The 136,052-nt window shown below is 51.2% G+C and overlaps 9 protein-coding genes and 2 long non-coding RNA genes across 26 annotated transcripts; 5 read left to right on the forward strand and 6 right to left on the reverse strand.

Moving 5' to 3' along the window:
* Positions 1-686: 686 nt before the first annotated feature.
* LOC125136103 (HLA class II histocompatibility antigen, DM alpha chain) lies at positions 687-4,944 on the reverse strand. 2 transcript variants are annotated; one of them, XM_047796760.1, is made up of 5 exons: positions 4,772-4,944; positions 2,467-2,751; positions 1,580-1,858; positions 1,245-1,430; positions 687-916 (listed from the first exon to the last, which is right to left on the reverse strand). In XM_047796760.1, exons 1-5 carry the CDS (start codon positions 4,857-4,859, stop codon positions 912-914), a joined length of 843 nt encoding a protein of 280 aa, XP_047652716.1. In that variant the 5' UTR covers positions 4,860-4,944; the 3' UTR covers positions 687-911. The 2 variants fall into 2 exon arrangements, with proteins under 2 accessions (XP_047652716.1, XP_047652717.1); XM_047796761.1 differs by having other exon boundaries at positions 1,245-1,370; positions 4,772-4,943.
* Positions 4,945-15,039: 10,095 nt separating this feature from the next.
* LOC125135033 (uncharacterized) lies at positions 15,040-17,354 on the reverse strand. The gene is made up of 2 exons (XR_007136888.1): positions 17,281-17,354; positions 15,040-17,065 (listed from the first exon to the last, which is right to left on the reverse strand). It is a non-coding gene; the product is annotated as an uncharacterized LOC125135033 (long non-coding RNA).
* On the forward strand, positions 17,301-29,230 carry BRD2 (bromodomain containing 2). Of its 7 annotated transcripts, none has more exons than XM_047794642.1 (13): positions 17,301-17,753; positions 20,316-21,640; positions 23,256-23,559; positions 24,189-24,326; positions 24,736-24,874; positions 24,958-25,172; positions 25,269-25,643; positions 26,129-26,257; positions 26,444-26,695; positions 26,813-27,078; positions 27,701-28,005; positions 28,251-28,373; positions 28,484-29,230. In XM_047794642.1, exons 2-13 carry the CDS (start codon positions 21,612-21,614, stop codon positions 28,618-28,620), a joined length of 2,412 nt encoding a protein of 803 aa, XP_047650598.1. In that variant the 5' UTR covers positions 17,301-17,753; positions 20,316-21,611; the 3' UTR covers positions 28,621-29,230. The 7 variants fall into 7 exon arrangements, with proteins under 7 accessions (XP_047650598.1, XP_047650603.1, XP_047650602.1 ...); XM_047794647.1 differs by lacking the exon at positions 17,301-17,753 and adding an exon at positions 18,032-18,061; XM_047794646.1 differs by lacking the exon at positions 17,301-17,753 and adding an exon at positions 19,080-19,173.
* Positions 29,231-46,400: 17,170 nt separating this feature from the next.
* Positions 46,401-49,381, reverse strand: LOC125135884 (HLA class II histocompatibility antigen, DO alpha chain). 4 transcript variants are annotated; one of them, XM_047796376.1, is made up of 6 exons: positions 49,221-49,381; positions 48,319-48,381; positions 47,843-48,091; positions 47,128-47,409; positions 46,916-47,051; positions 46,401-46,688 (listed from the first exon to the last, which is right to left on the reverse strand). In XM_047796376.1, the coding sequence occupies exons 1-6, from the start codon at positions 49,300-49,302 to the stop codon at positions 46,685-46,687; spliced, it is 816 nt and encodes a 271-aa protein (XP_047652332.1). In that variant the 5' UTR covers positions 49,303-49,381; the 3' UTR covers positions 46,401-46,684. The 4 variants fall into 4 exon arrangements, with proteins under 4 accessions (XP_047652332.1, XP_047652336.1, XP_047652333.1 ...); XM_047796380.1 differs by lacking the exon at positions 49,221-49,381 and adding an exon at positions 48,613-48,674; XM_047796377.1 differs by lacking the exon at positions 48,319-48,381 and having other exon boundaries at positions 49,221-49,380.
* On the forward strand, positions 48,263-70,099 carry LOC125135885 (uncharacterized). Its single transcript, XR_007137072.1, has 3 exons — positions 48,263-49,645; positions 69,554-69,717; positions 69,940-70,099. It is a non-coding gene; the product is annotated as an uncharacterized LOC125135885 (long non-coding RNA).
* A 1,440-nt stretch (positions 70,100-71,539) lies between these two features.
* Positions 71,540-93,192, reverse strand: COL11A2 (collagen type XI alpha 2 chain; the record flags this gene model as incomplete). The annotated part of the gene is made up of 59 exons (XM_047797449.1): positions 71,540-71,948; positions 72,933-73,142; positions 73,448-73,560; positions 74,156-74,423; positions 74,515-74,568; positions 74,737-74,772; positions 75,070-75,123; positions 75,251-75,358; positions 75,579-75,632; positions 75,774-75,827; positions 75,922-76,029; positions 76,283-76,336; positions 76,951-77,004; positions 77,120-77,173; positions 77,363-77,416; positions 77,783-77,890; positions 78,490-78,543; positions 78,686-78,739; positions 78,961-79,014; positions 79,267-79,320; positions 79,537-79,644; positions 79,826-79,879; positions 79,985-80,038; positions 80,174-80,281; positions 80,434-80,541; positions 80,763-80,816; positions 80,979-81,068; positions 81,215-81,322; positions 81,715-81,768; positions 81,984-82,037; positions 82,140-82,193; positions 82,332-82,376; positions 82,475-82,528; positions 82,615-82,659; positions 82,754-82,807; positions 83,075-83,128; positions 84,155-84,262; positions 84,617-84,670; positions 84,856-84,900; positions 85,031-85,084; positions 85,305-85,349; positions 85,568-85,621; positions 85,758-85,802; positions 85,995-86,048; positions 86,224-86,268; positions 86,707-86,760; positions 86,937-86,981; positions 87,061-87,114; positions 87,315-87,368; positions 87,592-87,645; positions 87,751-87,804; positions 87,897-87,950; positions 88,116-88,172; positions 88,431-88,517; positions 89,273-89,347; positions 89,676-89,738; positions 90,224-90,265; positions 90,350-90,409; positions 93,004-93,192. Coding segments are annotated over 59 exons (4,284 nt in total), but the record flags the coding sequence as incomplete, so codon positions are not given.
* A 508-nt stretch (positions 93,193-93,700) lies between these two features.
* Positions 93,701-101,092, reverse strand: LOC125136594 (collagen alpha-2(XI) chain-like). The gene is made up of 8 exons (XM_047797450.1): positions 100,791-101,092; positions 98,081-98,230; positions 97,728-97,938; positions 97,108-97,270; positions 95,373-95,648; positions 94,559-94,636; positions 93,837-93,899; positions 93,701-93,706 (listed from the first exon to the last, which is right to left on the reverse strand). Exons 1-8 carry the CDS (start codon positions 100,870-100,872, stop codon positions 93,701-93,703), a joined length of 1,029 nt encoding a protein of 342 aa, XP_047653406.1. The 5' UTR covers positions 100,873-101,092.
* A 1,150-nt stretch (positions 101,093-102,242) lies between these two features.
* On the reverse strand, positions 102,243-109,040 carry RXRB (retinoid X receptor beta). 4 transcript variants are annotated; one of them, XM_047794796.1, is made up of 10 exons: positions 108,631-109,040; positions 107,707-107,954; positions 107,047-107,203; positions 106,507-106,686; positions 105,113-105,285; positions 104,614-104,743; positions 104,280-104,412; positions 104,073-104,164; positions 103,647-103,752; positions 102,243-103,507 (listed from the first exon to the last, which is right to left on the reverse strand). In XM_047794796.1, exons 1-10 carry the CDS (start codon positions 108,860-108,862, stop codon positions 103,360-103,362), a joined length of 1,599 nt encoding a protein of 532 aa, XP_047650752.1. In that variant the 5' UTR covers positions 108,863-109,040; the 3' UTR covers positions 102,243-103,359. The 4 variants fall into 4 exon arrangements, with proteins under 4 accessions (XP_047650752.1, XP_047650754.1, XP_047650753.1 ...); XM_047794798.1 differs by having other exon boundaries at positions 104,280-104,337; positions 108,631-109,018; XM_047794797.1 differs by having other exon boundaries at positions 104,073-104,176; positions 104,280-104,337; positions 108,631-109,018.
* A 135-nt stretch (positions 109,041-109,175) lies between these two features.
* SLC39A7 (solute carrier family 39 member 7) lies at positions 109,176-113,338 on the forward strand. 2 transcript variants are annotated; one of them, XM_047794800.1, is made up of 8 exons: positions 109,176-109,323; positions 109,634-110,054; positions 110,143-110,311; positions 110,459-110,512; positions 110,645-110,809; positions 110,960-111,100; positions 111,307-111,503; positions 112,493-113,338. In XM_047794800.1, the coding sequence occupies exons 2-8, from the start codon at positions 109,638-109,640 to the stop codon at positions 112,763-112,765; spliced, it is 1,416 nt and encodes a 471-aa protein (XP_047650756.1). In that variant the 5' UTR covers positions 109,176-109,323; positions 109,634-109,637; the 3' UTR covers positions 112,766-113,338. The 2 variants fall into 2 exon arrangements, with proteins under 2 accessions (XP_047650756.1, XP_047650755.1); XM_047794799.1 differs by having other exon boundaries at positions 109,176-110,054.
* Positions 113,339-113,531: 193 nt separating this feature from the next.
* Positions 113,532-116,008, forward strand: HSD17B8 (hydroxysteroid 17-beta dehydrogenase 8). 2 transcript variants are annotated; one of them, XM_047794802.1, is made up of 9 exons: positions 113,533-113,616; positions 113,805-114,022; positions 114,123-114,239; positions 114,359-114,451; positions 114,554-114,639; positions 114,752-114,836; positions 115,041-115,083; positions 115,258-115,332; positions 115,527-115,719. In XM_047794802.1, the coding sequence occupies exons 1-9, from the start codon at positions 113,571-113,573 to the stop codon at positions 115,541-115,543; spliced, it is 780 nt and encodes a 259-aa protein (XP_047650758.1). In that variant the 5' UTR covers positions 113,533-113,570; the 3' UTR covers positions 115,544-115,719. The 2 variants fall into 2 exon arrangements, with proteins under 2 accessions (XP_047650757.1, XP_047650758.1); XM_047794801.1 differs by lacking the exon at positions 115,041-115,083 and having other exon boundaries at positions 113,532-113,616; positions 115,527-116,008.
* A 1,393-nt stretch (positions 116,009-117,401) lies between these two features.
* RING1 (ring finger protein 1) lies at positions 117,402-121,463 on the forward strand. The gene is made up of 7 exons (XM_047796314.1): positions 117,402-117,555; positions 117,677-117,809; positions 118,504-118,664; positions 118,761-118,976; positions 119,910-120,299; positions 120,481-120,754; positions 121,043-121,463. The coding sequence occupies exons 2-7, from the start codon at positions 117,732-117,734 to the stop codon at positions 121,142-121,144; spliced, it is 1,221 nt and encodes a 406-aa protein (XP_047652270.1). The 5' UTR covers positions 117,402-117,555; positions 117,677-117,731; the 3' UTR covers positions 121,145-121,463.
* Positions 121,464-136,052: the final 14,589 nt, after the last annotated feature.

The raw sequence follows: 136,052 nt of genomic DNA on the forward strand, positions 1-136,052 counted from the left end.
TTTTCCCACTTTTGAGCTCTTGTTTTCCCAACTATGCTGAAGGTTGAAGGCAGTTTTACACACACACACGCACACACACACACACACACATATAAGGCAGTTTTACACACACAGACACACACACGTATATATATATTTTTAAGGGCCGGATGTGCGGCCCTTAAAAAAGTTCCTAGGAGGCTAGGGGTCAGAATGGGAGCTGCAGCTGCCAGCCTACACCACAGTCACGGCAACGCCAGATCCTTAACCCACTGAGTGAGGCTAGGGATCGAAACTGCATCCTCATGGATACTAGTCAGGTTCATAACCCACTGAGCCACAGTGGGAACTCCCCAGTTATATATTTCTTAAGGCAGCCTAGACTAGGCGTAAACATTTTCACAAACAGTAAAGGGCAAAAAAACCTCTGGAGCAGCTTCTTCCACCATTTTGCAAGCAGATTATCAGAAAGTGGTTCTGCTTTCACTTCTCCCATATTTTGCACAAACTGATAGGAGTGAAAGCCATCCTGTTGGGCTGAGACCAGAGCAGGGGAGTCGGCTGAGGAGTAAGGGTTTTCCTATTTCTCTCCCTAAGGAGGGCAAAGCTGTGTTCAGGTTAGAGCATACTGGATTGGAAATGACAACCTACTCAAGTTAAAACATCCAGAAATAAATATCATGAGTTAAAAAAGAGCCACACCGATATTAAAAAATGAGATTTATTGCCTTGACATGGCAGCGATGTCGTAGGGATAGGAAGGCCACTCGGGGTTCCCCTGGATCCAGTACCACGGAGAGCAGAGCAGGCACGCACAGCGTCCCAAGGACTTCTGCTCTAAGAAGGAGAGATCCTGGGCAGGAGGTGAGAAAGCTGAATGCCTCCTGCTTGGATGACTGCAGCTGCTGGCACCGGACTCTGGCCAGGGAGAATCAGGCTGAGGAGAGAGAAGGATGGAGGAAAGCCTTCAGTGGGTCCTCCTCTTCCTCAAAGGCCCCTCCCAGCCTGCAACACACCCCACAGAAGTTGATCGCTCCTTGACTCCCCATCAACTCCCGGCGTCCTGCCTGCACCTCCCACCGTCACTCCTCTCCCGCTCAGAGCCACTCTTGTGATCTATAAGGGGGTGTGTGGCACTGAGACCTCAACTAAGAGGATGTCCCACTGTGCCCGAGACAGGCCTCGCCACCCAAGGGTCCAAGGCTCGGTGGACCCTCCGCGCATGCGCCTTTGTCTCCACACCCCCAGATGCCCTGAGGTACCACCTGAGCAAGGCTTCCGAGAGTAGATGATGAGGACTAAGCCAACAATGATTCCCAGCACACCCAGGCCAAAGGCCACACCGCACAGCACGTTCTCCAGGAGGTCTGAGGGCAGCGCATTCTGGGGCACTGGAAAAAGCAGGAGGAGGTCAGCCTGGAGGCCCGGGGGAAGCCGTGAGTGGTGGGTGTCTAGGATGACAAGGGAGAAACTGAGGCATGGAAAGTTGAGGTGGGCTCAGAAGGAGAAACAAGGGCCGAGTGGGAAAAAGAAGCCCTCCCGTGGGTCTTTTTTGCCCCCCCCCCCGAGAAATCAACTTTCCAGGAAAGAAGGGTCTCACCCCAGTAAGAGATTGCTACGTAGCCGTCGATCTCATGAGTCACGACGCAGGAGAAAAGGTCAGAGGGTGTCGGTGTGAAGTTTAAATAAGTAAAGGCCTGGAAGCTGAGGTCATCCGTGGCGGAGACAAAAGTGGGCCCGACTCCTTCCACAGGGGCAGAGTGATGCTCCCAGGTCACCGTCAGTGCGGGTGGGAAGAGGTTACTGACAAAACAGACCAGTGTGTTGGGTTTGCCAAACTCCAGGGGCTTCAGCGTGAACACCTCAGCGATGGGTAACCCTGCGAAGGGATTGAGGTGTGAGGGAAAGACGCCAGGAGCTCAGGTGACATCTCTGTGTGGCGGGGACGCGGCATACAGAAGGGAGGGCAGAGACAGGGTCAAAGGGCATGGGCTTTGGGGAGGAGAGATGATGCAGGCTCTGAGAAGGTCTTCCTCCCGGCTACTGCCTGCCGCACTTCCTATCTAGACCTCACTTTGGTGTCGGATCAGTGCTGTCTTCCCACTAAAACGCAGGCACATCCTCAGACACTTCCATGCTCCCCTCCCATCTTGCTAAGCGTTGTAGCACAAGGGCTAATGATACTCGGTAGACATCCAGGGGTCCCTATTGAATTCATCGAGTTCAATAAATAGTTTCGAGGAAGACAAGTTCCTAGGGTCTTGTCTTTTGCCCCACAGCAAAAACAGAGGGCAAACCATGAGTGGCAGAAATATCAAGGTCCGGGGTGGAGGCGGGGGGGGGGGGGGGGGGGGGGGGGGAGGGAGCAGAAAGCCTGAGAGATGGGGAGCTGATGAGAAGGGGAGTAATTCAGTGTATAATTCAGGTTAAGAGTGAAGCCCACTCACCCCCTCATCCCCCTCCCCCCCCCCAAAAAAAACCCCTGACCTCTAGACACTGGGATTTTCCCTTCAAACACTGGGCCAATTTTTTCGATCATCTCTCGGCAGAATCCTTTGTCAAAGAAAATGGCAGGAGTGTCTTCAATCTGGTGAGCCCAGTCCGCAAATTCAGGCAGGCGAGGCACTCGGATGTTCTGGGAAAAGTTGAAGGAGAAAAGCTGGTCCCCATCATAGACCTCGGAGAGTCCCACTTCGGGATTCCCATCCTGGCAGTACATTGTGTACTGGAACGTGTGGTTTTGCAGCTCATCCCTCCACCCTGGACCAGGAGCTGCAAGAGAGACAGGGTGGGGTTTAGAGAGGTGGCAGCCTCCTGTGTCTGTCACCTAGGCTCTCCCTCCCAATGGGGACGATAAAGAAAATTACGGGGTCTCAGAGTTCCCGTTGTGGTGCAGTGGTTAACGAATCTGACTAGGAAACATGAGATTGTGGGTTCGATCCCTGGCCTTGCTCAGTGGGTTAAGGATCTGGTGTTGCCATGAGCTGTGGTGTAGGTTTCAGATGCTGCTCGGATCCCACGTTGCTGTGGCCCTGGTGTAGGCTGGCGGCCACAGCTCCGATTCGACCCCTAGCCTGGGAACCTCCATATGCCGCTGAAGAGCTCAAAAAAAGGCAAAAAGACAAAAAAAAAAGAAAGAAAATTAAGGGGTCTCTCCAGACTTTCCTAGCCTATAAAGGGCCAGCTATCAGGAGTTCCAATTGTGGCTCAGTGGGTTAAGAACCCGCCTAGTATACATGAGGATGAGGGTTGATCCCTGGCCTTGCTCAGTGGGTTAAGGATCTGGTGTTGCCGTGAGCTGTGGTGTAGATAGCAGATGCACATTGGATCAGGCGTTGCTGTGGCTGTGGTGTAGGCTGGTAGGTGCAGCTCTGATTTGACCCCTAGCCTGGGAACTTCCATACGCTGCCCTAAAACACACACACACACACACAAAGGCCAACTGTCTAAAGTTGAGAAAAGCAAAAAAGCTCTCCTGCCTAAAGTGACAGATTCGGAGTCACAATGTTGGTTGTGCTTTTTGCACAAAGGCACCCAGCCAAGGAGGTAAAAGGCAGCTGAAATCTAGCCTGCATTCTGCTCCCCAAACCATGCATCCTGGCACAGGGCTACACTCTCCCAAAAGGAAGGCCTTAGTCTGATTTCCAGGAGGCCATCGTACTGACGTGTGAAGGGGCTGGGTGGATTCCCCAGTCTTCACCTGGGTGAGTGAAGAATGGCTTGGCCTCCCTAAGCCCTAGGCGACATTGTCCCCATCCTATCCTCAGACACACACGGTAGACTGAAAAGCCGGTCTCCAGGCTTCTTTTCAGCCACTTCATTAACACTAGGCCTCTCTGAAAATATCTTCCCTTCCCTCAACCCTGCAAACCTTGCAGGCTAGGGGTCCAATTGGAGCTGCAGCTGCCAGCCTACACCACAGCCACAGCAACGTGAGATATGAGCCTTATCTGCGACCTACACCACAGCTCTCGGCAATGCCTGGATGCTTAACCCACTGGGCGAGGCCAGGGATTGAACCTGCGTCCTCATGGATCCTAGTCAGGTTCATTACCACTGAGCCACAAAAGGAACTCCCAATAATTCCCATTCTTTGCAACTCCTGGCCAGCAGGAAATCTTCTACTCAAAATCCAATACCCAGAGGGATCTTCCAGATTATTCTCCAAACTGCCCCATCCTTTTCAGAGAAGGAAACTAAGGACCAATAAAGTCAAAAGCCTTTTTAAAAACCAAGGGTGAATTGATGACAGAGTGCAGAGCAGACTCCTAAGCAGGAACAGTGGAAATAACTTGTTTTGTTCAAATCCCAGCTCTCCCACTTTCCAACTGTGTAAACTTGCACAGGTTACTTACACTCTAAGTCTCATTTTCTTCATCTATAAAATGGATGTAGTAATCTCTGCTTTAGGAGTTCCCCTTGTGGCTCAGCGGGTTAGAACCCAACTAGTCCGTGCGGCTGCAGGTTCAATCCCTGGCCTTGATCAGTGGGTTAAGAATCTTGTGTGGCTGTGGCTGTGGTGTAGGCTGGCAGCTACAGCTCCAGTTCAGTCTCCTAACCTGGGAATTTCCATATGCCTTGAAGAGATTGTCTTAAATGGGACATATGAATTGCCTCTGATATCGTTGGCCATGCATCCACCAGAGCTCTCTTCCCCCATTCTGCTACCGTTTCCACTCTCTCATAACACACACACTGCTTACAAACACAAGGTTCCTTTGCAGATGCCCTGGGTTGCCTCCCTAGGCTCTCAGGCAGTCAGGAGAGAAGCAAAGGGCAGGTGCTGTCATACCTTCGGGGGCAGTCCAGGAGTGGGGCAGCAGCCACAGAAGGTGTAGCAGCCGTAGCAGTGCAGCTCCCCGGCTCAGCTCATGATCCATATCCTCACAGTGGGTTAGGAGCTACTAACTAGCTAACCCAGGTCCCCCAGGTCCCTTCCCAGATCATGGTTCACCAGCTCACTTCCCATAACTGCCCTTGCCATTCTCACTAAGCCAATCACAGGAGAGCATAGGGGTGAACATCATCAGTTGCTGGGGAGACACCTAAAGCAAGCAACCTCTTTAAGACTTGGCTCTCTTACCAGGCCAGAGTGGGGTGTGTGGCTGGGCTGGGTAGGCAGAGGAGGAATGTCTGCCTCCTGGTGGGGATCCTTCCTTGGTATCAGGCTGTCATTCAGAGCAGCACCGCCCCGTGGCCGAACGCTGAACTGGGAAAACTCGTTTCCCACAGCAACCCCTCAGGGCTCTTCAGACTCTGCCTCTCCCTCCCAGTCCCCACTCTTTCTCACAAAGATTCTTCTTCCTCAGGCTTTAGCTCTCTTCACTCTGCAGACATATACGGCACATTTAACAAGTGTTAGGTATCAGGCTCAGTGCTAGAAATGCAAAGATGAAGGCACATCCCTGCCTTCAAAGAGTTTACAGTCTAAGTGGCAGTGGGGGTGGGATGGGATGGCTGGATACGTAATTAGACACAATGTAATGTATTCAAATAGGAATGCGCCAGGTGTTCTGGAAGTTGTGATTTTATGACCGTGGAGGAAGAGGTGGGACATAATCAGGAAGTCCTCTAAGAGCTTGAAGGAAAAACAGACCAGCAGCACATGAGGGAAGAGAAAAGCATTCCAGAGCAAAGGGGTAGGCAAATGCGTGAAGGTCAAAGGCATTCATAGCTCCTTCCTTTGGAGACCTCTTGTATAGTTGGATGTGAACTTTGCAGAGGCTGCTCATGAGTCCCTGTTTGGTAACTGGCAGGGGACGAGGGGGACTGATGAGCTAGGAACTTAGGCAGGAGCCAGATCTCATAGGCTCTGTTAGGCTACAACGAGGGTGTTTTGTTTTTGCTTTTGTTTTGCTTTTTAGGGCTGCACCTGCGGCATGTCAAGTTTCCAGGCTAGGGGGCGAATCAGAGCTACAGCTGCTGGCCTACACCACAGCCACAGCAACTGGGGGTCCTTAACCCACTGAGTGAAACCAGGGATCGAACCTGCATCCTCATGGGTCCTAGTCAGGTTTGTTAACTGCTGAGCCACCAAGAGAACTCCAAAGGAGGCTGTTTTTATGCTTAGCAGATGACAGACATATTAAAAATGAGGAGTGATGCAATCATTTTTAACATTTTGGGAAGATTGTCCTGATATTTCAAAAATGGAATGGAGCCTGAAATTGAGGCAAAACTGCTGGTCAAGAGTCCATGTGTGGTAATTTTGATGCATGTTACATCAAAATTAAAATTTGCACACACCCATATATACACACTGCCCTCTGGTAGTTGCATGGCAATAATTTAGGTGAGACATAAGAGCCTGAATTAGGATATGAACAGAGGCAATGGAGGGAATTGAATATTGATGTAATTAGGACGTCTAATCGAAAGGGCTTGGCTGCTGATTAGATGTGGAGAGGTCCAGGAGAGATAACAGCAAAGTTTTTTCAGCTTGGAGGGCTGGGTGGGTGATCAGTGATTGACTGACTTGAAATAGAAAAGGATGTCATAGAAGCAGGTTTGATGAAGAAGAGAATAAGCTCAGCTTAGTGTTGAAGATGAGGTGCCACTGTGACATCCACCGGGAGCCATGAGGTAGGTGGGCATGGATCTCAGGTGTGGGCTGCAAATCTTAATTTGGGAGCCTTTGGCCCAAATGGTAAAGCAGAGACCGTGGATAAGATCACCCATGTAGACTGTGCACAGGGAGCATGAAGTGACACAAGGACATAAGCCTGGTTGGCTTCATACCCCAACCTTCTACCAGTTATGCTCCAGGATCCGGTCAGGAATCATTCTTGGTATTTCAGACTGAGGGAATTTAACTTACAAAGGTGTTCAAAAGGCAAGAAATGCAAGAGGGGGAAAAGAGAGAGGCTGGAGGTGCAAATAGGAAAGAGGAATACTTGCAAATCAGAAGTTGCTGTTGCCCTTGGGCTGGACTCCATGTCTGCACTTTCTGTCAGCCTGGGGGAGACAGTGTCACAGTCACTTCGGGGTCTACCAAAAAGGTGGCATCTCCATCAAGAGTGGATCATGGAGAAGGGACTGCCTTTGCCTACGAAGCTGGCGTCCAGAAACACCCATTCTTGCTGCTGCTATCTCTTCCAGGAGCCGCCCATCTGTTAGAAACTAAAGCAGGAAGCTCTCCTTGGTTTCTCCTGCCCTCTGATCTTCCATTGGGAGGCTCTAACAGGAAACCAACTGGCCAGGAAGACTGGCAAATGCACACCTCGTAGACACCTAGGCTGAGCCGTCCAGAACACAGTAGAAGAGGGTGGGCGTGGCACTGGCATAGATAATGACCAGGTCACTGAAATGCACTAATTTGTAAGACTCTGGTGGCACTCGGAGCATCCAGAGAGCTAAGAGAAGAACAAAGAAGCAGCAGATTCAGGGAAATTGAGGTGTTCTACGAAGACGGGCAAGATCAGCATCATCCCATGCTGCTCATAACTCAGGGGAGTTCTGGAAAGTGTCCTTAGATCTGGTAATTATGAGATGGTTGACGGGTGTATTGTGAGCACTTTCTGTGTTGTCGTGGGAGTCGACTCCAGATTGCGGTGGGCTGAGAAGTCCGTGGGAGGTGAAGAAGAAACTGTCAGTGTATAGAGAAGAGGACAGACAGAAGGGGTGGGGGAAGGGGCAGTGAGAACCATCGAATGTGGCAACAAAGTAATCTTAGAAATGGTGCTAGATGCATATGGTCCTTTCAAAATCCATACTCCCTTTTGAGAAACAAACAACAGCAGCAGTAACAGCCCCAAACAACACCAGCCCCACCACGGCCCATGAGTTCTGAAAGGCTGAAGAGTGCCTATGTGTACTTGAGTGTGAGTGTGCACGTGGCGGGGGCTGGCAGGATGCCAGGGCTGGGGTAGGCTTGGAAACTATTGTCCTACACTCCAAAAAATCAGGAGAACATTTTCCTTATGTCCCATCCTTTGTGGGGTAACCCACCGCAGTTCCTGATGTGGGAAGATTCAGCCCCTAAGGGAAGTAAAAGGAAGTTTATGGACATCATCAGAACTGTCGGGGGAAAGAGATGGCACAGAGCCACCTAGAGTTCTAAACCAGGGTGAGCAAACTTTTTCTGTAAGACACTGTAAACCGGGAGTTCCCATCGTGGCGCAGTGGAAAGGAATCCGACTAGGAACCATGAGGTTGCAGGTTCGTTCCCCGGCCTCCCTCAGTGGGTTAAGGATCTGGCATTACGACAGGTCTCAGATGGATCTGGTGTTGCTGTGGTGTAAGCTGGCAGCTGCAGCTCTGATTCAGCCCGTAGCCCAGGAACTTCCATATGCTGCAGGTACAGCCCTAAAATAATAATAAAAAAAGTTCTGTGTGGTTTATCAGGACATTGAATAGTTCTCTGTGCTATACGGTAGTACCTTGTCTATGTGCATCTCCACCTGGATGTTGAGCAATAGCAATTGTCAAACCGTATTCCCCACAAAGCAGTATCCCTCAAGACGTTTTTGAAAATGTAAATCTGATAGTAGCAATTTTTTTATTTTAAAATTTATTTCAGCACAGATGTAATAAAACACCAAACACATTTACATAGTAATTTTATTGTGCAATAATGTATCATGTTTAATAAGGCTATTTTGGTTGTAAGCAACAGAAACCACTTCCGACTAACTTAACTCCCCCCCCCGCCCCTTTTTTTAAGGGTCACATCTGCGACATATGGAAGTTCCCAGGCTAGGAGTCAAATCAGAGCTGCAGCTGCAGGCCTCTGCCCCAGCCACAGCAACACTGGATCCAAGTGAAATCCACAACCTACACTGTAGTTTACAGCAATGTCAGATTCTTAACCCACTGAGCTAGGCCAGGGATTGAACCTATATCCTCATGGATACTAGTCAGGCTCTTAACCCACAGAGCCACAATGGGAACTCCTAACTTAACTTTTAAAGGGGTGATTTATGGCATTCCTACTGTGGCTCAGGGGTTAAGAACCCAATGTTGTCCCTGTGAGGATTCAGGCTCAATCCCTGGCCTCACTCAGTGGGTTAAGTATTTTAAGGATCCAGCGTTGCCTCAAACTGTGACATTGGTTGCAGATGTGGTTTGGATCTGGTGTTGTCATTGCCGTGACTATGGCATAGGTCTGTGGCTGCAACTCTGATTCAGCCCCTAGCCTGGGTACTTCCATATGCCACAGTTATGGCCATTAAAAAAAAAGAAAAGAAAGACAGAGTTCCTGTCGTGGCGCAGTGGTTAACGAATCCGACTAGGAACTATGAGGTTGCAGGTTCGATCCCTGGCCTTGCTCAGTGGGTTAATGATCCGGCGTTGCCGTGAGCTGTGGTGTAGGTTGCAGTCGTGGCTCAGATCCCATGTTGCTGTGGCTCTGGTGTAGGCTGGTGGCTGCAGCTCCGATTGGACCTCTAGCCTGGGAACCTCCATATGCCGTGGGAGCGGCCCTAGGAAAAAAAAAAGAAAAAGAAAAAGAAAAGGTCAGTTTCTTGGACAGATACTGAGCTGGCTCACAAAATCAAAGGAAGAATGGAATAAGCTTGTCTCAGGAAAGGGATCCACCGGGGCCTTAGCAGCAGGGATTGAGTTGCCCATTAATGTGCCTCTCCTTCAAAGGCCTCCTGCCTCTATCTTTCACGTTTCACATTGCTGGGAGAGACGATCTGAATTCCGTGTGTACTTCCGGATCAATGACAGTGGTCAGGCACAATAGCACGTCTGTGTATCAGAGCTATTCCCAGAGAAGGGAAGACTATCACAAACCAAACAACCGCGTCGATACAGTATCCTGAACATATGACATCCCAGACAATTGCATTAGATCACCTGAGGCATAAACATGAGTTTCAGTCTGTGCATTAATGCTTAGACAACATTTCCCAATTAGGAGTTCCCGTTGTGGTGCAGTGGTTAACGAATCCGACTAGGAACCATGAAGTTGCGGGTTCCTTCCCTGGCCTTGCTCAGTGGGTTAAGGATCTGGCATTGCTGTGAGCTGTGGTGTAGGTCACAGACGAGGCTCAGATTCCGTGTTGCTGTGGCTCTGGTTTAGGCCAGTGGCTACGGCTCCGATTAGACCCCTAGCCTGGGAATCTCCACATGCCAAGGGAGGGGCCTTAGAATAGGCAAAAAGACAAAAGAAAAAAAAAAAAACATTTCCCAATTAAATGCCAGATTTTTTTGGCCTCACCCACGGCATGTGGAAGTTCTGGGGTTAGGGGTTGATCCCATGCCACAGCAGTGATAACACCAGATCCCTAACATGCTGAGCCACCAGAGAATTCCAAACTGTGCCTTCATTTTAAAAAATTTAGTGAGTTTTCTATTTATGAGTTTATGTCTCATGAACTCCTGTTGAATGTCCAATAATGAATTCTTAGGCAAATTAAGTTCAGAAATTACTATACTGAATGTCCTTCTATCTCAGAATTTACAAAATGAAACTCACTACCTGCTCTTCCCAGCACGTTCCAGCTCCCATATTCAAGACTCCAATGTGTAAACTGACTCATCCAATCAGATGAGTCACAAATATGGGAGTCCACCTTGATACTTCATCTTCCTCAAACCTTCTCACTCAAGGTTTGACCAAGTCCTATGAATTCTACATCTTCCATATCTCTTGAGTCTGCCTTCCATTCCCACTGGTTCAGGCCCTCATTAGTTTGCTTGTCTTTTCCTGGTGCTGCAACTATATACATGCATATATGTATCTGATGTGGGATCTCAGTTCCCAGACGGGATCACCTGGGCTGCCATGGCGAAAGTGCCAAATCCTAACCACTAGACCACCAGGGAACTCCCTGAAATTTTCTTACATTTGATCTGTCTCCACTTTTATTCTTATTTTCCAGTGCTGCCAAGGGGATCTCTTTATTAGGCACAGTTGATCACATCACACTTCTGTATGAAAACCTTTCAATAGTTCTCTGCAGTCTGCTTTCCTCAGCATGATCCTCAGTGATCTGGACCACTTAACTTATTTCTGTATGTCTTTGAGAGGAAATCTAACCTCCTTCAGGAAGTCTTGGAACCCAGAGTGGAGATGAGTGGCCTCTTCAGTATGTTTCCACTGCACCAGCCTCCCATTAATATCTTTTTTTTTTTTCTTTTTTCCTGTGCCTGTGGCATATGGATGTTCCTGGGCTAGGAATCAAATCCATGCCACAGCAGCAACCTGAGCCACTGCAGTGTCATTGCTGGATCCTTAAACTGCTGTGCCACAGGGGAACTCCTACCATCATTTTTATTCTATTATTATCCTGTTTACATTTTCTTCAAAGTCACCTCACTCCTACTACAAGGTCTCAAGGGATCTTGTCCAGTTCTTTTTTTACATGTTTAGTGTCTGCCAAGAAGGCCCACCAGCAAGTGACTACTCATTGAATGAATAAATGGGCTGTTTGTTAGTTACTGTAGGTGCTGAAGCTGGGCCTGGGAGAGGCCTCAAGCATTAGATGAATGATAGATTGCCCCATCTAGCAGGGATGTTTCAACAGCAAATCTTACCATGTCTGTGGGCTACCCTACAAACACCTTCACTGCCACTGCCTTCTTGGTGCATCCCCCCACCCCCAACTCTTCCCATCTCCTTCCCGCTCCCTGCTACCCTACTTCAGAGTAAACCTGGCCATCCAGCTCCCACTTCTACCCTCATGCCCAGCTCAGCCTCTCAGCAAGTAGCTGGCTCCTTCATTCTTCCCTTTTAGCTACATCATTAGAATATAGCAAGCCTGTCAACTACTTTACAAGGTTTATTATTCCCCTTATAGAAATAAGACATCTGTGGCTCAAAGAGGTTCATTCATATATTTATTTAGCAAATATCTATTGATTACCCCTCTATATACCTGGCAGTATGCTGAGGACCAGACACCTAACATCAAACTTATAATCTAATGAAAATAGAGACATTTAACATCTAAACCTACAGAAGGTTATAATAGGTACTATGGGTGCTCTCTTGTGGTGCAGCAGGTTAAGGATCTAATGCTGTTACTGCAGCAGCTTGGGGCACTGCTGTGGCATGAGTTCAGTCCCTGGCCTGGGAACTTCCACATACCGTGGGTGTGGCCAAAAAATAAATAAAATAAAATGTACTATGAAGGAAAAGAACTGAGATCCCTAAGGGAGACTAACTGAAATGGGGAACCTAGTGATGTGATATGGAGGTGGGATCTGAAGGGGGAGTAGGAGTTAGGCAGGCAGAGTAGGAAGAAGAATAAGGCCTTGAAGCAGGGAAGTGGCCGGCTCCTTCCAGAAGGTGAAAAAGAGCAGTGTGGCTGGTGCCTATTTAGTGAACAAGAGAGGACAGCATATGAGACTCAGAGGCCGGAAGAAGCGAGACCACGTGGGACCTTGTGAACCACAGTGAGGTTTGTGTTCTTTCCTAGTACAATTAGTTCTAATGCTGTGACGACTTTATTCCTTTTCATTTCATGCTTGAATGTGTGCTTAGGTTCTAGTTGACCTACTTCCAGTCTCTCCAAAGCCAATCTGTGGTGCCCACTGCAGCCAGGTAAATCTTCCTATAAAGCTAGCTCTTTGCCTTGCTACAAAATTCAGTGCAAATTACTTGAACCTGGGTTTTCAGGTTCCCCATACTCTGAATTCTATCCCCAGACTAGAGAGACTCCCTCTGATAACAGTAATGATCCCCAATTACATTAGGGAGTTTTTCCCATGTTTTCATTCTCTCTGCACCCATCTGCAGGATCTTTCAACCAGAACAGGGGTTTTTAACCTGCAGGCCAAATGCCATAAAATTCGGGGGTCCATGAACTTATTAGATGGAATAAAAAAAGCCATGTTTATTTAATTAATTTATTTATTTGGCCATGCCTGCAGCATGTGGAAGTTCCTGGGCCAGGGATCAAACTTGTGCCACAGCAGCAACCTGGGCCACTGCAGTGACAATGCTGGATACTTTACCTACTGTGCTGCAAGGGAACCCTGATCTTTAAGAACATCTAACGAACTAATTGAAATTTAATTTAATGAAGGTAGAGAACAAGTCTTTGTAGTACTAACAGAACCTATCACCTGGTCCTCAAGAGAAATCATCATCAGTTAATATTTTCATATCACACATATCTCAAAATATTTCCTTCACAGTTAAGGGTTGTTAGATCTGCCAAGAAATCATTTAATAGTTAAAAAACACATATATTAATAAGGAAGCACATATTAGTAGGTCATCACACATTTCTTTAAATATTTTGACAATTGTGTATTTTATTTATGCTCTTACATATATTATTGTCAGACAAGGTCCAAAGGCTCTACCAAATTGCCGAAGAAGTCCATGGCAAAAACAAGTCTAAAAACTGCTGATTAGTCATTCCTTCAATAAATGTGAAGTCCTCTCATGGGAGCCCTCTCTTCTTTCGGCTTCCCCCTATTTTGTTGTTCTACTCCTCTTTGTTTGATGCTCTTTCATTGGTGTTTTTCACTTTTTATTCTTGCTTCCGAGTGAGGATCAAACCCAAGTTTCAATCCTTAACCCACACTTTAACCCACACCTAAGTAGTTCCATCCTCCCTCCCTTATCTCACCTACCTGCATGACTGCTTCAAATTACACCTCAAAGATGACTCCCACATCCACCTCTACTAATCTCTTCTCCAACTTCAACCCTAGATCTTAAAATACCTGCTGTGCCTAACAAACAGAATAGCATACATACCCTACCATCCAGGGGCAGACTGCCTGGGTTCAAATCCCAGCTCTGGACACTTACTACACTGTGCTGACTGTGGGTAAATTATTTAACATCTCTTGCTTCAGTTGCTTCCTTTGAAAAATGGGGGTGATAACAACAGCATCTATCTAATAAGGTTACAAGGATTAGAAGAGTTAATACATGTAAAGCACTTATAGTAGGGCCTGAGACATTTCAGGAACTCAAAAATGTTAGCTATCACCAGGGTCATCTCCTTCTAACTCCTGACACTTTTATTTGGCATTGATGAACAGGTATAGTGATAGCCACTGACGATGTGAAGAGAACTCCCATCAAATGACATAATTCCAATCAAGCCATTGTTCAAAAACATTCAGTGGCTCCTCTCTAGGTCCAAACTTAACAGCACTGGGAAGCCGTTGCAATACTGCCTCAAATAAATTTACTTTCCCGTCTTCTCTTGCTCTACTTCTTATAGCTTATATTCTACTCGGACCAGACTGGATCGCAATGCTTTCTGTGAAAATAACCTGTGCTGTTCTGATTGTCTTTTCTCACACTACTCCAGTGTCTCAAATATTTATCTGACAGTGATTATTTTCTCTAGGATTATTTCCCAAAAACCTTGAATGGCACCCCATGATACATATACATTACAATCTTACCTAAGTCACATGCTTACTTAAACATCAATTTCCTTCAACATTTGTTCACTTTGGGAACACCTCACATTGTCCAGGTACTGAGCCAGGAGCTGGGGATATTTTTTCTTTTTAAGAAAGAATCTAACAGGAGTTCCCATGGTGGCTCAGCAGTAACGAACCCAACTGGTATCCATGAGGATATGGGTTCAATTCCTGGCTTTGCTCAGTGGGTTAAGGATCCGGCGTTGCCATGAGCTGTGGTATAGGTCGCAGATGTAGTTTGGGTCCTATGTTGCTGTAGTTGTGGTGTAGGCTGGTGGCAATTCAACCCCTAGCCTGGGAAATTCCATATACCACAGGTATGACCCTAAAAAGACAAAAATAAATAAATAAAATAAAATACAATAGAGTAAAGTAAAATAAAGGAAAAAAGACTATAACAGAGAGTTCTCCTGTGGCTCAGTAGGTTAAGGGTCACGTGTTGTCACTGCAGTGGCTCAGGTTGCTACTGTGGTGTGCATTCAATCCCTGGCCTAGGAACTTCCACATGCTGTGGGCACGGCCAAACAAACAAACAAACAAAAGCTTATGATCAAAGTGCAATCATAAGATAAATGGACACCAAAGAATGAGCAGTCAACTCAATTTGAAAGGTGAGAGTAGGCTTTTCAGATGATGGTATTTGGGCTTAGGTGGACTGGGGAAAAGCCTATTCCGCATAGTGAGCAGAATGTGTAAAAGACAGAGGCATAAAACAAAATGGTACATCTGGGGAACATTTTAATACAGCTGGAGTACAGGGCTCAAGAGGAAGTGGCTAGACATGAGGCTGGACAGGTAGGCAGACCTTTCTGCCAAGCACAGGAATTTGGACTTGATCACAACAGGCAATGAGGAATTAATACAGCGCTTAAACAGTAGCATATGGCCAGAGTTGTATTTTGGAAAGTTGGTTCCTGGCGGTACTGTGGTGAGGTAGAGAGGAAAATCTACAGCAACACTGTCCAACAGAACTTTCTTCAATGATGGAAATGTTCTATAATTTGTGCTGTCCAGTGTGACAGCCTTGAGCCACAGGCAGCTACTGAGAACTTAAAATGTGGCCAATGCATCCAAGGAACTAAATTTAGAGCCATATTTAATGTTAATTTAAACAGCCACAAGTGGCTAGTGGCTACCATATTGGACAGTGCAACTTTAGAGATAGTGGAATCAGGAAGCTATTGATAGAGCTCTGGTGGTAAGACTAGGACAGAGTGTGAGCCATGGCAATATTACAGGCAAAATGTGAAGTCTAGGGAATGTAAAGTTGTGAGAAAAAGAAATCAGGAATGGCTCCCAGATTCTAGGCTTTATAACTGAATAGCTGCCATCAACTAGGATAATATAGAAGGAACAGGTCTAGAGTGTATACATATTGTATCAATTTTGAACTCCTGAGGGTTATCCAAGCAGTAAAATTTAGTGGTGAGTTCAGCTCTGGAGAGTTGTCTAAAGAAAAAGATTTGCGAAGCTTTGACCCATTGAGTGAGATTATACAGGGAAGATGAAAAGAACTAGAAGTGAGGCAAAATTCTGGCAAAAATCCACAGGGGCTAAAGAAGAGTCCACGAAAAGAGACCAGAGGAAAAGTTGGACAAGCAAGAAAAGAAATAAGTACAAACTGGTCACAAAAATCAAGGCTGTAGAGAATTTCAGGAAGCATGATCAAATGTCAAATACTTCAGAGAGGTCAAATAAGATGAGAACTGGTAAGTGCTTCCTGATTTGCCAATTAGGAGGTCTTTGGTGACCTTTGCTAGGACAGCTTCAGTAGTAGAAGAAATGAGCTGAAGAATGGGGACGAGGTTGAGAGAGGAAAATTAAGACCGTTTCAGGTCTTAACTGTGCAGGAGAGCTGAGAGGTAAAAAAGAGTACAAAGGGGATGGTTTCAGGTCTTGACTGTGCAGGAGAGCTGAGAGGTAAATAAGAGTGTACAAGGGGATGCAATATTGATAAGGTTATTTCCTTTCTTTCCTTGTTTTTAGGCTGGGAAACCCATAAAAGGAAGAAGTTAAAAATGCCAATTGGGAGAAAAATGGAGGATAGCTTCAGACTAATAGCTAAATGTGACCAGGACAAAAAAGAAAAATTTCCTTAAGCTGGAGGGGACTTCTGGTACAATGGTAAAGGAACACAGACATGTCCCAGTCGGAAAGCCAAGAGTTCTGCAAGTTGGCCTTTCTGTAATGTTCCGCTTGTGGAGAGTGGGCGTTATGAATTAAAAGTAAAAAATCTGAACCACATTCTGAGGATCAAGGGAGGGAGTATTGCCTATGAACAATAAAAGATCTGCTTTAGCTGGCAACCATCACTGGATCAGATTTTTATGGGTTTCAAGACTGAGCAAAGGGTAAAGCCTTAGAAAAAGCAGAAGTTTTAAACGGTGGAGGCAAGTCCAGAAAAAAAGTAAAAGTGTTAGGTTTTGCAGAAGGCAGAGGAGCCCAAGCACTGGCAGGTCTCAACGAAGTCTTCGTAGATTCGGGTGAAATGAGAAGTTATAAAGCAGCCTAAGACAAACAGGTCAAACAAAATGCCCACATCAACCTCCCGCGCCTCATCTCCCCGCCGCAGGCATGACGAGGGTGGTTGATAAAACTCCGTCTCCCGACGTGGAACCACACTACACCCCATCCTGCAAACCCTTAAAACTCCAGGTCCAGGCGCCATTCTCCTCCACTGACAACAGCTGGGCAGCGCGCGTTTCCGCTGGACTCCGGCCAGGGCGTCCCAAGCTGCACCTTACACCTGTGGAAAAGGAACCAAGTCCAGGAGGCCGCCGGCAGTGGAGGAGGGGCCGCTGAGGCGGGAGGTCCGCGCGCAGTGCCCGCTTCCGCCCCACCCACTGCGCGCGCACTGAGCCCCGCCGCGGGAGCTGCGGCGCCCGCCCCGACGCCTGCGCACTACTGCTCTCCCTCGCTGCCTCGGGCTCTACTTTCCCTTCCCCCCCAAGTCGGTCGCACCCTTGCGCCTGCGCTGTGTGGGTTCCCGGGCTGCGGCAGCCATGCTGAACCCGTACGGAGAGGCGAGTGGGGGGGACAGGGTCGACGACAGCGAGCTAGGAAGCCGGGGATATGGAGAAGCGGCGGTATTAGAGTACTCTAGGTCTGTGAAGAAAGGTCTGGGCCTTGAGGCTCCTTTGGCCCCTTGGCGCGACCCTCAGGAACCTTCGGAAAACTGGCCCCCGTGGCGGGGGTGAGGGGGGGGACGGCTGGCACGTGACCTGGGTCAGCCAATCTGGGTGCAGCTGACGTGGCCGCGCGGTCCCGATGCTCTCCCCACCCCCCAGCTCGGTCAGGAAGGGAGGGGCTGGGGGCAACGCCCCCTCCCCCAACACAACCTCGGTTTCTGGGGGGGTGACACCCCGGATTACATCCTCCCCCCGCACCAAGCCGAAGGGAACACTGGAGCCCCCCTGGAAGGTTCCAGGATCGAGGTGAGAAGGGGCCCTTGCGGGGCGGGGATGTTGCCAGTCATTTAAGTGCCTAACCAATGATGGGGAGTCCGGGAGGATGATTTTCTTGGGGTTCAGAGAAGAATCCTAAGGATGGGAAGATTTGTCCTTCAAACAGTTTACAGCCAATGGGAGCATGGAGGGGGGCGAGCAGGAGAGGGCCCTCGTTGGGGGAGGGGAATGGCCAACCTCTGTCTCCATACCAATTGGAGGGCAAAGGGGCGTGGGGGTGGTGTGTTCCCCCTCCCCCATTCCATTCGTCCCTTGGGGGTGCAGGAGCCTGGAGCCAGGTGAGAAGGGATCCTTTTGGTGGCCGGAGGGAGGGGTGACCTCGTGGGCTGAGGAGTGGGAGTGGTGACTAGCTCCTACCCGTAGATGTAAATACTTAGAGTTGGCAACCCAGGTTGTGAACTGAGATTGTTCCCAGGCGCCCACTCCTTTTCTCCCCATAGACTGGAAGGAGCATTTCTGTGCTTCCTTTGTGTCAGCAGTAGGGAGCTGGCAGTCATCACATGGCATGGTGGAGGTTACGCTTCGAGTCCTTTATCGAATTTGTGTGCATTCACGTGGACCTGGCCTCCGGAGCCTTCGTTGCCTTGGTGGGGTCTTAGTTGAGCATGGGTCTACTCCAAACTGGGGAGGGCTTGCTGGCTGAAAACTCGGGGGTCCCCTGGGGAGCAGAAACCAGGACCAACGTGGGTCTTGGGAAGGGTTGGAAATCGTGGCTTGGGACAGGAGAGAGCGAGTCTCAGGACCTGGAATGATTTCACAGCTCCAAAGGTTTCGGGTTTCTCCAGGGTGGCGTCTTTTGCCTCTTTCACCCCCTCCCCCATTCCTGAACAGATCTCTCCTTGTGTACTGCGGGGGAGGGAACGGAAAGGAGGGAAGAGTTACTTTTCCAAATTACTGAGTAGCAGTGGCCTCCCCTGTGACTCATGTGGGGGAAGGGAGGATTGGAAGGGAGCGGAGAGCAGTGATTTTTCCGGAATGCAGGGAAATAAGCCAGAGTAATGTCTGGCTGCCCTTTCCCTTTCTAAGGCTCCGTATTCTCTCGACCTCCTAAATTTTTCTTCCCTGATCGGTCCCCTGATGGGCCTCAGAGCAGATTTGCAAGGCCCGGGTGGAGAAAAGCATATTGAGAAGGCTGGGCCACTAGGGGGAGGGGAATGGGGGAGGGGAGAAGGCCTCTGCAAAGTTGCTGTGTCATTGCTTGCCCTGCTGCAGCCTCCCGGGCGGGCTCGTCTGTGCTTTGGGGGCCGAGGCCTGATCGGAGGTGGGGGCGGGGAGGGAAAGTGAGGGGAGAGGCCGCTTTCCCTGTGCGCTCTTCCCCCCGCAGGGCTTGCCTGACTGGAGTGGTCAAGACGACGGGAGGTTGACGGCCATTTTAAACGCAGTAACCGAGGTTAGGGCTACAGGGGTGGGTGATGAGGTTGGAGTTAAAGGACCTCGGCCCTCACGAAGCTCTAGGGTGAGGGTGGGGCTCTTACATTCATTGACCGATATTAATTTCCTTTCTCAGATATGCATAGTCTTACTTTCTTGCTTGGTAGCCAGAAAAGGGGACGTGGAGAAGCAGGGAGGCCCCCCACTGAAGCCCAGGTGGGAGACATTCTTTCGCTCTCCGGCAAGGGGGCGGGGGAGCCCCAGAGATGGCTTTAGAGATCCTGACCTTGTGCTCTGGCTCTTTATTCATACGTAGTCTGTAACCCCATTCAGATTACCAGATTGTGGGAAAGATTTAATTGAGTGGGTTGGGGGGAGGGGGCGAAATTGAGCTCCCAAAATGGCTCCTGCCCCTCCTCGGAGGCGGACGGCCCGGGGGGGAGGGGAGGAAGGGAGAGGAGGGGGAGGGCTAGTCTGAGCCGCAGCCGCCGCCTCCTCCGCTCGCCCTCCTCCCTGGCGCTGACCGATGGACCAGCCGCTCCATGGGGAGGACTCCGGACCCCGGTGGGGGGGGGCTTCCACCCCCGCGACGCAAGGACCCTAAGTGCGGGGGTGCGGGCCTGCCTTCGGGGTGGGGGGAGGGCGGAGAGCGTGGGGAAAGGTCCGAGCTCGCCAGGAGGGGGAGGGTGTTCACGCTGATTCGCCCCTAGCAGGACCTGTTTTTTCCGCTGAGAGCGTGGTACCGGAATGAAGTTTGGGGGTGAGGTGGGTTTCATTTTATAGGTTACATGGTTGTGTTTGGAGATTTTGCTACCATCTGAGTTGCCTCGGTTTTTTCGGGTAGGCAGATATTTGTATTGTTAACTCAAGGTATGGTGGAAAGGATTGGAAAAGTGTCTGGGGTGCAAGTTTTTGGAACTTGGGTTGCCTTGTTGAGAAGCCTTTTAAGAATTCACAGGTGGTGGGTTTTGAGGAGCGGTTTGCCTTTGTTTTTCGGTTGCTTGACCTGGGGAAGGAAGGGGAGGGACTGGCAACCGTGTGTTTTTGATTGTGGCGCGCAAGAACGTTAGATGCCTCCTTTCGCTGCGTTGGGGAGCCTTTAGCTGTTTGCCAGAGTGGCAGGCCGTGGCTTCTAAAATGGCGTCTTCTTCCTCATTTCAGATTCTTCACTGCGGCGGCCTCCTCACTGCCGAGAACAACAACTCGCAGGCGTCCTGTGGCCACACCCCGGCGGGCCAGGCTGGCTACGCCCACGCGGCCTCCTCCAGTCCTGCTGGTCTGGCCAATGGAGGAGATACGAATGGCACGACCTGCCCGAGCTTGGCAGTCGCCAGTCGCACTGGGATCGGACGCCTGGGGAGACTTTGTTGGAAGGGGAGGCGAGGAGAGGGTGCTGCACCCCTGCCGACCTCCCTCTTTCCCGGGACTTGTCGAACCACAGCGCAGCCAATTGGTTCAAAGATGTGGCAGGTTGCTGCTTCCCTGTGGGTCTATGCGGCACTCTTCTGCCTGGTGACTGACGCTTTGGAAATGAGGCTTGTGACGTCATCGCTTCAGCGGACCAATAGGAGACGCTCCCGCGGAGAGCTGTTCCTCCCCCTTCGACTTTGCTTCCTCACGCGCGTGAGCGAGCGTGCGCGCGCGGAGGGGGTGGGGGAAATCTCGAGCACGGTGGCGCGCATGAGCGGCGAAGCTCCTCCCCCTTGCCTATATATAAAGGGCTGGCGCGGGGCTCGGCGGCGCCATTTCGCGCTGGAGTGGAGCAGCCTCTAGAACGAGCTGGAGGATTCTGCATACTTACACAGAGCCTTGAAGTCGTCCGGGGCCGCCATTACAATCCACGTCCATCCGCTTGGAAATGGCCTTCGTCTCGGCCTATGACCGGTCCCGGCGGACAGTACAGACCCTATAGAAGCCCCCGAAGCTCCCCTTTTTCGGGCCCCGCCCAATCCTCGGAGTCTGTCCACCCCCTCTACTCCGCCCTCAAGAGGATTTCAAAGATGGAGGCGGCGGCTCCCTAAACCACTTTTCGTGTTCATCCGCCTCCATCCGAGATCGAAAAGGGACCTCGTCTGCCCCGGTCGGTCCCAGCAGGAAGAGGGGATCCTTGCAGACCAACAGCGGGCGGTATTGACGACGGTGTCTGGGATCGGGGGCCGTCCTGGGGTTTGAAGAGTCCGTCCCCCTTCGCTCGCCCGCTTCTACTAAGGCCGCCGCCATTTTCTCGCTGTCCGCCTCCTGCGGAGCGCGCCAAGCTGCCGGGAGTTCTCCGAGAAACAGCGGAGAAGACTGCTTTCTCGCCGGCCCGGCCGGGTGGGGGTTGTCGCCTGGAGGGCCAAGGGCAACGGCCCCCGCCCCCCCCCCGCTTCCCGGGTTATGCTGGACTGGGAGGTAAGGGGAACCGAGGCCACCCGGACTTTACGCGGCTGAGGGCAGCGCCGGTTCCCCGCGGTCAAGATGCTGCAAAACGTGACTCCCCACAGCAAGTACGTCCGTGCGAGCCGCGTGTGGGAAGGGGACGTTGGGGGGCTGCGGCACGCGGGTGTGGGACTCCGGGTTCGGAGGGAGTACGGAATCGGCTGGGACCAATTGCTGTTTCGTGGTGCAACTGTTGGCGCTCTGGGCTCGCGGAGGGGTTGAGCGACGGTTTGGGAACCGTGGTAGCGGTCCAGATACCGCATATGGAGGGAGCACAGGTTGTCAATTTACTCGTTACTTTTCCTGCTGTGGCGTGATATTAGCCGAGTCGGGCAGGCCAAGGTTGTCGACAGAACGATGGAAGGACGACATTGATTGGGCAGCAGGTCTTGCAGGTGGTGGGTCTGGTGTCTAGCGACGGATCGTCACAGGCCTTTTTTTTGGGGGGGGGGGGGTTCGTGGTCACATCTAGTGCCTTACAGGGTTGTCATGGTGATGGAGCTTCGGAGACTGACGATGGATATTCCCAGAGTAGGGCAGAAGCATCAGTTTTTGAGTCTATAGGTTTCTAATGTGTAGGTTAGGTCATTAGATACTTGTCTTTCGGTGATTGGTACAGTTTTGTGTTGAGAGGTGTGTGCTTTGTTGTAGAGAATTTTTAAAAAATACCTTCGAGTGTTTCAGGGTGGAAGGGTGGAGCTAGGGATCCTCTGGTCCAGTTCTGCGGATGTAAACAATGAGATCTCCGTGTAAAGTCTTACAGTCTTAGGCCCTGAGAACCACTTGGTCTTGAGCACCAGAGGGAGTGTAAACTTGCACTGTTACCTGGCCTTTGATTTCAAGAGTTGATGCTACAGTGGGAATTGCTAGTGGCATTGCAGTTTTTGGCAGGGGTGGGGGGCAGTTTATACCACTTTGAGGGAACTTGCTGACCTTGACTATTTGGACAGCTCTATTTTTTGAGTCTCTTGGAGGAGACAGAATTTGCGAATAATTAATTTCTGAGGGCTGGCAGCTTCGGATATTCCAGGCTGTGAAGTCTGTTAAATACTCTTTTTTTTTTTTTTTTAAATAAACTTGAGTTGGTGTGGTTTTCTGTTAGTCTTGTTTTTGTTTTAGAGTTAACTATCCAGAGCTTGTGGAGAATGCTGATCATTTCTGTGCAGATGGAGTCTGAGGTGTCAGTCACATCAGCGTTTTATGCAATTTTCCTATTCTGTTTCCTTTTTTCACCTGCTTCCTTTAGGCTCAACCACCATGGCAACCACCAAGCCCCTAGTGAGGAGGAAGCTTGGGGCTTGAGTTTCTCAGCTCCACCCTTTTTGCTTAAGCCTCATCCCCATAAGACTGTGATTTTCTGATGGCTGTGCTTTATGAGAAACTACTTTGGCTTTCTCATTTTAAATTTACCAAACAGATGAAAGACCCCATCAGACTTCAGAATGTAGGGCCTAGGTGGGTATAGTAAAATAAAGAAAAGGTGGGAGGAGGTACAGGAACAAAAGCTTCAAGGATTGTTTGGATACTGGTTCTGATTAAGATCCAGTTTCGTAATCTTGACTGCTTTTAATTAGGTTCCACGCATGGATTTATTGAGGGTAAATAGTGTGAATTAGTGTAAATTGCATATTCTACCGCTTTCCACAAGGTTGCTACTTTTAATGTTGTTTTCTGTCTTCACAGGCTCCCTGGGGAGGGGAATGCAGGGTTACTGGGGCTGGGCCCAGAGGCAGCAGCGCCTGGGAAAAGGATTCGAAAGCCCTCTCTGTTGTATGAGGGATTTGAGAGCCCTACAATGGCCTCAGTGCCGGCTTTGCAACTAACCCCTGCCAACCCACCACCTCCAGAGGTGTCGAATCCCAAAAAGCCAGGACGGGTTACCAACCAGCTACAGTACCTACACAAGGTGGTGATGAAGGCTTTGTGGAAGCATCAGTTCGCGTGGCCCTTCCGGCAGCCTGTGGATGCTGTCAAACTGGGTCTGCCGGTGAGTAGAGAGATTGGAGTGGGGGAGGTATAGAAATGGAGAAGAATGTGTGTGAGTGGAAGTGGGCTGCCTAGTATAGGTGCTGCGGCCCCTAGGGAATTTCCGTCTCTACCCTGTAGAGATAGCCACCAGATTGCTGGATTCTTGGTCCTTTGTGATTAATCCAACCGCTTGCTATCTTGGCATCTCTCATTGTGCCCTCCATGTGTCCTTCCTTAACTTTTGTGCCCTGGCTCCATTTTACAGATTCCCACCCCAGGTTGGGAGAGGACCACGGTGGCCAAAATTCTTAGCTTCTTCCTCTCCCTCATGCAGCCCATGGATAGCCAGCCCCAGAGGTAATGTCACAGGACGGGGAACTGTCCAGAGTGGGTGGGAGGTGGGTGGTTAGAGAAAGGCAGTAGATGCCTCCCTATGTGTGGGTCATAAGAAATCTGTTCCACATGTTTTTTTTCTGTCCCTTAGTTTTTTAATTGGGGCCGCAGTTTAGGGAACTGTATTTCTTTGATGCATAGGGCGGGTGTGCGTATGTCTGTGTGTGTGTTGGGGTCAGTAGTTTGCTTAGGTTAGAAGGCATTTGTCATTCTGTGGTTCTGACCTACTATTTTTCTTTTTTTTTTCTTTTTTAGGATTATCACAAAATTATAAAGCAGCCAATGGATATGGGTACTATTAAGAGAAGACTTGAAAACAACTATTATTGGGCTGCATCAGAGTGTATGCAAGATTTCAATACCATGTTCACTAACTGTTACATCTACAACAAGGTGAGTTTTAAGTCCTTCACTGCAGAGTTTCAGAGTGTTAGGATCTAGAAAATCTGAGTTCCAAAAGGTAGCACTGAAAACGGTGATGTGGCTTCAGAGTTATGGAGATTTTTTTTTTTAAATAGAACACTTCATACTTGTGGCTGATGGCCCTATTTCTCAAAACTCTCCAGAGACCTGGGTAGAGCAGGAACTATTTTTTTATCAGCTCTTCTGAACTTTATCCCTTTGTTGCATTTTGAAGGACAGAAATGGGAGAGAAGGATATTTGGTGGCACAACATAGATAATTCTCAGTATTTGTTAATAGTTGTATGAGGGGGTGGTGATGTGTAGAGGTAGGAATTCTTCAGAGGAAAATGATTTGCCTCTTGTGCTGACATTTGAAACTTTTTGTTTGATTTTTGTAGCCCACTGATGATATTGTCCTGATGGCACAAACGCTGGAAAAGATCTTCCTACAGAAAGTGGCATCAATGCCACAAGAGGAACAAGAACTCGTGGTGACTATCCCTAAGAACAGCCACAAGAAGGGGGCCAAATTGGCAGGTAGGAAGAATAGGAGTTTTGCTAATGGAGCCCAAAAGATAAGAAAGATAATCAAACTAAACTGTTTTTTCCTCCTCCCCTAGCACTCCAGGGCAGTATCACCAGTGCCCATCAGGTGCCTGCAGTCTCTTCTGTGTCTCACACAACCTTGTATACTCCACCACCCGAGATACCTACCACTGTCCTCAACATTCCCCACCCATCGGTCATCTCTTCGCCCCTTCTCAAGTCCTTGCACTCCGCTGGACCCCCGCTCCTTGCTGTCTCTGCAGCTCCCCCAGCCCAGCCCCTTGCCAAGGTATACATCTGTGGATATTTTGGGGGCAATGAGGAGGAAAGGCTTTCAATGAGGTGGACACAGGATAAAAGGCTCCCATCTTGTTTTTCTCTGCAGAAAAAAGGGGTAAAACGAAAAGCAGATACTACCACCCCTACGCCTACAGCCATTCTGGCTCCTGGCTCCCCAGCTAGCCCTCCCGGGGGTCTTGAGCCTAAGGCAGCACGGCTTCCCCCTATGCGTAGAGAGAGTGGCCGTCCCATCAAGCCCCCACGCAAAGACTTGCCTGACTCTCAGCAGCAACACCAGAGCTCCAAGAAAGGAAAGCTGTCAGAACAATTGAAACATTGCAATGGCATCTTGAAGGAGTTGCTTTCGAAGAAGCATGCTGCTTATGCCTGGCCTTTCTATAAACCAGTGGACGCTTCTGCTCTTGGCCTGCATGACTACCATGACATCATTAAGCACCCCATGGACCTCAGCACTGTCAAGGTACCCACTGCATGGGGCAGATGGGATACTCAGGCAGTGATTAGAACCTAGGGTTCAATAAAAGTCACTTAATGGGCACACAGCAATCTTGGTATTTTACTTTTACAAAATAGTAACAGGGCAGAAGGTGAAGTTCTTGTTAAGAGTCTATAGTTCCTGTGATGGGTTTTGTGTTCAGAGCATCACTGCTCGTTTCCAATTAAGTTCTACCTCTGTTGGGAGTTAAGAGTAGGAAGGTTAAGGGGTGGGATAGTGAGAGGCCATCCACCCTCCCCTTTCACTTAGAAATGATTTTTTTTTCTAGACATATATGTTTCTTCAACCTACCCAAATTCCTTTGACTTCAAACTTGAACCCCAGGGCATAGATCGTTAAGGTCACCCCCACTGTGCTCTCAGAGAGGGCTATTCTTGTGGTGTCTGGGGCTGGCAGGGAAAGGTGAGTCTCCCTGCCTGTGCAGCTTCTGATGCTGCCTCCTTCTGCAGCGGAAGATGGAGAATCGTGATTACCGAGACGCACAGGAGTTTGCTGCTGATGTGCGGCTTATGTTCTCCAACTGTTATAAGTACAATCCTCCAGACCACGATGTTGTGGCCATGGCGCGAAAGTTACAGGTGAGTGTCAGGGTTGGAGTTTAAACAATAAATGGATCTGGGGAGAGAAGTTTTGTCACCTGTTGCACAACCTCAATGTGAGGATTTCCTAATCTGTACAGTTGTAGATTGAAGCCACCAAATGGTCTGTTGTGATCGGGGCACTGTCCACTAGCATGGATTTGAGTCTGCCTGTCCCTTTTCTAGGATGTATTTGAGTTCCGTTATGCCAAGATGCCAGATGAACCGCTAGAACCGGGTCCTTTACCAGTCTCGACTGCCTTGCCTCCTGGCTTGGCCAAGTCGTCTTCAGAGTCCTCTAGTGAGGAAAGTAGCAGTGAGAGCTCTTCTGAGGAGGAGGAGGAGGAAGATGAGGAGGAGGAAGAGGAGGAAGAAGAGAGTGAAAGCTCTGACTCTGAGGAAGAAAGAGCTCATCGCTTGGCTGAACTGCAAGAACAGGTAATATCTTTACTGAGTAAGGTTCATGGTCTATTTTTGCCCTAAATTTTTTCATTGCTTTAGTTTTTATTGACTTACTTATCTTTCCCCTTTCGCATAATCCTTTTGCTTCTCTAGCTTCGAGCAGTACATGAACAACTGGCTGCCCTGTCCCAAGGCCCAATATCAAAGCCCAAGCGGAAGAGGGAAAAAAAAGAGAAAAAGAAGAAACGGAAGGCAGAGAAGCATCGGGGCCGAGCTGGGGCTGATGAAGATGACAAAGGGCCTCGGGCACCCCGCCCATCTCAACCCAAGAAGTCCAAGAAAGCAAGTGGCAGTGGGGGTGGCAGTGCTGCTACATTGGGTCCTCCTGGCTTTGGACCTTCTGGAGGAAGTGGCACCAAGTGAGTTCCAACAGGGTAGGAAGCAAAGACAGCTTGGGTATTTCTATAATCTCTCTAGGGGAGGATGATTTCTCCCACTCCTTACAAAGTTTTCTCTAAACCAGGGACCAACGGGTTTTTTTCTATAAATGGCCTGGTGATGAAATAAACTTTGAAAGTTTCTCAAAGCTGCTTCACTCAGACAGTGTACTATGAAAGCAGCCATGGGTGGATATGTAAACATGAGTGTGGCTGTGTTCCAGTAAAGTCCTATTTACAGAAACAGGTGGCAGGCCAGATTTGTTTGTTGGGCTATAGTTTGCCTGATCTTTCTCTAAACCAATTAATCGATACTTTTTTGGTATGTTTTCTGTGGTATAGGGCAAGTTATGCTTTAAGGAGCAAAAAAAGTGGACCTGTGCCAGGGTATTTACTTGGTTTTCAAGGCCCCAAATTAATGTAAGATGTTTGGCGTGTAAGAAGCTCTGCTTCCCTGATTGAGTGTCCCAGAGGCCCACCTCTGATTCACCTGATGGAAAAATAGTTATGCTTCAGGCAGAAGATCCAGATCACTGGGCTGAACAGTAAGAACTTGTCGATGCTCCCGTAATTGACTCTTTTTTTTTTTTTTTTTTGCTCATAGACTCCCCAAAAAGGCCACAAAGACAGCCCCACCTACCCTGCCTGCAGGTTATGATTCAGAGGAGGAGGAAGAAAGCAGGCCCATGAGTTATGATGAAAAGCGGCAGCTGAGCCTGGACATCAACAAGTTGCCTGGGGAGAAGCTAGGCCGAGTTGTACACATAATCCAAGCCAGGGAGCCCTCTTTACGTGACTCAAATCCAGAAGAAATTGAGATTGATTTTGAAACGCTCAAGCCATCCACGCTTAGAGAGCTTGAACGCTATGTCCTTTCCTGCCTACGAAAGAAACCTCGGAAGCCCTATAGTGAGTATGAAAAGAGGTCCACCAGTTAATTCGGCAAATCCTCATGAGGTTCTGAGGACAATTTAGACAAAGATGGGGGGGGGGTATGCCTTGAAGCACTTGTGATTGTCAGCTCCTGGGATGATGGAGGTTGGATGATTAGTTGCTTGCTTCCCAGTGTTCATTAAAGGAATTTGGCAACAATGTGGGGCAGAAAAACTCAGGTGCTTCTGGTTGCCTTAAAATCCTGTTGCTTTTTTTTGTAGCTATTAAGAAACCTGTGGGAAAGACAAAGGAGGAACTGGCTTTGGAGAAGAAGCGGGAACTAGAAAAGCGCTTACAGGATGTTAGTGGGCAGCTCAACTCCACCAAAAAGCCCCCCAAGAAAGGTGGGTGTCTTGTAAGCCACTGAATTCACTATATTCTCCCTCTTGACTGTCTTTTCTTGAGAAATGGAAATCAGACTTAAACATCTTTCAACCTCAACTTTGTTCTGCAGCGAGTGAGAAAACAGAGACATCATCGGCACAGCAGGTAGCAGTGTCACGCCTCAGCGCTTCCAGTTCCAGCTCAGATTCCAGCTCCTCCTCTTCATCTTCCTCTTCTTCAGACACCAGTGATTCAGACTCAGGCTAAGGGGCCAGGCCAGATGGGGCAGGAGGCTCCGCAGGACCGGACCCCTAGACCACCCTGCCCCACCCCTTCCCTCCCTTTGCTGTGACACTTCCTCATCTCACCCCCCCTCCCCCCACTGTAGGAGAGCTGGCTCTGCAGGGGGAGGGATGCAGGGACAATTTCTGAAGGAGGGACATAAATGGACAAAATAAGACTGAGTTCCCAGCCCCATTGAAAGTGACCTCTTGGGCATAGGGCTCCCATTCGAAATGACTGAGGTGGGGCAGGGGTACAGGGTGGGACTGGGCAAAGGCCCTGATAAGGGGTTACCTGAGGCCGTAGCTGCCCTGCTCACTTGTAAGGGCCCTGTTTTGAGGTTGTTTTGTTCTAATTTATTTTAAGCTAGGTAAGGCTGAGGGGGTGGGGCCATGGTCCCCTCGGCTTCCATGGGGAGGGAGGAAGGGGGAACTCTTTTTTTACGTTGACTTTTTTTTTTTCTACTCTTTTTCCCTTTTCCTTCTGCTCCAATTTGGGGCTCCTGGGGGTTTAGTCATCTCCCCATTCAGTCCCCCTGGATTGTCTTTTCTTTGTCTGTTGATTCTAACTTGTAAATAAAGAAAATATTATTCAAGTTCTGAGTTCATTATCTTAATTACATTTTTTGTAGTGCTTCAACAGGAATGTGATACAATTGAGAATTTTGAAGAAAGTATTTCTGAGCTGTTTTAAGTCAGTAGGCTGTTGGTGTGGTGATGAAAACGCTGCCCTCTGTAAAGTAAGAAATGATTAAAAAATCTGCCCTCTGTAAGGGTGAATCCTCCAAAATAAACCTTAAGGTTCACAGTTTATTCTCACTTACATGAAAAACAAAAACCTTGTGGTTTATTCATGCCCTAACTTAAGATGTGAAAGGGATAGGAGGTAGCCAAGAGCGATGGTTTTTGCATTGGGCATCTGCCTTAAGGCAGTGTGCCTACTGTTTTGTAGTTTTTTTCCTTTTTAAGGCCGCAGGCATGTCATATGGAGGTTCCCAGGCTAGGGGGACCTACGCCACAGCCACAGCAATGCAGGAGCTTTAACCTACTGAGCGAGGCCAGGGATCGAATCCACAAACTCTTGGTTCCTAGTTGGATTTGTTTCCACTGTGCCATGATGGGAACTTGAAAACTGAATTTTTAAAGGAAGGCTGCGGAGTAGGGATTTAAAGCAAATGATTTATTTTGCTACAGTGCCAGAAATGGTGTAAGGGTAATTTTGAAAGCGAAATTGGTAATTTTGAAAGCGAAATTGGACCCCAATGGTGATCCTCAGTTGCTTGTCACATACTTGGATTCTAACCTTTTTAAAAACTTGTGGTTTGGGATTCTACCTGAAGTCTTAATTGGGGCCTGGGCAAGGACTGAAGCTGGTTGGAGTTAATTCGGAGTTATTCTCTCTGAGGCTTGCCAAAAATAATAGAGGACTCCCTGGGCAGTGAGAAAGGGACTGCTGGAGAGCTAGGAAGGAGATGTGGCAGTGGTAGAAGGGAGCTGATCTGATCTGCTTTTCCCCTTCCTGGATCATCACCCTAGTTCAAGTTCTGCAAGATCGACACTAGCAGATCTGTCACCGTGGTTTACATGTGGGGAGTAGGGAAAGGTGTGTCACTAGGCAACAAACAGTTTTAAATAAAAACTCAAGTTCGAGCAGCGGACTATGCAAAGATCTGTAAAGAATTTGGAGGGGAAGGTTTCCATCTGTGAGGTTTTTGAGAACTGTTCAGACATCTCAGAAGGATGAGTAGTGTTTCTTTCAGGAAGGATGGGAGTGAACACTCAGCCAAAGAAACAGTGATGCTAACTACCTGAGAAAAGGTTGCTGAGACCGCAGGCATGAGAGGGTACACTCTTCAAAGAAGGCCAGAAAGTTGGGAAGAGCTCAATCGAGGATGTTATTTAGGCCGCAATAGGAGTTTGAATTTTTAACCTGCAGCCTTTAATAACAGTTGTCATTTATTGAGCACTTGCTATGTACTAAAGCACTGTACTAAAAACAACCTGTAAACTCATTTGGTCCTCATTATAGTCCTCTGAGGTAAGTCTTACCTCCATTTAGCAGGTCGAGAAATGAGACAAGTTAAAGGAACTTGCCCAAAGTTGCAACAGCCAATGAGTACCGGAAGTGGGATTTGAACCGAGCAATCTGGCTCCAGAACTACTCCACCAGAATTCCAATACTGTGGGCTGGTGGGGAGCTGGGAGTCACACCTACTTGGAAGAAATCGCATTAGGGAGAATCACTGTTGGGTTTGGGGGCCATTGAGAATGGATGCAGAGTGACAATTTAGAAAGCGATTGCAGCGCTAGGTGTGAGGATAGTGGTTTGGAATGGAGACAGGGCAAAGTGCAGATGTGGATAGATTTGAAAACTATGCGGGGAATAAAATGGATGGCACTATTCTCTGAAGGTTTTTTTGGCTGTGTTTTTGTTTTTTGCCATACCCAGGCCAGGGATTGAACTAGAGCCACAGCAATGACAACACTAGATCCTTAACCCACTGAGTCATGAGAGAACTCCACAAAGGTTCTTATCTCCACGTACCAGAGGAAGAGCAGAGGAAGAGCAGAGTTGTATGTGAATATATATCTATATCGCTCAGAGTCCCAGAGCTTTCCAGTAGTGGAACTTTGATTGTTCCTTGACTAAAGGAACACCACAGGGCTGAGGTGGCATTCAAGTGTGAATGTAACTGGGCTAGGCTTGCCTAAGGGGCAGGAGTTCTGAGGCCCATCTTAATAACCAGGGAGGGTCTTTGGCGCCACCTGGTGAGCATGTTATCCACGAAGTCCTGAATCTATTCTAGATATTTTTGTGCCCCTCCCATTTTAGATTCTTCTTTTCCTGTACATCAGCTCTTGAAATACAAACCTTCACTGTCCCTTATCTCCCTTTACCTCTGAATCATTTGCTGTGGCTTCCCCTGATTCTTCGATACCATGGCTTCCTAGCTCTCATCCTTTTTTTTTAGTCTTTTCTAGGACTGCTCCTGAGGCATATGGAGGTTCCTTGGCTAAGGGTCGAATCTGAGCTGTAGCCGCCGGCCTACACCAGGGCCACAGCAATGCAGGATCCAAGCCCCATTTGCGACCTACACCACGGCTCATGGCAATGCCGGATCCTTAACCCACCAAGCAAGGCCAGGGATCGAACCCTCAACCTCATGGTTCCTAGTTGGATTCGTTAACCACTGAGCCATGGTGGGAACTCCTCTCATCCTTTTTTATACAGCCCCTCTTGGTCACCTTCTGTCTCTGCCTCTTCTCAGCCTCTGCCTCTTCTCAGCCTCTGCCTCAGCCTCCCATGAGATGTTCTTGCCCCTCATGTTATCTTCCTTGGTCCTCTTCTCATTATTTGCACACTACTTCTTACACAGTTGGAGGCAACTCCCACTCATAAAATCCACCTCTGTCTAGACCTTGCTCCCAGGTGCTGCCCTAAAAAGACAAAAAAAAAAAAAAAACTTGCTCCCAAGTTCCAAGTCTGTTTTCTTTTTTGCTTTTTGGGCCGCACCTGTGGCATATAGAAGTTCCCAGGCTAGGGGTCCAATCGGAGTTGCAGCTGCCAGCCTACAAACATGGTCACAGCAACACGGGATCTGAGCCACATCTGTGACCTACACCACGGCTCATGGCAACGCCAGATCTTTAACCTACCAGTCAAGGCCAGAGATTGAACCCACGTCCTCATGGATACTAGTCAGGTTCGTTACCAAACCCTGGCACTCGATATGCGTCCAGTAAGGAGCCCATCTTTTCCCCAAGCATGTCCCTCTGAGATCCATTTATGTAACAATACTCATACAGAGCTCATTAATGTGTCAGACATGTATGAATGTCTTTAAAGTTAAGTCCTCGGAATTCCCGTTGTGGCTCAGTGGAAACGAATCTGACTGGTATCCATGTGGACTTGGGTTCAATCCCTGGCTTTGCTCCGTAGATTAAGGATCTGGCGTGGCATTGAGCCGTGGTGTAGGTCGCAGATGAGGCTTGGATCTGGTGCTGCTGTGGCTGTGGTGTAGGCTGGCAGCTGTAGTTCCAGTTTGACCTCTAGCCTGGGAACCTCTCTATGCCACAGGTGCTGCCCTAAAAAGACAAAAAAAAAAAAAAAAAGTCCTCATAATAATCTCATCACCATTTTACAGATGAGGAAGCCAAGGCTCAGAACCATTCAGTAACAGTTCTATGGTAGATGAGTAGCAGAGCCAGTGTTACTCATGCACCATTACTCTGCCAGTCCTTTGAGCCAGAGGCTGGTGATCTGCCCACAGTTCTCCCCCTTCGCTCTCCCTTCTTTGTTGAGCCATTGAGACCTGCCGAGCCTTCCTTGTGGCTCTCTCCTCTCAGTGCCCCCTTAGGCTGGACTGTCACCACTCTCTTCGTCCTAGTCTTCTAGGCACAATCCTATTTCCATCGAATCCACTCCTCACACTGTTGCTGCCAGAGAGACCCTGTAGCAAAATAAACCTGGTCATATTGCTTATTATCTTTAGGGTCTGAACTCCTTTGCAAGGCCTACAGGGCCCCTCTCTAGCCTTTGTTACCCCCATAAGGTTATATCCTTCATTCACCCTTCCTTGAACTCTGTGCTCAACTCGGAGCAAAAGAGAGGCCGTCCCAGATGCTCCCATACTGCTTATTGCCACAGGACCTTTGCACACACTGTTCTCTCTGCCTGGAATAAGCTCTTTCCTCCGTCAGCAAATCCTGTCTAATCTCCAAGAACAACTTATTACCTCTGCTACAAAGACTTTCCTGACTCTCCCCCCATCCGCCGTGACACATCCACATACATCTTCCAAGGAACGTCCTTGAGCTTCCAACTGTGTCCCAGACCCTCTCCTTCAACCATTCCCCTGTCTCCAGACTCCAGCAGGAGTGTCTAGCATTGTGACTGCGCCCATCACAATGGCTGTCTGTATGGCTCTTCTGCTCACTAACCTTGGAGGAACCACCCTCCCCTCCCCACACAATTAGACTGACGGCTTTGCATTTCAGTTCACACTTCACCTTCTCCTTAATTTTGTCCCCATGTACATACCTGTCTCCCCCAGCTCCTTTGTGAGGTAGGGGCTGTGTCTTATTCTTTATGTCCTTAACCTGTCCGGTGCCTGGAATTGGTTTAAATATAAGTATAAACGGAGATGAAACAATTACACCCATTCTGGGGCCCCAGCACAGATCCCAAAAGGAGTTTCATCAGCCCTGACTTAGGGCTGGGCAGGCCTGGGGCTGAGGTTTGAAAGGGGCATATCATCAAAGTGGGGTAAGTGTGGGGTAAACAACCACCCAGCGTTGGCCCTGGAGGAGCTTTCCGGATGTGAGACCTTTGGTGGTTAAACTGGGAACATCCTGGGAAAATTGGGATGGGTGGTCGCCTTGTGAGCAGGGGACATCATCACCACTTTGGACACGTAGGAAGACAGAGCTAATGTACACCAGGCTTTATTGTTGGGGACCTACGCTTGTCACGTCACACACTTCAACTCACGATTCTGATAGCATTCAACTCCTGAGCATTACATTCTGTCATACCCGCTCAATGGAAGAGCAAACAGAGGAGTCCTGTTGTGGCTCAGGGGGTTAAGAATTCAACTAGGACCCACGAGGTTGTGGGTTTGATCCCTGGCCTCGCTCAGTGGGTTAAGGATCTGGCGTTGCCGCAAGCTGTGGCATAGGTCGCAGATGAGGCTCGAATCCCATGTTGCTGTGGCAGTGGCGCAGGCCAGTGGCTATGGTTCTGATTCGATCCCTAGCCTGGGAACGTCCTATGCCACAGGTGCGGCCCTAAAAAGAAAGAAGAAGAAAAAGCAGAGGTTCGGAATCGTATATCAACTTGGCCTAAATCATTGGTTTCAAAGACCATGTTTTTCCAGTTATACACTTTGTCTCAGGGGTCCTTCGATCTCCTGCTTCCTCATGCCCTGCCGCCACCCTACCATGCCAGTAAACCTCCTTTCCTGGGCTTGTCTTCTCCAATGAGGCTTCACCTTAACTTGAGGTGACCAAGATAAGAATAGCTCCTTGTAAAAGGAAGATGAGCCCAGCATCCTTGCCAAACCAAGCATTTTTGTGTCTCTGTACAGCAAGTAAATATTTATACATAGTAAAATGCTTCTCACATGTGTTTGCCAAATGAGGACACTCTTGATCTTGTCAGGTAAGCTAATATTTGATTGGAGGTTGGAGGAGGAAAGGGATTTATTTTTCACCAGTAAGAATTTTTGCCAGGTGTTTGTTTGAAAAGAGTGTGACTAAAGTGCCATCAGCTGTAACCATCAGACCTCAGAGTCAGTTGCCATTATAATTTCTGAGACTATGAAATTTTTTTTTTTGTCTTTTTGCCTTTTCTAGGGCCGCTCCTGCAGCATATGGAGGTTCCAAGGCTAGGGGTCTAATTGGAGCTGTAGCCGCCGGTCTACGCCAGAGACAGAGCAACTTGGGATCTGAGCCGTATCTGCAACCTACGCCACAGCTCACGGTATTGCTGGATCCTTAACCCACTGAGCAAGGCCAGGGATCAAACCCACAAACCTCATGGTTCCTAGTCGGATTCTTTAACCACTGAGCCACGACGGGAACTCTGAAAGTGTTAACAGCAGCTAATCCATGACTACTTTCTCCTCTTCTGTCTCTGCAATGTATGTATTAGAACTGGCTTCCTGGGAGTTCCCATCATGGCTCAGTGGAAACGAATCTAACTAGTATCCATGAGGATGCAGGTTCGATCCCTGGCCTTGCTCAGTGTGTTAATGATCTGGCGTTGCCACAAGCTGCAGTGTGGGTTGCAGACGTGGCTCAGATCTGGCTTTGCTGTGGCTGTGGTGTAAGCTGGCGGCTACAGCTCCTATTCAACCCCTAGGCTGGGAACCTCCATATGCCTCGGATATGCCCCTAAAAGACAAAAAAAAAAAAATGTGGCTTTCCCATAAATGTAGGTGGTAGAGACGCAAGACACTGAGCTCCTCCAAAAATGATTGTTAGCCGTCCTCCTGCCTAGCTTTTGCTTCTCATCCAGAGTTGCTGCATGAAAGGAGATAATTTCATAGTTTCATCCTTTTTTCCTCTTAAAAAAAAAAAAAGGGCAGTTTTCTAAGTTTGCTTGTATGCCTTTAACTCAACATACTAAGTAACCTCAGGGAAATGAAATCTGAAAAATTATTAACAGGATGAAAGTTATACGTGGTCAGGAAGTCCTGTATCTCTAGCAGAGTGAACCTCAGTGCTCTTGGATGGGAAGTGGAGATGGCTCTTCTCTCAGATCCATGGTTACCGCGACACAGTGTTCTACGATCTGGATTTGAGAAAGAACAAGCGCCACCCAAGCCCCTATGCCTTTGGCTCCCGCGTGGGTTCCTGGTTGCACCTTCTGTCTTCTATAAGGAACTCTCCTAACTTGGCCCCCAGTTCCCTGGGGCTTAGTCAGTGCCCTGGTGCTGATACTGGCCATGAATTTTTGTCTAGATGTCCCCTTAAAATTCTGCATCCCGTTCTGGACCGGACTCCACAATGACCCAGCCCACTGATATGCTGTTCTTGAATCCATCTCCCGCCCCTCAGGCGGATCCCCGGTACTACGCACTTTCATTGTTTCCTTTCGTCTCACAAATAGACCTTGCAGTGCCCCACTGCCGTTTAACCTGGGGTTTGGCCAGAAGGAATAACCCAGTGCAGGAAAGAATGATGAGCAACTGAAGGAGATGCTTGAGGTTGAGAGGCAAGTTCAGAGAGCAGTTTTGGGTGGGAGCAGTGGTGCAGGCCTGCTTCGGAGCGAGGTGGAAAACAAAACAGAAAGGACCTTGTTTCTGCAGATTCTGGGGAAGCCGAGTGAGAAGGGGACAGCCAGGAGACTGACACTTACTGACCCTTACTGGGTTATCTGCCAGGCATTATCATGTGCACTTGTGTGTGTGTGTGTGTGTGTGTGTGTTCAGCCATGCCCGCAGCATTTGGAAGTTTCCTGGCCAGGGACTGAACCCACGCCATTACAGTGATCTGAACCACAGCAATGACAACGCTGGATCCTTAACCAGCTAAGCCACCAGGGAACACTTCATAGCACTTTTCATAGTGATCTCTAGTCCATGTAATATCTCTATCACATGTGTCTTATTATTCCTATTTTAGAGATGAGGAAACCACTTTTTTTTTGTCTTTTGTCTTTTTAGGGCCACACCTGCGGCACGTGGAGGTTCCCAGGCTAGGGGTCTAATTGGACCTACGCTGCCAGCCTATACCAGAGCCACAGCAACACCAGATCTGAGCCACATCTGTGACCTACACCACAGCTCACAGCAACGCCGAATCCTTAACCCACTGAGCAAGGCCAGGGATCGAACCCACAACCTTGTGGTTCCTAGTCAGAGTCATTTCTGCTGTGCCACGACGGGAACTCCCGAGGAAACTAACTTAATGTGCATAAAATCAGAGCTGATGAGACAGGGTAATGCTGATTTCAAGGTTTATATTCTTTCTTTCATGCTCATGTTTCTGTTTATATTCTAGGTATAAGCAAAAAAGGAATTCAGAAGGGAAGTTTAGAAAAAAAAATTCAGATATTGTTAACTCCACCCAACCGGAACTGGAGAATAAGGCTGGAGGTACACACACACACACACACACACACACACACACATACACACACACACACACACACACACACACACCTGTCTGTCTATATCTATCTATCATCTATTGATCTATCAATATCTTTTTTTTTTTGTCTTTTTCTTTTCCTGCAGCAGCATATGGAGGTTCCCAGGCTAGGGGTCGAATTGGAGCTGTAGCAGCCTCAGCAACTCGGGATCCGAGTTTCTTCTGTGACCTACACCACAGCTCATGCCAATGCCGGATCTTTAACCCACTGAGCAAGGCCAGGGATGGAATCCGCGATCTCATGATACTAGTCAGGTCCATTAACCACTGAGCCATGACGGGAACTCCTATCAATATTTTTCTTAATGTGGCTTCTGCCCAAGATGCCACCATGCTGTAGAAGACTAATTTTTTTCCTTGAGCCCAACCAAATTGATCTTAGCTGAAGAAATATTAGGAAGTATGAAGACACAGAAGAAGAAATGAAATGACCTTGTTCCATAAGTACAGGTGAGGGAATTCCCAGTGATGACTTTTGCTGGTGAAGAGGAACCAGGCTGAGTGGCAAGTATTTGCTTTGAGGGATTTTCACTCAGTGATATCACTGAGTAATATCTGAATGGTGACAACTCACACCTGCCATCCCTCCTAACCTTCCTTCAGGCTTGGCTTTGTGAAGCAAGAGGCCTATGGGAACGGGGCTTTAGCAGGTGGATGTGAAGGAGATGGGGCTGTGACCAGGCGCACAGGGGCCACGAGAGGAAAGTGGGGGAGGGGGATATCTCAGCCTGTACAGACTGTGTAAGGACAAAAAAAGGGTGACAGACATGATAGATCAGGAATAAAAATACATGGCTTTGTAAGATTTTGGAAATTTTGTACCTTATTTTAAAAAACCCCAATTCTTATTAGTCTTTATTGCTCTTCTCTGTTTTCTGATTGAAATTGACAACAAACATCTCAAACATAAGTAAAAGTACAAAATTACAAACCATCTTCATATTTTTTCATCTCACCAAGCATCACAGGATGGGAGTTCCCACTGGGCACAGCAAGTTAAGGATCTGGCATTACTGCAGCTGTGGCTTGGATTCAACCCCTGGCCTGGGAACTTCCATATGCCTTGGGTGCGGCTGAAAAAGAAAAAAAAAAAAAAAAAAGCAGCAGCAGCATATGATGACTGTCTTGTCATCTCATTATTGGCGAGGCCACGTTGGATGGGTGGGTTCACACTCTCTGGGCGTGATGCTTTGGCATGGTGTGATTCTAGTTTCCCACTACCTGTTCTCCTAACTTCTTGATGCGTTCCCTCAATCAACTATCTTGTTAGGGTTACAAAATGCTGACTTTATAATTCTCTTATGTCCTACCTGGCAGTCATCTGAAAGGATGATTTTCTCATCAGGAGAACTATAGCGACCTTCTGAAAAGTCAGGATATATGCTTGTTTGCTTTCGGTACCAATTTTCTTTGTTAGGAATAGAGTAGCATATCCAGCAGTGATAGGAAAGTGTTGTTGTTACTTTTTGGTTTTATCTTGATTTGATTATCATTAAGGACTCATGGATTTTTATACAATCAATATATTTAGGTGGTGTATAGAAAATATTTTTGATGCTCAAATTTTTCCAAATTTGGCCCATGGGAGCCCCTTCTTGCTGGCTGCTTTTTCTTTTTTCTTTTCTTTTCTTTTTTTTTTTCCTGCCGTGTGTGGAAGTCCCTAGGCTAGGGGTCGAATCCGAGCTGCAGCTGCCTGCCTACACCACAGCCACGGCAACGCCAGATCTGTCTGAGCTGCATCTGCTACCTACACTGCAGCTCGAGGCAACACTGGATCATGGGTAGGTCAGGGATTGAACCCACATCCTCGTGGATACTAGTGGGGTTTTTTTCCACTGAGCCACAATGGGAACTCCTGCTTTTTTCTTTTGACATGGCTCTGGTAGTCTTTGAGCACTTTTTTTTTTTTTCCCCCACTGTACAGCAAGGGGATCAAGTTATCCTTACGTGTATACATTACAATTACATTTTTTTCCCCACCCTTTGTTCTGTTGCAACATGAGTATCCAGACAAATTTCTCAATGCTACTCAGCAGGATCTCCTTGTAAATCTATTCTAAGTTGTGTCTGATAAGCCCAAGCTCCCGATCCCTCCCACTCCCTCCCCCTCCCATCAGGCAGCCACAAGTCTCTTCTCCAAGTCCATGATTTTCTTTTCTAAGGAGATGTTCATTTGTGCTGGATATTAGATTCCAGTTATAAGTGATATCATATGGTATTTGTCTTTGTCTTTCTGGCTCATTTCACTCAGTATGAGATTCTCTATTTCCATCCATGTTGCTGCAAATGGCATTATGTCACTTTTATGGCTGAGTAGTATTCCATTGTGTATATATACCACATCTTCTGAATCCAATCATCTGGTTTTTTTTGTTTTTGTTTTTTGTCTTTTTAACTATTTCTTGGTCTGCTCCCGTGGCATATGGAGGTTCCCAGGCTAGGGGTCGAATCGGAGCTTCAGCTGCCAGCCTACGCCAGAGCCACAGCAACGCGGGATCCGAGCCGCGTCTGCAACCTACAGCACAGCTCACGGCAACGCCGGATCGTTAACCCAGTGAGCAAGGGCAGGGATTGAACCTGCAACCTCATGGTTCCTAGTCGGATTCGTTAACCACTGCGCCACGATGGGAACTCCCCCCAATCATCTGTTGATGGACATTTGGGTTGTTTCCATGTCTGGCTATTGTGAATAGTGCTGCAATGAACATGCGGGTGCACGTGTCTCTTTTAAGTAGAGTTTTGTCCGGATAGATGCCCAAGAGTGGGATTGTGGGGTCATATGGAAGTTCTATGTACAGATTTCTAAGGTATCTCCAAACTGTTCTCCATAGTAGCTGTACCAGTTTACATTCCCACCAACAGTGCAGGAGGGTTCCCTTTTCTCCACAGCCCCTCCAGCACTTGTTATTTGTGGATTTATTAATGATGGCCATTCTGACTGGTGTGAGGTGGTATCTCATGGTAGTTTTGATTTGCATTTCTCTTATAATCAATGATGTTGAGCATTTTTTTCATGTGTTTGCTGGCCATCTGTATATCTTTGGAGAAATGCCTATTCAGGTCTTTTGCCCATTTTTCCATTGATTGATTGGCTTTTTTGCTACTGGGTTGTAGAAGTTGTTTATATATTCTAGAGATTAAGCCCTTGTCCGTTGCATCATTTGAAACTATTTTCTCCCATTCTGAAAGTTGTCTTTTTGTTTTCTTTTGGGTTTCCTTTGCTGTGCAAAAGCTTGTCAGTTTGATGAGGTCCCATGGATTTATTTTTGCTCTAATTTCTATTGCTTTGGGAGACTGACCTGAGAAAATATTCATGATGTTGATGTCAGAGAGTGTTTTGCCTATGTTTTCTTCTAGGAGTTTGATGGTGTCCCGTCGTATATTTAAGTCTTTCAGCCATTTGGAGTTTATTTTTGTGCATGGTGTGAGGGTGTGTTCTAGTTTCATTGCTTTGCATGCAGCTGTCCAGGTTACCCAGCAATGCTTGCTGAATAGACTTTCTTTTTCCCATTTGATGTTCTTGCCTCCCTTATCAAAGATTAATTGACCATAGGTGTCAGGGTTTATTTCTGGGTTCTCTATTTTATTCCATTGGTCTGTCTGTCTGTTTTGGTACCAGTACCACACTGTTCTGATGACTGTGGCTTTGTAGTATTTCTTGAAGTCTGGGAGAGTGATGCCTCCTGCTTGGTTTTTGCTTCTCAGGATTACTTTGGTGATTCTGGGTCTTTTGTTGTTCCATATAAATGTTTGGATTGTTTGTTCTAGTTCTGTGAAAAATATCCTGGGTAATTTGATAGGGATTGCCTTGAATCTGTAGATTGCTTTGGGTAGTATGGCCATTTTTACAGTATTGATTTTTCCTGAGCACTTTCTTGTTTTCTGAAACAAGCTCGCTTTGGACTTTCCCAGGCCCAGACCTGAGATAGGTCACTTCTCTAAGAAGTGCTTTCAGGAGTTCCCATTGTGGCTCAGTGGTTAATGAATCCGACTAGGAACCATGAGGTTGCGGGTTCGATCCCTGTCCTTGCTCAGTGGGTTAAGGATCCGGCATTGCCGTGGGCTGTGGTGTAGGTTGCAGACATGGCTCGGATCCCGCGTTGCTGTGGCTCTGGTGTAGACCGGTGGCTACAGCTCCAATTAGACCCCTAGCCTGGGAACCTTCATATGCTGTGGGAGCGGCCCTAGAAAAGGCAAAAAGACAAAAAAAAAGTGCTTTCATTGGGTAATGGTATTAAGAAACCACAATCTGTGCTCAAGGGATGCCCATTGCTCCTGAAGTACCACTGCTTCCATTGTTTTTTTTCATTTATTGTGGTTTCCATGTATCTACATATATAATAGAATATATTTGTACACATATATGTGTGTGTATACATATATACACATATATATTTATCATTAAAGTTGATATTTCCAATTCAAATTTAATATTAGTGTTTTAATTTAGCTACTTTTTTCATTCCTTTTTATAAACAAAAATCGTGGTTCCCAAATACATTACACTGGTAATTACTGAGTTGATTTATTCTATAATATATATAACCTATTTTCAAAATAATAATTCAATATTACTATTAATGATAAAACTACTGAATGACCCTCAACATTTTAAACAGTGCTTTTTATTCTTAGAATATAGCCCACTGAGACTATTATAGTACTGTTTGCTAATATGAGTTAATTCTTTTCTCCTCCCGGTTTGGTTGTTTCTGTTTGTTTTAAATTTTATGGTTTCTTTTGTTCAATGTTTATAAAAATTGTACAGCATTTATATATTGCAAAAGACAATGCTCACTTTTATCCTCGTTGTCCCGAACCCATTCCTCGGCTCTAACCCCACCCCTGCCCCCCTTCTTTTTAGAAAAACAATTTTTGGCTTATCTTTTCAGTGTAGCTTTTTGCAAACTACAAAAAAAATTTTTTTTAACCCCAAAAGTAGCACATGCTGGAGTTCCCGTCGTGGCTCAGTGGTGAACGAATCCGACTAGGAACCATGAGGTTGCGGGTTCGATCCCTGGCCTCGCTCAGTGGGTTAACGATCCGGCGTTGCCGTGAGCTGTGGTATAGGTTGCAGACGCGGCTTGGATCCCGCGTTGCTGTGGCTCTGGCGAAGGCTGGCAGCTACAGCTCTGATTTGACCCCTAGCCTGGGAACCTCCATATGCCGAGGGAGCGGCCCAAGAAAATGGCAAAAAGACCAAAAAAAAAAAAAAAAAGTATCGCATGCTACATTCTTTTGTATCTTGCATTTTCTACCACGTCCTGGCGAATCCCTGCATATCAGTTCAAAGAGCTCCACATTCTTTCTAACAGCTTTATGTTTCTCCACTGTGAGGATGCACCATCGCTCTTTCAACAATTCCATTCTTACTGAACACGTTTCCAATCTTTTGCTATTACCAAACATGGCATATCGCTTTTGAAAAGCAGATTACTCTATTAAAAAATGACATACATATATTTGGCATTTCCTTCTCCATGTTAAACTATGTTTTAGAAGGAAAATATTGCTTGTATTGATTTGTCTTTGATTAAGTTATTCGCATTCTTCAGAAGTTCAAGTTTCATGGAACAGTTTGGGTCTCAGCAGGTGCGCTTCATGGTAAGTGTGCAGACTAACAGATTTGACAACTGTCTTTGGTACTTGACCCATTGGAAGTGCTCAATACATGAAAGATAATGATAATAAAAGCAATAGGGCCAATGAGAGCAGAAAGTTTCTAAAATTTTTCTTTATTTGGGCATGTCTTCAAGGAATTTGAGAGCTGAGTGGACTACATTTTACTCTTCAGTCAGTCGGGTGTTTAAACATTTATTGAGTAACTGCCATCTTCCAGACATCATGGTACCAACTTGTGTCTGGAGCAGAGCTGGATGCTGCAGGCCCGAGGGAAGGGATGCAAGACCACTGAGTGTCCCACCAGGTCTCAGGAGTGGCTGGGGCTCTGGGGATGAGGCAGCAGAAGGCTTTCAGGGGGCAGAGACGCCAAGGACTCTCCTCAGGAGACAGGTTTCCTCAGGCTTGGAGCCTCCACTTGGGATCGAGTCAAACTTAGGGGTGGAGCCACGTCATTGGGAGCAGCTGTGACCCAGGAGGTGGAAGGAGGAGAGAAAGCCTGAGGGGAAGGGCTCCCTTGTGGGAAAGGCTGCTGTCCTTAAACTTACATGGGGTCATGTGATCAAGAGGGATGGCGGGTAGGGAAGTGGGGGGCGTGGGGGTCTGTGGTGGGGCGCGGGTTGTTTAGTAGAGCTGATGGGGAGATCCCCTGAATTTTTAACACAGACGTTATGGGTGGGTGATGAGTTGGCTGTGGCTTAATGAAGGAAGCAAGAGAGGAGGAAGGTGAGGTTGGAGAGCCTTGGCCAGTCGGGAATTTAGAGACTATTCCAAGTGAGAAAGAAAGTCTGAAAGGGGGAGCCTCATGAATGACACGGTTGGGAGCAGTAACATCTCCCGGGTAATTCCTAAACTGGTGGTCTAGTTGGATACAAGAAGACAGGAGGTCCAACACGAAGGGTGAGGACGGGTAAATCCTGACGGGGATGGCAAGGGGTGGTCCCAGCAGGACACAGTCTCATCGAGGGCAGCGAATTAAGGCTGAAACAGACCACAAGGGAGTTTTATCCGAAACTAAAATTGACAGAATACCTGACTGTATAGTGCGGAGCTGGCTGTATTATGAGACAACTTGTGTTTCATTAACAATAGGTGCAAATGGGAGTTCCTGTCATGGCGCGGCGGTAACGAACCCGACTAGGATCCATGAGAAGCCGGGTTCGAACCCTGGTCTCCACTCAGTGGGTTAAGGATCTGGCATTGCCCTGAGCTGTACTGTAGGTTGCAGATGTGGCTCGGATCCTGCGTGACTGTGTCACAGCCCGGCAGCTACAGCTCTGATTTAACCCCTAGCCTGGAAACTTCTACATGCCATAGGTGCAGTCCTAAAAAAAAAAAAAGTAGTAAAAAGATAAATTATGTGTATAAAATAACTTTGTTAAAGATAAAATTGTAAGAAAGAGAGTGGATTGGCAGAGGGGATCTGGAGACAGCCCATGGAGAATCCTCTTATAGAGAGAGTGACTGTGAGAAGCTTGCAGGAGTTGGGGGGGTGGGTTATAGGACAGACAGGGGATTTAATGTTCTCAGTATATGATCTAGATGATATGTTTATTATCTGTAGTAAGGACTCTGCAAAGAAGAGTTTGAAAATATAGAAGAGGAGGTGACTATTGAACGTCTATTTTCTTTTTCTTTTTTTAGGGCCCAGCTCTCAGTAATGCTGGATCCTTAACCCACTGAGCAAGGACAGGGATGGAACCCTCATCCTCATGGACACTCGTTGGGTTCATTACCACTGAGCCGCAGTGGGAACTCCTGAATATCTATTCTAAAAGAGACTGAAAGAAGTCAAATCAAGAATGCCAAAGCAGGAGTTCCCATCATAGTGCAGTGGAAATGAATCCAACGAGTATCCATGAGGTTGTGGGTTCCATCCCTGGCCTTGCTCAGAGGGTCAGCCATCTGGCATTGCCGTGAGCTGTGGTGTAGGTCACAGATGAAGCTCAGATTCTTTATTGCTGTGGCTGTGCTGTAGGCCGGCAGCTGTAGCTCTGATTTGACCCCTAGTCTGGAAACTTCCATATGCCGAGGGTGTGGACCTAAAAAAAAAAAAAAAAAGAATGCGGGAGGACAAGGGAGATCCCTGGTTGTCTAGTGGTTAGAATTTGACACTTTCACCTGTGCGGCCTGTGTTCAATCTCTGTTCTGGGAACTGAAATCCCACATCAAACTGCTACATACCAGGCTGCATGTAAAAAAAAAAAAAAGAATGCAAAAAGAAAGGTTTTGGGGAGTTCCCCTTGTGGCTCAGCAGGTTACGAACCTGACTAGTATTCAGGAGGATGTGCGTTCCATCCCCGGCCTTGCTCAGTGGGTTAAGGATCTGGCGTTGCTCTGAGCTGTGGTGTAGGTCGCAGATGCTGCTCGGATCCTGTGTTGCTGTGGCTGTGGTGTCAGCCAGCAGCTGCAGCTCTACTTCGACCCCCTAGCCTGGGGTGGAACTTCCACATGCCACAGGTGCGGCCAGGCTTTTTTTTTTTTTTTAATTTTGTTTTTAAAGTTTGAGGCAATTTACTTTAAGACTAGAAGAAAACAATGTGAGTGTGAGGGCAGCTATACGAACCTGAAAGATCTGGAATTGCTCCATTGTCCTTGCATGTTTTTTGCTTCCAGTAGCTTCTGGGTAATGTATGCACAGTCTTGGTATTTTATTAAATACTAAGACAGAGATCGGAGAAACACCGTTCCAAGAATGCATCCTGTTAACTTTTAAGTAAAAGTTCAGCAGAGATCAGGGCACGCTGGGGACAGACATATCTCGTGTCTTCTCAGAACCTCTTCTTCCTCTGACAACGACCTGGCTCCTCACCTCAGAGGTGGGTGCCCAGCTGCCATGCTTGCTCTGTAGGATCCTGGTTCCCCTGGTCACAGTACTTTGGACCGAGATGGGCACTTTCCCAAGTGTGGGCAGTCACTTGCATTTCCACTTAATTTTTAAAATTTTTGTTTTTGTTTTTGTTTTTTTGGTTGCCCTTGTACACAGCATGTGGAAATTCCCAGACCAGGGACTGATCCCTGCCGCGGCCATGACAACCAAGACCCCTAACCTGCTGCACAACAAGAGAACTCCTGTTTTTAAGTGGTGATTTTAAGTGGTGACTGGGAGACACAGTCTCTAGGATGACCTTGTAGATTATGGCTGGATACCAATGGCCTATTCATTGCAGAGAAAATCGGGACTAGAGTGGAACTGGCACAAACCTTTCCTCTCCTGGTGCTGTGCAGGACTCTACATCCCTTTGGGACAAATCTGAACTCAGGACGTACGTGTCATGAGAAATGGCCTGTTCACAAGTCATGCACAAGGAGACCCACGTGATGAGTCAAAGGGAGCAAGACATAGCTGGACTGGCCTGGGAATGACGGCATAACCCCCAGCACACTGGTCAGGCTCAGCGATTGTCACCCTGAATCCCCTCCTCCAGATTCCAGCATCCCTGACACCCTGGGAGAGCTCACCCAGACCCGGTAAAATGCATACAGTACAAACACTGTTTAAAATTTTACTGCAGCTAGCGGGGGGCTTTGGGTGGAGCAAGAGTGCATATTGGAGGTGGGGAGGGGAGCTAGTTGGTGCTCCCCCAGAAGTCCTGCCATGAGTACTGGGACCAAAGAAGGAGGAGGCATCTAGGCTACAGGTTGATGCCACTGAAAGGCAGCTCCGCCGGGATGCACTTGGTGGATGGTGGAGCCAAGTATTCCGGGCTGTCAGAAACTTGCGAGGAAGCTGGGGCGGGGGGTCTCTCTCACATCCCAGCCTCTCAGAAGGATCATTACCTAAAGTAGCAAAAACCATATGAGCAAGCTGTTTAAGCTCACAATTCTGGGATCCCATCCCTGACCCCCTCCCTCAGAACGGACCCCCTCCCCTCCCCTCTGCTCTTCTCTTCCCTGGAGACCACTCGTCGGTGACCTGGCTCCTCCCCAGAGAACCTCTTATCCTCCACCCTCATCCTGGGCTGAGGCACCCGCTTTCCTCCCAGGAGACTCCCAGGTCTCTGCACCTGGGGGCGCTGGACCGGCATCTGCCTGTGATGATAAGAGTGACGCCCACGAGGAAGCCCACCAGGCCAAGCGCCAGGCCGAGGGCACAGACCAGGGTCTCTGTGGTGTCTGGCAGCGGCATAGTCACCTGGGGCTCTGGGAGAGAAACAGAGGGTCAGGGGCACCGCAAAGGCATTCCCACCGGGGGTTCTGGGAAGGGTGGGCTCCGTACCCCAGTGCGTAAAGAGCGGCTCGTCCAGACCCCAGTGCTCCACTTTGCAGTCATAGAAGTCGCCTGCCGAGGGCACGAAGGCCAGGTAGTGGAACTTCCGGAACGAGTGGTCGGGCTGGGCATAGAAGCTGGTCTGGGTCACCCCCTCGGTGACCGTCTGGCCGTTGTGCAGCCAAGTGATATTGATGACAGGGGGGAAGATGTTGTCCACGATGCAGATGAGGACGTTGGGCTGGCCCAGCGCCACAGGGGACTTGGGGAGGACGGTCACCCTTGGAGGCACTAGGAGGAACAGGGCCCTGAATCCCTGAGCTTTATCGTATGGCTGGGCCTTTTTAGGGCTGGGGTTGAGGGATGTTTCCCCCTCTAGGCTTCTGTGGGCAGGGAACCATCTGGGTTGGGGACTACGGGGCAGGTGCTGGGGGGGCGGGAGGGAGAAGAGACCGAGGGCGGAGGGGGCACCAGGGCCTCCTTATCTACCAGGTCCCGAGGGGCAGCCCGGGTGGGAGGGGTCCTTCCTCAAGGGGAAGAGGCTGCTGAGCGAATGTGAGAAGATCGAGAACCTTCCTGGGAAAGAAAGGGGCTGAGCACAACAGTCACAGATTCTGGGAGTGGTGCCCCGGAGCGAATAGAGGTCTGTGAGGTGGGGAGGGGGCTTCTCTGGGCCTCCCCTGCCTGCCGGGGAGAGGGCACAGCGGAAGGGCCCCATCCATACCATTGGTGGCTCTGGTATGGTTGGAGCGCTCCACCAAGACGTCCAGATGGGCTCTGATCAGTGCAATGCCTCTCAGCCCATTCTGCGGGTCAAAGTCGGCGAAGTTGCTGAATTCAGGCAGACGCCACACAGCCTCCCTCTTCTTCAGGTCCACGGAGAAGAGCTGCTCCCCATCGAAATCGTAGGTGAACTGACCTGAGCTGTCATAGGACTGGTAGAAGGCTGGTCCATAGGAGCCCATGTGGTCAGCTGTGTCGGGTGAGTTCAGGGTCAGGGGGAGAAAAGAAAAATGTCGGTCTCGGGACATGAGACGTGTTGAGTTTCTGCACGGAGCGCAGAGTCCTCTTCTGACACTGAGTTAGTCCTTGCAGAGTGGACGCGTTGCTGGGGGTGGAAAGGAGGGGGTGGAGGGAAACACAGAGGCATGGGAGCAGCCTGGCATACTGGCTGGGAGACCAGAGGCTGCCCAAACTCACGCTTAGGATTCCCAGAGCTACACCTTGGCTGTGAGCATCCTCCTCTGGCTGTGCTACTGGGTCCTGTGTGTGAGATGAAAGGGTACAAGGGTGGGATGAGGAGAAAATAATTCCGGATAGGAGCATCAAGGGAGCTGTGGGCCCAGAGATGCCGTGTAGGTGGGTGCGAAGGAAAACAAGCAGGAGTGAGAATTAAGATTTGTGACCCAGAGACCAAAGGGATAGAAAAAGGCAGCCCGAGGTATTGCAGAGAGCGATGGAAAAGGAGTCAGAAGTTCAAGGTTCAAGTCCTACCTCTTCTGTCTCAGAGCATCATGATCAAACGTGCCTCTTCCCATAACTGAGGCTCAGTTTGCTAGAAATTAGGGGTTAGGTGTTCATCAGCAAGATTGCTTTTTAATTCTATGAAATTATTTGTGCCATAGTCGATAAGGGACTACTGTGAGCCCCGAGGAAATACAGACAAACTAGCTGTGGACCCCACAGACAAGGAGCTCATGTCTAGAGCGGGATACAGGAATAAAGAGCTACCTATCGACATGGTGATAAATTCGGCAGGAGAACTGGACTTGGATGCACAGGCTCCAAGCCAGGAAGTGGTAGAGAAATCAGGGTGCTGGGCAGCAGTAGGATGGAGGCTTGGTTCTCAGAAAGGAGGGAGGAATGAGGAGCCACTTGAACTTGCAAAAGCCTGAACGTGAGGCTCGTGTGGCTGGGCTGAGCTGCACCTGTATTTTAGGTCCAGGACAGACTTGATAGAGGTGAGAGGGATGGGGGATCTCTTGGTAAAGGCAGTTACCCATAAACCAGAGGAAGAGTTCACGCTCTGTCCTATCTGGCTTGTAACCCTGTAACCTGTCGCCCTAAATCTGCTCTCCTCGCGTAGCACTCTCAGCACTTACCCTTGATGGCCCCAGCTTTCTGGGGACTCAGGAGGGTCATCAAGATGTGGAGTCCCAGGACCAGCCCCCCATGGAGGACCATGGCCCTCTGGTGTTTTAACCAAATAAGTCTTGGTTGGTGTGTGTGTTGCGGGGGCGGGTAAAGGAAGAAAGCAGAGGAGGAAGAAAACAGAGACTGGGGTGGGGGAGACCCCTGCCATATTCAGCCAATCAGAGAAATTCTCTGAGTTAGCAGAGCTGTTGCTGGGTAAAGCAGTAAAGAGCCTGGGTGAGAAGATGGAAGAATTCATTGTACCCACTTGTGCCCGGGAGGCTTGGCCCACAGAAGAGTCAACAGGGATGGGAGGGGCTTAAATCAACTGATACCACAACCCCCAAGAAGAGACCTTCTGAAGGGAGAGAAAAGGCATCAGAGCACCTGGCAGGTAGGCTCAAACAAATCCTCTTTCTTCCTGATCCATGGTGTGAAGACTCCTATTTCTCTTTAAGTTTCTGTGGACAAATTTTGAGTTAAAAAAATAAGACCAACTTTACTTGGTAACTTTAAAGGGAACTGTTAGATACACAATATCCAATAAAAATCCTCCAAACCTTTAAATGACAAAATATATAGGGATTTTGTAAAATGTACGAGGTTTTTCTTAACTTCTAATTAAACTGCATTATAACCCAAGAATCTTGTCAGTGTGATGCATCTTAGAAACTTATCAAGACTTGCTTTATGGCTTGGAATGTGGTCAATATTTGCCATATTTCACATTGTACTCTAATTTTTTTCTTCTGTTCATTATTTCTTTTTTACAGCTGTATCGGCAGCATATGGAAGTTCCTGGGCTACGGGTCGAATCAGAGCTACAGCTGCTGGCCTAAGCCATGGCTGCAGCAACACCCAGATCCTAGCCTCATTTGCGCCCTGGACTGCAGCTTGTGGCAATGTCAGATCCTTAACCCACTGATCGAGGCCAGGGATCAAACCCAAATCCTCATGGACACTATGTCAGGTTCGTAACTGCTGAGCCACAGCGGGAACTCCCACACCTAGAACTTCTACATAGTTTTCCCTATATGCCCTATTCGTTTTTCATATAAGAGCTTCTCTTATTTTTTCGTAAATGGATTTTCCACGCTCGTTTTAAGTGGCTAGTCTATATTCACTAATACCTCTTCTTTTAAGGACACATGTGGGCCTGTTGTTTTTCTTTTGAGGTGGTAGTACTCCTTAAAGGGAGGGAGTTATTATTTTGGCTTGTGAATCGGGAAGGGCCAGAGGGGAAGTGAGAAACAGGAAATGGCCTTCTCCTCCAGCCGCCCTGTATACATAATGTAATGTGATGAACACACACAGGTTCCAGTATCAAATTCTCATAGCACCTAATTTCTAGTTCTAACTCACCACCAAGCCCATGTGAAGTAGTTTATGTTAAAATCCCCCAAATTGGATTGTGATGATCATTGTATAACTACAGATGTGCTAAAAAAAAAAAAATCCCCCAAATTGAGACACATGCTCATCAGTATCCCCATATTTTTCTCTGGACCCTGAGGGAGAGAGAGGGCCTTGATCTGCAATTGGGATTCAGACACCATAAAACCAGCTCACACACTGGGGACTCCAAAGGTGCTCGCAGGGACCCCTGAAAGAAGATGGGAGGAAGAGAGGAAAGACTGGCAGGTGGGGGTGGGGATATCAGAATAGTGGCTACGATACAGTATGACATGGTGTAAAAGAAGATATTGAGGGAGTTCCCTGGTGGCCTAATGGTCAGGGGTCAGCACTTTCATCACTGCAGCCTGGCTTCAATCCCTGGTCTGGGAACTGAGATCCCACAGCTAGCTGCTGTGTGGGGAAGGGTGGGGGAAATTACCTGGGAACTTCCACATGCCACAGGCGTGGCCAAGAAAAAAAGGAAAGAAATTAATTCCATGTATCCAAAATATGCAATTAAACAACCATGGGGATGAAAATATAAATAGGAGTTCCTGTCGTGGCGCAGTGGTTAACGAATCCGACTAGGAACCATGAGGTTGCGTGTTCGATCCCTGGCCTTGCTCAGTGGATTGAGGATCCGGTGTTGCCGTGAGCTGTGGTGTAGGTTGCAGACACGGCTTGGATCCCTCGTTGCTGTGGCTGTGGTGTAGGCCGGCAGCTGTAGGCCCCTACAGCTGTAGGCCCCTGGGAACCTCCATAGGGTGCAGCCCTAAAAAAAAAAAAAAAAAGATTAAAAAAAAAGCAGTGCCTAAAAGGAAACATCTAGCTTTTAAACAAATTTCTTAGGAACATGAGGCCTTAAAGCAAATGAGGTGGAAAATTAGATAAACCATAAAAGCAAAAAAACAAAACAACAAAGAAAAAAAAACTAAACTAAATAATAAAGACAGGGAAGAACTGGGGAACTAGAAAATGAAAAAATGAAAAACAATGAACTTTGCAGAACAGACACTGACTCCCAGACTTTGAAAAACTTATGGGTTCCAAATGAGACAGGTTGTGGGGGTCGGGGGATGCACTGAGGGTTTGGGATGGAAATGCTGTAAAATTTTGTTGTGATGATTGTGGTACACCTATAAATGTAATAAAATTCATTAAGTAATTACAAAAATAATAATAAAGACAGGGAAGAATTAGGGAAGTAGAAAAAGAAAAATAGGGATAAACAAATCAAATTTTGCTTCAGGAGTTCCCATTACGGCCCAGCGGAAATGAATCCGACTAGGAACTGTGAGGTTTTGGGTTCAATCCCTGGCCTCGCCCAGTGGGTTAAGGATCCGGTGTTTTGGTGAGCTATGGTGTAGGTCTCAGACGTGGCTTGGATCCTGTGTTGCTGTGGCTGTGGCATAGGCCAGCGGCTACAGCTCTGATTGGACCCCTAGCCTGGGAGCCTCCATATACTGTAGGTGTGGCCCTAAAAAGACAAAAAAAAAAAAATTGCTTCAAAAAGAAGTTTAAAAAGGCTGATGAACCCTCTGGCAAGACTGTCATAGATCAGGAATGAAAAGGAGAAAGAATTAAATATACAGACTTCGTTCGTTTGTTTATATACAGACATTTTTAAATGAAAACACTTGTTATAATCAACTCTATGCCAATAAGCCTGAAATTTTAGATAACATGTACACATTTCTAGAAAGATATAAAAGTCAAAACCACAGGGAGAAATAGAAAACTAAGAGAGGGAGTTACTGTTTTGGTGCAGCGGAAACAAATACAACTAGTATCCATGAGGATGCGGGTTTGATCCCTGGCCTTGCTCAGTGGGTCAGCGATCCTGCATTGCTGTGGCTGTGGTGTAGGTCTCAGATGATGCTTGCATCCCGCTTTGCTGTGGCTGTGGCATAGGCCAGCAGCTGTAGCTCGGATTCAGCCCCTAGCCTGGGAAATTTCATATGCTGCCTTGCTTTCCAAAGGCCCCTGTCCTGAAAAACTGCAGTTGGGTCCATCCAACCACATTTTGAAAACAAATCATTCCTCTCTTATATATGTTGTTCTAGAATGTACAAAGGATGAACACAATAATAAGCATATTTATCGAGGACTTACAATTTCTCCATTAACTCATTGAATCTTCACGCCCCCAGGTACAGCATTATTTTGCGTATTAGGAAACTGACCACAGAGATTAGGTAACTGTCCCCAAGGTAACACAACTCTTGTAGAAGCAATATTAGGAGTTCCCATCATGGCTCAGTGGAAACGAACCTGACTAGTATCTATGAGGCCGTGGCTTCAATCCCTGATCTTGCTCAGTGGGCTAAGGATCCAGTGTTGCTGTGAACTGTGGTATAGGTTGTGGATACGGCTCAGATCCTGTGTTGCTGGGGCTGTGGCTATAGAGCAGCTATAGCTCTAATTGGACCCCTAGCCCGGGAAATTCCATATGACATAGATGTGACCCTAAAAAAAAAAAAAAGAAGAATAAGGGAAAAAGAATAATAAAAAAACAAACAAACAAACAAACAAAGAAGAAGCAATACTGAATTGTCCTCCCACCCCTCTATCATAAGACCTTAGTATCCTTGTAGGACCAGATATTATTATTATTATTTATTTTCAAATGAATGGACTTTTTTTGTTGTTGTTGTCTTTTTTAGGGCCGCTTCCCGTGGCATATGGAGGTTCCCAGGCTAGGGATTGAATCGGAGCTGCAGCCACCGGCCTATGCCAGAGCCACAGCAACGCGGGATCCGAGCCTCGTCTGTAACCTACACTACAGCTCACAGCAACACCGGATCCTTTACCCACTGAGCAAGGGCAGGGATCGAACCCGAGACCTCATGGTTCCTAGTCGGATTCATTAACCACTGTGCCACGACGGGAACTCCCAGATATTATTATTAATAAATTAACGATTATAGGCTCCGTGATAGTCTCCATTCTACATTAGAGGACTTTAAGTCACTTCAGGTTAAAAAAAAAAAAAAAAGGTGGGATGTAGCAGAAAGGGGGCTTCACAGCCAGGAAATATCATTCTTAACCTGTGTCTGACCACTTTAATATAATGCATTCTGTTCCCAAGAGCAAACCTAAGTTTAATAGATGCTTTTATTCAATTCATCAAACATTTATTTAACTACTTCAAAAACTCTCTGATATTTGTTTCTAAGGCATTTTATATGCTATGCTCTCATTTCCCCTCACAGAGGAGCACCTGAGAAGGCAGGTGCTACCATCCCCATTTCAAAAGTAAAGAAACTAGGAGTTCCCGCTGTGGTGTAGCAGGTTAAGGATCCAGTGTTGTCTCTGCAGCAGCATGGGTTTGATCCCTGGTCTGGGAACTTCCATGTGCTGAGGGTGCAGCACCCCCCCCCCCGTCCCCCCGCCCCGGCTGCCAAAAAAAGTAAAGAAACTGGCCCAGAAAAGACAAGCAATTTGTCCAAAGTCGTGCACTTACTTTTCCATGGCTTATTTGGTATTAAATCCGAGAGAAGGAATTCCTGTTGTGGCTCAGTGGGTTAAGAACCCGACTAGTATTCATGAGGATGCAGGTTAGATCCCTGGCCTCGCTCAGTGGGTTAAGGATCCTGAGTTGCCCCAAGCTGTGGTGTAGGTCCTAGATGAGGCTTGGATCCAGCATTGCAGCGACTGTGGCGTAGGCTTCAGCTGCAGCTCTGATTCAAGCCCTAGCCTGAGAACTCCCATATGCTGAGGGTGCAGCTATAAAAAGAAACAAGCAAAACAAAACTGAGAGACCCTCATTCCATCCTTTATACGTTTATACCTCTGAGGTCCAGCGGACTCTCGCAAGGAGAAAACGCACATCAGTCACACTGCGTGATGGCTCGTGCAGCTCCCAGGACCAATTCAGAATCCTGTGTGGACAGTCTACCCTCTGGAGGTCTTTAACACCACTTAGGACTTGCTCTGTCTCAGGCCACATCCCTGCCGGGGGAACTGGCGGTCACCGTGGAGGGGGAACGACATTTCTGGGATCTATTTCAGGGCAAGGAAAACCAACCAAACAATCAATCAAAAACCCCAAACCCTCTGAGTCACTCAATTGCTCAAAATGAGAATCCCTCTTCTTATTTTGTCTTCAGTGAATTTTACACTCTGAAGAATCATGTGCTTTATGCCAGACTTCTGCTTGGAGAGCGATAATTCCTGCTTATTGCTTTCTTTTTTGGAATCTGGCCACACCTTGGGGTTATAGGAGGCGGTCCAGGCGTGTTACCTCTTATGTTTGGAGGGAGGCCCATGGACTGAGAGCTGCTCTGACTGCAGTTCTCTTGGCCCCGGCCTTTCCCAGTGGCAGGATGGTGGTCCTGCAGGTCACTGGTGGCAGCTTCGATGATGTCCTTAAGAGATGCTGAGCTCCCCTTTGGCTCAGGGCAGAGACAGCCCAGTAAGGGCAGAGCTGCTGCTCTTGGAGGTCCTGGCTCAGGGGAATGACCCTGGTGGGCTCTCCTGGGTGGGCCCACTGTCTTAGTAAGGCTTTGGGGCTTCGATGTTGTCCAGGGGCCACTATTCCCACCAGAGAGAGAAAGAGAGCCGGGCAAGTGTCTGTTCGGCACAATGGTAGCTGGTGGTCTGAAACGACTCTGGAGGGACACGGTTCTCACAGAGGGGACATCAAGAGAACATTTCAGCATCGAAGATCAGAAAGAGGAAATTATGGTTAGTCTGCATTGTCCAGGATCCCAAGGTCTCGCTGTAGGATCAGTGATCAAAGGAGAGGTCCCTTCAACAGAACCACACAGGAACTCCATTCCAGGAACAGTGACGGTCTGAGGAGTGGGGCGGGGGGTGTGGGGGGGTGGGTTAAGGCCAGCAGCTGATTGTCCCCCCATATCGGGAACCAGACCAGAGCACATCAGGATAGGTTCTGCGAGGAAGCGGGAAACAGGAAATGGCCTCTTCTAATTTCAGTTCAACCCCAAAACCAGGTATGAGAGGACCGGTGAGGTTGTTTATGTTAAAATTCCCCAACTGGAGTTCCCCCTGTGGCCCAGTGGGATCACCGGCATCTCTGCAGCCCCAGGATGCAGGTTCAATCCTTGGCCTGGCACAGTGGGGTAAAAGATCTGGCGTTGTCACAGTTGTGGCAGAGGTTCTAATCCCTGGCCTGGGAACTTCTGTATGCCATTGGGCAGCCAAAAAAAAAAAAAAAAAAAGAGGAAAAAGTAATTCCCCAACCTCCCCATCTGCATCCATAAAACCAGCTCTACGTCTTTCTGAGAATCCGCTTCTCCCAGGTTCCCTCCCTGACTTCCGGTGGTGATAAGCAACCAAAACTCTCAAATTCTTCCTCTCAAATGCCATCCCATCGCACCCCTTTCTCAGATAGAAGTGGGGGGGGGAAATTCTTGAGACATTTCTCACTCAGACGAGCAGAGACTTGAACAAGGGCAGCTCAGGTGTGGATCTCATGTCCACAGATGAGAGAAGAAATGGAGAAGCTTGAATCAGAGAGCAGGAAGGGGCTGTGGAAGTGGCGGGGGAGGCAGGACCGTGTCCTATAGGAAGTGAGAAAGGCAGTAGTGCAGGATGAGCGCTGGAGAAGCTGCTCCGGAGAGCAGGGGTGGAGGTGGGCATTGCTATGGATACATTGGAAATTGGGGCTGGAGGCTCCTCTGGGGGGAATGGTGAGCAGGGTGGTGGGTGACGGGAAGGGGTGGGGTGAGGTGCAGAGGCCAACGGATTCAGATTAGTAAGAGGAAAGATGGGGTCCCCCTGCCATGTGAGAGAGACTCATGGCAGGGAGAGGATGGCCTGGAGCTCTCTGCCCGGTTTTGAAGCTGAGGAGCTCATTGCTCAGTGTGATGTGGAGCCCCGGGGACTTGGATCTGCGGGGCTGGGAAGCTGCCTCTGTTGCCTTCTTAGGCTTCCAGCTCCTCGGGGTTTCCTCAACTTGCAACAGAGCAGAAGACCTGGTGAAGCTGAAATTGTTGAGAAGACAGTAGTGACTATTGGGTCCTAAAGAAAACTGTGTAGAAAGGAAACATCCAACCAGAGGAGGCAGCAGATCTGCGGCTCTAACAGCCTTGAAAAATCCATTGTTCTTGACATTCACCATCCTGATATTTAAACCCTGGGACTCGGCCCTATCACACCACCTGGGTAGCAGCAGAAGCCTGGGAATTTCAACTCTTGTTTACTCCGTTTCTTCTATCTCCTTTTCCCAAGTGAAAGAAAAGGTGGAAAGAAAGAAACTATCGGTATTAAGTTAATAAAAGCTCCTTTTCAAGCATTAAGGCCATGCCCCAAGGGCAGCTCCTTTGAGCCACTTCTGAACAAACTGGGGCTCTGTCCTTTGTGTTTCTTTTGGCTCCGTATTAATCTAACCCATCATGCTTGACAGGGGAACCCAGGACTCTAACCTCCAGCGAGCGGGGCCGGGCCCTAGGTTCTAGGTCTTATTTATATCATCCTACTTAATTTTAGCAGGAGTCATTGAAGGTAAGAAAAAAGAATCCTTTTTTATATGTAAAATAGTTGAGACTCTGAGACATTGCTTTACTTGCTCAAGGTCACACAGCTGGTCTGTGGACGTTCTTATGACACTGCTCTCATTGCCTTCCTTATATCCTACAGTAATTACATATCCTTAATATGTCCTGGAAAGATGGTTTATGTGACATCAGAAGTGTTCAAACTCCAGAGTTCCTGCTGTGGTGCAGTGGGTTAAGAATCCGATTGCAGTAGGTTAAAGGATCCATTGTGTATGTCGAAGCTGTAGCTCGGATTCGATCTCTGGCCTGGGAACCTCCATACGCCATGGGCTGCCGTGTGTGTGTGTGTGTGTGTGTGTGTGTGTGTGTGTGTGTGTATGAGAGACAGAGTGGGAGGGAGAGAGAAAGTTTTCAAGCTCTGATCTAGAAATTTCAGACATTTTCAAGAGTTTCACAGACTCCTTAACAATTTTTAAATGTTGCTAACAATCACACTCACAATAGCAACAAAAAGTATGAAATACTTAGATATAAACTTAACCAAAGAGATGAGAGACTTTTACACTGAAAACTATAAAACTGATGAAATAAAGCAGAGGAGACACAGATTAGTGAAAAGACACCCATATTCATGGATTGGAAAAATTGATATTGTTAAAATGGTCATACTCTCCAAAGTGGCCTACAGATTCCATGCCATCTCTTTCAAAATACCAATGGCATTCTTTACAGAAATTTTTTTAATGCTAAAATTTATAAGGAATGACTGAAGTCTTAATAGCCAAAGTAAGAGGAACAAAGCTGGAGGTATCACACTTCGTAACATCAAAATATATTACAAAGCTACAGTAATAAAAACAGTACTTACTACATTAATAGCAGACATAGACCAGGAGTTCTCTGGTGGCCTGGCAGTTAAAGTATCCAGCCTTGTCATTGCTGTGGCTCAGGCCACTGCTACGGCACAGGTTTGATCCCTGCCCCAGATGTGAAAGAGAAGTTGTAATTTTTTTCTTTTCTTTTTTCTTTTTTTTTTTTTTTTTTTGCTTTTTAGGGGTTTACCTGCGGCATATGGAGGTTCCCAGGCTAGGGGTCTAATCAGAGCTACAGCTGCTGGCTTATGCCATAGCCACAGCAATGCCAGATCCAAGCTGCATCTGTGACCTACGCCATAGCTCATGGCAACACCAGACCCTTAACCCACTGATCGAGGCCAGGGATTGAACCCTCAACCTCATGGTTACAAGTGGGATTCGTTTCCACTGCACCACAACAGGAACTCCAGAAGTTGTAATTTGATATATTCACTGTTATCCATCTTGGTTTTTTTTTTAAAAAAAAAGTCCACTTTGTACACAAAGAATTTCACAACCAAGGAGTTTGACTGTGAATAATCATCTCTTGACGGCCCTGCTAAGATGAGTGAGGCTTTATGATTGGGGATTTTGAGAGGAAAGAAACAAACCTTGGCAGCAGAGGACTGTGAAACCAGTGTTCATAATGCCTAGTGGTTAATTTAATACTATCTTGAGTCATAACTAGAAGGAACTTAGTTTAAAAGCCTTTTTTGGCGGGATGGGGGGGGGGGGCGGTGCCCACAGCATGTGGAAGATCCCAGGGCCAGGGATCAAACCCGTGCGCCATAGCAGCAGCCTGTGTCATGGCAGTCACAAAGCTGGATCCTTAACCCCCTGAACCACCAGGGAACTCCAAAAGCCATTTTAACTGTTATCTTGGAGCGTTGAACCTTTCATCCTCTGCTTATGAAGCAGAACCAATAGATTAATATAGGGTTTGACAAAAAGTTGTTTTCCCCTTTTTTCTGTTTGGCCAAGAATTCCTCCTAATATGGTATCATCAGAGTAGAGTCATAAAGCTGTGGATTAATGCAGAATTTTAACCATCACATCAGGTTTTGAAGCTTGCCCTCTTGCAGGTAGAGAATTATCATAAGGAAACATAGAAGGTAAACGGTTTAGTACTTCTTTTCTTCCCTTTTTTTATTGGGCAACTGTAGGAAATTAAAACCGTTTTAAATTCTTATGAGAAATGTTTCAGGATTTTTGAGGAAAACGTCAGATGATCCATCACCAAGAACCTGAATTTTAAGCATTCCTTAAAGCCAAAGAATATGAAATAGGATCCCATCTCCACCTAGTGGCCATCAGTGGAATTTAGACTTGGGCGAAGAAATAAGGGAATTTGTCAACAATTTGTGAATAGTCCAACATTCTTAACAAAATAAGTCAGAGAAAAGGTTAGACATACAAAAATCAAAATAAATATGGCCAAATGTAGAGGCTTTGGAAGCACCATCACTTCTGTGGTTTGGCTGTGCCTTTGACAGCAGCCATGAAAAAAATGCTAATCACTGCTCTGGCATCAAACTCTAATCATTTTTTGTTTGTTTGTTTTGTTTTGCTTTCTAGGGCTACACTCTCGGCATATGGAGGTTCTCAGGCTAGGGGTCGAATTGGAGCTGTAGCTGTCGGCCTACGCTGCAGCCACAGCAACGCCAGATCCGAGCTGCATCTGTGACCTGCACCACAGCTCGCGGCAACGCCAGACCCTTAACCCACTGATCCGAGGCCAGGCATCAAACCTGCAACCTCATAGTTCCTAGTCGGATTTGATTCCACGGTGCCATGATGGGAACTCCTCTAACTGTATTTTTAAATGATTGAATATAAGGAAACATACCAATAGGAGTTCCCATTAAGCAGATTAAGGACCCAATGTTGTCTCTGAGGAGTTGGATTCCATCCCTGGCCTAGCTCAGTGGGTTAAAGATCCAGAGATGCTGCAAGTTGCGGCGTTGATTGCAGATGCAGCTCTGATCCTGTATCGTCGGTGCTGTGGCTTATGCACATACATGGCTGTGTGCATAGGCCGGCAGCTGCAGCTCTGATTTGACCTCTAGCCCAGGAACTTCCATATGCCATAGGCTCAGCTATGGAAAAAAAAAAAAAAGGAAACATACCAACAGAAGGCAGCCCTTCAGCATTAACTTTGGAAAGAAGAGGGTCTACCTAAGTAGAGAGTACTAGTAACTATACTAGTACAGATCCCCAGAGCGGCACCGCCTTGCTAGAACTTTCTACTTTGATGGAAATATTTATATCTGAGCTGCCCAACAGAGTACAGATGGCCACATGTACTCTTGAGCACTGGTTAACCAAGGGGTGAACTTTTTTACATTTAATTCTAAATTAACTAAAGGTAAATTATTGTGGCCACATGTGACTAGTGGCTACCACATTGGACAGGCAGAGTAGAGTCTACGATGTTTCTCTAAACAAATACAGGCCCTCCCTTAGGAGCCTGTAACGGAGGCAGGACCATCTGTAGGACAAGCTGCTAGAAAACTGAGAAATGAAAAAGAATTTAAGAAGACAGCAAAGGGGGAGTTCTTGCTGTGGCTGTGACTCAGCGGGTTAAGAGCCCGACTAGTATGCATGAGAAGGCCGGTTTGATTGATGGCCTCGCTCCGGAGATTAAGAATCCAGCTTTGCCTCCAGCTGCAGCATAGGTGGCAGATGCGGCTCAGATCCCCCGTTGCTGTGGCTCTGAACAGACCCCAAGCCTGGGACCCTCCATGTGCCTCAGGTATGGCCCTAAAAAGCCAAATTACAAAAATAAAAATAAAAAAAGAATGAAAAAAAAAACTGCCTTTTTCAGCAATGTGGGTGGACCTGAAAAATACTATGTTTAAAAAAGTCAGAGAAAGACAAAGTCTCGATGATCACAACAGACCAACTAATGAAATTACAAAAGAGGCTAAGGAAGCGTCAAAACCAGTCCAGTTTTACCAGATACAGGAGCTCCAGCCGTAGCAATAATCTTGGCAGCCCCTCAAATCATGCAGCTGAAGAGTCCTGGGAACAGAGCCAAAGGGAATCACCAAGACAAAGGGCTTATAAGCTTTGAGAACCCATCTCTCTCAGTGCACACGAAAAGAGGGCACTTCAACACATCTCCTTTGATTCTTGCTCTGATTTTAAAGGGCTTTTCCCTAAAGATCAGGGCAGAGCGTCTCACAGGACAACACAAATAGCTCCAATGTCCTTCCCTCAGATCTGTTACAGGTTAGATCTGTCTGGAAACACGACACCCTAGTAAAACACTTTGGACAAATGACAACATGGCAGAATTCGAGGAACTTTGGGACACAGGCTCAACAGCAGCTTTTAATTAGGAAACCTAACCAGGCTATTTTGACTATCTGGGTGTGTGGAGGAAAAAGTAACTTAGTGGATAGGTTATGATAACATGAAAGGAGGTTATAGAAAACCAGAAAAGTTTCTGTGGTGGTTTCACCTGCCTCTGGGTATGTTATTTGAATTTGGTACTGGGATTCTGGGAAATGGAAAACTCCCACTTTGAACTTCTGGAATTCTATTTCCCCACCAAAAAAATGTAAATATGAAAGAGCACCAAGTCTCCAGTGCAGCATGTAAAATAAAAATTACAACAAAATAGTTGGAGAAAATTGAGATAATCTATCCCACCGAGAGAACCCTTTAACAATGACTCATTTTGGCCAGTCAAAAGATAGGTGAATCTTGGAAGTTAATTGTGAATTATAGCAATATTAAGAATAATAGCTAATTCTCAGAGTTCCTGACATTGCTCAGCGGTAATGAACTTGACTAGCATCCATGAGGACACAGGTTCGATCCCTGGCCTCGATCGGGGTTAAGGATCGGTGTTACCATGAGCTATGGCCGGCAGCTGCAGTACTCCTAGCCTGGGAACTTCCATGTGCGCAGGTGCGGGCCTAAAAGAAAAATTAAAAAAAAAAAAAAAGATTGAAATATTGCCATTTTCAGCAGTGTGGGTGAACCTAGAAAATATCATAGTTAGGAAGTTCCTGTCGTGGCTCAGTGGAAACAAATCTGACTAGCATCCATGAGGACGCAGGTTTGATCCCTGATCTCACTTAGTGAGTTAAGGATCTGGCGTTGCAGTGAGCTGTGGTATAGGTTGCAGACACGACTCAGATCCTGTGTTGCTGTGGCTGTGGTGTAGGCCAGCAGCTACAGCTTTGATTAACCCCTAGCCTGGGAACCTCCATATGCCACTGGTGCAGCCCTAAAAAGCAAAAAAAAAAAAAAAAAAAAAAAAAAGAAGAATAGCTAATTTTCAGTATTACTCAGTCATCAAAAAAAGAATGAAGGAGTACCCATTGTGGCTCAGAGGAAATGAATCTGACTAGTATAGTATCCATGAAGACACATGTTCCATCTCTGGCCTCACTGAGTGGGTTAAAGATCTGGTGTTGCCTTGAGCTATGGTGTAGGTTGCGGATGTGGCTCGGATCCTGTGTTGCTGTGGCTGTGGAGTAGGCAGGCAGCCACAGCTCGGGATGGACCCCTCGCCTGGGAACCTCCATGTGCCGCAGGGGTAGCCCTAAAAAAAAGCAAAAAAAAAAAAAAGAAAATATTATACTTAGTAAAGTCAGGCAGAGAAAGACAAAGATTATATGCTATCGCTTAAAAATTATACAAATGAATCTATGTGCAAAACAGACACAGAAAAAAAACTTCTGATGACCAAAGGGGAGAGAGAGGAAGGGACAAATTAGGAGTATGGAATTAACAAACTACTATATGTAATATAGATAAGCAATAAGGATTACTGTATAACACGGGGAATTATATTCAATAGCGTATGATGACCTATAATGTGCTGAGTAGCACTGAGGACCATGTCTGCTCACTTATGACAGAGCATGATAATGGGAGAAAAAAGAATGTATACATGGATGTGTAACTGGGTCACCATGCTGTACAGCAGAAAAAAAATTGTATAGGGGAAATAACAATAAAACAAAAAAAGAATATGTGCAAGATCAAGAGAGAAAGGGCAGCTCAGCCATAATTCCATCTGGCTCAGCACATCTTAGAAGAGGGGAGGAAGGGGGTAATTTGAAGAACTTCCTGTATTCTCAGCGAATAACATAAACGTTTTCTCCTAAAAAAAAAAGAAACACCTATAATGGAATACAATAAGAAGAAAATAAACACCTGGGTCACTATGTTGTACACCTGAAACTAACATAGTATTAAAAATATCAATTATTTAAAAAAAGAATAATGGCTAATTCTTATATAGTGTTTACAAGAAGCCAGGGACTATTCTAAGTCTTTTATATATATTTAACTTATCTAATTGTTAAAAATAAAATGTGGATGGAGTTCCCATCGTGGTGCAGTGGTTACCGAATCTGACTAGGAACCATGAGGTTTCGGGTTCCATCCCTGGCCTCGCTCAGTGGGTTAAGGATCCGGCGTTGCCGTGAGCTGTGGTGTAGGTTGCAGACGTGGCTCGGATCTCTCGTTGCTGTGGCTCTGGTGTAGACCGGCGGCTATGACTCCGATTAGACCCCTAGCCTGGGAACCTCCATGTGCCTCGGGTGCAGCCCTAGAAAAGGCAAAAAGACTAAATAAATAAATAAATAAATAAATAAAATGTGGTTAGCTGCCATTATTTCCTCAGTAAAAGATCTTTCTAAATCAATCCTTGATCAGCAAGTATGCGTCCATCTGGCTGATATATTCTTTGCAACATCAATAAACCATGTTCACCACCATTTGGCTTTCGCTTGGCTGCCCCAGCCCGTCACATTCACAATATTACCACAATAATTTCTTCCACCCTGAGGCATAATCCAATAGAGCAGAATTTAAAGAGATGGCCTAAATCCAATGCCAGTATATTAAAATTGCTTATTACACTGATGACACATTAACCAGGGATGACTTGAAAACAATCATGTCTAGGCAGAATTTTACGGGGGTGGTAGAAATAGGCTTTATTTTGATTGTGGTGGTGATTACACAATGAATACGCTTGTCAAACCCCATAGGATGACGTTTACTGTGTGTGAACTCTATCTCAGTCGACCTGATTTTTTTAAAACATTTTCATTATTATTATTATTTTTGTCTTTTTAGGATTGCTCTGGTGGCATTTGGAGGTTCCCAGGCTAGGAGTTGAGTCAGAACTGTGGCCTACGCCACAGCAATGCCAGATCCTTAACCCCTTAGTGAGGCCAGGGATTGAGTCTGGTTCTCATGGATCCCAGTCAGATTCGTTTCCATTGAGCCACAACAGGAACTGCATATTTTTATAATTCTCGATATTGACTATTTTTGTGTATTTTCTCCTTTCTTCTTCTTTTTTTTATTCCTTTTTTTTTTTCTTTTTTAGGGCCACACCTGAGGCATATGGAAGTTCCCAGGCTGGGGGATGAATCAGAGCTACGGCTGCCGGCTTATGCCACAGCCATAGAAACTCAGGATCTGAGCTGTATCTGTGACCTACACCACAGATCACGGCAACACTGGATCCTTAACCCACAGAGGGAGGCCAGGAATCGAACCTTCATCTTCTTGGATACTAGTCAGGTTCATTACCACTGAGCCACAAGGGGAACTTCAACCTGATTTTTTTTTTTTTTAAAGCAGCTGCTCCCCAAAGTTCTGCATTCCCTTATTGATTTTATGATTTAAAGGGAATGGACCATAAAACCATCAAAATGTCAGTAAGACATTTTGGAAGAGAAAAATTTTTGGAAGAGAAAAATTCTGCCTGAGATCAGGCAAGAGTCTTTGCCCTTGAATCTCCCTACCGAAAAAAAGGACAGACATGAATTGGCATGTTTGAATTCTAAAAACTGCATATTTCACACCTGCATTAAATTTGGATCTCTTCATCATATTACTAAAAATGGACCTGAATTCATATGGATCCCTGAATATGAATGGTTTAAGGCGAGATGACTTAAAAGCTCTCTGCTGTGGTAATCCCAGCTCCGTGTGGCTATTTAGCTCAATTAAAACTAAAAATCAAAAATAAAATTCTTTAGGTGCACTAACCACATTTCAAGTGCTGAATAGCCACATGTGGCTTGTGGCCACCAAATTGGATCACACAGGTGTAGATTTCCATTGTCACAGGAAGTTCCATTGGACAGCACTGCTCTAGAAGCCAAAGAGGTGTATCGACCATATGGACTCATATCGAGTTTAAGGATATGAGTTTTGAATGCATAACAACATGGCTCATGTCACTGAAAATTTAACTGGTTGACATTTTTCTAATTAAAATCATCTTGGGGAGCTCCCTTTGTGGCTCAGTGGTTAACAAACCTGACTAGTATCCCCGAGGACACGGGTTTGATCCCTGGCCTTGCTCAGTGAGTTAAGGATCCAGCGTTGCTGTGAGCTGTGGTGTAGTTCGCATATTCGGCTCCAATCCCTCGTTGCTGTGGCTGTGGGGTAGGTCGCAGATTTGGCGCTGATCCCTCATTGCTGTGGCTGTGGTGTAGGCCGGCAGCTATAGCTCCGATGTGACTCCTAGCCTGGGAACCTCCATATGCCAAGGGTGCGGCCCTAGAAAAGGCAAAAGACAAAAAAGAAAAAATCATCTTGGGGTGATGCATATTGTAACTATTCTACTGACGCTCCAACAAGGTCAATGACCATCTCAGAGACTCAGCACCAGGCGCACCATTAGAGGTCACTCATGGAGGAGTCGCAGAGGAAATTACGCCTCTGTGGCAACAGGCACAAGTTCCAGGTGCCCCAAACAGCCTACAAAAACTTCAAGAAACCCCTAGGGGGAGGTTTGCCAGCAAAACAGAATAGACAGCTTCTTTGTTTTCAAATTTCTGCTTAATGCTTTGCCTACAGATGTTGGTCTTTAGGCCAGCCCTAGTGGGTAGATTATATCAGAACTTCCTCCCATTGGGGCAAAAATATGTTCTTAAACAATTGATTTTTATGGAAATTATGGGGCTGCCTTATTGGTAAAAGCACCACTGCAGCATCCTTCATTTCTGGATCTTTCCCGGGAAGTAATTCAGAGACATGGCATGCAGAGAGCTGTTCCCCAATATCCATAATCCCCCAGTTCCTTAATAGAACTTTCCATTTTATCTGGACACATGGATTTCCAGAATAAGTACGAGTTTCCCATCTTCCTTTCCAGTTCTATGCGGCCACATCTAAGTTCTGTCCAATGCACTATTCAGCAGAAGGGCTGTGTGCAGCTGCTAGAAAATGGCCTTAAAATAGAGGGCGATGGTCCCTGGCTTTGCTCAGTGGGTTGGCGATCTGGCATTGCCGTGAGCTGTGGTTTCGGTTGCAGACCTGGCTCAGATCCCGCGTTGCTGTGGCTCTGGCGTAGGCCGGTGGCTACAGCTCCAATTTGACCCCTAGCCTGGGAACCTCCATATGCTGTGGGAGCGGAAATAGCAGAAAGACAAAAAACAAAACAAAACAAAACAAAAAAAGAGGGCGGTGGGTCCTTTCCCATCCTCCTTCCAGCTGATTGGAATGCAAACGTGAAAGCTCAGGCAGTCAGATTGGACCTGAGAGGGAGGAGCCACGTCGAGGCTGGTGGAGCAAGAAGAGGGAAAACGCCCGACTCTCGACACCATTAAACACCATACATGCCCTGGGTTCTGTGTAAGGAAGACATGAAAAGTCTATCTTGGTTAAATCACTATTGTTTTCAATGTTTACTGTTTCTCACAGCTCAACTTAATTCTAACCAATATGTACAACATCTTTCTCTCTCTTTTTAAAAGGGCTATAGGAATTTTGTCTTGTTTTTTGTTTGTTTGTTTGTTTTGGTCTTTTCAGGGCTGCACCCTTGGCATATGGAGGTTCCCAGGCTAGGGGTTGAATTGGAACTACAGCTGCTGGCCTACACCACAGACATAGCCACACCAGATCCGAACCACATCTGCGATATATGCCACAGCTGGTGGCAACATCGGATCCTTCACCCACCGAGCAAGGCCAGGGATAGAACCCGTTTCCTCACGGATACTAGTTGGGTTCTTAACCCGCTGAGCCACAATGGGAACTCCGAGATTTTTGATTTTTATTTTTTATTAATTTATTTTTTTAAAATTAATTTTGGGGGGCTCTCCTACATCATATGGAAGTTCCCTGGCCAGGGATCGAACCCTAGCCACAGCAGTGACAACACCAAGTTCTTAATCGCTGAGCCACCAGGAAACTCTCAGCATTTCTGGTTCAGAGCCAAATATAACAAGAGCAGACTCATGGAGATATAAACTGGAGCTCTCAAAGTGCATATTCCTTCAAGCATCAGAGACCACAGATGGAATGGATTCCTCCGGTCCCAGGGCGGGACCCCCTCTAGCAGCTCTCTCACTGCTCTTTATCTTCCTGGTGACCACACCTTACATGGTGCTTTATCCAACATCATACACGTCCACGGTGCCTGCTGGTAAAGAGCACATGAGATTCTGTGAGCCCCAGAAACTGTGACTGATGGGATGGAGAAGGAATCCCAGACACTGTTGAGTGAGCCGGTTCGCATCTGTTGAATGTGGCGCCATCTCCAAAGATTTCAGAAAGGACAAGGTATAGATTTATTAGTGGTAAAAATCAATAAGACAATTCAGTGCCCATTGTACTTTGCAGTATCCCATGTTGCATTCATGCCTGCTGGGTATGAAAATTTAATATCTTCAAAGCATTTGCAAGAGCCATGAAATTGCTCTAGAAAGACACAGCGAAACGATACTGGGCATGTCTACAGTTAAGTGGGTTCAGGTATATCTAAGGCAGCTTTTCTTTGCTGGTGAATGTCATCTCTGATAGCGACATGAACAAAACAACAGCTATAACCAAAATAATGTGCTTGTAGCTTCGCCAAAGAAAATGGGTAAGAATTCACCCACTGGTGCCACAGTTCACTGACTTGATAACCAAGAGGAGACAGAGATAAGAAAAAGATGAACAAGAGAAGGCCCATGGCCTTCTGGAATATGTAGCACTCCCAAGTACAGGTATCTAAGTGGTCTGAACTTTACAAGTCGTTTTGTTTTGCTTTTTAGGGCTGCACCTGCGGCATATGGAGGTTCCCAGGCTTGGGGTCAAATCGGAGCTGTAGCTGCCAGCCTACACCACAGCCAAAGCAATGCCAGATCCAAGCCTTGTCAGCAACCTACACCACAGCTCACGGCAACACTGGATCCTTAACCCACTGAGCGAGGCCAGGGATGGAACCTGAAACCTCATGGTTACTAGTCAGATTTGTTTCTGCTGCACCACAACCGGAACTCCACACGTTGTTTTTTGACCATAGGTCACAGAAGCCAACAAGTATCAGCTCAAGGCTAAGAAGCAGCTCCAAGATGTGACAGGCTAAGGGACCCACCCCCACAGAAATAGAACTATAATTTCATTGCCTGTTCCCCTTCAAGTCCTGCCCTCCTAAACCTCCCAACCTGTGGTGTGTTTGAGCCTGTGCTGTCCTTCACACCCTCCTCCATCCTGGGTGGGGCCTTGCCAGCACCCAACTCCATCAAAGCACCTACTTTTCCAAACACCATCAGTGACTCCCTATTCCTTATTAGGTTCAAATAAAACTCCTTTGAGAGGCAGCCAAGACACTCCAGAATCCAGCCCCTCCTACAAGAATTTATGTTCTGACCCAACCAAACCCAAAGTCACTCCCCCAAATCTGTTTCTCTCTCCTTTTTCTCCTCCCCACTCCATCTAGAAGCATTCACTACCCACAAGCCAGGAGAGCCCCTGCCAGCACCCACGTGTCCAAATGCCTAACACTTGCACTGCTCACGCCCAGCCCCACCCCCAAACTTCCACCTCTGGCGCGCAGCCCTTGAACTCCACTCATCTTTCCTTAGAGGCAGGCCCCAGCTTGCTGGAGGGGCGGGACACATCCTGGCGTCGTCAGCTGCAGCTTGGCACAGACTTGCTCATAAAACTGTTAGATGGGGTTGCTTGGCCTATTAGTTAAATAGGCTTTTGTGGATTGGCCTGGGGACCTAACCGCCAAGTATAAATGTTATTTGAGTAAATGCATGGTATTGTTTGCACGGAGAAAAGCCCTCTGAGCTCAGAGCATCTGACCAAAAGTGACCTTTGGGGACACTACATTTTGTGCTCTGAGGGCGACCTCTGCGTGTTTGGCTCCAATTGCAGAGAGAGCTCCAGAGAAACCTCAGCTCTCGCCCGTCTGAGCTGGGAGTGCGTGATGGTGAGAAGAGTGGGGAGCGTCTATTTAGGGCTGACCTTCTCTTCGGCTGAGGCCTGGGAGGGGGCTGGAGGCGGGGGTGTCTGAAGCTGTTGAAATGGATGAGAGGGCTTGGCTGATCCCAGAAACGCGGGCCATAGCCTGACCCCAAACAGACGAGGTCCAGGGGCTTCCGTGCCATTCGGCCCCCTCCTGGGATGAGGGTGTAGGAGTGGGGGTTCAGTGGGTGACGAGGGAGGGGCAGGGGTTCAAGGATGTCCTAGGGATCCGAAGCATTTCGCTTGCTGCTTAGCCAGGGGCGAGGTCTCGCGCCAGCACCAGGGGGCAGCAGAGGCAGGGGAGCTGCGCGGAGCCGGCGGCGCCGGCGCGTGATAAAGGGTTTGCACCTGTGTTGGGTTTTCCAGCCCACTTGTCTTCGCGAGACCCGGCTTCTAGATCCCGGTTGGAGACCTCCTTGGGATCGAAACTGAGTGAGCTCCAACGCTTCAGGATTTCAAACATTAGGACTTTGTCCTTGGGGACCGGGAAGATCAAGACGGTGAAGTCTGGGATCCGCCTGGATTAAGAGGTACCCGGAATAGGGGCGGGGGCGCTGCCTGCCGGGTGGAGAGTGCAAGGCAGCCCTTCCCCCGGCCTGCCCCCGGGAGTTTGCAGATGAGAAACCGGGACACACACGCGTGCACAGGCTCGCAGACCCGTCCCCCTCCCGCGCCCTCAGCCAGGCGTCCATCAAGGAAAGGGGCGTCGCGATGCGGAGGAGAGCCTGAAATACGTTTTAATCTACTGCCAGGACCGGCAGGAGCCAGGAAGTGCTGAGTGAGGATGGGAAGCCCTGGGAGCTGCGAGAGGCCGGTTACCGATGCCCGGCTGTGCGGCCAGCCCTGAACCGAAGGGACACCTGATCCAGAGCCCTGAATAAGCCCGGGGAAGGACCGCAGGAAGGAGGGGGTGGGGGCGGCACGGAGTCAGGGGAGAGGAGGCAAGGATTGCGCTTTTTTGCGGGGAGGGGTTCGCCATGACATGAGGGAGCTCCTGGGCCAGGGATCAAACCCGAGCCACAGCAGTGACAGCGCTGGGTCCTTAACCCGCTGAGCCGCAAGGGAATTCCGGATTGTGAATCTTGACTGGACCCAAAGCCTAGAATAATGTAGATGCTAACACACAAGCATGGTGGGGCCCCATCCACAGCCACAGCCGTGGCTTTTTATGACAGTCAGGTAAGACTGTACCAAAGGTACAGGTGTAGTAAATGTTTTCATGAAAGTGAGACTCAGTCTCCTCATTTGCAAAGAGTTCAAACTAAGCATCTAAGCTCCTTCCAGCCCCAAGGTACCTAGAGAAGGGGGAGTGGTTGCATTTGAGATGAAATCGGAGAGGGCAGGCACACCCTCACACTGAACCAATCCAGCACCAGCTCTGGCAGAACCCTGGGCCCTCACCTGGCATCACTAGGTGTCTGTTTGACATTCTGTACTTGTCATCCAGGCTTTAGGAACTCTCTCTGTGCCCTGACACCCCAACTGGACAGGACCTCCAGGGAATAAGGATTAAGCCATCCATGTCTGGTAGCAGCTCAGCCGGGAAGAAGGGGTGTTGTTGAATGAGGGTTGAGGTGGGGATTGAAATAACAACACAAGTGCCACACACATACACCCCAGGAGGGGACAATCACATTTTTTAACCATCAGTTAGAATGGACGCAGGTCATAGTGTAGACAAGGTCCTGGGAGTGCCTTCCATCCATATGCCACACATTAACCTTTTACTACAGGATCAGGGAACGTGAAGGGGTGCCCGGGGGAGGGACAGGGGTGGCCAGGGTGGCAGTGGGATACTTGGGGGTGGGGACAGGGGACTCAGGGCCATGGCGATTTCCCACCTACTATGGAAGAGTGTCAATGTTTCAATATTTTAACAGTCTCTGAATGAACCCAGGCCCTGCACACACCCCTCCCTATTCCATGACTCCCCTGGGGGTGTGGCCAGGTCCCCAAGGAGCAGGCACTTGCCGCAAGCCCCCGACCAAGTGAGAGACAGCAGGTACATGGGTCAGGGAGCCAAATGCCTGGTAGGTAGAGATGAGAGAGCCCCACCCTGGGCAGAGAGAGGCAGAGCCCTGAGACAAAGGAGACCATATCTTCCAGCGTTCACAGTGGGTGCTGCAGGTGGGGTGCAAGGGAGGTGGGGCTCAGCCCCCAACTCCCCACTGTCACTGAGGAAGGCCCTGAGGCAAGGATGAGGGTGCCGGCGCTCACCCTGGAGAGCCCTGTCTCCAAAGTCTGCTGGTCTTTGTTGGCATTTCTCTCTTTATCTTTTTTGTTATTTTGTTTTCCACTCTTTAAATAATTAATATAATTACTTTTAAATACAAAATACACAGTGTCCTTTCTCTTCTCTTCCACTTGTTTGGGGTGATTGGGAGGTAAATTTTTAAATAAGGGTCTCAGCTGTTGAACAGGGCACAGGCTCCAGGTGGGAGGGCAGTGAGCCCCCGGTGCACCCCTCCCCGGGACTGCCCCTGACCAGGAGGCCCTCGGTGCCCTGGCCCAAGGCCCCCTAGATGGTGAGGAGCCCTCCTGCGAGGTGGCACAGAGCGGAGGCTGTGGGATTCCAGGTGGGCCTGGTTTCGACGGACAGGGTCAGACAGAGGAGGAGGTCCTAGCCCATGAAGCAGACAGGCCCCAGCAGCACCCCTCCCCGCCTCGGGGGCGCCCCCAGGTCTGAGAAGGAGGCGTCCAGCACTGGCAGCTGCTCCAGCACAGGTGTTCGAACTTCCAGCACCGTCCGGCCTTGCTGTGTCTTGAGAGGGAGACACAAGAGAGAGAAGGGTGAGTGTGGGGGAGACACATATGGCCTGTGGACCCCCCAACTTCAGGCCCAGGCTTGCCTCTCCTCTGAGCACCCTGAGATGCTGTTCCCTTCATCCATGTCACATGTTCAGACTTTGCTAAATTTTCTTCCAGAGAGTCAGGATTGGGAAAAGCTGTGAAGGCTGTATATATGTGTGTGTGCCCGTGCCTGTGTATGCATGCACACACTCATGCACCCTGAGTCAGTCTGTGCAGCTTTGGGTTTGTCTTTTTTTTTTTTTTTGCTTTTCGTCTTTTTAGGGCCTTACACATGTCATATGGAGGTTCCCAGGCTAGGGGTCCAATCAGAGCTGTAGCTGCCAGCCTATGCCACAGCCACAGCAAAGCCAGATCCAAGCTATGACTACAACCTACACCACAGCTGACGGCAACACCAGATCCTGGGCAAGGCCAGGGATCGAACCCACAACCTCATCGTTCCTAGTTGGATTTGTTAACCACTGAGCCACGATGGGAACTCCTGGGTTTGTCTTTGAGATCATGTCTGTAGCAGTTGCGTGAGTCTATGTGACTCCGTAGGGGTGTATATAAGTAAATTCGTGGGTGTAACTGTGTGATGATAGCTGATGTGATTCCGTGTGTGTGTACCTATGTGACCCTCCTCAGGAGACTCTGGGGATGAATGTATGGATTGGCGGTGTCCCTGTACCCCTGTGCCTTCATCGAGAGGGGACGGTGTTTCCACCCCCGTGTGCCTCTGCTGGACAACCTGTATAAATGTGCTTAGCAGCTTGCATGAACCCCACCTTCCATGTCCCCCCAACCCCGTCTGAGCTCCCGCAGGCATATCTGACCAGGAGGCTCAGGAGACTGGGCTCCTGCTCGTGCTCCCGCCCACGCCCAAGGGTCTTTCCACCGCCTTCCTCCTGCCCAAGTCCAGGATGCGCCCCTATCCAGCTGCCCCCGTTCCCACCTGACAGCCGTCCCTGAATTCCTTGACATAGGGGCTGGTCTCTGGACTCAGCTCATCCTCGTTGGCCCCCCGGAGCTTCAGGGCACCATCCTGGGCCTCCCCGGAAGAGCACGGGTAGGACACGTCCTGGTGGGCCGAGACGCTGAGCAGCCGCAGGAAGGTGAGCTGGACCACACCCACCGGGGAGCCTCCGGAGTCCACGTAGGAGAACTGGCAGGAGAGAGGCTGGGTCAGGGGTGGGGACAGGGCGGCTGGGCCCGTGTGCTGAGCAGGGGGATGGGTGGGGGGAAAGGGCTGGGGGAGAAACCAGGGGCCAGAGTGGGAGCCAGAGGCCTGGGCTGAAGGGAAGGCAAACGTTTGTCCTGGGTTGTCAAGGGCAGGGGACAAGGTGGGGAGGGCGAGGGGAATCGGAGTCGAGGGATGGAGGGTCAGCCGGCTCTGCAGGGTCAAGGGAACTTGTAAACTCCGAAGCCCCTGGGTCCGGATGGGGGCTCCTCTGGGGGGCCAGCTCTCACCTGCGTGACGTCATCCCTGGGCGTCACACAGGTTTCCCCTCCTGCGGTGAAGTTGCAGAAAACCCGGAAGGCGTCGCGGGCACAGCCCTGGTTGGGGTCCACCCAGTACTCTCCTGTCCAGGGACGAGGAGAGGAGGGTCAGGGCCTGAGGTCCCTGCTCCAAGATGCTCTTTCCCCATGTCCCTCCCACTGCTCCCACCAGCCGTCCCGCGACTCATAGCCTCCCTGTCCTCCGTTCCCGGCAGCCCAGCCTGGTCCACTCCTGTTTCCCTCGTCATCTCCCACCCCCTCATCATCTCCCCTCCCCCCCATCATCTCCTTCCCCCCATCTCTGATGCCCCTCCCCCAGCAGCACCCCAGGCTCCCGACGGAAGGAGGGAGGAGCGCTGACACCCTTGTATTGGAACAAAATGTGGTTGTGGGTTTGCACACGCGTCCATGTGTGTCAACACAAGCGTGTGTGTACGTGAGTGTATGTTTGTCTGTTCCTGTAGACACAGGGCGGATAAGGAGCTGATAAGCCTCCTAGGACCAACTACATCTGTTGCTAAATATTGAAATATTTCTGAGCCGATTGGTAAAGAGCTGCTGTTCCAAGCCCTTCACCTCTCACCCCTACCCAACATGTTCCCCGAGACCCCTGGCATCCACTCTGCTTGTTCACATCCACGCTGGTGGCAGCAGGCCTTGTCCAGGAGGCTGACTGACCGTCAGGGAGCTCTGGATGGCAGAGCTTCAGGTCCTGGCAGGTGCGAGCTGGGCTGTCCTGGGTCCCCATGGGCCGCCTCATCTGCTCAATCTCCTCCCGAAGGGAGTCCAGTGAGCCAAAGATCTCCTCCAGCCCCCCGGGACTGCCCGGGGCACCCCCAGTCGGCATGGCCTCATCTTCCTGCATCAGACGGCTGCCGTCCACTGAGCGCCGCGTCTTCTTGGGCATCTGGATGGGCAGGGGCTGGATCACCTCGCCTGGGGGGCCCTGAGGGGAGGCACAGAAGGTGAGGGTGAGGTCGGTATGAGGGTGAAGCCGAGACCACCCAGACAGGGAGGGACCATGACTTGTAACTCACTGGGTGGCCTGGAGGGCCCTGGACGCCCTTCTCTCCCTTGGGTCCGGCCGGGCCCTGCCGAAGGAGTAAATGAGGTCATGGAGGGGTCGGGAGGTCAAGCACAAGATCACGGTCAGTGTCCGGGGGCGGGGGGTGAGGGGGAGGATGTTTGTCTTGGAGAGACGGGGTTGAGTCCCACTGTGGGGACGGGGGCGAGGTCAGAGCTGGCTGGGGGTCACTCACCGTGGCTCCTTTGGCTCCTTTGGGGCCAGCAGGTCCCTGTGAAATGAGGAACAAGGAGGAGGGGGTCACCACAGGGGAACGTTGGGACTGGGAGGAGCTGGAGAGGCAGGGTCACGGGGCTACCACAGGAGGAGCAGGCACGAGGGAACATGGGGACATTCGGGAGGCCCCGGGAGGGTAGGGGTAGAAACACTGCAGGTGCAAGAACATATGGGGAACACTGGGGTCTAGGCTTATTAGGCTGGCGGTTGCCATGGAAACCACTGGGGGGATTATGGAGGGGGGAGCCGTGGGGTTTAGAGGCTTTAGTGGAGGAACAGATGGGGTACTCACAGGGAGGCCGGGGGGCCCTCCAGGACCAATAGGGCCAGATGCTCCTGGGATGCCCTAGGAAGGGGAGGGGGCCGGTTCAGCATCCTCCTCCTCCCCTCCCACCCCCCACCCCGCAGCTGGGTCTCCACCCCCAGCACGCGTCCCCCAGCCCAGACCTCCCAGGACCACGCTCTCTACTCACTGTCTCTCCCTTCTGTCCAGTGGAGCCCTGAGGCCCAGGAAGTCCTCGATCACCCTTCTCTCCCTGCTCCCCAGGGGGGCCGATCAGCCCGATGAGACCTGGGTGACCCTGGAAAAGGGGACAGGTGGTCGGGGGGGACGCATGAATGGGGAGAAGGAGAACCACAGGGGTCAGAGCCCAGAAGACAAGAGAGGGACTTGGGCAGGGGTCTGAGGAAAGAGTGGGGGTGCCACAGCCATCCCTAGGGCCCCCCAAGAGCACAGGGGTCCCCAGAAGTATCAGGGGTGAGGCTGAAGGGAGGGACACCTGGCCACATGCTGTCACTCACCTTCTCTCCCTTGGCCCCAGTATCGCCCCGGAGACCAGGAAGCCCTGGGGGTCCCTGTGGGGAGACAGGAGGTCACCCTCTCCAGGGGAAGTGGGACCACTCTCTCCCCACCACTTCCCACCCCCTCCAGGGCGCCAGCTCGCTGCCCCCTGCCCCGGGGTGCCCCCCTCACCCTACCCAACCACAGTCACTCACCACAGGACCTGGAGGCCCGGCCTGGCCCGTGGCCCCAGGACGGCCTTGCTGACCCTACAGAATTGAGGGGACCACAGAAGTCAGAAGGAGCGTCCCCGAACCATGCCCCTCCCCACCCCCAGCAAGGCCCCTCCACTCCGTGACTTACCACTGAGCCCGGGAGCCCCCGCAGACCATCAGGACCAGGTTTTCCTGCCGGGCCTGCAGGACCCACGGGGCCTGTCTTTCCCGGGGCGCCCACAGCACCGGGATCCCCCTGAAACACACACAAGAAACATGTCCTAAAGGGCAGAGGAGGGGCGGGGGTCGGGGCAGGGGTCCAAGGTGGATGGAGGGTCAAACCCCCAGGGCCTCAGGGCAGGAAGAAGTGCAGGGACCCCCGTTCCCACAGGGGGCTTGACGTGGAGGAAGTGGATGTGGGGTAGGCGTCTGGAGACAGGACAGGGAGGAGCAAGAGGGGCGGGCAGGTGGGAGGAATGTTCCAGCATCCAGGGCAGCCTCCCCCTCACCTTGGCGCCTTTCTCTCCTTGTCGCCCCTCAGGGCCAGGGGTACCGGCAGGACCCTGCAGCAGGCGGGGGACACGGGGGAGGCATGGAGGCGGCAGTGAGCAGCTAGGCTCACCTCCCTCCGTCTTCCTGCCCTGCTGGTGCGCGCGCGCGCGTGCGCACACACACACACACACACACACACAACACACACACACACGCTTGTACACACATGTACACTCACACATGCAGGCACAGGTACAATCACAGAGGCCAACTCAGAGATGTGAGAGCTGTTACAGTGGTGCCAGCTGTTAAAACACCAAGTAGTTCTGTGCATTTGGTGAAGAGCCTCTGGCCCACACACCACCTAGTGCTCCACCTCCTACTCCAGCAACTAAAGGGTTAACCCCTGGCTCAGCAGGTAAGCCAGCACCCCTCCCTCCAATTGGCTGGTAGACACCACCACCCCTGGCCAGAATGTACAGAACACACACACCAAACTCAGAAACAAATATGCCCACATATACACGGCGCACTGATAAACAGGTGCTCACACACATAACACACCCCAACCCAAGGGCAACCTGGACACCAGGCACCTCCCTCCCTCCCTCCTGCCATTGCCCCAACCTCCACCCAGCCTGCCCAAGGACTGCCCCCCAAGCCCCCCGGGGTCCGCCTCGCTTACCCGCTTTCCAAGTGGTCCAGGAGGTCCATTCTCCCCAGTGGGACCAGGGGATCCCTACAGAGGGAGGAATAGGGTGGGTGAGGGGCCCCTCAGGTGTGAGGCATCTTAGAGGGGACACCCGTCTGAGGGCCTGTGCTCAGTGATGGGGGAGGGGTCGCTGGTCACTCACAGGCTGTCCTGGCTCTCCATCCTCTCCGCGGTCCCCCTTAGCACCATCCTGGCCCTGCAGGGATGAAGCAGGGTCAGAGGGGGGCCCTTCATCTGGTTGGCATCACCCCCAAACTGCCCATCCTCCCATCCTTCCACCTGGCCTGCCACACCCCCCGGTTCCCACGCCCAGGCCCCTCAGCCACTCAGAGGCCCTGTGCTACAGACCACCCCTCGCCCCTTCCCCTCCCCGAGTGATACTCACCCGGGGGCCAGCTTCTCCAGGAGGCCCAGGGTCACCAGGAAAACCAACAGGACCCTAATCCAGAGGGAAACTGAGGGTCAGGGTCATGCCCCCGTAAGCCCATGCAGAGCCAGCAGACCCCACGGGCACATGCCACACGCTCCCCTCTGCAGGCAGTGGCCATCACCCTAAGAAGAGGCTCTCCTGCACCACTCCTGCCCCCGCCTGCACTGGAGCCCCTCAAATGCTTTCAGGTGATTAACTGGAGAGCTGCTCTTACTTCCTCTCTCTTTGGGTCCTAGACCCTGTACACCCCTCCCCGGGGACCCCATTCCCAAAGCCTTCCTCCCAGGCATCCCCCACACGCCAAGAGCCTCCCACTCACACACACCAGGTCTCCCATTCCCGGGGCCCCCTCATAGCCCCTCCCCCCAAACTCACGGGGTTCCCTTTGGGGCCATCGTCTCCCGTGGGGCCTTTAGGCCCTGGTGGTCCTGCCTCTCCGGGCTGCCCCGACTCTCCTTTCTCCCCACGCTCACCGCGTGGACCCTGAAAGATGAGTGGAGGGTACAGATGAGGTGTTGAAGATTGAGGGGGCAGACCCTGCTTCCAAGACACCTTCATCCTTCCCCTTGTGCCCTTGGTGACATTGGCGAGCACACAGAAAATCAAGCCCATGGAGGAGTCCCTGGCCCTTCTTCCCTTCAAGGAAAAGGGGGGCAGGGCTCCCTCAGATCTGGGGACCGGCCCCCAAAGAGAATGGCCAAGAGCAGAGACTGCGGGGTTTTTTTTGTTTTGTTTATGTTTTGTTCTCTATGGCTGTACCCATGGCATTTGGAGGTTCCCAGGCTAGGGGTCTAATCAGAGCTGCAGCTGCCTGCCTACGCCACAGCCACAGCAACTTGGGATCCAAGCTGCATCTATGACCTACACCACCTCTCATGGCAATGCTGGATCCTTAACCCACTGATGGGGACTAGGGATGAAACCTGTGTCCCTGTGGCTATTAGTTAGCTTCATTACTGCTAAGCCACAACAGGAACTCCCCAGACTTGGGTTTTGAAGGACTTCCAGCTCCAGGAGGTCACAGGAAGAGTGGGGGAGGGGTGAAGGGGATTGGGGAGCAGGGCCTCAGAGCTACCACTCACCTTGACACCGGGCTCGCCCTGGACTCCCGGAGATCCCGACTCTCCTGGCTCCCCCTGCAAGGACACTGGGTCAAAACCCTCCTCCCCCCACCCCCAAACCTGATATCCCTCACCTGGCTTTTTGCCCCTCCCCCCGACAGTGGCAGAAGTCCAACCCTCATTCCCCCTGGACCATCCATGGGCCCCTTTCCGGTACCTTCTCTCCAGGGGGACCCAGGTTCCCAACACCTCCTGAGGGGCCTTGCGGACCCTGGAAGGAGAACAGAAATAGAGATCATTGCTTAGGGGAGGGGGTGCCCTGTGGGGGTGGGGCCTGGACAAGGGCCTGAGGTCACAGCAGTGAGACAGTGGGAGGCCTTCCCAGGGTCCAGCGGCTTCTCTTGGCATCTAGATGAGGGCTTACAGTCTGGAGAAAGGGAGGCAGGGGACATCCACACTGATCTGAAGGGACAAGGGGCCAAGAGCACTCACATCAGCTCCGTTGGGTCCAGCTGGGCCTCGAGGTCCTGGGGGGCCCGGTGGTCCCTGGAGAGAAACAAATACACAGGAGACAGGAAGGAAGTGAGAGGGCCCTGCAGGCCCATGAATGGAGGAGGGCAGGCAAGGCGGGCTGCTGGGGGGGTTTGGGGAGGGAGGCAGCCAGGCGGGAACAGAGTGCAGGGAGCTGTGGGGCCAGTGCAGCAGGCTGCTGGGATGGGGCCTGATGGATGAGGGGGTGACCAGCAGATGGGGCAGGAATCTGTCGGGGTCACACCTCATCAATGGGGTCCCACTCACCATAGGGCCCACGTCTCCTGTCTCTCCCTTCTCCCCTGAGGGGCCTGGCAAACCCTGCACAGATGGGTAAACACGGCACAGACTCAGGTGACCAAGCCACCCGAAGCAGAGCCCTAGGCAGTTGGACTCCCCAGTTCCCTCCCCCTCAGACCCCACAGGCCCCCTGACCCAGTCCTCTGTCCCCACCTCCCGGGGGCTGGTGGGGGGCTGGGCAGTCATCAGCGCCATCGTGACCCCACCTCTCAGCCCCCGTCTCCACCCCCAACTCACCTGCAGACCAATGGGTCCTGGAGGCCCATTGAATCCTCTTGTTCCTTCGTCACCTTTGGCACCAAAGTGCCCCTGGGGACCCCGAGCACCGGGCTCCCCATCTGCCCCCTGAGGTGGAGGGGCCAAGGACAAGGACACAGAGATGGCCGTGGGTTAGGTGTTTTCTATCTACAAGCCCCACACTGAGCTGGGCACCAGGCCCAGAGACCCCCTCTCCCGCCCCCATGGCCAAGGGCAGAGGGGAACTGAGGACAGACTAGGAGCTGTAGGCAGGACATGGGTCACTCACCGCTGCTCCAGGCTGCCCCACAGGACCAAGGGGCCCAGGGGGTCCAGGAGGGCCCTGGGGGGGGGGGACACGGAGTCAGAGATACCAAGACAAGGGGAGAGACCAGGTAGGGATGAGGTTAAAGGCCGTGGGTGAGGAGTTAAGGGAGCGGACACTTACATGCTCGCCCTTGTTCCCTTTAGCGCCCTTCTGTCCAGGGTCGCCCACCTCACCCTGGGAGGAGAAGGAGACATCAGAGAAAGCAGTGGCTGCTGTGGGGGGACAATAAGGCAGGGATTGGGGCCCAGGCCCACATCGGCCATCTCATCCGGAAAGAAGATCGAGCCCAGGGTCTGCGGGCTCCCTCACCTTGTCTCCATCCTCTCCTGCCACACCTGGGGGTCCAGCAGGACCAGGAAGCCCCACTGGACCCTGCACCCCATCGCGGCCAGTAGGACCGATGGGGCCTTTCTCCCCCTGTGGGAAATGGAGAAAGGAGTCATGAACTGGAGACGGCCTTCACCCTCAAATGTCCCTAGGAGAACCCTTCCCCCACCCCCCACCCCACACCCTGTAACTCATCAGCTCCCAGACATCTCCCAGCATCTCCCCAGGGACCGAACGCTCACCGGGACGCCTTTCTCTCCTGCTGCTCCAGGAGGGCCCTGTGGTCCTGGGCGCCCTGGGGGGCCAATGGGTCCCCCAGATCCTGCTGCACCTCGCTCCCCAGGAGAGCCCTGAGACAGGAGATAAGAGTCAGACACCCACGGAGGAGACCACAGCCCACCCACACAAAGGACCCCTGACCGTGACCTCAGCAGAAGGTCCCAAATCAGATGCCCTCTGGCTGACCCTAGACCCCCTCTGCCCAGGTCCCAGCACCGCCGAAATCCAGATGCCTCTCACCCACCCTCATTCCTCGTTCCTCCCCCCTACCTCCCAGGGACCCCAGACTCACCGCAGGGCCGGGGGGACCAGCTGGACCTTCATTTCCCTTCAAACCAGGTCCACCCTATGAACCAGAGATCGAGGCAATAGACATGAGACGGCCAGGTGGGATGTCACAGGCATAGGGGTCCAGGATGAGGGTCGGGGAGATAGGAGAGAGGGCGACACTGAGGGGTGACAGGATGCGATGACTTGTTATGGGCAGTGGGGTTGGGGTCACACTCACCGCAGTGCCAGGAAGGCCCCTCTCTCCTGGGAAGCCCCTCAGACCAGCAGGACCATCCTTTCCTGGGGCTCCAGGGGGACCGGGGTCCCCCTAAAAGGAAACAGAAGTGATGAGCCACAGCCATGCTCCCCAATTGGGCAGATGGATCTCAGCCCTCTCAAATCTGCAATTGCCTCTTCCCTTCAGCCCCCCAACCCTGGTTCCCCAAGTTCCCCTCTGCCAGACCCCTTACTGACCTTCGTTCCTTCTTTTCCAGCTGTTCCAGTCAGTCCCTGCTCTCCAGGGGGGCCCGGGGGGCCTGGGTGACCTCGCTCGCCCATGGGCCCGGTTTCTCCTGCGGCTCCCTGGGAAAGAGGCAGAGAGACTCCAATCTCAGACCCTCCAACTCACTGTGGCCCCCTTTAAAATACTCTGCTCTAGAACCCCTCTGGGAAATTCCTGGGGCTCTCCTGGGCCTCTGCGCTGGTTTTATTCCCCAGTGTGGAGTAACCACACCACCTTGTGTCCCTGCTGGGAACTTCTTCTTCTCCAAGATGTGAGAAGATGCGAACTGGTCCAGGAATCAGACTGAAATCTGGAATTCTGGCTCCAAATCCCAGTCTGTACCATTCACCCCAGCCCCGGGGTTCCAGGTGGGGCAAAGAAGGGCAGGGGGTGTGGTTGGAAAAAGGGAGAAGAGAGGCAGAGAGACTAACTCCAGAGTCCGGGGTCCTTTCTCTCCAGGAGGCAGACCTACCTGGGGTCCCACCACTCCCGGGGGGCCCGGGGGGCCGGTCTTTCCTTGGAAACCCTGAGCGAGGAAGAAAGGAGAGAGCGGTCAGAACACATGGTCAGGCAGGGACACTGGGGGGTGGACCCAGGCTCCCGAAGGAGGGGTAGGGTCACCACCGATCCTTGGCTGTGGTCTGAGCAGCACAGGGATGCGCTGCCCTCTGTCAGGACCTTCCTGGTGGACCTTCCAGGTGGCTCTGGAATGAAGGTCCCAGGGGCTGGGGCACCACTTACCACTTCTCCTCTCTGGCCCGGGTGTCCCGGCAGCCCGTCCTTCCCAGGGGGACCCTAGAAATGGTTCAGATGTCAGGTGAACTCTAGGCTGGGAAGGGGGATGGAGAAGAAGGACTCATGGAACCAAGGTGAGTCCGAGGTCAGAGGTCAGCTTACCGGAGGTCCTTTGGGGCCAGGAAATCCGTTGGGGCCCTGAGGTCCAGGGAGACCCTAGAGGCAGAGCTGGGTTGAGTCAGGAGAACAGGGTTGGGGAGTGGGGGCAGGCGTGGGGCAAGGGACACAGCTTCCTCCCCAGGTGAGAGGGACCTGGCTGCGCTCAGGTCCCTGGGGCGCTCCAGCCATACTCACCCTCTCTCCGGGGGGCCCGTGGGGACCATCACCACCAGATGTTCCCTGTGGGGGAAACAGAAAGTGAGAGGAGTTGCTTTCGAGCATCCCTGAGACCAGAGGAGCTGAGGGGAGCTGGGCTTGGCTCTGCCAAGACCACTAACCTTGGCTCCAGACTTCCCAGTGGCGCCTCGGGGTCCCCGCTGACCCCGTGGACCCTAGAGGGGAGAGAAGGGAGGAGTCAGAAAAATCCCAAAGCATCCCCCTTGGACCTGGAGAGGCTCGTCTCCCCCCCTGCACTCACCGTGGGGCCACGTTCTCCCCGAGGCCCGGGTTTCCCCGAGAGGCCCTGGGGTGAATGAAGCAGAGACAGCACATGTCACCCAGGGCCTGACACCCCACAGAGCCGCCCCTCCCTCCCCACCCTCCCTTCCCCAGCTTACCCGGGCTCCCTTCTCACCACTGGCTCCAGGGAAACCAGGAAATCCCAGAGACCCCTGGCGAGGATGGAGAAGGGGGAAAAATTGAGAAGTCATGGATGGGGAGGGCCTGAGAAGGGCCGAGGGGTCAGGAGAGGGATGGAGGCAGCTCTGCCAGGAACTAGGTGGACAAACCCTGGTGCTTTCTGGGCCTCTGTTTCCTCATCTGTAGAATGGGGGTGGGCTTAATGCTCCCTAGGGTCCCCCCACTGCTCTGTCAGTCTGTGTTTCCGGAAACTAGGGGTCAGGAAAAGGAGGAGGGGCATGAATGGGGCATGGAATCACCTTGGGACCCTGGCGTCCGGGGTAGCCAGGCAGACCGGGAACACCCAGCTTGCCCTGTGGTGGGACAGGGAGCAATTAGGAGCGAGAGGAGTCACAGAGGCCACTCTGCCCCCGGAGACGACGCCAGCCCTCAGAGACGGGAGCCAGCCCCTACCCAGCAGCGCTCCCCACCCAACCCCCAGCCGCTGGCCCCTCACTTCCCACCCCACGGGCTGCCTGGCCTGGGTCCTCTCTCCTTTCTGAGGGTGGATCTTTCCGAACTCTAGGACTGGAGTCTTGCCTCCCCTGTGTCTTCAAGTTTGTACTCCATCCAGTCCTGCAGGCGCTGGGCTCTAGGCCCTGCCTGCCTGTCAGCCTCAGCCCCATCTTCCCAGCACACACTCTCTCCACCAAGACCAGTCCCCTGAAGCCTCCACACCACCTCGGCCCCTGGGCTCAGCTCTGCGCCTCCCCAGCTCCCCGCTTCCTGCGGCTTTGGGAACCGTCTTGCTAAGGTGGCTGTGCAGCTGCAGTTGGGAGCAGGGATTCTGCAACCTGACTTCTTGGGCTCAAACCCTGGCTCTGCCCCCTCAGAGGCCAGGTGATTAACTAGCATCTTCACCTCCTGATGCCTCTGCCAAACAGGACCGTAGCAGCGCCTCCGGCACAGAATCCATAGGACAAGTTAACACAGAGCTGGCATATGGTGGGGGCTTGGTGAGCGTTAGTTCTGAAGAGGTCAGAGCCCACCTGCTCTCTCTCCCTTCTCAGAACCCCTACTGCTCTGAGTCTGGACACATCTTCACTCTGCTTTGTACCAGCAGGCACCCTGCCATGGCCTCTAGGCCTGGTCCCCATCAACCTGTTGTCAACTTCATGGCGGGGACTTTTCCTTGACTTCTTACGTAGCCCCCCTCAACCCACTCGTGTCTAGGAGGCACCGTACACGCAGGGAAGAGCATAATCGCTGCATGATCATCTTCCACTGACTTGCTGACCTCAGCTGTTGGCACCCCCACACCCACTCTAACCCCAGAGCCCCGGCCCTCGTCCCCACCACACCCTCGAGCGCGCAGACACAGATTGCTCATCCCCTGTCACCTTCTCGCCCATGAGCCCGGGGGGCCCAGGGTCTCCGGTGGGTCCAGTGCGTCCCTTTGGCCCCTCAGGACCATCCTCTCCCCTGGAACCTGGGACTCCAACCTCGCCCTGGGTGAGAGGGGTGGGCAGGTGAGGGGGTTGGACAGGGACGGCGATGGGGGTGGGGGCTGAGTCCTGAGAGGATAGGCAGGCCCCCGGGAGGCTGAGTGGGGCTGGTGGGGGGTCCCAGAAGCTACTGCAGGACAGGGAGCCCCACGGGGCAGGGAGAGTGCTGTGGCTGGTGAGCCAGTAGGACTCAGACCGCGGGGCCCTGCTCCTGCTAGGATCAGGCCCTACAGGGAGCCCAGCACTGGAGATGAGGGGTCGAGGGTATTGAGGGAACAGGCTGGGAACTGGGGGCTCCAAAAGGGAGGACCATTAGCATCTCGAGTTGGGGGGGGCAGTGCGGGGGTTTCTACTCACCCTGTCACCTTTCACACCCATGTCACCTTTGAACCCAGGAAAGCCATCCTCGCCCTGAAAAAGATGGGGACAGAGGAGGCCTCGTGATGGAGGCTCGGGGGTTAAAATGAGGGATTTTGGAGACTGTGGGTGGAGGGGTGCATTTCGGGAGCTGGAGGCAGGGCGTGCAGAAGGGAGGGGCAGAAAGGTTGGTGTGGGGTAGGGTGGAGGCCCCGGGAAGCCAGGGGCCCATGGCTCACCTTTTCACCCTTGTGACCTTTCAGACCTCGAATCCCGTCCACACCCTAGAATTAGAGGAGGGGAGAGAGAGACAGAGAGATCAAGGGGGAGGCGGGGCTGGAAGGAGAGTGCTCCTGGGGCCCCAGCTGGGTCCCCTGACCTCAGACTTTATCTCCCAGCCCGGTGGTCCATTACCTTGACACCTCGAGGTCCTGGGTATCCCAGAGGACCCTGAGGACCAGATGGACCCTGGAAGAGGAAAGAGAGGCATCGATAACGGGGGGCTCAGGGTGTCACTGTCAGGGACTCCAGGGGGTGGGAAAAATGGAAGTGACAACATTGGAGCCTGGACAGGGTGACAGGGCATGGGACCAAGAAGACTGTCAGAGCCGCGTGATGAGACAAGGAAATCCCAAAGATGGGAGGCCCAGAGTCTGGGCTGGGATGAAAGAAGGCAGGAAGATCTCACCTGGTTTCCTTTGGTTCCAGGGGGACCTTCTTTGCCAGGGTGACCCTGGGGGTGGGAGAAGGAGAGTGTGTCACCTCCGGGTACCCCTCCCTACACTTCTTCAACCCAAATGCCCCTGGGGCCTAATTAAGTGGACCGACCATGGGCAGGCCCCAGGAGTGACCTCCAGTGCAAGGGGCGCATGGTATGGATACTCACTGGAGGTCATTTGCTGGGGTGGAGGGTCAAGGGGAATGTGAATTCGGAGGTGGGGGCCCACTCACCGGAGGTCCGTCTGAGCCGGGCATGCCGGGGAGGCCTGGTTTCCCTTGAGGGCCCTGCGGGCAGATGAGGAGGCTTGGGATCACCAGAGGGGTCAGGTCTGAATGTGGCTAGATCTCAGCCAGACATCGGGGGCCCTCCCGACACCCCCCTTGGCATCTGCACTGTCCCCTGGATCACTTAGTCACTTACCTTCTCTCCATGAGGGCCGACGGCACCTTGGGGCCCAGGGAGACCCTAGACATGGGAGAGAGACGTCACAGGGGACCCCCAGGGGGGCCGCTCTCCCCCCAGCCAACATCCCCCAGGCAGAGCATAAGCCGCGAGACCCTTAACTGAGGAAATTGAGACCCTTAATTTCCTATCCCCTCTGGGTCTGGCCCCCAGGAGAAGTCACTGAAGTTGGGGAGGGGTGGACATGACACTCACCTGGGTCCCAGGAGTGCCCTGTTGTCCAGGAGGTCCTGGCTCTCCCTGGGGGCCCTAGAAACAGACAACCCGGCCAGGGGTCAGAGGGAGATGGTGATGGAACGAACAGGGCAGAGAGCCGAGTCCCAGAGGGACAGGCATGGGGCTCGCAATGGTGGCAAAGGGAACAGGACCTGGGCAGAGACCCGGGGGCTAAGGGTCAGGTGGGGTCTCCATGCCCATCACTCACCAAGCTTCCTTTGGGGCCGTGGGGACCATCCATGCCTCGGACTCCCTGAAACATGAGAGGGGCGTGAGCAGGCTGGGAGGCGGGCCTGGGCCTTGGAGGGACCAGAGGTCTTTTCGAGGCCCGGCCCGGAGGAGGGCGGGTGGGGCAGGCACACAGCGGTCAGACCTCCAGTTCATCCAAACCTAAGAAAACACAGCCGGCCCAGAGCCACAGGGCGTGGGTCTGTGGGTTTGTGGGGGTTTGTTTTGTTTCTCTTGAGGATTTTTTTCCCTTTGGCTCTGCTCAGAGCCTTTAGTGCACTGTACCAAATGGCCCTGCCAGGGCACCGGGGGGTGAGGCTGAAGGGGGGCTGGGGGGGCAGGGAGGAAGAGCTTGGGGGAGGGGGGAGGAGCTGGGGGAGGGAGGAGGAGCTAGAGGTGGGGGAGGGAAGGAAGCAGGGAGGTTTGGAGTGGGCAGGGTCAGAGGTCAGGGACAGTCACTTACTGGGGGTCCAGGAATCCCGGGTGGGCCTTTGGGGCCAAGGAGACCTCGAGGTCCCTGTGTTCAGGTGAGAGCAAGGTAGGACACACGTGGGTGAGAGAAAATTTGTCCCTTCTCATGCCCAGGTCCCCCCTCTGATATCCCCAGAGCCCCCCCACTTCACCCCCCCCACCAGAGCCACCTCCACCCCAACCCTCCAGGCACCCCCCCACCCCAACCCCCTTGACACTCACGGACTCTCCAGGCAGCCCCCGAGGCCCAATCTCGCCATCGTCTCCCTGGAGGAGGAGGACACGATGAAGCCCCCTCACCTCCCAGAGCTCCCCGACACCAAGCCCCCCACCCCCCACTACTTACCCTCTCTCCATCCTCACCAGGGGGCCCAGGAAGGCCCTGGGCACCGGTATCACCCTGGAAAATGGGCAGACAGGTAAGGGGGCTGCAGAACCCCTGACACAGGCAGGCCCCGACCATCTCCATTAACCAGTTGCCTGCTGGGACCCCCAGCCTCCTTCCCTTGCCTTGAGACCCCACCTCCCCTCCCCTCCATGGAAGACCTGCCTCCGACCCCGCCCTGTCCCCCCAATATACTCACCCTGTGATATACTCACCCTGTGTCCCTTCTCCCCAGGTAGCCCTGGGAGTCCATCAAAACCGCGGTCACCCTAGGGAGAAGAGAGGCAGCCAAGTGAGGTCCCAGCCCCCTTCCCACCCCTCCCTCTTGTGTCCAGAGTATGGATGGGCTGCTTCATGGAGGAAGCCGGGGTGGGGGGGACTCAGTTATGCTCAGAAAACAAATGAGCTCAGGAGGGGCCGGGAGCTATGGAGGGGTGGGGGCGTTAGAGAAGAGTCCAGGGTGGGGGCGTTAGAGAAGAGTGAAGGCCTTACCTTCACTCCAGGTTCGCCGGGCATCCCTCGGGCTCCATCAGCACCCGCCCGGCCCTGAGGGCGCAGAGGAAGTGTCAGAGCCCACGGGCCACAGTCCTCCACACCCTGTGCCCTGTCTCCCATCTCCCACCCACCCACCTCCTACCCTGGCTCACTCACCCTTCGCCCAGCCTTGCCCGGAGGGCCCGTCAGGCCCTGAGGTCCTCTGGGGCCCTGTGAGGGAGAGATGCAGGGGCAGGGTGAGTGGGCACAGATGGGGGCAGGGCCCTGGGCTGGGGATCAGGCGGGCGGGTGGGGGGTGTCACCTGGGGTCCTAGGTCTCCAGATTCTCCTTTCAGGCCAGGGCTCCCAGGCTGACCCTGTGAGAGAGGAGAGAGGGTGGCTCTGATGGAGGACACACCTGTTGGTGGCCTCAAAGTCCTCCCCAAAGAAGCGAAATAATTTTCAACTTGGTCCTTTTCCAGAACTCTCCATATGCCCCCACGCAAATAAAGGATCCCCTATCCCAGCATCCACTCACTCACCAAGGGTCCGGGGCGGCCCGTGTATCCCATGGGGCCAGGGGGTCCGCGGAGCGCCAGCTGGGGGAGCAGGGGGGACGCAGAGCTGATGAAGAGGCAGCCAGAGAACGCGCACCCCAGACCACTTTCCAAATTCACCTTCGCCCTCCTGACCTTTATTCCTCGGTCCTATATGCTCCCCAAGTTCCCTCTCAACCCCCAAACACCCCAGACCTCCCCCTGCCCTGCATTCACACCAGCCTCTCCTTCCAACTCCTCCCAGAGTCTTCCCTTCGCCCCAGGCCCCCTCCCCACACCAAGACCCCCCTCCCCACTCACCCGTGCCTGCTGCAGAATTGCCTGGGCCTGAGCCTCCTGGGCCGCCACCACCGGGCCCTTGTCACCCGCTCCACTGCCAAACCGGAACTGCAGGGCGAGGAGAGAAGGTCCAGGTTCTCCCAGGAAACCCGCGAGACCCTCTCAGCCAGAGGTTCAGCCAGTATCTCTGCCCCATCTCCCAACCTCCCCCTGTGCCCCCTCCAGCATCTCCCATGGCATCCAGATAATCACTTAGAGGTTTTCAGAAACTTGACACCTATCCCCCTCCCCAACTCTCCAGCCTCTTCCTCCCTAAAGACCCCTCTTTGCTTCTAGGCCTGCCAAAACTGGGGATTTTCTGCCCAATTCTAGACGATCCACGTTTGGTTCTCAGTCACTAGGCCCTCAGAACTTCATCCCAAAGATCAATCTCCTTGGGTGTTCCCGTCATGGCGCAGTGGTTAACGAATGCAACTAGGAATCATGAGGTTGTGGGTTCGATCCCTGGCCTTGCTCAGTGGGTAAAGGATCTGGCGTTGCCGTGAGCTGTGGTGTAGGTCACAGACACAGCTCAGATCCCACGTTGCTGTGGCTCTGGTGTAGGCCGGCAGCTATAGCTCCAATTAGACCCCTAGCCTGGGAACCTCCATATGCTGTGGGTGCGGCCCTAGAAAAGGCAAAAAGCCAAAAAAAAAACACCAAAAAACAAAAAGTTATAAACAAACAAACAAAACAAAGATCAATCTCTTTGACTGATTGAAAGGGACTCCTCCTTAGCTTTTCTGACCCTCTGGTTCTTGGTGACACAACACAACCCCTGCCCTCCCCATGAACCCATCCCAAAGCTCAGAAGATAGACTCACTGGGAGCATGAGAGATGTGCCAGGGGGGCCAGGGGCCCCATCTGATCCGGGGAGCCCTGCTCGGCCAGGGGGGCCCTAGAGTGGGGGAGAAAAGGAGAAGGATAGGATGACATGGCGTTGTTAGGTCCTGGCATCCTTCTGAATTCTTCCTCGACAAAATAAATGTAGACTTCCCTACATCTTTCCCAAGCTCTCCCCACACCCCATGGAGAAAAACGGCTGTGAGACACTAGACCACTTCCCTCCCCAACCAGAGTCTGCCCTCTTTTCTGGGTGCTGGGGGCGCAACGGCCCCTCACTCATTAATCACCCAGCTAGTGAGAAATTCCTGAGAACGGCACCCCCATTGGGCGCCCGAGGCTCCTCGGCAGCCCTCCCCCTGCCCCAAAGGATGTTCTCATACCCTCTCGCCCGGGTCTCCAACGGGGCCGGGGTTGCCTTGGATACCACGGGGACCAGTCAATCCCTGGACAACAAATGAGAAGGGGGTCAGGTGTGGGCACTCAGACAGAAAAGGGGGGAGTTCCTGTCGTGGCGCAGTGGAAACGAATCTAAGAACCACGAGGTTGCGGGTTCAATCCCTGACTTCGCTGAGTGGGTTAAGGATCCAGCGTTGCCGTGAGCTGTGGTGTAGGTCACAGATGTGGCTCAGATCTGGTGTTGCTGTGGCTGTGGTGTAGGCTGGCAGCTGTAGCTCCGACTGGACCCCTAGCCTGGGAACCTCATATGCCTCAGGTGCAGCCCTAAAAACAAAGCAAAAAAAAAAAAGATAGAAAAGGGGTATGGGGTTGAGGGGTGGTCTCTGCAGAAGAGAACTGGGGCTCTGGGAAGCTTCGATTGGAAGGACGTTCCAGAGTTCTGAGAGGAGGCTGGGCACATGGGGGGTGGGGGGCATGGGCAAGTATGCAGGAAGCAAAGGATGGCAGCGAAGGGGTCACCGCTAGAACTCACCGCGGGGCCTTCTGGACCAGGGGGCCCCTCCACCAGCATGCCCTGTGGAGTTAAAGGTTAAAAGTCAGAGGCTATAGGGCCAGCACCCCCGCCTCCTTCCCCTCTTCAGTGACCAGAGTGACTTACAGGTTCCAGCACCGCAGGCTCCCCCTTCTCTCCCTTCAGCCCCCGGGGTCCACGGGCAGCCTGAGGGAGACACACATGTAACCCCCAGTGGGGCCCGTGAGCAGCCAAGGTACCAGGACCACCTCCATCCCACTGGCCGTCTCAGGTCCTCTGGAGACCGCCCTGACCCTACCCCCTAAGCCCCCAGCCCTCCTCCGAGACCACCCTATGGAGGGAGACCTCAGGGCTCCTGCCCCTCAACTCCCAGTCTCACCACCGATACACAATCTCCTCACCTCCCTGCAAACTTCTTTCCTGGGATTCGACCCCCCCAACTTTCCCACGCCTCTTCTGGAGGACTGCACCTTATCCCCCAAACTCCCTTGGACTCTTAAGAAAATACTGACTTCCTCACCTTTTAATTGACTAATTAATTAATTTAATTTTTTCAAGGCCGCACCTGTGGCACATGGAAGCCCCCAGCCTAGGGGTCAAATTGGAGCTGCAGCTGCCTATGCCACAGCCACAGCCACAGCCACGGGGGATCCGAGCTGCATCTGTGACCTAAGCTGGCAACACTGGATCCTTAACCCACTGAGCAAGGCCAGGGATCAAACCTGAATCCTCCCGGACACTATGTCGGGTTCTTAACCTGCTGAGCCCCAGTGGGAACTCTAACTTCCTCGCTTTTACCCCAACTCACCAAATAAGAATCTAAGATTGTGAATAGATTTTTACTTGGGCTTAGGGGGCAGGTCATGCATCCCTATGAGAATCTGATGTAATCTATGGAGTCTCCCCCCAGAAAAGAAAAAATATATGCCCTTACAGCATAGAAAGGTACTTAACATTTCAAGGGGTTCATAAGTTTGATACTCCCCAGAGGTTCAATGTTCATACTTGAAGTAGATGTGGAGAGCCGTCCCCACTGATGGCCCACACTTGGACTTGGTGTTTGGAAAAATACAGCTCTTGGGCATAGTTACTCAAGCCCCAGAACCAAGCCTCCCAGGTGCTCTGAGTTCCTCTCCAGCAAAGGACTCTACACGCTTTTCTCCATTCCTCATCTACACGTCAAGCCCACCAGTAGCCTCTCTTCCACACTTCCACGCAGACACCCACCCCCAGCCCTGGGGCCACAGCCAGGACACGGAGAGGGAGAATGGGGGACACTCACCAGCAGCCCCCCCCCCACTCCCAATGGAGATCTTCAAAATGCCCCCTTCTACCTCCATCCTGACCACAAAAACGATCAATTTCCAAACTCTCCCATATCCCAGATCCACCCTAAATTTCCAGAAAGCAGCCATGAGGGGAAGGCAGCAGCGGGTTGAGGCAGTGATATTAGAGAAGGGGGCGGGATGAGGGGGCAGGTGGAGCGGGCAGCGCTCAGTGCCGGGCAGGCAGAAGAGGAAGGGACGTGGACAGGAAGCATCCCCGCTGACAGGGAGGGCTTAATAACACGGGACACAACGCTGGGAGACCGCACAAAGGGACAAACACTTGGAAGCAAGAACGATACCAGGGCCAAGAAAAATGAAACATGGCCAAGATGGCCAGAAAACGAACCGGATAAACAGGAAGTGGCTGGACACACAGGAAGCAGCCGAGAGGTGGCCGGTCAACAACGACATGGCTCCCACGACCAAGAGAGAGAAGCAACTCACCCAACAGACGGAAGGTGACTCCTGGAAATGGATCATGACAACGAAAGGCGATCCCTCCAGAGAACACAAATAGCAAGGCTAGTACAGACAGCAAGTGGCCGTGATAAATATCTAGGCCCTTAATGGAAACTTTATGAGACACACAAGAAGGGGCTTCTTATCAGCAGAGAAGACAGCATGAAAAACTAGAGCCGCAACACAAATAATAAGTCCCTTCCAGTCCAGCCTGACACAGTTCCCAGAACAAACGCTGTGGGAGTTCCCGTCGTGGCACAGTGGTTAAACGAGTCTGACTAGGAATCCTGAGGTTGCAGGTTCGATCCCTGGCCTTGCTCGGTGGGTTAAGGATCCAGCGTTGCCCTGAGCTGCGATGTAAGTTGCAGACGTGGCTTAGATCCCGCATTGCTGTGGCTGTGGTGTAGGCTGGTGGCTACAGCTCCGATTTAACCCCCAGCCTGGGAACCTCCATATGCCATGGGAGCGGCCCAAGAAATGGCAAAAAGACCAAAAAAAAAAAAAAAAGAACGAACGCTGTGACTGGAGAAGACAGGAGGGGACAGACGGGAAGCTAGAAACGTTAGGGTTGACAATGTGACAGAGGAGCTTAGACCATTTGGCAGCAACGTGGATAAGAAATTGTTTTAACCAAGAAGAAATGGTGGAGACGGCTGAACACCAACACAAGGTAGGGGTTTATGGACCAAATGCTTTGTGAAATCCAGCTTGATGGAGACAGGAAGTGACCAGAGAGACAGGAAGTGGTCACAGGATTAAGAGAAAAAAATCAATTGCCCTGGACAGAAGGCTCCATAAGGAGTCATAGGGTAAGACATTTGGCACAGGAAGGCATGAAGGAATCTTTTCAAGCAACAGATACATTTCAGTGAACAGAAAAGTGGCAAACCACCAATGGGAAGTAGCTCACAGACAGCAATCCAAAACAGCAGGAAGCAATTCTTGTGGCTCCTGCTGGAGGTCAAGGTTGGAAGAGGAGCTCCTTTCACTTACGGCTCCTGAGTGGGCTGTCTCCGCTGAGAGGGCAGGGCCAAGTTCCGTCTCCTCACGATAATCGTCCCCATAGCCATAGGTGTAATCGTAGGGCCCTGTTGGGGGCTCTGTGCCACCCTCCCCATATTCCTCTGTCAGGAACCTGTCGGCTGTGGAGGGGACCTGGAGATCTGTCTGCTCCTTCCCGGGGGTGGGGAGGGAGAGGGGTAGACAGGGGCATTAGGGCCCAGAGGAGGTTCTCTCTGGACCCCAGGCTGTGACAACGTCTAGTCCTGAGGATGCTGAAGAAAACGGGGACTGGAGCTTTCCTCCCAAGAAGAGCAAGAGGAATGGTTGTCTAGATGGGAGATGGCCATCAAACACCCCAAATGAGGAGGGAAGACAGCCACTGGGCCTGGTTGGACGGGATGATGGGTAACAAGATGGGTGGCCGGAGGGCTGGACACAGAGCGGACAGTCCATAGAAATCATGACAGACAAAAGGGTCCAGAGAACGACCCAAGAAAGGGATGGAAAGAAAGAGAGAAGAGAAAAAGTGACAGCATTGGACAGAAAAATGGCTCCTGGGAACAGACTGTGACAAAGGAAAACCATTTGACACCAACAGGGAAAAGAGGTGACTCCAGAATCACAGAGCAATGGCAGGAGACGTGGACACTGAATGACAATGGCTGTACTGAGACAGACAAGCAGACGGCTAGGTCTGGAGTGACCAGAAGACAGAAGGCTGTGAATGGATACGACCAAGAGCCCTCCGGCCGACATGGGGCAAGGGGAGTGGGTCGCAAACACCCACCACCCCCAGTTGGGGTGAGGGTGGGGGATGGAGTTACCTCCTCAGGGGGTGGCAAGGGGCTTGACTCCAGAATTCCTTCCTCTCCACCTGGGGTGGGGTCCTAACCCCAAGGGGAAGGGAGAAGAGAGGAGCAGGGGGCAGAAGGAAGGAGAGTGGTTAGTGGAAGGGGAGGCAAAGCAGCACCTCGTCCCCCCCTCCCGCCCCCAGAGGACAGGGTCTGTCTGTGCTGGGGGGTGGAGGAAATCTCAGATCTTGCAGCCCCTTTGGAGGGGGGACCGTTTGGGGAGAGTGAATCTCCAAGGTCAGAGGGCTTTGGGGGCAGAGATCTGGATGCCCCCGTTCTACCTGCCGGTAACCGCTGCCTCTGGTCCTGGGGGGGCCCCGGGCAGGGGGGGGAGCTGCCCGCCGAGCTGGGCGCCGGGAGAGGGGAGGCTGGCTCCGCGCGGGGCCAGGACCTCCACCAATTCGAGAGGACCTCCAGTCTGGTGAGGGGGACGCCTGCCGGGCCGCTGACCTCTTGGCAGGTGGGGTAGGCTTTCGGGGAGGGGTCCGACGCCCCCTGGGGGAAGGGGGAGCCCTGTGGTGGGGTCTTGGAGGCCGCTGCAGCAGAGAGACACGAGGGAGGGGGCAGTGAGGAAACACCCTTAATCTCTGTATAAGGTGGCTCTTCCTACGTGTTTGGAGGGGACGAAGGTGTCATAGATGTTTGCAAGGGGTGGTGGGAGGAACAGGAGAGAGGAAGGGGTCCCTCAAGTTTACCTGATAATCAGGGGTCGTCCCCGTAGTCATCTCATCGTAATAGGGGGGCTCGTAGTCATAGTAGAGAGACTCAGTGGACTGGGGTTAGGGAAGGGGTGGCGGGAGGAGGTGGGAAGGGGGTGGGGGGGAGGGCGGGGGGAGGAGGTGGTGTTGGGAGTTGGGGATGAAAGGGGGATTAGGAGAGAGATGGGGGGAATGGGTCCCCCATGTGGGACAGAAGCAGACATGATTAAGAGATTGACCCTCCAGTCTTCAGACCACTGACCCCAGATCCTATCTGTCCCTCTAACTATCAGGACTCCACCTGAGTCTCCTCATTCCCGTCCCCCCACCACAGCCTCTTATCCAACACCGCTGAGTGCAGGGGCCAGAGGCAGGCCCCCCACCTCGACACCTGCAGAGCTTCACTCCTCCCTCGGGACTCCCTCTGCCCTCTACCCCTTCCCCACTGCTGCTACTCCCGGGGCTCACCACTTCTGCTTACTCCCCGGTTCTGGCTCTCCCTGCCCCTGCTCTCCCATCTTCTGTCCCCAAGCCTCAGCCCCATGCCCGCCATCTCCCAATCTCTTAATTCAATGGAAAATCCAAGGACATAGTTCCAAGAAGACTAGCAGAGGAGGAGACACAAGGAGGGGACACAGCTCCCAGCCATGAATTCTTCATAACGACTCTTTTTATTTTTAAATGAAAATAAAAAGGTTGATGAATGAGGACTGGGGGTGCGTGGGTGATGGGAAATAGAGGGTATGGCTGGGGAGGGGCCCGGGGGAGGGGAGGACAGGAGGCCAAAGTAGGCTGGGGAGCTCTGGGACACCGGGGGAAGTTCCCCTGGGGAGATGTGTGCGTGTCTTCCCTCCCTGGGGTGTGCTGCAGTTTGGAGCTTGCCCAGCTCCCTCACCTGTCGCTGGGGCTCCTGGTTTTGTGGCCTGTGAAGTCTCGGTGGTTGCTGCTTCGGAGATCTCTGGGTTCTGTGAGACTGTTGTTTTGGAGGTGTCTCCCTCCAACCCCCCTCACACTCCAGCTCCTTCTGTTCACAGGATTCGTAGGCAGCTTGCACCCCCGGAATGATGACAAGCTCCTGGACATCACCCTACAAATACAAGAGGAAGGAACACCGGTGGAGGGAGGCAGAGAGGGCTTCCGGGAGACAAAGGGTATGGTCTGGGACGAGGGGTAGGAGCCCATCTGAGGTGAGACTGGAGAAGGTCATTATCTACCCTCCAGGCGCGCAGTTCTTCTCCATTTTCAAAGGACCTTCTCTCATAATCCCATTGAACCTTCACAACAACTGGGAAAGCAGGACAAGGATCTTGAGACCCGTTTTCCAAGCACAGTCCGTTCATAAAAATTCAAAGAGACAATGACTGGCCCAAGGCCACTCGAAGTGGTAGAATCAGGCATAAAATTCAATGGCAAATGTGGCTTGGATCTGGAGTGGCTGTGGTTGTAGCGTAGGCTGGCAGCTGTAGCTCCGACTTGACCCCTAGCCTGGGAGCCTCCATATGCTGCAGGTGTGCCCCCCCACCCCAAGAAAAGGAGTAGAATTCAAGCCTTCCAACTCTAAATTCAACTCTTAGCCTATACCCCACCCATGTAGTCATGCATGAACCTGTTCATAGGGGCTTCTGGAGACAGTGGCCCAACCTTAGCTGCTTTGGCCTTCCACTGATAGTGACAATGAGAATTCTCAGGACCTCTAGCAATAGGGGAGGGAGGCCACTTCTGATTTCCAATGGCATTTACACGTGGTGCCTAGCACACCCTGCACTGCCTTGTAGTTTGGGGTTACTACTCATCTCCAGAGCAGACTTGGTAGCTCCTTGGAATGAAAGAGACCTTATAGTATTCTTCTGTGTTCCCTCTGGCATTGGGCCAGCAGGTTTTCAGAAAATGTTGACTGACTGGGTGGGTAAATGGACAGCTGGCCGGCTGGCTGGCTGAACAGGGGCTCAAACGCTTGTCTGAGCGGGACGGTTGACAGATGGTGAATGTATGTATGTATGTATGGGTGGACGGGTGGGTAGAAAAATGAGAGGCTCAGAGTAGATAGAAAGAGTGGGTAGGGAGATGGACGGAAGCAAATAAAGGCTTGGATGGAGAGCAGGTGGGTGAAGAGCTGGGCGGGTGAACTGCTTGCATGGGTAGACGGGGTGGGTGGGTGGAGGGAGGAGTGAATAGATGCGGGGATGGGCTAGAGAGGATGGATGCTCGGAAATACAGATGAATAGACGGATGGTTTAAAGGAGCGGCTGCGCAGGTGGGAAGATGTGAGTGAATGGTTGAAGGGATGGATGGACGGGTGGGGGGACTAATGAAAACCAAGCGACAGAGTAAGTGACTGTGGACAATCCTGCCATATAAGTGGGTACCTAGTTCTCCTACAAAAAAAAAAAAATTTAGCCCTGAAAATAGGAGACGGAAACATAAATTTATGAGAGGAAAAGTGAAGGGTCAGGACATAGGCGGATGGAGTCCTGAGGTCAGCAAGGGCGTGGACACAAGATACAGGACCCCCCGCAATCCTGCCTTTCCCTGAGAGCACTGGTTACCTCAAAGACTTCTTCATCCAGGATACGAGCACCAAAGATGATCACTCCATGGGTGTCCAACACTGGACGAGCACTTCGGGGGAGGGGCCGGGTGACACGCTTCTTGCAGTCAAGGATGAGGGTGACAGACTGGCCCTTCACAGCCACAGCTACGCGGTGCCACCTGGTCATGTGGGGGGAGAGGTTCAAATGACTGACTGAAGTGGGGCAAGTCAGGAGGGCTGGGGAGCAGCTGATGGAAGGGCTAACAAATCACTGATAACAAGGGGAGTAACCACAGCAGCCCCCATTCACCGCGTGCTTCCAAGGCACCAGGCATGATGCAATCATTTCCCCATCGGATGCTCACCTGTCCATTATCCATACTTTTTAGACATAGAAACTGTGGCTCCAAAAAGTCAATAAGTTGCCCGAGGCACAAGCTATCTGCAAGCATTTAAACTCTAAAGCCCAAACTCTGTGCTAGAAGTGACTGGAGTTTGGGCAGCAGGTAAGTGAGTTGTGGCCCAAAGGGCGGGCAGGGTTTCCTAGATTAGGGAGTGGGGGTTCCAGGGGCGGGGGACCAGAAGGGAACTCCTGAAAGAATAGGCCAGACAGCCCAGAGGAGCAAATTGACTTACTTGCCATCTGCTAGGCTGAGGCCTCGGAAGACGGGCTGAGCCAGGGGCTGAGGCCGTCCTGTCTGGTCCTCATACAGGAAACGGACGGGTCGGCCGAGCTCCAGGCCCAGCTGTCGGACACCCTGGGCACTATAGAGAGTCAGGAGCGGAGCCTGGAGGCCAGGGCGGGTCCGGACAGCAGTCAATAGAGAGAAATCTTTGGGAAAGCCTCCTGGTACCCAAGAGAGAGACACACACAGGTGGAATGAGAGGCAAAGCGAGCTGTAAAGCCCTTTCCTTCTGGTGTCTGATCCCAGCCTGAACCCCCCCGCCCTCTGCCCCCAGCTCTCATTACTCCAGCACACTACCCATACCTGGGAAGAGCTGGCGGGTGGGTGCACTGAGCTGGGCAGGGCGAGACACTCGGTAGGCCACATCAGCAGGACAGACGCCCCTCGTCCTCCGGACGCCATCAGGGAGGGAGGGGAACCTCAGGGCCCGAAGCACATCCACGGGCGATGCACCTGGAGGAGTCCACGTAGGTCAAGGGGAGGGACGCTGTCTCAGGAGGGCCCAAAGAGGGGACACCTGGGGCCTAGGGCTCAGCTTCCTTGGGCTCAAACTCCCTAGAAGATAAGTTACCTCTCCCTTACTTGCTCTTGAACGGGCCCGAATGGATGGGAAACGAAAGTCACCTGGAAAAAGGCAGGGCTGACCCTGGACTTGGCTGGGGCCACCCTCGACCCCTTCCTCCCAGCCTCTCTCCCTCTCTCCATCTTTCAGCCTATGAATCTGTCTATATTCTCTCTTAGTCTCGCTCTCATCTCTCCACCTGCCTCCCCATTCCTCTGGCTCTGTATCTGTTGGTCCTTCTCTCTCCCGTCTCTTCTGTCTTCCTTCATTTCCCTGACACATCTTTCCTTTTCTCTCTCTTACTCCCCTTCCGTATCTTTTAGTCTCTGGCCTCTGTCCCGAGTCTCCAGCATAAACAACATCTGGGCAAACGATCATCCTGGGCACGGGAGGTGCAGGGGGGCCACCAGGAGGGAGCAGAGAGGCAGCTCTATGGGGAGAAGGCTTCAAGCTGTTGCTCTTCCCATTTGGGGAGGTGGGGACGATGGAGGGGAAGGAGATACAAGAAAGAGTCACACCAGCGGCCTGGGTCCCGGGCTTGGGAGATGGGTTAGGAGGGCGGGGGCGAGAGGGGAGCTCAGCTGCCACGCGGAGCCGGAGCAGGTCCAGGGCCCTAAGCCACACATCTGTGGATCCCATCAGAGTCCTTGCCCAAAATCCAGGCAAGCTCCCCACACCTGGAACTGCGACCCTGCCCCACCCCACCCCCACCTCCCAGGATCCAAAGACGACTCAGGCCACTAGCGCTGTGCACGCAGAACTCAGCTGCCGAGGGTCACCTCTCCCTCACCTTCTCCCCAGGACACATACTTCTCACACCATCAGCTCCAGACTGGAGACATCCCCAAGAAAGTTCCAGCAAAACTTTCATAGAAGTGTGGGGCAGGGCAGGGGCCGGAGTGATCAGGAGAGCAGAGCTGGGTGGGGTGGGTGAGGTGGGGCGGGCAGGCAGAGAAAAGGCCCTTTGAGTCCAGAAGCCGGGAAACCACGGCCTTGCCCCCTCCCACCTCCCTGCCCTAGCCTGGCCCCCGTGTGTGGCAGCTCTGCAAACACCAACACACAAGGACTGCTTTGAGAGACGAAGGGTAAGTGAGACAGAGACACAGAGACTCACAGAGACCCCAGGCCAAGGAGACCTCAGAGGCCCCCACCTCCACCAAACCCCAGGAAAGTGCAGTTCCATCCTATAGATGACTACCCGTAGGTCTGCCCACTCATCTTCCACTTCAAGCCATGTATGTGCCCCACTGTCACTGGCCTCAGTCCGTCTCAGTGTCCCCACTGGTGGCCCTGTCACCCTCATCGTTCTACCTCTGGCCCCTCAAAGGCCCCATCCTTTCCTCTCATGAATCCCACACTAACTCATTTCCCCACAGAGACCGACTCTACCCACTCAGCACCCAAATAACATCTCAGCCATCTCCCTGCCTCCATGTTAAAGGAGCGCTTTTCTCCCTAAAAAAGATTCCTGGAGTCCTCAGACATCCCACGCTTCACTTTTCTGTCTCTAAGCTTCATGCTCCTCCTATCTTGAAAGGTCTTCCTTCTGTAATCGAATCTAAATCCTTTATGTGGCTTTCTGACCATTTTCTCTCCTGAGCAGAGAAGAAATGAATATTCAAATTATATGCAAATCACCCCCCCCCCCAGTGTTTCCAGGGGTTGGTGGACTTGTTCCAGCCTGCCTAGTACCCAGGTACTCCCAGACTCCTCTGTGATGTCAAATCCCCTTTGCTAGGAGCTAGGACTTCTGGATCCTGGGAAAAAGAAGGAAAAGACTGGGATGGTGGATGCCCGGGTCCCAAGGGGAGCCTGGCTGGCCGGAGGGGGAGGGGTGGGGCAGGAATGCAAAGAGTTGGCTCCTGCCTCAGACACCTGATCCTGGCCTGTCCAGCGGCCGTCCTGCTGGCAGCCAGCCCCAATGCTCCCCAGAGCCAGCCGCGTGGCAGCGTCGAGGGCACAGGGAGGGGGGAAGGGGATCCTGTTGGGGAAGCCAGTGGGACAAATGGTCCAGGCATCCCTTCCTTCTCTGTTCTGACCCAAGGATGCTCCCCTCTCAAGCTCAGAGATGCAGACAGAAAGACCAGAAAACAAATATGTAAACTTCACCCATCGACACTGGCATCTAGCCCTGACTCCAGCACAGGCTGGACCACTCAGACCCTGCTGGAGGACCCCAGCATCCAGCCCCACTCACCCCGCTCAGGTGATTGATCCTCCACCATTCAGCTTTATCTGCCTTCCCTTAATCACTTCAGGGAGGGAAAGAGATCCCCACTCTGGCTCCAAGGAACCCAGGTGTCTTGCCCTCCAGCCCAGACTCTTGACCCTCAAATCCCATTCTCTGACTCCGACGCTACCCTCACTCCTCAGGCATCAGCTGTCCCCTGTCCAGAGGTATGTGGAGCTCCAGCCTGATTCGGATGACCCAGGGGTTGGGACTCCCCTTACCTGCCCAGGCCGGGGCCGCGCTCAGCCCAAGCACCAGCGGTACAAGCAGGAGGAGGCGATGGCAGCGGCTGCACCGCTCCATGGCTAGCGCCCGGAACGCCAGGTCCCAGGGACCCAGGGGCCGCCGGAGCCGTTGAACGCCCCGAGGCTGACAAGAGAGGGTGAGCGGGCTTGGACGCCGGGGTCCCGAAAGAAGTCAGAAGCTGTCGGGTGGCGACAGCTCTCAGTCGCTCAGCTCCATGCAGCGAGGCGCCGTCGGGGCTCCGGCGCTGCTCCCTCCTCGGTGGCCGCCGCTCCTGTGTGTCCCCGGCCACCCCAGCGGCCCAGAGCCCCCACCCCGCTCCCGCCCCCGGCCCAGCCTCCTCCTCCAACCTCCCGCCCACAGGCACCGAAGAGAAACCCCACCCTCAATCTCCACCTGGTGGTGGCGGTGGTGCGGGGTGCGAACGGGAACCCTCCCTCGCTGACCCTCGGACCGCCCTCTCTGCTTCTTGCAGGCACTCAGTGGTCTGAAGCCTAGGATTCTCTTTTCGGGAACCCCAATAGCTCTTCCCCAGTCTCCTTCGCTTTTGGGGGGACCGAGACGTTCAGTCACAACCTCCCTCCCCGTTCCTCCCCCTTGGGGGCCCAGAGCCCCCTTAGAGCAGAGTCCTGGGCGGGATTTAGGGCACAGTGGGAGGGGAGAGGCGGGCCTGGGGGTCGCTACCTCCCCTCACCCCATCAAGTCTCCATAATTATTTCCCCTCGCCCCGCCCGGGGTAATTACAGAGCGGGCCCGAGGCGGGGTATTTATAGACAAGGCTATAGATAGAGACTGGAAGAGACCTGCAACTCGACGGTCGCGGGGAGCGCGGTGGGGTGGGGGTGGCGGGCGGTCAGAGACCCACAAACAGGCTAATCAGGTCCCAGGAGATGAAAGGGGGAACGACGCAAGGGCGCCCGGGAGCCCAGGTGGAAAGGCAGCCAGTGGAGAGGTGAGGGGGCCGTCGACGCTGGTTGGCAGAGTCCGGGGACATGGGGGTCACTCGGGGACGAGAGGCCGCCTCCAGGCGGGCAACGCCTGAGGAGGCCGGGCGCTCAGCGCCCAGTGCGCCCCCACGAACGGGCACGGCGCCGGGTCTGCCCGGAGCCCGCGGCGCGGCTGGAGGGAAGACCAGAGCGAGCTGAGGCGCCGCCGCCCGCTGGCGCTTGGAGGGCGCAAGCGAACAAGGCGCCTTTGAGAGTCCGCCGCCCCCCTTCCTCCTCCGGCCGGCCCCGCCCCCGGCCTGGCACATCCTTTCCCCCCCTCCGCGACAAAGCGCGCCTTGTGTCCCCCACCCTGCGCCCGCCTCTCAGGCCCCAGGGAACTTCGGCGGTGTGAAGGGAGCCCTTCGAAGCTCGGACCGGATACTCGCCACCCCACCACGCGGCCCGAGGCAGCGCTAGCCCCCAACCCCAATACAGACGCCTCAGTCCAGAAAACAGCGATTTTAATTTGAAAGCGACTTTAAGTGAGTGAAAGAGAGGGGAAAGGAACCCCGGAGAGAAGAGCTGCAGGGCAAAAATCATGCAGCCCCTGCAGCCCGTCTCTGCTGGCGGGCCAACCCCCCTCAAGTCTCAGGCCAGGACCCTGTGTTCCCGGCCTACACTGTGTGCGCCCAGGGCTGGGGGCAGAGCTGTGACGGTTAGGGCGTGAGGACTACTCACCGGAGCACCCCTTCCCTGCCATCACAGCCCAGGCCCCTTCCTCAAGTTAGACAGGAGGGGCTGGGGGGGAAGGCCAGTGCTGAAGAGCCCCAGGGACAGACATCTCAGGGCCCTGCCTTTCCCAAATACCACCTCCACCACTGGCATTTCTTAGTCAACCTGGGAAAGTACAGTACTTCTTTGAGTCTAACTGCAAGTCTCTATCCTCAGAGGAAATTAAAAATAGCAGATGGGTTCCTACATCTCCACCCTCCCCTTAACCACCACCACCTTTTTATTTTTCAGTCTGACTGCAGAAGGAGGTGAAGTGTGAGAGGGGACTCTGGACAGGAGACAACAGCAGCACCCCCCTCCCCTTCTTCCAGAGTAGCCCCCATCTGCCAGGCTTGGTTAGAGGAAGGCCTGTCAGAGCCTTACTCCCATGTCCATCAGTCTGGGGGGCCTGCCCCCCAATATCCATCTCTGGGGGAGTTCCCATTTCCTCTCTTCAGATGGGGGGCTAAGTGAGGCAAGATGGGAAGGAAGCAAGGTCCTGGGAGCACGACCAGTGCTTTGTGCTGGGGGAAGGAGAGGTCTTTTCAGGCAGGGGATGAGAAAGTACCCCAAAGCATGGCAGACCCAGACGAATGCAGAGACTTGAGGCCACTGCAGGGCCAGGTCCAGCCCTCGCAGTGATGGGGGGTGCTCTCTGGCTTGGGATGTCAAGTAAACCCTTGGAGGATTTACAGACCCACCACCCCATGTGGAGGTCTCGGTTCTGCCCTGTACTGCTCACCCCACCAGATCCTGGGAACACCGCCCCTCCCCACCCTGCCCCAACGCTCGGAGTCCCTCTCTGATGTGCCCTCCTCAAGCGTGAGGAACACCACATCTGGGTGTGGGCTCAGGCCAGCTGGTGGGGAGCCTCAAGCATCTCCATGAGGAAGGTGTCGATGGGGGTGTCGCCAATGAGCTTGAAGAAAAACAGATGCTCTAGACACTTAAGGCCGATGGACCTGAGAGCAGGAAGACGCAGCAGCAGCTTGGCGAACCTGAGGAGGGGAGGGGAGAAGCGGAGTGAGAGCTGGAGGCACTTGGGCCCTGAACATACCGTTATGCCCCACCCACCCACCCCAGGTCCTGCGGGAGCCTCAGTTCTCACAACCCCTCAGACCCACAGCTGCTTCTCACCGTCCCTGCTGCTCAGGGTACTTCTGTTTGCAATAGGTCTCCAGTGACGCGTACACTTTCTCCCGCAGGACCTCAACCTCACTGGGGTTGGAGAGGCCCTTGGCATCTGGGATGGCAGGGGAAGAGAAAGGAAGACAAATCAGATCAGGACAAACATGGTCCTGTGACCCACCTGATGTCCCTTTTTGGGCCCCACCTACATGCCCTTCAGCAGACGCCTGGCAAGGGAGGCAGGGCGCAGTGGGTTTGTGGGATGGGGTCAGAAAGAGAATCTTATCAGTGGGGACGGGGGTTTCTTGTCAGCTGGGAGCTTTCGAGGTAGAGGGTCTTACTGAGGGGGATAGCTGGGTAACTTAGGAGTCTCCGAAGAAGAGGAGGCTCCAAGGCTGCCTTGGTCTTGAGAGACAGGGGTGATCTTCCTCTTACCTGGATTGAACAGAATGATTGCCCTCAGGCAGCCAAGTTCTGTCTTGTCCATCCTCATGTCACGCATTTTGGACACTAGCTCTGTCAGCACCCTGGAGAGGGACCTGCAGGTCACTCAAAGGTCACAGCTCAGCCAGCCTTGGACACGGACCAGCCTATAGCCCCACCCCCTCTACCTAGAGGCCAGCCTAGCCGAGGGCCACTGACCGGTCAAAGATGGCTCCCACGCCTGCCGAATGGGCTGAGTTGCGGTGCACATGAAGACCTGTGGCGAGGAGGATGCCATCCCGGACGTCAATGGACCGGTGAGAGAAGGAGGCAATGAGGAGCTCGTTCCAGCCTGGGTGGGGGGCAGCGAGGGTCAGGAGCCGGGGATCAGGCGGTGGGATTCAAAGCATATCAGGGGAAGAGAAGAGGAGGTGGCAAGGTCAATGAGATCGGCTCCCCGAATCGGCAAGGTAAGGCCACTGGAGTCTCTGAAGGTCGGGAGGTCTGAGAGGGGTCAAAGGACAAGAGGTCCAAGGGGTCCAAGGCCACTGACCTGCCCGTAGCAGTATGACCTGGTCATCCAGAGGCAAGGAGGAGAAGTGTGGGATCCTCTTCGCCCACTCAACAAGTGTGAAGAGCTGTTTGTCAGCTGCCTGACAGATGTTAGTCACAGGGTCATTCGGCTGCGGGGGATGAGGGGTGAGAGTCACGGAAAGTTTGCAAGTACACTGGGAGCCCCCCACTTAAGAGGCTGTTGACACCCGCTCCTTATGAGCCCCATCTGAAGCAAGTCCTTCTCTCTGGCATTCATGAAAACAGTGATTTATCTGGGACTTGCCTGTGGTTCTGCAAGTGGGTTGTCTGGGGATCGGGGACAGAGGACGCTACCACACCCACCTGGGAGGTTTGAGAGACCCTGCTTGGAGCACTTCCAGTCCCGGGCAGTGTTAAGTGGGTTGTAAAGGGAAGGCGGGGGAGGGGGAGAGAGAGTGGACCTAGACCCGGCCCCCCCACCCCATCAGGAGGAAGAGTAGACTGACTCCACCACTCACGCTGCTGCCGCTACCCCCGGTTCCCCCAGGACCCTCAACGCCCTGGTCACTCTTCTGCTCCACGGCAAGCTCTGCCTCCAGGATCCTGTCCACGGGCATCTCCTCAGGGGCTCCCCCAGCCCCCTCCCCATCCCCGTCCTTGTCCTTCCCTCGCTGGCGCTCCTCCTGTACCGCTGCGGGGGAAGAAGGAAGGAGAAAAAAGTGGAAAGTCAGCAGCCAGTTATGAGGAGATTCCAAAACGTCCTTAGGGCCTTATCAAGGTCTCATGGCCTTTAGGAGATATTTATAGAAATTGCAAAAGTCACTTGAAACAACAGCAAACGTGGGGCAGTCTAGAAGCAAGCATCATAAAAGGACAGATAAATAAACCAAGAAGGAGAAGTAAAAGGGTGGGTACAGGAATAAGGGAGAAACCTAACATTTAAATTGAGGGTCTACTTCACACTAAGAAACAAACTAGGCACACATTAACATTCACTCAATTATTATAACAACCCTGTGGGCGCTTCTCCCCATTTTTATATTTTTCTTTGTTTTCTGGTCTTTCTTATTTTTTTAAAAGATTTTTATTTTTTCTATTATAGTTGATTTACAATGTTCTGTCCCCATTTTTAAAGATAATGAATTTGGAGTTCCCATTGCGGCGCAGTGGAATCGAATCTGACTGGTATCCATGAAGATGTGGGTTCAATCCCTGGCCTCGCTCAGTGGGTTAAGGATCTGGCGTTGCTGTGAGCTGTGGTGTAGGTTGCAGACGCGGCTTGGATCCCACATTGCTGTGGCTCTGACGTAGGCCAGTGGCTACAGTTCTGATTGGACCCCTAGCCTGGGAGCCTCCATATGCCACAGGTGTGGCCCTAAAAAACAAAACAAAACAACAACAAAAAAGACAAAAAAAGAAAAAAAAAAGAATTCCAGAATCAGACTTCAGAAGATAAGCTAGAGATTTAAAAGAGGGAAAGAAGCCCTGACGTCTTCAGTAAAGGCTGTAGCTTAAGAGGGCAGAATCCTAGAGTTTGCAGGAGAGAACACAGGGAACAGGGAGATGGAGACCAGAGTGGATGCCCTGGGTCAGAGAGGAACAACTCTTTAGGTTGGAGAAGGTGAGCGAGGTGGGGAAGGAGAAGTGATCCTAGCCTAGCACCAGACCAGGGAGGCGCTGGAGGTGCAGGTCACAGGGGCAGAAGCATTAAGAAGGAAACTCAAGGGACCAGACCAGGGTCCCAGGGAGGAGAGCTGAAGAGGGGAGCAGAGAGAAATCAAACACCGCCCTCTGGAGGAGAGAAAGAAGAGTCCGGCCTTCCTGAGGTACAGTCTGTGCTGAGGTCTTCCCTCCCCCTCCTGCCTCCTCTCCCACCGGGCAGACTGGGAGGCCTACGTGAGGAGGCCCTTACCCTCCCGCTTCATGCCTGTGGCCAGGCACTTCTGATAGCGGCAGTACTGACAGCGGTTCCGCTGGCGCTTGTCCACCGTGCAGTCCTTGTTGTCCCGGCACGAGTAGGTCAGGTCCTTACGGATGGTGCGCTTGAAGAAGCCTTTGCAGCCCTCACAGCTGTAAACCCCGTAGTGTTTGCCTACAATGGGAGAGGAAGAGCAATAAGACTGTGTGTAGACCCTGCGCCACAAACATGCTTGCCACCCTCCCCCCAGCAAATCTAGTTTAAGTCTGCTCTTTGTTTGCCAAGTAGAGAGACGGGGAACCAGGATGTGAGGGATGATCCAGCCTCACTCTTCTTATGTTCAAAACCCTACACCAGCCCCCTCCTCCCTCTGACCACTCCACATCCCAAATCTGAGCTGCAGGTTCCTTAGCTCTCATCAGAGCTCCCCAGCTCACTTGCTCTAACGCAACCTCAGTGGCCCCTGGGAATCCCACAGGTGATGGTATATGGAACACTCTTTCTTCCTCCCTGCTGGTCCTCTGAGTCTCATACCTGAGCTTCGGTCCCCGCAGATTGCACATAGCCGTTTGCCAGCCCCAGGGCCACCTGGAGGGGGTGGACAGTGCAGGCCCCGGACCCCTAAGACTGGTGGCTTCACATCTTCAGGGGGGCCAGACCCACCCCCAGGGAGCGACACTGTTGAGTTAATCTGGGATGGGGGAAATAGGGAAGTCACAGGAAGACTCATTGGGAAGGATAATTTTTCAGAGGTGACAGAAATCACTCCCTACCAGTAGGCAGGGCCCTGCATTGCACACTACAAAGGGCATTATTGACACTGCAGTGCCCATGAAGGGCCACCCCCAATGAGCACAACCCCAAAGAGGATGAGACATAAAGGTCCCCCTGAAATTGTGCAACACAATGGCCCCGAGGGCTTGTATCTCAGAAGGGCAGCTGGAACAAAAAGGGCAAAAAAAAAAAAAATCACTAATAGATGGAAAGGGACATCAAGAACACCTGGGTTCTTTTATAGGGTCGGGGAGGAGGCGTGTACTGAATGACCAGTCACTTCAGGAAGGGCAAGGGGTCTCGAAAGGACTTCAGGCCTGGCAGGTCAAGGGGCCATGGGGAAGTTCACTCAAGGATGTGGGGTCACAGGAAAACAGGAAATGAAAGTGGAGAGTCAGGAAGTGGGTCACAACCTCTCACCTGGGGACTGCTGACAGGCCCGGAGAATCCTGGGGGAGCTGGAGGGGGCAGACCAGGGGACCCCATGGAAGAGCTGATGACCGGAAAGGGGGAGCCCAGTGGGGGGGGTGGCATCGGGGGTGGGGGTGGGGCCCCAGAGCCTCCAAGGGATGCAGCTGCTGAAGGTGGTAGGGGTGGCCCAGGAGGAGAGGGGGGAGCGGCCCCCTGGGGAAGGGGATTTGGGGAGGAACTATCTGGGCTTCGGGAGTCTGGGGAGGGGTACACACAGGCAGACACACAGACAGGAGAGACAAAAAGAGAAAATGAGTCTTCTATCATCCAACCGGAGACTTTTAATTCTTTCTCTGATCCCCCACCGCACCCCCACCCCACCCCACCCCACCCACCCCTTCCTAAGTTCAGAGGTACCCTGCTGTCAAACAACGGCTTAACTCCTAACTGTGGTGAGAGGAGGGGGTTGCCAAAGAAGAGGACAGTTCAGGTGAGGCACGTTCCAAGCAATGCATTTGGTCACCCCAGGCCTGGGGCATCTCGTGTGGGTGGGGCAGCACGTGGTGTGGACCAGTCAGCACCTCCATTCCCAGCTTGTAGCCAAACCAAGCAGGGAAAAGAGACAGGCGGAAGAGACCCCTCCTAGGACGCAGAATCTGCCTTCAAACGTCCAGAATCCTCAAGCTCAAGGTCTACTGTCCCACTCCTGGGATCTCAGGAGTGTAAGGCCTCAAGCGGCCACCCCTCGGACGGCGGAAGCTCCCCTTCCCCGCCCCGCCCCGGGGGGAGGGCGCTAAGGCCCTCGGGAGGGAGGGGACGCGTGTTTACAAACAAGGGGGCGGGAGCACCTGGTAAAGAGCATCAGGGGAGGGGGGGTAGGGGCTGCTGATAACGCGGTCACTGCCTTGCCTGTCCGTCTGTTAGGACACTCACCCCGCCCGCTGTCGCCCATCCCGTCCCGTCCAGCCTGCCCCGGCTCCGGCTCCGGGGTTTGTTGTTCTCCGGCTGTCGCTGCCGCCGCCGCCGCTGCGGGATCCAGCCAGGGCCGTCGCCGCCGCCACCGGGACGCGACCCCACAATGCATTTCTTTTCGCACCCCCACCGGCCCACACTGCCCTGCGGCATGCCGCTGGGGGAGGAAGGGCGGGCGAGCCGCCCAAGACATGATTCCTGGCTGAGTGTAGGGATGCCGAGAGGGTACCAGGGATTCTCAAGAACTGATCGGGGAATTCGGCAAGCACGAGGAAGCCCCAGAGAAAAAGACTTTGGCCTGAACCGAGTCAAATTAAGCGCTTCGCTCTGCTCTGTACCCAAATGACAGCGCCGATGTGGCAGCCATCTTGGTATAGACGGGAAGTCTCCGCGCTAGTTCCCGCCCCCTCGTCTAGTTGGAAACCGAGGAGGCGGTCTCCTCCCGCCTGTTAAGCGGCCTCGCCCAGCATCCCCTCAAATAACCTCCACACTCGCGCGTGCGCGCCAGGACAGGCGCGCTTCATAGCTGCCGGGATGCGGCCATATTGGTAAAGTATTGGGACCAAGGTAGAACCGAATTCCCTGTTCTCGCGGGAGCTGGAGGTGGGACTGCCACGTCCGAGCAAACCGGGAAAGGAGAGGATCCCGGAGCCGGTGAGAATAGCCCGCTTTTCTCTGCTGTCCTTTCCAAGCCTTTTTTCTCAACTAGTGGGCCATAGAGACGAGGGCCCAGAGAGTCCAAGAGTGGAGGATCAAAGCCTAGAGCGGTATCCCGGGGGCCCTACATCCGGGAAGGGGTTCGGGATAAAGAAAACGAATCTTGGGGACAATGTGGGTGGGGACAGAATGGGACGGGGAAGCGGTCCATAGACGTGGACAGAGGGCGCTATCGGAGTAAAGCGGACCCTGTATAGGTATACAGTTGAGGGTCAAGTGGAGTCATTGTCTGTGTCCCTCTGGTCAGCGTGATGGCCAGAGGCCTGGGGGCCCCCCACAGGGTGGCCGTGGGACTGCTGACGTGGGCAGCCTTGGGGCTGCTAGTGGCCGGACACGGGGGTCATGGCGACCTGTACGAAGACCTGCAGGAGGACTTGCATGGCCACAGCCACAGGCATTCACATGAGGATTTCCACCATGGACACAGCCATGCCCATGGCCATGGCCATGGCCATACTCATGAGAGCATCTGGCATGGGCATACCCACGGTCACCATCATGGACATTCACATGAGGATTTGCACCATGGCCATATTCATGGCGACTCCCATGAGAGCCTCTACCACCCAGGACACGGACATAACCATGAGCACAGCCATGGAGGCTATGGGGAATCTGGGGCTGCAGGCATCAAGCAAGACTTGGACACTGTCACTCTCTGGGCCTATGTGAGTCCCCCGGGATGGGGCAGAGGGGGGCTAGTTCTGGATTGTTGGGAAGTCCCACACCTCTTGACCCCTGACTTTCCCTCACTAGGCACTAGGGGCCACAGTGCTCATCTCTGCAGCTCCATTTTTCGTCCTCTTCCTTATCCCGGTGGAGTCCAACTCACCTCGGCACCGCTCTCTGCTCCAGATCCTGCTGAGTTTTGCTTCGGGTGGGCTCTTGGGAGATGCCTTCCTGCACCTCATTCCTCATGCTCTGGGTAAGTGACCTCAAATCTTAGAGTGTTTTATTCTTTGAATGAGAGGGTTCTTTCCTCTTTGTGATCCCTGACCTTCTAGTGTCCCCCCAACACACACCCTTTGTGTGGGATGTTCCCTTATCTAACCTTTTCCCCCACTTCTTCCAGAACCCCATTCTCACCACCCTCTGGAGCAGCCCGGACACGGACATTCCCACAGTGGTAAGGAAGGGGAGGATGGAGATAATGGGTTGGGGTGCTAGGGAAGGTCTGTCCCTCCCTGTTCTCCTCTACTTGGGGAGGAAGAGTCTGGAATCTATATTTCTCTTAATGTCTCAATGTGTCCATCCTCAGGCCAGGGCCCCATTCTGTCTGTGGGACTGTGGGTCCTCAGTGGAATTGTCGCCTTTCTTGTGGTGGAGAAATTTGTGAGACACGTGAAAGGAGGACATGGACACAGTCACGGACATGGACATGCTCACGGTCACACGCATGGAGGTCATGGACATGGAAGACAGGGTGAGCCTAGGAAAAACTTTAATGAAAACCATCTTGCCTACCTCTGAATCTGCTCATTTTATGGCTCCTGGGTGGGAGGGAACTCCTCTTTTGAGGACATATTGGTAGGTCTCCGTTCCCCACTTTTACCAGCTCCTCTTTTCCCCTCAGAGTGTCCTTCAAAGGAAAAGCAGAGCTCAGAGGAAGAAGAAAAGGAAGCAGGGGGGTCGAGGAAGAGAAGAGGAGGGAGCACAAGGCCCAAAGATGGGCCAGTGAGACCTCAGCATTCTGGAGAGGAAAAAGCAGGGTCAGGTGAGGGCCAGGGTTGCATACACTTGGACAAGGGGCATCATCACGAGTCACATGGAAAAGGGCTGTGGGTAATGGCAGGTGTCTGGAAACCCTGGGGCTGGGCATGAAGTGGTCTCTTGGGGGAGATGTGATAATGGCTGACTAGGGTTTGGACTAGGGTTGAGGAGTGCCTCTGATTGTTTCATCTTTCTTTTCTCCTGTACAAGACTTGCGTGTGTCAGGGTATCTGAATCTGGCTGCTGACCTGGCACACAACTTCACGGATGGTCTAGCTATTGGTGCTTCATTTCGAGGAGGTCGGGGGCTCGGGATCCTGACCACGATGACTGTGCTGCTACATGAAGTGCCCCATGAAGTGGGGGACTTTGCCATCTTGGTCCAGTCTGGCTGCAGCAAAAAGCAGGTTGGTGTACCAGACATGGTTGTCTCAAGCCCTTTACCCCCTGCTCATCCAGCCCAAACTCAGACTGCCACCCATTAGTTCCAAGCAAGTTGTACTACAGGCCTACCTAGTTTGATTGTGCTTCTTTATTGTACTTAACAGATATTGTGTTTTTTACAAATTTGTGACAACCCTGTGTTGAACAAGTCTGTTGACACCATTTTTTTCCATCAGCATTTATTTATTTCATGTCTCTGTGTCACAGTTTGGTAATTCTTGCAATATTTCAAACCTTTTCATTTTTATCTCATTTGGTATGTTCATCTGTGATCAGTGATCTTTGATGTCATAACGGCAAAAATATTGTAACTTGTTGAAAGCTCAGATGAAGATTAGAATTTTTTAGTGATAAAGTACCTTCTTTTTTTTTTTTTCTTTAATGGCTGCGGCCGTGGCAATGGTAGTTCCCAGGCTGGGGATTGAACCCTTACCTCTGCGGCGACCCAAGCTGCTACAGTCAGATTCTTAACCCACTGTACCACAGCAGAAACTCCATAAAGTAATTTTTAATTAAGCTGTGTATATGGTGGACATAATGCTGCTGCACACTTACTAGATTGCAGTATAGTGTAAATATAACTTATATGCACTGGAAGCCGAAAAAATTCACATAACTTGCTTTATCATGATATTCACTTTTGTGATATTTACTTTATCGTGGTGGTCTGGAACTGAACTCAGCATCTCTGAAGTATTGTTGGCAACCGAACCTCTATAAATGAGGGATGAAAAGTTCTATTTCGTCTTGTAGCTCAGTATTTCTTGAACTGTGGTCCATACGCCATCTGAATGGAAAGTGTCTATTCTAGATGCCCCCCTTTTTGCCTACTCTTTGGTTTCCAAAGACATGCACTGTATCCATGTACACCTATACCTCTCCAGCCTTGTCTAAACCACTGATAACCTCTAGATGTTAGTGAGTGCTTCTCTCTCTCTTTTCTGCCCACCAGGCGATGCGTCTACAACTTCTGACGGCAGTAGGGGCACTGGCAGGCACAGCCTTTGCCCTCCTAACCGAAGGAGGGGCAGTGGGCAGTGAAGTTGCAGGTGGCACAGGTCCTGGCTGGGTTCTGCCATTCACTGCAGGTGGCTTTATCTATGTAGCAACGGTTTCGGTCTTGCCTGAGCTGTTGAGGGAGGCATCACCATTGCAGTCACTTCTGGAGGTGTTGGGGCTGCTGGGGGGAGTGGTCATGATGGTGCTGATTGCCCACCTCGAGTGAGAGGCAGGGTAAACCACCCCCACTCCAGCCCCAAAGTCCTAAGCCCTTCAGGTTAGGGGTCTGGAGGTTGGGGGCCCTGACCTCGGATATCTGCCAGAGGAAGGAGTTGTATCCTAGGGAAATGGTGACTTTGGCTTAAAGATCTTCAAGATTTGGCTCTAGAGGTGGGGTTGACCAGCCCAGTGGGACCACAGTTGGGTGGGTCTGGGATGCTAAGTGGAACCATGAAGAAGGTTGGAAGAGAGAAGAGTTATGGCAGCCTAGCGCTTGTCTCCCACCCCCACCTGTTCACAGGGGACCAAGCTGCCACACAGGCTTCTCCAAGGTCTACCTCTCTCCCACCTGTTGGTGAAGAAGGCTTCAGGGAAGACCCGAGCCCTAGACAAAAGGGACAGCACGAGAAGTCAGGGATAAATGTCAATTGTGTGTCCTGATTTGGGAGTGATTGTGGGGGAGGGGGGCTAGTTGTTAATCTCATGGCCTGATTTTTTTGTTTCTATTCTTTTATATCAATGTTTGGATCGAGGAGGAGGGATGGTGAACGGAAATAAAGTCCTCGGATCTTCTGCTCCACACGCATTCTTTGTCTTATGGGGGGTTATGAGGGCCCCCTCTTCTCCGGCTGCCCTGGTCCCGGGAGCCCTGGGGTTTGGCCACGCCCCCGCGGTTGGAGGTCTGCTCGCGGTGGTGGCCGCCGGTGCCCTAATGCTGGCCGGGCTTCGATTGGACGGGTTTTGGTCTTGGCACGCCCCCTGTGCTCTCGGATTGGCTCAGTGCTGAGGCGACCGCCCATGCGCGGCTCACCATGGCGTCTCAGCTTCGGCTCCGCTCCGCTCTGGCCCTGGTCACAGGTTGGGGGGACTCCGCTTCCCGGGCGGGGTAGGGTGCCAGAGTGATATCGGGGTTGCGCCCTCGGACGCTAGAGTCACTGTGACCTCTGGCCTCTGGTCTAAATTTTATTAACTTCGCGCCCTGTTGACCTCTGACCCCTGCCCATGCCTCCCTCCCTCCCTCCTCGGGTGTTCCTCTCCCACCTCAGGTGCAGGTAGCGGCATCGGCCGAGCGGTCAGTGTGCGCTTAGCTGCTGAGGGTGCCGCCGTGGCCGCTTGCGACCTGGACGGGGCAGCGGCACAGGAGACGGTGCAGCTGCTGGGAGGGCCGGGGAGTGAGAAGGAGGCACCCCGCGGGGCCCATGCTGCCTTCCAGGCTGACGTGTCCGAGGCAGAGACCGCCAGGCGCCTGCTGGAGCAAGTGCAGGTGAAAGCGAGACGACTTTGCCCCCTTTAAAGCCCTAACGTTGCCTCCACTGCTCTTGGCTCTGCAAGGTTTTCTGGTGTGTAACCTTACCCTTCTATAGGCCTACTTTTTTCGCCCGCCATCTGTCGTTGTGTCTTGTGCGGGCATCACCAGGGATGAATTTCTGCTCCGCATGTCTGAAGATGACTGGGATAAAGTCATAGCTGTCAACCTCAAGGTGGTGACCTCTGAACCTGTGACTTCTGGGTCCTCTAGCCTGGGGATGGGGGGAGTTGGGGGACTGTCACCCCGGCTGATCCTTTCTGCCTTGTTATTTTCTGCCCCCCTCCCCCTCAGGGCATCTTTCTAGTCACTCAGGCTGCAGCCCAAGCCCTGGTGTCCAGTGGCTGTCCTGGCTCCATCATCAACATCAGTAGCATCATAGGGAAGGTCAGGTTGTGTGGGGATGGCTTCAGCCAGCCAAGTGGGCACAGAGAGGAGAGCCCTTCCTTGGGACCCCTGACTCATCCCACATCTCTGGCTCACCTATAGGTGGGAAACATGGGACAGACAAACTACGCAGCATCCAAGGCTGGAGTGATTGGGCTGACCCAGGCTGTAGCCCGGGAGCTCGGACGGTTGGTCAGGCACCTGGGGGCACGGGAGGTTTTGCTGAGGCGTGTAGAGGGTCTCAGGGAGGGGTCTGTGTTCTGTCCTCTTTGAAGTCAGCAGCCACTCTCCTTTCCACAGATACAGGATCCGCTGTAACTCTGTCCTCCCAGGGTTCATTAAAACACCCATGGCACAAAAAGTGCCACAGAAAGTGCTGGACAAGGTAGGAGACCACGGGTGGAGGGCAGAATCATTCAGAGACCCAATCTGTCTGGGGTTCAGAGAGAATGCTGTGCACAGTGGGGAGCAAACAGTAGATATTCAATAAGTGTATGAGGAATGAAGACCAAAAAACAGAGTCATAGACTCAGTCTACCAAAAAACCTATGAGAGAAACTTTCACTCACATATGAGTGTTTCCTTACAGGTGGTTGGAATGATCCCGATGGGACATCTGGGGGACCCTGAGGGTGAGCACTGAGTGCAGAGGGGGCTTGAATGAAAAGATCCCCAAATTTTTGGTATCCAAGAGGTTCTCGCCAGGCTTGATGTTTAGGGGAGAGGGTGATTCTGGTGGGAGGTGATGGCTACTTTGGGTCTATGAGAGTGAGTAGGATTCTGCCCTCTCCCCACCATTCCCATAGATGTGGCCGATGTGGTCGCGTTCTTGGCATCTGAGGACAGTGGATACATCACAGGGGCATCAGTCGAAGTCACTGGTATGAGGCCATCATGGGGAAGAGGAGGCAGGGGAGTGGGACCCAGATGATATGAGAAAGCAAGTGAGAGGAGTCTGGAGCCACTGAGGGAAGGGCAGAAGTTCCCATAGGCCAGGGACAGAAGTGGGAGCTCCCTCCCCCCAGGCCATTTGTCTCCACCTATACATCTGTCCAAATGTTTCTGCCCCTCCTAGGAGGTCTTTTCATGTAACTGCCTCAAGGACCCTGGACTCTGCTCACTCCCCCACCATTCTGCCCGGCCTCCTGCTGATGAGGACTCTGAGTTCCCAGGCTACAAAAGGGGTGGCAGTGTATGGCTCAGGAATGTGAATATGGGAGGCAGGGGTGCTTGTGACCCTAATAAATTCCAAATCCTCTTCCCTGCCACCTCCGGTTCTTCTTGTGTCCAAGTCCTCAGACCCTTCCCCACCTCCCCCTCCTTTCCCTTTCGGGAAGGATTGTTCCCTTTCACTGCCTGGTCTCCCAGGGCAACCCCCGCCGCCGGGTGTGAGAGGAGAGAGTGTGTGTCACTGTGTGTGCGTGACACTCTGGGTCTTTTGGAGGGAGGGGTCTCTGCGCCACCCCCTTCCACTGATTCTGCAGCCCCAGTCCCCTCCCCCCCCAATACCCTGGGTCCTTGTGGTCCCCAAGGGTGATTCGTTCATGGCCCCATCCTGGTGTCCAGTCTAGCCTTGGAAGGGGGTCTTGGAACAGGTGGCCCTCCCCCACACCTCTCCTTTCTCTGAGTGCCCCCCCTCCCTTTTCTCTCCACCTTACAATAGCTGCAGCCGGCCGGGGGTCGGATGGGGGGGGATTAGGGGAGGGGGCCAGGATTAGGGGAATGGACCAGCCGATGAAAAGGGCTGGAGGAGAGCAGAAGGGAGGGGGTTGGGAGGAGGAGGAGGAAGGGGAGGGGGTCCGCGCTAATCGACTCTGGAGCCCACATAAGGACTGGCCACGGACTGAAGGAGAGGACAGGGAAGTAGGGGGGAACTGGGAGAGGGGGCGAGGGGACCCACTGCTGCCTTGTCCCAGAAACAGGCCACCCCCTGGCAGTTGCAGCCCAAGTCTGGGAGCCTCAGCTCAGGCTGGAGGAGACAGGACGCCCATCCCGGTCTCTTTTCCCCCCCGGATCCCTCTCATCCCCTGCCCTCAATGGGGATCGCTCTGCCCTTTCCTCTTCTCTTTTCTCCCCGTCCCCTTCCTTTACTGGAAAGTCCTGGAGGAGGTTTCTGCCCGCTTCCCACTTCAGACATTCGGGCCCCTTGTGCCACCAACCCCCTCCCCACACGCGCACACCCCCTCCCCGACTGGGGCCCCATCGTGTGTGTGTGTGTGTGTGTGTGTGTGTGTGTGTCCCTGCTTCCGCATGGTGTCTCCATTCCCCCGTACCTCCCGTGCGCCTCCCTCCCCCGCCCCGGGCCGCGGCTCTTGATTGTCCAAACGCAATTCTCGAGTCTATAGCTCTGGCCGAGAGTTGAGTCTGGACGTCCCGAGCCGTCGCCCCCAAACCTCGAGGGGAGAGCGGGTCGGAGAGTCTAGGCAGAGCCAAAGCGGAGGGTGGAGCAAGTCCCCTGGGCGGTAAGGGGAATCCCGGACACATAGGGACATAGTTGCGTTCACAAGACTGGCTGTAGCGGCAGAGGTTCCTTGGCAGAGGCTCCTTATCTCCGGAATCCCGGGCTGGGGTTATTGAGAAGTTGTGTTCGGGGAAGAAGGGAGCCGTTCCCAAGAGCCGGCAGGGGACGCGGTGGGGGAGGTGGCCCCTTTTCCAATTCCCTCCATCCCCTCCCGGGGTCCGAGCGATCCCAGGCCCCGCCCTCCGGACTCCGGAGCAGAGGCCCCGAGTGGGGACCTTGGGAAGGGAAGGGTGGCAAAAGTTGGCCGCGCGACGGTGCTGGCTCGGGGACCGAGACCGCGGTCCCCACGTGGTGCGGGACTCCGGGGACGCCGGCTCCTCAGGGGGGCGGGGGAACCCGGGCGTCCACGTCGCGTCCCACCCGCGCCGCGACTGGCGGGTGACGTCTCCGCAGGCGGGGTGGGGGGTGGAGTGGAGTGGAGGGGCAGGCGGAAGTGACGTAGGGCCCTAGCGCCCGGGCCATGGCGGCGGCGGCGGCGGGACCTGCTGTCTGAGCAGCGGCTGCAGACCGAGCGAACTCGACCGGGGAGCCCGGGCCCCAGGAGAGGCGCTGCGGCAGCGGGAGCGCGGACGGCTGGAGCCGGGTGAGGGGCTGCGCCGGCGCGGGGTGGGGAGTGGAGGGGGGAGCCTCGGGAGGGCGGGGTCTGCGCCGGGGGCGGCCCCCCTAACCCTCTCCCTCCCCTTCCCCCTTCCCCCACTACCCAGCCTACATCTCCTCCTCCGTGGTGGAGCCCTGGTGGGGGGTCTGTGCCCGGTCACCATGACGACGCCGGCGAATGCCCAGAATGCCAGCAAAACGTGGGAACTGAGTCTGTACGAGCTGCACCGGACCCCGCAGGTGACAGGGATTCTCCCCTTACAGCATACTCCCGTTCCCCCCTCTATCCACAGATGCTCCTCTCACAGCCTCTTTTGAAATTTTTTTGGCCCCGTTCTGACCCTGCCCGGTTTCACACTCCCTGGCCCTACCTTTGAATCACCTTAATCTTTTAAAGCGCCTTTCACCTTTATCTCATTTCATCCTCAAAACACACGGGCCAGAGAAGTAGAGCAAGTATTACTGTCTTCATTTGAAAGACAGTAAACAGAAATTACCTTTTCCTCTTCCTCAGTTCCGTGTCATAGGTCAGGGCATTTAAGACTCATCTTGGGAGTTTATTAAAAATGGAATTCCCGGCTTGCTGTCATCTGCCACTAACATTCTGATCCAGTACTGGGATGGGACCCCACATTCTGCATTTTTTAACATGCACTCTGGGGGATTTTGATATAGGTGTTACCAGGACCACACTTTAGAGATCCTATTGACAAAGTCTTCCCCAGATTGAAAATCTGTGCCAATCACCAAACCTTAGATCCTCCTATTCCAAAGCTCCTACTCAGAATTCTTATCTTCCTCAAGAGGCCAACATGGGGCAACCAGATTCTGCCATCTCACTGTATTTCTCAAACCTCCAATTTCATGGACCACTTGTTTCTAAAACCTTTTCCCCCCAACCCACCACTACCTTTGTGCTCATCGATGCCTCCAGGAAGCCATCATGGATGGCACAGAGATTGCAGTTTCCCCTCGGTCACTGCATTCAGAACTCATGTGCCCCATCTGCCTGGACATGCTGAAGAATACGATGACCACCAAGGAGTGCCTCCACCGATTCTGCTCTGATTGCATTGTCACGGCCTTGCGGAGCGGGTAACAGGAGGGACATGTTTGAGGTGGGGTGAGAGGTACAGAGTTGGGCCCTCAATGTCCTGGTGACTGCATAGGGTTTCCTTTCTCCCACTCTAGGAACAAGGAGTGCCCTACCTGCCGAAAGAAGCTGGTATCCAAGAGGTCTCTGCGGCCAGACCCCAACTTTGATGCCCTGATCTCTAAGATCTATCCCAGCCGGGAGGAATACGAGGCCCACCAAGACAGGGTGCTCATCCGCCTCAGCCGCCTGCACAACCAGCAGGCACTGAGCTCCAGCATTGAGGAGGGGCTGCGCATGCAGGCCATGCACAGGTTCGGGGGCGAGGAGAAAGGCGGCCGCAGGGCGGATGGGACAGATCTGTAGGTCAGACTCCTGGCGCTGTCTCTGCTTCTAAGCCTTAGCATTCCTGATGCTGCCTGCAGTCTAACTGTCACACCTGGAAGTCATAGATGTAAATTGCAGTATCTTGGTTAGCAGCTGGTACTATTCGGAAGTAAATAGCTTACATTCTAACTTTTTAAAAGTTAGAACAGTAGAGTGATTTTTTTTAAGCTGAATTTTATTTATCTATTTATTTTTTGGCTTCACCCGTGGCATATGGAGTTCCTGGGTCAGGGATCAGATCTGAACCACAGTTGCCAACTACGCTGCAGCTACAGCTGCGGCAATGCATGATCCTTTAACTCACTGTGCTCCACCAGGGATCCAACCTGCTTTGTCCTGGCGCTCCAGAGATGCCGCTGATCCTGATGTGCCACAGTGGGAACTCCGGTCGAGTGGTTTTTGAGCGTAAACTCTAGGCTTGCACTGCTGGGCATTAAACCACTTCCTAGGTCAGCATCACCCAATCTTTAATGTGTATCCAAATTACCAGAGAGTCTTGTTAAAAGTGCAAGTTCTGATTCAGTAGGTCAGGGGTTGGGCCTGAGAGTCTTCGTTTCTACAAGTGTCTGGTACTGGTTCTTGGACCACACTCTGAGAGGCAAAGGGACTGTGATCTTGAGCAAGTTATTTAACCTCTCCCAAGCCTCAGTTTCCTCAGCCATAAAATAGAGAAGATGCAATTACTTGTGTCCTTAGGATTTATATAATGTGAGGCACCAGTGCAACACACTTAGCAGGGTGCTTGGCATGTAGTTAGTATTTAGTAATTGTTAGGTGGTGTCATTAAGAGTTCCCTGAAGTCTAAAGTCTAAACCCCTTATCCTTGGGTACTTTCTAACCTCAACCCCTTGCTTCCACAGGGCCCAGCGTGTGAGGCGGCCAATGCCTGGGTCAGATCAGACCACAACGATGAGTGGAGGGGAAGGAGAGCCGGGGGAGGGAGAGGGGGATGGAGAGGATGTGAGCTCAGACTCCGCCCCTGACTCTGCCCCGGGCCCTGCTCCCAAGCGACCCCGTGGAGGGGGTGCAGGGGGGAGCAGTGTGGGGACAGGGGGAGGTGGCACTGGTGGGGTGGGTGGGGGTGCCGGTTCTGAAGACTCTGGTGACCGGGGAGGGACCCTGGGAGGGGGAACCCTGGGTCCCCCAAGCCCTCCTGGGGCTCCCAGTCCCCCAGAGCCAGGTGGAGAAATTGAGCTCGTGTTCCGGCCCCACCCCCTGCTCGTGGAGAAGGGAGAATACTGCCAGACTAGGTGAGAGCCTTGTCTTTCCCCAGACTCCTGCGAAACCAAAGGTCGCATAATCTTCCCTCAGAAATGGCCTTTGCCCAAACCCAGAAAGAGCCCCTAACCCAGAGGCCCTTGTGGAAACCCCTGCTTCCCTTCTCCATTTGAGTCTTCCTGTGCCCTAAACCTGCCCTCTTCCCTACCCCAGGTATGTGAAGACAACTGGGAATGCCACAGTGGACCATCTTTCCAAGTACTTGGCCCTGCGCATTGCCCTTGAACGGAGGCAGCAGCAAGAGGCTGGGGAGCCAGGAGGCCCTGGAGGGGGCGCCTCTGATGCCGGAGGACCTGATGGGGGTGGTGGGGAGGGCGGGGGTGCCGGAGGAGGTGACGGCCCTGAGGAGCCTGCCTTGCCCAGTCTGGAGGGTGTCAGCGAAAAGCAGTACACCATCTACATCGCCCCGGGGGGCGGAGCTTTCACGGTGAGAGTCCGAGGGCAGCCGCCAGCCGGGAGACCAGGGTGGCCTGGGCTTGCGGCCCTGGGAACCTGACCTCCTAACAGACCAACCCTCTTCTCGCTCTTCAATCTCCCATCTCCCTTCCCCTTCTCTGTCCTTTCTTCCCCATCATCCATGTCCCTGCTTTGCCGCATTCATTCCTTTTGTCTTCCTCTTCCCCTGGTCCCTTTTCCCCTCCCGTTCGTTTCCTTTACCATCTTTCCCAACGTACTTTTCCTTGCCCTGCTCCTCTCCCTTCTGCCCCTTCCCTAGACACTGAATGGCTCGCTGACCCTGGAGCTGGTGAATGAGAAGTTCTGGAAGGTGTCCCGACCACTGGAGCTCTGCTATGCCCCCACCAAGGATCCAAAGTGACCCCACAAGGGGACAGCCAGAGGATGGGGACCATGGGGGTGTCCCTGTGTCCTGGCCCACGACCCCAGCTTTTTTGCCCCCCCCAGTCCCCCCCCCCAGCCCGGCCAGCCAGCAAGAGGACACAAATGAGAACAAGTGGCTTTTATACAAAGTATCTATATCAGATTCTTCTATATTGTACAGCGTGGGGCCTGCACCCCCATCTACTGCCTTTTCTATTGCCCCCAACTACCTATCCATACACGATGGTGGGGAGGGTGAAGAGCCTTCCCCTTCATACCTCCCACCAACAACGAATTTGCTTTTTTCCTCTTTGAAACTTGTGTTTCTGTGTCTCTTTATCTGGGGTATACTAGAAGGAAAGGGGGAAAAAAAGATTGGGGAGGGAACCGTAGAAATCATATATAGTCAGCCTTGGAAATGGGGAGGAAATATCAACTTTTATTCATGGTGCGTAGATCCCAGTTTTCTGAAACTTCAAATCATCACATACGTACTAAATAGGAAGGAACGCTCTGTGAAGGTAGGGGAGACCCGATGAGGAGCAGAGACACGTGAAGTCAGGCTCCAAACTTGCCCCCTACGACCTGAATGCCCACGCTGAGATCCCGGGTTTCAATACGCCGGGGAGAGCAGGAAAGTGGCTCGAGAGAGTAAGGCATGTTTGTATACACGACCGGCCCGTGGTGTTTGGAAGGGTGTAATACCTCGTCCCTGCCCTGCGAGAACCTGGTTTATCTAAAGCGCGAAAGAAAAGGCGCGGCGGTGTGGAGGGCTCCCAGACATCCCGGCCCCCGGGGCAGCCTCCCCGTGAAGGAGGCTGGAGCGGGGACTACAGTTCCCAGAACTGAGCGAGCGGGTCCCCTCCAAGCCCCGGTCGGGTGGAGGGAGGGCCGCGCGCGCGCGGGAGTTGTCGTTCTGCGCTCGTCCAGGCAGCGGCTGAGAGCAGAGGGGTGGGAACGTCGAGTGAAGCCCTCGCGGCCTCCCGTCTCGAGTTCCTCGAAGGGGTCGGAGGTCAGGGTCCCACGGCTACGCGCCGCGTCCCGGGCCCGCTGTGCACTGCGAGGTTGGGGAGGAATCGCGTCTCCCGAAGGGACTGATGCTGCCTCCCGCCGGCGCCCCCCCCCCCCTTCTGCCCCTCATTTCCTGTTTCCTTTGCCCTTCGTGCCCCCGACCCCCTCCGCCCCAAATTCCTCAGGCTCACTCAGCCTCTGCCCTCTTGGCGGAGGAGTCGGCATCCGGTTCTGACAGTCCACCGGAGGGCACCCCACTCCGCGATTGGCGTTTCTCTTTTGTTCCCCCCTGCTATCACCCTCAGTCCCACGGATGCATGCAGGAGGGTACCCTCCAGCCCACAAAGACCGCAGACACGGTGACCGGGCGCTCACCCCAGACCTCTCATCCTGCAGAAGTAGACAACAGCCACTTCATCCCTTTCTACGCCCGCCTCCCTGGAGCCCAGATCCTGACTCCCCTTCTCTCCCACCCCAGGTATCCAGGGCGCTCCCGGGATGTGAGGGCGGGAGGAAGGTGGGCGTCACTCCTGGAGTTTCCAAGGGAGAAAAATAGATGCGGAGGAGTAGGGGGGAGATACCGAGGTGGAAGCTGCGAAGAGTCTAGAATGAACTCGGCTTCTCTTCTGGTTCCAGGGGCTGCCAGGAGCGGACTCCCCCACCCTCTATACCCCACCTCCCCACGATCCCCATTCTGGCCAGCCCTACCCGACTCGGCAGCCTCTTCTGCCTGTTCCCCTGGCCTCTTGCTTCACCCCGGAACCGCCTGCAGGTCCTGGCGCCGCTTTTCTCCCCTCCTAGAGCCCCAGTCCACACCTCCACCCCACCCTGCCCGCCACTCCGTTTCTCACACTTCTAGGGCCCTTCTCTGCTGCCAGTGCTCTGTCGCCCTCCTCTGTCCCCAAGACGGTGAACTTTGGAGACATGCCTATTTATTGAGGTGACACCAAGTGAGTCCACACACAGAACTGTTGCCCCAGGTACGTCTCCCTGACCCACAACAAAGACAAACTGACTACCCGACCTGCCCAGGCATTTTCCTTCCTGGCGGAAGAAGAAGGTGTTGGGGTGTGTCTGTCCCACTCCCTGCTCCCCTGGGTTATTTCCCCAAGTCCTTCAGCCCCTGTCAGTTAAACCTACACTTATGGGCTTAACTGAATGAGAAACAACATTTGTAGAAGGGAACTTGACTTTTTTTTTTTTTTTTTTGTCCTTTTAGGGCCACACCCACAGCATATGGAAGTTCCCAGGCTAGGGGTCCAAACTGAGCTGCAGCTGCTGGCCTACACCACAGCCACAGCCACACCAGATCTGAGCCGGGTCTGTGACCCACACCACAGCTCATGGCAAAGCTGGATCCTTAACCCACTGAGCGAGGCCAGGGATCGAACCCGAGTCCTCATGGATGCTAGTCAGGTTCGTTACCGCTGAGCCCTGATGGGAACTCCTTGACTGTTTTGTTGAGGGACAGGATACACATAGGAATATAACAACCCAGAGGAGCAAGGTGGAGAAAGAAAGGTTGACGCTAGACATGGGCAGATTGGGGTCCAGATCTCCACCTGGAAACATACGAACCATGAGAACTTGCGTAAGAACTGAGGGGGGGGTCCGCAGTTGTGTTTTAACAAGCCCTCTTTGTGAATGTGACGTGGGCCAAGGCCCAGAACCACTGCAATAGATGCTCTTGTCCTTAGAGGGTGAATGCCAAGTGTCTCCTGAAGGAGGGGTGTCAGGGGAATCACTAGCTGCCATAGGATGGTTAGGAAAAACTTCACCTGGAGGTGCCATCCATCCTGGGGGTGGATGGGAGGGGAAGAAGGGAACAGGTGAGGGGGCAGAGGGATGGAGGGAAGCCTCTCTCTCCGGCTTCTTGCTCCCTAAACCATAGCAGATCATGCATCTAAGTGCAGTGGTAAAGGATAAGGTGGACTCTTTAGAACTTGGCATATTTCTCTCTGTGGTGCATCCAGGAGGCTGGTTATTGCCCCATGCAGAAAGGAATTAAAGAACCTTAGAGTCAAAAGGATCACTTGGAGACTTCTGGTCAGTTTTACCCTTTCAGGAAATATGTGTTGAGTCCACCACGTGTCAGGACTGTTCTAGGACCTGGGGACCACTAACAGGCATGTGATGTGGCCCCTGCCTTCAAAAGACTTGATCTGGGCTGTTCACGGTGAGAATCTCCATGCTGAATCCATCATCTACCTACCATCCATCAGGTGTATCCACTATCATATCTCTCAAGTCTCCATCGTAAGTCTCCAGCCCTCTCCCTCCCCGGTCCACCCACCACCTGGACCATCTGGCTCTTCTCTGCGTCCTTGCGAAGGCTGGAGAGGCTGGGAAAGGCCTCCGGTCCAAGCGGCACACACACCGAGTTTAAGAGAGACTTTTTTTTTTTTTTTTTGAGATGGAGATCTGATCGGTTCAGGCACCCTGCGGAAACACATTCAATGCTTTCCCACCGACCTTAGGTTAAAGACCCAAGTCCTTAACCTGGCCTCTAAACCCTGTGAGCTGTGGCCCAGCGGTTCTTCCCGCCTCACCGCGGATGCTCACCGCTAGAGCTCCACTTCCGCTGCGTGGCGCTCCCTGCCCTCCGCCCCTCGCCCTCCGCTCCCCGCCCCCCGCCAGCCCTTGAGCCTTCGTGCAGGCTGGGCTCTGGGCCTGAAAGGCTGCTTACTTCTCTTCATCAGATCTCAGCTCCTTCATCAGGGAAGGTACCTAGACCTTCCTTTCGGTCAGATCTCCTCTTTTGAGTTCCCACACCAAGATATGCTCTTCCTCAGGGGCACTGGGTGCGGCCACAGGTCTGAGTTTCTTGGGAATTATTATTACTATTATTATTATTATTATTATTGCCTTTTGTCCTTTTAGGGCCGCACCGGTGGCATATGGAGGTTCCCAGGCTAGGGGTCTAATGAGAGCTGTTGCTGCCCAGCCTACACCACAGCCACAGCAACCCCAGATCCAAGCCACCTCTGGGACCTACACCACAGCTCAAGGCAACCCCAGATCCTGAACCCACTGAGTGAGGTCAGAGATGGAACCTGCAACCTCGCGGTTCCTAGTCAGATTCGTTTCCGCTGTGCCACGAGGGGAACTCCTGTTAGGGATTATTCGATTGATGTCTGGATCCCCATAGAAAGTAAGCTCCCTGAGGGCAGGAACCATGACTTCGGATGCTCACTCCTGCCATTCCCTGGACGGAGAATTGAACACTCCATGAATATGGAGTTCAAATGTTGGTTGAATGATGCATGCGTGCCAGGATCTGGGGGAGGGGAAGACACATTTCTGGACCTCAGGATTCAAGTCATGATTCTCCCTCCAGCAGCTGAAGCCCTGAAGTCCGACCTGTCATTTTCTCAGCACCATTTGTTCTTCCCTATACCTGGCCTCTGCCATCTCCACAGTTGTGCCTTCATCACAGCCTCCTCCATCTTGCCTAAGTATGAGACCCCTTCCCTCTCTGAGTCTCTAAGGTCCCTTCCTGGTTTTGCCTCATTGGCTTCATAAGGCAGCATGAATAATGTGGCCACAGTACAGAATGCAGAACCAGAATATCTGGGTTCAATAACTAGGTAAAAGGCCACTGTGGCTTTCAACTGGCTATGAAACCACTCTGATCCCTAGCCTTCTTAACGATAAAACGAGAACAACTTCAGAATCAAGCAAGATAGAGGCATTAGAAAATCTGAAAGCACCATCACCTAGAAATACTGTATAAAATATGAAAAATGTAAACATATGACTAAGTTCTCAAAAGCAAAACCCCAGGTACTAGAAACAAAGAGGAAACCGAAAGCTGGAGGATGCACTGGCTGTGGCTGTGGTTACTAGGAGGGAACTGGGAAGGAACAAGTTCTGTTACCTAAGGGCTGTTTTACCAGCCACCAGGGACAGAAGAGATCTTAGTCCTGAAGAAAGGGGGAACTTAGATGAAAGGCAACCAAAGCTGACTCAAAAAGAAATAGAAAACCCGACAGATCTGTAAATTCTAATCAATTGAATGACACACCCACACACTACCCAAATGATTTTATAGTTTGTGTTATTCTGCCAGCTCTTACAGGAATTATTTATTTATATAAGCTATCCTGGACAATGGAAAAAGAGGACAAATCACACTTGTAAGGCTAAATATCTTAAATGAAATATTAGCAAAGTGAATCCAGTGGAGTTTGTGCAAGTGTGTGTATGTATACATGCATGTATGTGTGACCATGCAGGGTTTTTTCCAGGAATGCAAGGATGGTCTGCTTAAAAAACAATCTATTAATGATATTTACAACTTTGCCATATTAAAAGGAAAAAATACGGTTGTTGCAAAAGGTACAGAGAATGCACTGGATAAAGTTTAACACTAATGATTTGAAAAACATCTAGCTAACTAGGAATAGAAAATAACTTCCAGGGTGTTCCCATTGTGGCTCAGTGGTAATGAACCAGTCTAGTATCCGTGAGGATGCAGGTTTGATCCCTGTCCTTGCTCAATGGGTTAACGAGCCTGCATTGCTGTGGCTGTGGTATAGGCCAGCAGCTGCATCTCCAATTCCACCCCTAGCCTGGGAATCACCATATGCCACAGATGTGGCCGCCAAAAGCAAAACAAACAAACTTCCAATGTTAATACAAGGATACTAGTTTTCACTGTTTCTATTCAACTTGTGCTGGGGGGAGGGTCTGAATTGGTACAGTAAGAAAAGTAAAAAATAAAGCCATCGCTATGCATAGATGATTGATTATTTACAAAGAAAATTTATGAGAGTCTACAAGTAATTAAACTAACACACCCCTTTCTGGGGGGAAAGATATGTTCAAAATCAGTATGCCTATCCCATGGCAGTAAACAAATAGATTTTGTTTTAAGAAAACACCATTTGTAATAGCAACAGAAAGTATGAGATATTTGGGAATAAATATAGCAAAATATGTGCATGATCTTTATGGAGAATATAAGTCTCTGTTGGAGAACATGAAAAGAAGGCAAAAAGAAAGGAGAGGTATGCCACGCTCATGAAGAGGGAAATTCAATGCAAAGCTAATAATTTTTCTCAAATCTCTAAATTCAATAGGGTTCTAATCAAAACCCCAACAAGTTATTTTATGGCACCTAATAAGCTGTTCTTAAAATTCTCGTGGAAGGGTAAATGGCCAAAAAAAAGTCAGAATGAATTTGAAGTGGAGGAATAGTGGAGTTTCACTGTATGCCAGTTTATTCAAGCTAGAGTGATGAAAGTAGGGCAGTCCTGGCACATGGACCAATAGACAGCTGGTATGGACTAGAACTTCATGAAATCAGACCTTCAAAGATGTGAGAACAGAGTGTATGACGAAAGTAACACAAATCAGTGGAAAAGGATGAACTCTTTCTTAACTTGTCTGGGGTTAATTGGCTAGCCATTTGAAGATGAGGCAGGAGTTCCCAATGTGGTATAGGGCTTAAGGACCTGGTGTTGTCTCTGTGGCCATAAAGTTCGATCCCTGGCAGTGGGTTAAGGACCCAGCATTGCCACAGCTGTGGTGTAGGTCACAGTTGTGGCTCAGATTTGATCCCTGGCCTGGGAACTTCCATATACCATGAGTGGGGCTGAAAAAGAAAAGAGAAAATGGGAGCTCCCGTTGCGGCTCAGTGGAAAAGCAGGTTGGATCCTCACCCTTGCTCAGTGGGTTGAGGATCCAGTGTTGCTGAGCTGTGGTATAGGTTGCAGATGTGGCTAGGGTCTGGTGTGGCTGTGGCTGTGGCCAGTGGTCAGATTTGACCCCTAGCCTGGGAACTGTGGGTGCAGCCCTAAAAAGCTAAAAAAAAAGAAAAGAAAAGAAAAGAAAAAAAGTGAGGCAGAGAATTATTTTATCACATCTACAATTTGAAGAGTTTGGATAAAATTTGTGTAAGTTCACATTCTTTGTTGATTTAATTACTGATCAAAACAATGTGGCCTCTGTTTCTTTTCTGTATGTGGCCTCTAAACTCTTAAGTAGTTTGCTTCCTTGAAGTTATTGTATTTCTTTTTAATTTTCAGCTGTTTCTTTGGGTCCACATTGATAGTTTCTGTTTCTATCATGTTCTCAATGTGTGTCATTCTCAATGATCTAGGATTAAAAAGTTAAATATAGGAGTTCCCATTGTGGCTCAGTGGGTTACAGAAACTGACTGGTCTCTGAGGATGTGGGTTCAATCCCTGGCCTCGCTCAGTGTGTTAAGGATCTGGTGTTGCTGCAGGCTGCCATGTAGGTCACAGGTGTGGCTCAGATCTGGCATTGCTGTGGTTGTAGTGTAGTCTGGCAGCTGTAGCTCTGATTCGACCCCTAGCCCAGAAACTTCCACATGCCGTGCAGATATGGTCCTAAAAAGAAAAAAAGAATTAAAAGGAAAAATATAATTATAGTCAAAGTTTGCAAAATTTAAATGTATTTATTTTCATCAAAATATATAAATGTAAAAACACCCCTTAAAATCCTTCTAATATCTTTACCAGTTGTTTTCTTCTAAAATATTCAAAATTACCTATTAAAATTAGGCAAGATACAAATGGTAATGAATAAACATTAACATTCCATAAAATTAATTGAAGTTGATTTTTTTACTTAAACACGTTATTAAATGGTTTTATGGACATCAAACTATTCCCATGGTATCCAGTATTCATCCACTTACCGATATAATCAACACCCTACTTCACAAATGATGTCTAGACCAACACACATATGAGTTCAAGAGTAGTAAGAATCATTTAATATTGCAAAATGTTCCTCAACTACCATTTGCAACTGCTGTGAATGCAGCAGAGTCCATGCTCCTGGACCACAAAAAGAAGCAAGAAAAAGCAACACTACAGAGAGATGATACTGTATCATGGTATTTGAGAGTTATGTAATGAATTAGTTAAGTTGTATTTTCTTTTACCTAAGAGTTTCTAACTGCTTAAATTCTCCTTACACTCCAAAACAGTGTATGCTTTGGAATCTGGCAGAGGCGCAACCTCAGATGTTCACAGGATTTGGTTGTAGTCATCTTTTGTTTCCGGGATACAGAGCAAGGGATTGCAGAGGCATTTCCCTGGGGCCTGAACAGTGCTCCTTATGAGAGCAGATGTTCAGGGTTTCAGGTTGTGCTAGAGCTGAGGGCCAGATCCCAAGTGACAGAGGTGCCTAGGTGTTGTCGAATAAATGTTGTGTTGCGATAGGTGAGGTCCCCTAACCTATCGAGTGAATTTTCCCCCAACTTTTCATAAGAAAAGTTTCAACCTTACAGAAAAGTTGAAACTATAATACAGTTATTGCTTGTACACCCACCACTTCCCGTGGTGAGTGGGAATAAGTTTGGCCTTATTCTCTTTGCACATTTACCCTTCTCCCGGATGGGCTCTTTGCTTGTATGGTCAGCTCTATACAGATGTCTCTAAATTCATGATGAGTCTAAACCCTCCCCCTGAGACGCCACTAGAACTTCTGACTGCTTTCCAGATATTTACCCAAGAATGTTACACAGATCCCGATGCAACTTGTTCCTCATGGAACTTACCATTGTCACGCCATATCCCCAAACCCCTTGCTCTTCTCAAATTCCTAATTTCATTTGATGATGTTGTCATTCAGCCAGTTCCCCAAGTCCCCAAAGTCACTCATTGCTTTTCACCGTCTATATCTATTCTATCACTGAGTCAAACTGGTTCTACTTCCTACCTATAACTTTCACTTTGTGTTCTAAAAAATATACAATTAATACATGATTTTTCACAACTTATGCAATTCAGAAATACAAGGAATGAAGAGACAAAATTCTCCTTCAGTTTCCTTCATCCAGAAATCCTTGACTGCACAGTGAAACTCTGTCCACATTCCAAAGAAATAGCTTCTGATCAACTAGCCCTTGTGGCTGCGGTATCCAGGCCCACAGCTGGCTGTGCCCTGGGAAGAGATGGGCTTCAGAGAAGAAGGCCACACAGGCCCTGGACCTGCACCCTAGTGATTTTGCTAGGTTCGCTGATTCCGAGACATCCAGAGCATGAGGCCAAAGAGGAATCCATGTTCCCTGGACCTGGGAAGTGGGGAGGGTGGTACTAGCCTGATGGGAGGTGTAATGTAGGGCTTTAAAGTGCAGGGCCCAGGCCAAGAGTCCCGCTTGTCCAAAGGGAGTACTAGTTGAGAAGGGCTGAAACAATGGTCATTTAGTTTTTTTCATCAAGTATTTATTGAGTTGTTACTATAAAATGGACCCTATGCATGTCCTGAAAAGCAGCTGGTGGACAGGGAAGTTCCTTTCTTCACTGGGTTCCCATTCAAATTCAGCAACTTCCTGTTTCATGGGCATCTTTCCCCAATGTGTCCAGTGCAGGGACACCTGGGATATTAATATGGAAAACTCGCTGGTGACTATTTTTCCATAAATACGCTAAATAAGTGTTATACTGCTTAAATCAGAATTAAGTTTTATAATTATTATAGAGTTTAAATGAAACTTGTAGTTATGTTGTTCTAACATAAATTTGATCTTCAAGATAAATGGGTAATAGGCTTCCTCTCAAAAATCGCTGTGGGCCATTATTTAGAATGCACTGCCCTCTGGTGGTTAAAATGCAGTACTTTTTTCAGTTTAAGATTCCTCAGAAAGTTCCATGGGTCTCTGCTGATGAGATTTGTGACATTTTGAATTTTCTCATTATGCTTATTTTCCCATTTACTACTATTTTCTTGACAAAGAACCTAGAGTTATCGAAATTACGTTAAAATAGGAGTTCCCGTCGTGGCGCAGTGGTTAACGTATCCGACTAGGAACCATGAGGTTGTGGGTTCAATCCCTGGCCTTGCTCAGTGGCTTAAGGATCCGGCATTGCTGTGAGCTGTGGTGTAGGTAGCAGACACGGCTCGGATCCCACGTTGCTGTGGCTGTAGTATAGGCCTGTAGCTACAGCTCCGATTTGACCCCTAGCCTGGGAACCATATGCCGCGGGAGCAGCTCAAGAAATGGCAAAAAGACCAAAAAAAAAAAACCAAAAAAACCCCCCCAAAAAAACAAAAAACAAAAAACATGCTAAATAACCACTTCGTGGCGTTTTTAAAACACTCATCAGGAGTTCCTGCTGTGGTTTGGTGGCAATGAACACGACTAGTATCCATGAGGACGTAGGCTCAGTCCCTGGCCTCGCTGGGTGGGTTAAGGATCTAGTGTTGCCATGAACACTCGTGTGGGTCGCAGATGCGGCTTGGATCCCGCTGTGGCTGTGGCCGGCAGCTGTCGCTCCGATTTGACCCCTAGCCCGGGAACTTCCATATGCCGCAAGTGTGACCCTAAAAAGCAACAAGAGATTGGGGGAGAAAAACGTTTTCAGTGTTAAGATTTATCAGAAAAAATAAATATGAAAAAGTGGTTAAGAAACTGGAATGCTCCGCCTAAGTGATGGGAACCTTTTAAACTATGAATACGAAAGGTATTATAGTACAAAAGTTATTATTAAGACACGGTAATTTTAAAAAGGTCAAAATAGGAAGATAAATGACACAGGAAACCCCACTCTCCAAAGTTGGAGACAGTCACAATAAATTTTTTTGGTATTAAAAATGCAGCATTTCAAGGCTATTGGTGTATTTATGACCAATTCTCACCATTATCATTTTGCCCAGAGTGTCCATATACGAATTGCTCAGTGGATATGTGCTTTGGGGGTGAGAGAAAGACAAAAAAAAAAATTTGATTTTGGAGACGAGGAATCTTGACAAATGGTAGTTCAGATTTTACTGTAGTAACTTAGTTCCACGTACACACCTATCCTTTAGAAATCCTTTACCCTGGATTCTCCAGCCAACTAGTTCTTCCTCTCTGAAAAGTCATTAATAAATCTTATCTTGTGGGTAAAGTTATAATTTATGGTCTGGGATGGCCTACATTTCTCCTTTCCCAGCTGCTGTAGGTCATCTTTTACAGGGCTCATATTTTCAGCAGACTTCTGGCTTCTGAGGACATATTAGTAAGGCAGAAAGACCACTTTTTCCATTATACTTACTTAGAGAATAGTTTTTGTTGTCATTTCTATTGACGATTTCATTTCCATCCTGTCTTCTCTGCACAATTCTGGTTGACAGTTTCACTATCAAAAGAATAAGACTTTCGGAGTTCCCATTGTGGTTCAGTGGAAATGAATCTGATTAGTATCCATGAGGACACAGGTTTGATCCCTGGCCTCACTCAGTGGGTTAAGGTCTCAGCATTGCCATGAGCTGTGGTGTAGGCTGCAAATGCGGCTCAGATCTGGCATTGCTGTGGCTGTGGCTATGGCCGGCAGCTATGCTGCAGGTGTGGACCTAAAAAGCAAAGCCAAAAAAAAAAAAAAGAAAAAAAGAAAAGAAAAGAAAAAGACTTTCATAATAACTTTAAATGGAGTATTTTATATATATATATATATATATATATATATATATATATTTTTTTTTTTTTTTGCTTTTTTAGGGCCACATATGGAAGTTCCCAGGCTAGAGGGTCAATTGGAGCTACAGCTGCCATCCTACACCACAGCCACCGCCATGAAAAATAAATTTTGCCATTTGCAGCAACATGATTGGACTTGGAGGGCATTATGTTAAGTGAAATAAGAGAAAACCAAATACTGTATGACGTCACTTATCTGTTGGAATCTAAAAAAATGCAAGGAAGTAGTGAATACTAAAAAAAGAAGCAGACTCACAGGCATGGAGAACAAACTAGTGGTTGGTTACCAGTTGAGGGGAGGGTAACACAGAGGTAACGCAGCAGGAGATCTTATTGGGTGTGAGACAGGCGACAAGGATACATTGTACAACATGGCGAATATAGCCTGTATTTTTTTTTTTTTTTGTCTTGTTGTTGTTGTTGTTGCTATTTCTTGGGCCGCTCCCGCGGCATATGGAGATTCCCAGGCTAGGGGTCCAATCGGAGCTGTAGCCACCGGCCTACGCCAGAGCCACAGCAACGCGGGATCCGAGGCATGTCTGCAACCTACACCACAGCTCACGGCAACGCCGGATCGTTAACCCACTGAGCAAGGGCAGGGACCGAACCCGCAACCTCATGGTTCCTAATCGGATTCGTTAACCACTGCGCCACGACGGGAACTCCAGCCTATATTTTGTAATAGCTTTAAATGGAGTGTAACCTTTAAAAATTGTATGCAATTTAAAAAACTTAAAAAAGGTGTGTAACTGCTATCATACACACAAAAGCACAGCATGATCCCAGTATGGTTGTGCTCAGAAAAATAGTCAGAAAAGACGACAAAATATAAAAAAGTGGTTACCGTACCAGCGATTTGAATGATTAAGCATATTCATAGCACTTATTTGTCCGTTATTCAGATTTTGTAGGAAATTTTCCATGTCTCTGTTCAAGCCGAGGTCCATGTTCCACGGCTTGCACTGGGGGGGAAGGGCAAGGTTGGTTGTCACCTTGTGGATCAGGTCCCTTTTTTAAAAAAATTAAAGTAGAGTTGATTTACAAGGTTATGCCATTTTCTGCTGTACAGCAGTGACCCAGTCATACATATATATGTATATGTGTGTGTGTGTACATATATATATATAACTACATGTATGTGTGTATGTGTGTATGTGTGTGTACACACACATCCTTTTTCTCTTACTATCTTCAATGGATCAGGTCCTTTAGATGCGGTGTTGAAAGGAAGAGGTGCAACCCAATCTCCTCTCAGCCCTTCGTACAGATGTTTTCTTCTCACTAAATCTGAAAGTGCTTTCCTTTCTACTTCTCTCCCTCTTATTCCCTTCCTTCCTGTTGGGGGCGTACCTGTAATTATCACCTAGTTTTTGTGTTCTTCAAAGAATTATAATTACTTATGCCTTTTGTCTTGAGGACAAAATATTTATTTTAAAAGCTATCTGATTCATTCACACGATCTTTCTTTAGATCAGCTGTCCTTAGAAACAGGCTAATAACATGTTAGTAAAAACATAGGGGGATACTTCTCTTCTTCTTGCTTAAAATTTATTGAAGAGCATTTATATTTTTATGGCACTTAGTTTTACATCATTTATCAAGTAATCAAGGTACCCGAGCTGGAATGGAAACTGGCAGGTTTCCTGTGCCACCCACTCAAGAGCTGTGAGAGGTGGTGGTGAGCCTTTGGCATAGATTTTCTTCAGAGGGAGGGATATGGTTTCTGTAGGATCTTTTCATAGTCTGAAATTTATCCTCTATTTCTTTTTTCTTTTCTTTCTTTCTCTCTTTTTTTTTTTGATTTTTTTTTGGGGGGGGGCTGCAAGATATCTGAGATGCATATTGTGAGATGAATATCTGTGAGACATCCATCATTTTCAGTTTTCTCACACCCATGTTCTGCTAGTTGGCTGAATTTATTCCTTCTCCATCCATTTCCTTTCTTAGCAGATATGCCTTTAGATTCAGAATCAGTAGCAAGTTCCATCATCAGTAAAGTGCAATTATTCAGACAAATTTCATTCATTTTGTGAGTTAGAGTTTGGATGTCTGAGACTTCTGCTTGAACTTGGTTTGTTCACAGAACTAAGTATGTGGTTCTATCCAGCTGTCTTCTGCTTCCTGCTGTATGTTCTTCTGCTTTTTTTTTTTTCTTCTTTTTTTTCCCAGCTGTACCTGTGGCATGTGGAAGTTCCCTGGCCAGAGCCAGAATCCCAGCCAGAGCTATGACCTATGCTACAGCTGCAGCAACACTGGATCCTTAACCCACTGAGCCAGAGTGGGAGCTCATGTATGTTCTTAAGCCTGGCATTTTCTTCTCAAACTCAAGGCATTTGTACTTGATTTTTACTTGATTTTTTCCCCTCATTTAGTTTAGTTCCATTAGGTACACCATGGAAGATTTTGCAGACTTCCTTATGAGAGTAGATGAGCCAAAATAATAAATAATACAATATAACACAATATAATGCTTTTTATTATTTCCTATTTAGAGTGTGTTTAGAATTTGAAAAATATTCTAGCTTCATAAAAACTTCACGATGTCAATAATAACCAAGTGACTTTTCAACTCTCACCTAATATCTAATGGATCAGTATTGTGTGACTATAGAAGGTTTTTGACTTCTTTTACTTTAAATTCCCAACATTTGTTTTCTTACATAAACTGTGAACGAGATTCTTTAAAAAATAGCTTAGAGGTTAATCTATCTCTTTATCATCTTGTTCATGGTTCTCAAACACTGGTGTTTATCAGAATCATCTGGAGGGTTTGGGATGCCACTGATTGGCACCCCCTGGCCTGAGTTTCTAATGCAGCAGGTCTTGGATGGAGAGTAAGAAGGTGGATTTCTAACAGGTTCCTGAGTGATACTGATGTTGCTAATGTAGGGATCATATCAATTTATGCTAATATAAAATGGTCATACAAATTTTTGTTTGTATTTCACTTATTTTTTTAAAGGGTTTTTATTTTTTTTAATTTTTAAATTTTTAAAATTATTTATTTATTTATTTTTTGTCTTTTTGCTATTTCTTTGGGTTGCTCCCACGGCATATGGAGGTTCCCAGGCTAGGGGTTGAATCAGAGCTGTAGTCACTGGCCTACGCCAGAGCCACAGCAACGCGGGATCCGAGCCGTATCTGCAACCTACACCACAGCTCACAGCAACGCCGGATCCTTAACCCACTGAGCAAGGGCAGGGACCGAACCCGCCACCTCATGGTTCCTAGTCGGATTCGTTAACCACTGCGCCACGACGGGAACTCCCCTCACTTATTTTTTATATTTTTAAATTTTTAAAAAATTTTCTTTTGTTTTTCACTTATTTTTTATCGATGGTCTCCATTTTCTAAGTTTAAAATCAGATGTTTTACATAAAAAGCCATATCTAAAAGCTCATCACAACACACACACACACACACATGACAGGTTCCTGATCTTCCTTACCCTTCCCGATTCCTT

The sequence above is a fragment of the Phacochoerus africanus genome, chromosome 9 (assembly GCF_016906955.1).
Source record: "Phacochoerus africanus isolate WHEZ1 chromosome 9, ROS_Pafr_v1, whole genome shotgun sequence".
Classification (NCBI taxonomy): Eukaryota; Metazoa; Chordata; class Mammalia; order Artiodactyla; family Suidae; genus Phacochoerus; species Phacochoerus africanus.

What these genes read in the sequence shown, in the direction of transcription:
- LOC125136103 (XM_047796760.1), bottom strand. Translation starts at nt 4,859, where the DNA reads ATGGATCATGAGCTGAGCCGGGGAGCTGCACTGCTACGGCTGCTACAC. An exon ending in CTCCTGGACTGCCCCCGAAG is followed by an intron (nt 2,752 to 4,771) that starts GTATGACAGCAC and finishes TCTCTCTTGCAG; the next exon opens with CTCCTGGTCCAGGGTGGAGG. An exon ending in GAAAATCCCAGTGTCTAGAG is followed by an intron (nt 1,859 to 2,466) that starts GTCAGGGGTTTT and finishes ATCCCTTCGCAG; the next exon opens with GGTTACCCATCGCTGAGGTG.
- BRD2 (XM_047794642.1), top strand. Translation starts at nt 21,612, where the DNA reads ATGCTGCAAAACGTGACTCCCCACAGCAA. An exon ending in TCTGGAGGAAGTGGCACCAA is followed by an intron (nt 27,079 to 27,700) that starts GTGAGTTCCAAC and finishes TTTTGCTCATAG; the next exon opens with ACTCCCCAAAAAGGCCACAA. An exon ending in CAAAAAGCCCCCCAAGAAAG is followed by an intron (nt 28,374 to 28,483) that starts GTGGGTGTCTTG and finishes TTTGTTCTGCAG; the next exon opens with CGAGTGAGAAAACAGAGACA.
- LOC125135884 (XM_047796376.1), bottom strand. Translation starts at nt 49,302, where the DNA reads ATGGTCCTCCATGGGGGGCTGGTCCTGGGACTCCACATCTTGATGACC. An exon ending in TAGCTCTGGGAATCCTAAGC is followed by an intron (nt 48,092 to 48,318) that starts GTGAGTTTGGGC and finishes CACCCGACACAG; the next exon opens with CTGACCACATGGGCTCCTAT. An exon ending in CCATACCAGAGCCACCAATG is followed by an intron (nt 47,410 to 47,842) that starts GTATGGATGGGG and finishes TGTTCCTCCTAG; the next exon opens with TGCCTCCAAGGGTGACCGTC.
- LOC125136594 (XM_047797450.1), bottom strand. Translation starts at nt 100,872, where the DNA reads ATGGAGCGGTGCAGCCGCTGCCATCGCCTCCTCCTGCTTGTACCGCTG. An exon ending in CTCAGCCTAGCAGATGGCAA is followed by an intron (nt 97,271 to 97,727) that starts GTAAGTCAATTT and finishes CCACATGACCAG; the next exon opens with GTGGCACCGCGTAGCTGTGG. An exon ending in CCCCAGGGGAACTTCCCCCG is followed by an intron (nt 94,637 to 95,372) that starts GTGTCCCAGAGC and finishes CCCTAACCCCAG; the next exon opens with TCCACTGAGTCTCTCTACTA.
- RXRB (XM_047794795.1), bottom strand. Translation starts at nt 108,862, where the DNA reads ATGTCTTGGGCGGCTCGCCCGCCCTTCCTCCCCCAGCGGCATGCCGCA. An exon ending in GATGGGCGACAGCGGGCGGG is followed by an intron (nt 107,955 to 108,630) that starts GTGAGTGTCCTA and finishes ACCCCTCCCCAG; the next exon opens with ACTCCCGAAGCCCAGATAGT. An exon ending in CACAGGCATGAAGCGGGAGG is followed by an intron (nt 105,286 to 106,506) that starts GTAAGGGCCTCC and finishes CTTCCCCCGCAG; the next exon opens with CGGTACAGGAGGAGCGCCAG.
- SLC39A7 (XM_047794799.1), top strand. Translation starts at nt 109,638, where the DNA reads ATGGCCAGAGGCCTGGGGGCCCCCCACAGGGTGGCCGTGGGACTGCTG. An exon ending in CTGTCACTCTCTGGGCCTAT is followed by an intron (nt 110,055 to 110,142) that starts GTGAGTCCCCCG and finishes TTCCCTCACTAG; the next exon opens with GCACTAGGGGCCACAGTGCT. An exon ending in TCATGGACATGGAAGACAGG is followed by an intron (nt 110,810 to 110,959) that starts GTGAGCCTAGGA and finishes TTTTCCCCTCAG; the next exon opens with AGTGTCCTTCAAAGGAAAAG.
- HSD17B8 (XM_047794801.1), top strand. Translation starts at nt 113,571, where the DNA reads ATGGCGTCTCAGCTTCGGCTCCGCTCCGCTCTGGCCCTGGTCACAG. An exon ending in TCATAGCTGTCAACCTCAAG is followed by an intron (nt 114,240 to 114,358) that starts GTGGTGACCTCT and finishes CCTCCCCCTCAG; the next exon opens with GGCATCTTTCTAGTCACTCA. An exon ending in GTAGCCCGGGAGCTCGGACG is followed by an intron (nt 114,640 to 114,751) that starts GTTGGTCAGGCA and finishes TCCTTTCCACAG; the next exon opens with ATACAGGATCCGCTGTAACT.
- RING1 (XM_047796314.1), top strand. Translation starts at nt 117,732, where the DNA reads ATGACGACGCCGGCGAATGCCCAGAATGCCAGCAAAACGTGGGAACTG. An exon ending in GTCACGGCCTTGCGGAGCGG is followed by an intron (nt 118,665 to 118,760) that starts GTAACAGGAGGG and finishes CTCCCACTCTAG; the next exon opens with GAACAAGGAGTGCCCTACCT. An exon ending in CGGGGGGCGGAGCTTTCACG is followed by an intron (nt 120,755 to 121,042) that starts GTGAGAGTCCGA and finishes CCCCTTCCCTAG; the next exon opens with ACACTGAATGGCTCGCTGAC.